Source organism: Ustilago hordei, assembly GCF_900519145.1.
Source record: "Ustilago hordei strain Uho2 genome assembly, contig: UHO2_contig_02, whole genome shotgun sequence".
NCBI classification, from domain to species: Eukaryota; Fungi; Basidiomycota; class Ustilaginomycetes; order Ustilaginales; family Ustilaginaceae; genus Ustilago; species Ustilago hordei.
The window spans coordinates 1,488,248-1,605,105 of NW_024545252.1; the positions used below are offsets into that span (position 1 = coordinate 1,488,248).

A 116,858-nucleotide genomic window follows, 5' to 3' on the forward strand; every position below is an offset into this window, starting at 1 on the left:
TCTCCTCCTTTTGCACCATCCCACACCTTCTCCTTTTTACTGTAAACGCTTGGGTCCCGCCGTTGTCTGGCATCCATCGTGCGGCTGTCGCCTTGCCCTCTTTCTCCTACACCCTCTCTCACGTCTCCACTCACGATCAGATCGCTTCTGTTGGCTAGAGATCCTTTTGTTGCACTGCATTGTCTCGCTCGCTCTTGCTGACTTCATAGCGTCGAATCTCGCTCGTAAGCGGTTAGACCGCTCGCTTCCAGCGCACACCATTGTTAACGAACCCCTCGCTTCGCTCCTTCCTTAGGTTCTCTGCGTCGCTTCACCCTTTCAGCTCAAGGTCTTTATTACTGCAACACCTTCGACCTGGCTTTCACCTTCCAGCTTCCACCTTCCAGCTTCCACCTTCCAGCTTCCACCTTCCAGCTTCCACTTTCCAGCTTCCACCAGCACCTCCTTCGCCAGATGCTTTCGACCATCCTCTCGACCAGTTCCTAGTCTTCGCCATCTTCATCTCTTTCTTGACCGTTCGTCCATCATCACTGCTACGTTCCTGTCCACCACGCTCCTGCTCTTGCAAAATCAAACAACTTCTCGCCAAATTACCTTCTTTATCGATTTTGAAGCTTGATCTTGCTTACGATGGCCTCTACAAGCTACATAATGGCGTCCCGCAGCGCTAGCAATCATGACTACGCTTCGGCCTTCGCCAACGAGCCGACAGGCTCAGCAAGCTCACACAGCAGCTCAAGTCTCCACGACCGCAGGGTCCTCCAGCCAGACGACTTCAAAAGGAGCAAGAACCAACTCAGCTCGCGATCAAGACCTGCTTCGCGCATCGACTACATCGCCAACTCCGGATTGTCAAGTCCCGCTGCATTGATCTCACACATCCCCAGCTGCTCTCAAGGCGCTTCGCCTCTGCCACCCAACTTTGACCTCGTGTTCCACAGCCGTCCCAAAGTCCTCGTCGACCGAGAAGGGGGCAATCGTGAAACATTCGGACCGTGGAATGAAGATGCGGAAGGATCCGAAGACCAGTCTCACGGTGTCGTTCTGACCGATCCCAAGGAAGAACTGGTCACTGTCGCAGGTGAAGCTTTGGACGACGAGTCGATCCCCGTCCAACCACAGCCCGAGCTCGCTCCGGCCTCGTCCTCATCACCCCCAGGTGATGCCCATCTCACCCAGCTCAAGCAGGAGGCCGACGAAGTTTGGAACAGCTATCGTCCAGGCATGACTCCACAGCAATCTACTGTCGCGCTGGAAAGCGAGCCGGACTCGAGATCCAATGCCTCCGATCAGCCTGCCAACATCCCACAGCGCGTCACGTCGTTGCGTCGCAACTCGGCCATCGTTCTCACCTCATTGCTAAAGCATGACTCTCACCACCAGAGAGACTCTGTCACGATCGTCAGTAGTCAGTATCACGCATCTTCCAGCCAGGTCCACGACAGGGCCGTGCCTTCCGCACGAAGTGCAAGGTCAGAGTTCGAGACGTTCCCACGTATCACCACCTCAATCTCTTCGGGTGCATCGTTCAGAGGACCATCTTCCTCCGATGTGCATTTCCAGCGTCCCTACACCGCCTCCATCCTGTCATTCACATCCGAAGGAAGCTTCCTCAGCTACCAGAACAGCTTCGAGAGTGGCATCAGTCCGCTCTTGTTGAACCGCACTCCCACATCGACCCGCATGTCAGGCCGCATACAGCGACCCGCGACTTCCGGAAGCATTCCTTACTCCGCCTCCGCCGAGTTGAACTTTTCCCGTCCTCTGCCATCTCCCGGCATGCCCAATCGTCCAGAGACGAGCAATCAGCTCACCGCGGAAGAGAGACGTCAGCAGGTGCGTCGCACTAAGAAGCTCACGCAGATGCTCGGCGAAGAGATGCTCTTGGCTCCCAACACGTCCCGATCCTTGGGCCCGAGCGTTGACAGTAGTCGCAACAAAAAGTGCCGACCTCAGAGCATGCCTTTCAACAACGACCTCGTTGGTATGCCCTCTTCAGCGCCACCTTTTGGATCGATGACTGGTAGCAAGACTCGCGCTCTGTCTCGAAAGCTACTCACAAGCCGAAGCCAACCAGGCAAGAGTTGGGGTCATGCTTTCGCAGGTCTCGACTCAGCCCCAGTGCAGGGCCTGAACCGTAAGGCGGCCGCCATCCTCGGCCTGCCCCATCCTTACTCGTCCAACGCCTTGAACAAGACTACCGGCGTCGAATTCCTTGAGAGCGAAGACGTGCTAGAGGGGCGGGAAGAAATCAACCCTACCGCACGTCCTTTCATCCCAACGGGTATGGAAGGGTTCAACGAGCCCACGCCCAAGGTGGCTCAGCTCGTCGCCTTTTCGGCTGCAGCTCTTGACGAAGGTGCCCCGCCTACTCTTCCACAGGACGGTGTTTTCCGACCTTTCGACAGCACACACCTCGATCAAGCTCTCGCCATGTCAGAGAGCCGCAAGCTTGCCGCTGCTCGTGACGCGCGCCGCCGCCGTGTTGCCAAGATGTCGCGCTGGCTTGGCGAAGCGGTGCCGGCCGAGCTCATTCACTCGGGCACCCGTCAGAGTCTGAACAGTGTCACTATTCGCAGCACTGGCGCTCCGGTTTCTTCGGATCCATCGTTGATGAGCCACGACTCGGATTACACTGTCAGCAACAGGAGCTGCGCTCGCCTCACCCAGTCTTCGTCTCCTTGCAACTCTTCCTCTCTCGCTCACAGGTCTCTGTCGCACGAGTCCTCGGTCGCTTCAGGCTTGCAGTCTTTCATGTCGATTGACAGCTCGGATGATGAAGATGATAGTGTGGCTGTTTCTGCGCCCCGCGTTCCCTTGGCCGAGCGTCGTTCGGCGGGACCTTCGCCACTGAGCAACACCGCAGCCTTGCCAGTGACATCGGACAGCATCTACTCCTACCGCAACTCGATTGAGAGCTACGAACATCTTCTCAAGTACGATCACGAGCGACTCAGTGAGCTCGCTTCCATCTTCCACGACACCCGCATCCCCATCGCTGTTGCCAACAACACAACTACCGTCGACACTGTCGTTTCTCGCTTCACTCGACCACCTCGCTCTGCCGCTCGTTCTCAAACCTCCGGCTCGACCGTGACAACCCAACCTGGTCCCGTCTTCAGCAGGCCCTCCCAAACCTACAGCAGCGCGGGCCACAGTCCAGCAACAAGACCCATCACCTTCTCCGCCAGCGTCGGTGACATGCCCCGTCGATCCGCCGCCTTCCTTGAACTCTCTGACTCCGAAAGCGACAGCAGCGAAGCAGAAGAACTCTACTCCCACGAGTTCGATTTCTCTCCCTCAACCATCCATCAGAGGAGAATGGACTCGCACGATCGTTCCATCTCCAAGCTTTCCAATTTCTTTGGCTCGACTCCGTCGCAAATTGTCAGGTCGCAGAGCGTTATCCGTGCTGCCACTTCCAGCGCCGACTCTATCTCCACCGTTGAGATCCCAATTTCTGCTACGGCCGGGAAGATGGGCTGGGGGAGGGGAAGGGCACCTTCGCAACCGGATGCATTGAAGACAATCCTAAGGTCACTGGGGGAAGAGGCTATGGATGATTCCAAATTGACTTCGTTCCAAAAATCGGAGATCTCGAGGAAGGTGCATTTGTTGAGGAAGAGGACTACTGAGATGTTTGCTTGAGAAAACACCGCTGGCGGACTTTCTCTTGCAGCATACCGCACATAACATTCCCGTATAGAACTGTCTTTCCATCCTCAATCGTTCCCTTCCCGTTGAGCGGTTGTATTTGTACTCTTACTCGCATCATCACATTCTCTTTTGCAACGCAACTTGACTCAAAACTCTGCACCATCACACATCACACGGCTGACGGACAGCTGTGTTTGAATCCTTCGCATTTCCTGGTCAAACCAAGCGTGAAAGAGGAGGCCATCAATGATCAATATCCTCCCAAGCCCTACCAACAGTCATCTTCAAATCCTCCTCCGTCAACTGTTTCGTCGCACTAAAGTACCCCGCTTGAATCTTTGCATCGATCTCCACCCTCGAATCAGCCGGGATTAACTCCTCTGGTAACTCGTACCTATTCTTAATCTTGATGCCGCTATTCACCGCCGCATCGTGCTTCATATTACTCATCGAGATCCAATTGGTAATGTTCGTAGCACCTAGCCAGTGCAAAACGTCTGGCATAAGAGCTTGAAACCTCATATCCTTCACCCCTGCGATGTTCTCCGTTCGCTTGAAGTAGTTCGATGCTGAATCGGTTCCTCGTTTTCTTGCATTGTAGACAAGGTACTTGGTAACTTCACCAAGAGCGCGGCCTTCTTTACGGAAATAAATGACTGCACCAGCACCACCACGTTGTGCTGTCTTAATACATTCTTCAATCCCGAACAGAAGATAAGGTCGACAAGTGCAAATATCGGAACCGAAAACGTCGGAACCATTGCACTCGTCATGAATCCTAACCGTCACCTCCTTCTCCGAGTCCCTAAGATCTTCCGGCCTACCAAAGATATACACTGTCAATCCAGAAATGGGAGGAAGAAACACCTTAAGGTCATGCCTAGTAAGCAATTCAGGATAAGATCCACCAGTATCTTCAAAAATCGCCCTTCTCAACGATCCCTCTGTCACCCCTAACCTCTCAGCTACACCAGGAAGATACCAAACAGGATCAACCGCCGCTTTACTCACGCTAACCTCACATCCAGGATCCACATCCTCCGCCACACCCGGCAACCTTATACTCTTTACCACAATCTTCCCATCGATCGGGAAAACACCTGACGCCTGGGCCTTGTCCAATTCAGGCATCTTAATGTGCGCTTTGGTCAACGAAGCTGTGGGCCGGATATCAATTCCTCCGTCGAACTCTGACTTGTAGACTTGCGGTGCAAGATGTCCCCAAGGGTCCATGGCGACGATTTTGGAAGGATCGAACCAGGATGGGTTAGGAGGGATATCGAAAGGTGGTTCGGTGTTGGTGTAGTCTGGGCGATGGTTGGGGTTGAGTTGACCCATGGCGATGGAGAGTGATCGGTAGACGGAGTAGGAGCCTCCGTAGGCACCAATGGCGTTGCGGACGCGGATGGAGTTAGGGTGTCGACTGGCAACGACGGGTCCACGTTGGTGAGGGTCTTGGGCGGCCCAGTTGAGGGGGAGAGGTTTGATGCCAACTTGGCCGGGGTAGGTGGTGAGGATGACTCGGGAAGAGTAGTAGCCGGCAGTGGAGCTGATGGAAGCTGGTTGAGAGGGTGAAGCTGCACCGTTGGCGGTGGGGAGCTTCCTGGTACCAAGATCGGGTGTGCTGATGGGACTGGGACCGTTGGTCTGTGGAAGACCACCAAGCGGGTGAGCAGGGGGTCCGAGAGGCTGGGGAGGCGGTGAGGTGCCAAAGGCGAGATCAGCGGGCTGCGAAGGAGACAAGCTGTGAGCACCTAGTGCAGTGAAGCCGCTAGAGCTCTGTCGGCGAACTTGCGAGGAAGGAGAGGGGAGGGTAGCTGCATTTTGCAGTGAATCCACCTGCGAGTTCAACACGAGAGAGAGCGCAAGGCAGGTATCATCGTTAGTCTGTGTTCTTCATTGAGATTGCTGCTAGTCAGGCGTGCGTACGTACCTTGGCTTCAAGATGCGAGTTCTTGATCTTGAGCTCAGTGATCTCGTCGAGAATCCTCGATAAAATCTGGTCGGTGGACGAGGTCATCTCGGCAACACAGCTTCGTGCTGTGGAATTGGAGGGATGCGTGTTGCTTGCTCGACAGTTTGGTGCTGCGAGGCTACTGCTTGCTCAGTTGATGGTGGTTGCCGAACAAGATGGATCAGGGCGGACACATACGCTGATAAGGGAAGGGAGTGAGGAGAGCTCTGGCCATGACAATCGGCGGTCTCCGAATGTGATCAGCTAGCGATCCTTGACTCAACAGGCACAGCACCGTCGGAAAGGCTTCGCCGGCACAAGAGACAAAACGGGCACGGATCATCATAAGGGGCGGTTACTCTTACTCGGCATTGTGTGTGTGTGAGTGTGAGTGTGTGTGTGTGAGTGTGTGCGTGGAGTGTTTGTTGCACCCTGAATCACAGAATCGGATGCGCCGACAAGGGTGCAGTGCATCTGCCAGGTCACAAGTGGAGTAGATAAGAAAGGTGTGAGCGGGCACTCGAGCTGCACACGACAAATCCCGTCTGGACTCAACCGTGCGAAAAAAACAAACTAAGGCAAAACAGGACAAACTAAGTAGATTGCAGGCAAAGACCCATGAGGTCCTCGAAGCTCGACAAGGAGGCTCCCAGCCCACCAACAGCTGCAGTGTCACCTGCACAGCAGTCAGCGGTCATGGCAGAGGGGCCAGGGGCCCCACCAAGGTCAAGTTCAGAGGACCAGGTCCTGCCAAGAAGGACTGGGAGGGACAAGGGGTCCCTGCCAGGATGAGTAAAGGGCCATGGCAACCATGGTGTGCTGCTCAGATGCCAATTGGTCAACATATCGATGATAGCAGTCTGAGTTCCAGTGCCCAAGAAGCTTGATGGTATCTGTGTCAATGCCCTGTGACACAGCCCAAGTGGCTGCTCCTCAATGGAAAGAGTGCCCTGCATATTGGGACATGTCCAGCCTGAGTCAAGAGAGAGCCGAGCGAAGGTGCTGGAGGAAAGTGGAGTGGGAGAGCGGCTTGTACCCATCATGCAACCCAAAGAGGTGTAAGCGGTCGTGTGCCAGAGACTTAGGTTTGGGGGTTATATTGAGATTGCTTGAGTAAGGTCTACTCAGTATGTTTCACCTAAATGTAACCAAACATTGCCACTTGGTAAGTCTCCACTGACCACCTTGAACACTCTGTTCAGAGGTTGTGCAGCACAGACACTGATCATGATGAGAGAGTGATACACCCTCTCTACAGTACAAGTGTTCACAGTACTGTTGTTAATGCTCTTGGACATCACTTGGACTGCAATATGCTGATTGCCTACAGAGGATGGGAGTTACTGGACTGCTGGTGAGGATCACTGCCTACAATAACTGACTGGACTGCTGGTGTTGAGCAACACTGCCTACAGCAAGGGACTGGACCACTAGTGTTGAAGAACACTGCCTACAGTGAGGGCACTGGACCACTAGTGTTGAAGAACACTGCCTACAGTTGTTGACTAACAGTGATACAACACACATGTTGAGAGTCATTGCAAGAGCACTGCTATTGCAATGGTACATAACTGAGTAAGTAGAGTAAGTAGTAATAAGTAAGTAAGTAGAGTGGATGGGGGTCCACTTGTATGCTATGGTAGAATGAGAGTATTTATGCATTCGATTGGTGTTGCCTGCAACACCTATCCTGCTCCTCTTGAGGGGCCTTTGTCCCCCTGTTCAACACTGTCTTGTCCTGCTGGCATCAATCCCATTGATACTGCACCCTTACTGTTTGCTTGGTGTAAGGGTTATGCAACACTGCCCTCTCACCTTCATGCTCTCCTTCTGCCTGATGATGTGTGATGCCCCCTTTTGACACAGCTCCTTCTCGACTTTATCTTGTGAATCCCTTTAGCCACTTGTTGAACCTCATGACCAAACCCCTTGGTCATGTGGTCACTTCAGCACAGCTCCTGTGTGACTTTATGCACGCACCCCTCAAGCGGTAAACGTCTGTGTGATACTGAGTTGTCAGGGGTCTCGCGCCTGAAACCCAGGTCGGTCTGTCGAGATACTCGGTGACTATCAAACTGTGTGACAGCTATTGTCTCGGTATCGGTGACTATCAAGTGGCGCAGTGACAGCAGGTGGCATTCGTTGTATATACTATCATAGGTTTTGGCTGACCTCTGTGGACACTCCGTTCAGGGGTAGCTCGGCACAATCAATATCAATGTTATGATGACACCAAGGTCTGGTGTGAGTGTTGATGATGATGAGATTGATGGTGTTGGTGATGAGATTGGTGATGTCAATGATAATGAGGTTGATGGTGTTGGTGATAAGGTTGGTGGCATCAACACAAGTGTCCAGTGTGTTGACTTGATGCTTGAAGTGATCCCCGGACCGCAGTGGACTACTGCCTTCAGTTCTATCTTGATCCAGACTGCTAACCTGCTATGGGCGCCTTCGGATGTCAGGTAGTGGTGATACAACACACACACTACGATGAGGAGCAACCTTGATAGATTGCTGCTATGCTGACTGAAACTAATGTATACTTATGCTGAAGTGATAACTAGTTATATGGTGAGTAGAGTGGATGAGGATCCACTCGACCTATGATGATGAGAAAGCATGGTTATATACCTCTTTACAGCATCGCCAGCGATGCTGCTCCTGCTCTCTCTCCAGAGAGTACCTTCTTCATCGAGTGCTGTTCAGGGGCCTCTCCTGCTTGGCACCCCTGTGCCTCTTGAGTTGTGTCGACTCCTTCGACACTGCTCCTTCTCCTTTGATCAGTGACAGTTCCTTTGGCTCTTGTCTCTCGAGCCCCTGAGTGGTAACCATCTGCATGCTCCTTGAGCTTGGTCCTCTTCGTGGCTGTGCCTGCTCCTTGAGCTTGGTCCTCCTCGTGGCTGTGCTTGGCCCTCCTTTGCATGTGAGTCCATAGGAGTCCATGGTCTCCATGGAGACTGCACTATGACCATGCTCTCTACTGGTATCGACTAGATCTTCAATACCTGTGCTCCTTCTATATGAACCCGTGACCCTCCTGCTTCTTGAGCATCCAGGCCCATGACACTACCCCCCTCTTAAGAGCTGAGCTCCGTCGAGGCATGCTCTGGTCTGGTTCATGCTGACTCCTCCTCCTCCTCCTCGACAACATCGCCAACATCTTCCTTCCTCCTTCTCTCAACGTCATCCTCCTTCCTCTTCCTCTCTCTACTCCTCCTGTTCTCTCTTCCTCTCTCTACTCCTCCTGTTCTCTCCTCCTTTCTCTACTTTGTCTACTCACTCGTCCCCCCTCTGACACCTCATACTCCTGGATGAGGTTGGGACAGTTGAGGTTCTCTACTGGTTCCCATGAAGCAGCTTCTTCTGAGTACCCTCTCCACAACACCTTGTACTCTGTAGTCCCATTGTGTGAACACTTGTCAATGAGTGCTTCAACTTCGAAGTCGAGGTCCTCATCTGGAAGTGATGGTATGGTGGGCTGTTCAGCATGTTGAGGAAGAGAACTTGTTCTTGCTGGCTCGAGCATGGAGACATGGAACACATCATGCACCCTAAGGTTTGCTGGCAATGTGATTTGATAAGCTCAGCATCCTACCCATTCCTGAACTGGGTAGGGTCCTGCAAACCGGGTATCTAACTTGGGTGTGGGTCTCCTTGTCTTCCAGTTTCGGTGGTTGATATAGACCATATCACCCACCTTAAACTCGATGTCCTTGTGCTTCCTGTTATACTGGTCTACTGATCTACGTTGTGCCTCTCTGATCTGCTCCTGGAGGTACTTGCAACGCTCCTTTCCATCCATGAGGTACTCAAAGCAACCTGGATCATTGACTCCTAGTTGTTGAGGGATGTCAGGATGAGCTTTGGGGTTCCATCCATAGCATGCAAAGAATGGTGAGACACCAATGCTGTTGTGGACCATGTTGTTGTATACAAAGGCTGCAGTGTCCAGCAGGTTGGCCCAGTCATCCTGCTCATAGTTGCAGTACATCCTTAGGTATTGCTCTATGACCTGATTGACCCTCTCTGTCTGACCATCGGTTTGAGGATGGTAAGCCATGCTAAGTGAGTGCTTCACACCCATTTGTTCTGTGAATGCCTTCCATGCTCCTGATATGAACTGCCTGCCTCGGTCCGAGACCATGTGATCTGGGTATCTGAAGAGTCTAACCATGTGTCCATATAGCAACACTGCAGTCTGTTTGGCCATGACTGTCTTATGGGTTGGAGCTAGTATGACAAACTTGGTTAACCTGTCGACAATGACTAAGATAGAGTCATAGGTCTTGGAGTCATACTTCTTTGATGGTGGTAGTCCTTCAATGAAGTCGAGGGATATGGAGCCCCAGGGCCTGTCTGGGGTTGCTAGTGGCTGTAGCAAACCATATGGACGATGACGAGGAGCTTTGTACCTAGCACATACAGGACAACTTGCTACATAGTCTGCAATCCAAGCTGTCATGTTTGGCCACCAGTAATGTCGTTGAGCTGCCTTGATGGTAGCATCTCTTCCTACGTGTCCAGCAGTGATACCATCATGGCATTGGGTCATCACCATGAATCGCAGATGCTCTACAGAGAGAGACTGTCCATCTACCTCTTTGGCACTCCTTGAGTGTCGGTTGTTGGTCCTCCCTGGCATGATCACCTTGGGGATAACCAACCTTCCTCCACTGTACCATAGGTCATCCTTGAGTTCGAAAGGCTTCTTCCTATGTATCTCCTGTAGCTCTTGGTCTAAAGGCTGGAAGATCTTGACCAGGTCTTTGAGACCTTTTGATGCTATGGACTCCATCGAGATCATGGGGGCCACTAGGAGCGAGTCATGGTCTGCTGTCTCCTTGAACACTCGAGGAGGCAGTAGTTGCCTCACATTGTGATCCTGCTCTTCACCGGCTGGTTGCATGTCTGTCCTTCTGGTGAGAGCATCGGGTTCACCACCTTTGTCTCCTGGTCGATACTGCAATATGAAGTCGAAGTCTGCTAGTAGTATTGCCCATCGAGCTTGTCGACCTGTGATGCGTCTCTGTGACTTGAAGTACTTGAGGGCTTCATGGTCAGTGAGGATGACCAGTTGGTTCGGTAGTCCAGCTAGCATGTGTCGCCACTGAGTGAGGCAGGCGACCACAGCTAGGAGCTCCTTATCATGGATCTCATAGTTCTTCTCGGCAGAAGACATCTTCCTAGAGTAGAAGGCCACTGGATGCCATCGTCCTTCATGCTCCTGCTTGAGTACTCCTGCTATAGCAAAGTCACTTGCATCAGTCTCCAACCTTGTTGGAAGGTGGTAGTTGAAGTGCTGAAGCACTCCTGCTGATGTGAAGGCCTGGATGAGCTTGTGGAAGGCCTGTTGGGCCTCCTCTGGTAGCTCGAACTTCTTGAACCGTTCTATAGGCTTTACCAGTGCTGTCAAGGGCTTGGCTATGCGAGCAAAGTGGGCTATGAACCTTCGATAGAAGTTGGCAAAACCCAGGAACCTCTGGATGTCATGGATTGACTCTGGCATTGGCCACTCCTTGACAGTGCGCACCTTTTCTGGGTCCATCTCTATGCCCGTTGGCTTGATGATGTACCCCAGGAACTCGACTGTCTTGGTGTGGAACTCACACTTCGACAGCTTAGCAAAGAGCCTGTTGCTCCTTAAGCGAGTGAGGACCTCGGTGACATGCTTCACATGTACCTCTTCAGTGTCACTGAAGATCAGGAAGTCATCTAAGTATACCACTACATATACTCCAATGATGTCTCGGAAGATGTCATTGATGTATGACTGGAAGTGAGCCGGAGCATTGGCTAGGCCAAAGGGCATCACTAGGTACTCATAGAGTCCCAACTGAGTGCCAAAAGCTGTCTTCCATTCATCTCCTTTAGCAATCCGGATGAGGTTGTATGCTGCTCTAAGGTCTAGCTTGGTATAGATCCTTGCCTTCCTGAGTAAGAACAGCTGCTCCTCGATGAGGGGCAATGGTGCCCTGTTCTTGACAGTGATCTCGTTGAGACCTCTGTAGTCCACACAGAGTCTGAGACCTCCATCCTTCTTTGGTACGAAGAGCACTGGTGATCGTGCCGGGCTCTTCGATGGTCTTATGAACCCCTTCTCGAGGTTCTCATCCAAGTATCTCCTCAACTCGGACATCTCCTTGGGTCCCTTAAGGTATAGGGGCCCTTGAGGTGGCTTACCTCCTTCTATCAACTCGAGGTGGAGATCATGCTCGGTATGATGGGGCAGCTTGTCTGCTTCCACCTCATCAAACACATCTCGCAGGTGTTGGTATGGCTTTGGTATGTCTGCAGCCGTCACCACCTTATCTACCTCCACCTCCATCTCGACTCCTTTGTCTGCGCCTGTAGGTACAAAACCAAAGGCCGGGAGTGATGATGGTGGCTCCTCTAACAGCATGAACCCTATGGGTCCATCTTCCAGAGCTGCTCGTAGTATGCGCTCTGCTGAGACAAACTCGTTACCATGAAGGGTTGGTCTCCTCATGGTTAGGTCCCCTGCTCTTGCTGCTTCAGGGGGTCTCCTAGGGGGTCGGTCCTGCTCCTGAGTCTTGAACTCCAGCTGGCCCGTATCCCATTGTATGGTGGGTTTGAGCCTCCGTAGCTCAGTGAACCCCAGGATGAGGTCATAGTCCGCAGTGTCGGCCACTGAAGCTTCGACCACACCCAGATTGTGTGTACCAATAGATACCTGCATGCTCGCAGAACTATTGATGGAGAGTTGGTGCCCGGTGACACCATGGATCGATCTTGTTTTTATGGGTTTTATGGGTATTTGGTACTTACTAATGAAAGAATCTGAGACTATGGACAAACCAGCACCAGTATCAGCTAGTATCCGAGCAGGATGGTCTTGAACCATTCCAGAGAGCTCCAGTACTGCTTTGCCTCCACTGGTAGAGAAACATACTTGACAATCTTGATATATACAGAGTGATGGCGAGGAGGTTTGTAGAGCAATGCATGCCATCAGTGCATCACCCCACTGACGTTTCCCTCGTCATCATCATCATCGTGCTCCTCCTCGTGATCGGGGTCCATGGGTTGCTGGTATGAGCTGAGGTCCATGGCCTCGGGGTCACCCGTCTCAGTGCTGCCTGTGTGGCCATCTCTTGAGTCGGTGGCCTCCTCGAAGGGGTCTGCTGTGGTGACCATAACCTTTGGTCCCATGGGTCGAGAGCTAAGAGGGTTTACCCTCCTGCTGGGGCAGTCTCTGGCCCAATGGCCGATACCCTTGCATACATGACAGGTGTTGATACCTGATGGAGCAGGGCTTCCTTGCTTCGAGGGTTGGGTGGGATGATGAGGAAGGGGTCGGTTTAGGTTTTGTATAGTTGCTTGTGTAGTTGCTTGTGATGGTGATCGAGCTGGATAAGGTTGAGTGGGTTGTCGGATGGGGATTGAACTTTGATTTGGCCGAGACCCAGTTCTTAGTGGAGGTGACGTGGCATTTGGAAGTGAGTGTCTAGCCGAGGACTGCTGTAGTAGCATCCTCTGTTGATCGATCTCCTCGACCTCTCGATACCACTCCCATCTCTTCCCAGGTGGATTCCTCTCGAACTTCTCCTGTATGCTACGAGTGAGACTACCTCTGAAGAGATCAATCACTAGCTCATTGTCATCTAGGTTGACCTGTCCTTCCAAGTCTCTGAACCGCTCTACATGACGTGTGGCGGCACCAGGAGCATCACTTGTGAGTCTGAGAGCCAACAGCTTGTTGTATGCCTCCATCCTAGCATTGCGTGGGTTGAACTGCTCTGACAGTCGCTCTGTGAAGTAGTGCCAATCATTGAACAACCTTCCTTCTCTAGCTCTATCAATACGGAGCTTGGAGGTCCACCACTCTCTTGCTGTCCCTTCCAGTTGAGCACCCATGTGATTGATCATCCTAGACTGCTCATACACCTGGTTGAACTTAAACCATGCTTCGGCTTCTAGAATGAAGATCTCCATGTCTCGGGGATTGAACTTTGGAAAGGGGGTGGCGATGGGCTTTGACTGGTTAAGCTCTGCCATGATGCTGGTATCCTCCTCGTGGTCCAGGGGGTAAGGGTCCGTCCTAGTCCTGCTGTAGGGGTCCAGCTTAGTCTTGACATATCTTGGCCCAGTAGGTGAAGCATACTTCTCATAGTTGATGTCCTCCTGCTCATCCAGGTTGAATGAGACTGATCGTCTTGATCGTGGAGCAGGAGTAGGAGTATGTGGGTCTCCTATCATAGACTCATCTCCTCCTCCTGCTTGGTCTTCCGAGTGAGAGAGGTCCATTGTATCCTCCCTACCCAGCTGAGCTCGTTGTAGTCGTTCCTCTCGATGACCCTGCCTAGTAAGCTCTAGCTGAGCTTCCAATAGAGTGAGTAGTCTATCGAGCTTATTGTTGAGGTCTGGGTCCGTCATGGTGATCGTGAGGAGCTGCTTGAACGATCCACTCTAATGTCAGGGGTCTCGCGCCTGAAACCCAGGTCGGTCTGTCGAGATACTCGGTGACTATCAAACTGTGCGACAGCTATTGTCTCGAGATACTCGGTGACTATCAAGTTGTGCAGTGACAGCAGGTGGCGTTTGTTGTATATACTATCGTAGGTTTCGGCTGACCTCTGTGGACACTCCGTTCAGGGGTAGCTCGGCACGATCAATATCAATGTTATGATGACACCAAGGTCTGGTGTGAGTGTTGATGATGATGAGATTGATGGTGTTGGTGATGAGATTGGTGATGTCAATGATAATGAGGTTGATGGTGTTGGTGATAAGGTTGGTGGCATCAACACAAGTGTCCAGTGTGTTGACTTGATGCTTGAAGTGATCCCCGGACCGCAGTGGACTACTGCCTTCAGTTCTATCTTGATCCAGACTGCTAACCTGCTATGGGCGCCTTCGGATGTCAGGTAGTGGTGATACAACACACACACTACGATGAGGAGCAACCTTGATAGATTGCTGCTATGCTGACTGAAACTAATGTATACTTATGCTGAAGTGATAACTAGTTATGGTGAGTAGAGTGGATGAGGATCCACTCGACCTATTGATGAGAAAGCATGGTTATATACCTCTTCTCAGCATCGCCAGCGATGCTGCTCCTGCTCTCTCTCCAGAGAGTACCTTCTTCATCGAGTACTGCTCAGGGGCCTCTCCTGCTTGGCACCCCTGTGCCTCTTGAGCTGTGTCGACTCCTTCGACACTGCTCCTCCTCCTCATGACCTGGTGTCGACTCCTTCGACACTGCTCCTCCTCCTTTGATCAGTGACAGTTCCTTTGGCTCTTGTCTCTCGAGCCCCTGAGTGGTAACCATCTGCATGCTCCTTGAGCTTGGTCCTCTTCGTGGCTGTGCCTGCTCCTTGAGCTTGGTCCTCCTCGTGGCTGTGCCTGCTCCTTGAGCTTGGTCCTCCTCGTGGCTGTGCTTGGCCCTCCTTTGCATGTGAGTCCATAGGAGTCCATGGTCTCCATGGAGACTGCACTACGACCATGCTCTCTACTGGTGTCGACTAGGTCTTCGATACCTGTGCTCCTTCCATATGAACCCATGACCCTCCTGCTTCTTGAGCATCCAGGCCCATGACAATACTCTAAATTTGACACCCTCTGCCAATGCAAACAGGGTCCCATATGAGGAGTTTTACTGTAAGTCTGCACATGGTTTAGCCAAGCAGCTGCACATCTTTGGCTGCCTCACATGGATCCACCTCCCCAAGAAGGATCATGCAGGCAAGCACAGTATGAGAGCTATTCCAGGCATCATGATTGGCTATGACAATGAGCATAAAGGCTGGAAATTTTACACTCCTGGCTACAGCCCATCCATATGATGGAGCAACTCAGCCATGTTTCATGAAGCAAAAGGTTGGCATGATCAACCTAGGACACAGAGCCCATTGAAGTTCAGGTTCAAGAGCCTGGAAGCCAAAGGTATGAGACAAGAAACAGACAGCAATGAGCCCAAACTGGAAGTGGAAGTGCTTGACATAAGGGACCCACTCCCAAATGCACACACTGCACCATCCACTGAGCCTACCAACAACAACAGATCAGAAATTGTGGTCAAAGAGATACTTGGAGAGGCACAAACAGCTATTCTGAATCTCACACCAACACTAAAGGAAGCACTCGCCAGCAATGATGCACAACAATGGCAGGAAGCCATATGCAAGGAGCTGGATGGGCTCGAAGCAATGGGAACATGGGAAATTGTAGACATACCACCAAATGCCAACCTTGTCAACTCCAAGATCATCCTCTGGCTCAAACTAGACACTGACAGCATACTGGTCAGGCACAAGGTGAAACTCGTTGCATGAGGCTTTACTCAGCAAGAGGGCATTGACTTTGAAGAGACCTTTGCACCTGTGGCACCACTCAGTGCAATAAGGGCCCTATTGTCCCTGGCAGTGGAATGTGACTGGGAAGTCCACCAGCTCAACATTATGATGGCATACCTCAACTCCATGCTCAAGCACACAATATATATGAAACCTCCAGAGGGTGCCAAAGTGCCAGACAGGAAAGCCTACTGAGCTGTCAAGGGATTATATGGTCTCAGGCAATCAAGATGGGAATGGAATATGGAGTTTGATAAGTTTCTCCAGCATTCACATTTCCATAGGCTTGATTGTGCACTGTGCATTTACACCAGGGGGAAAGGTGATGGCTTTGCAATAGTGATCATATATGTCAATGATATGTTGATCATTGCACCAAAACTGGAAGCAGTCAAGTGCATCAAGGAGGAGATAGGCAAAAGATGGAGAATGGAGGAGGGCAGCAATGTGTCTCACTTTCTAGGAATCAAGATCTCCAGGGATCAAGAGGCAAAAACCATGGACCTTGAGCAAACCAGCTATGTCAAGCAACTGCTGGATGAGCACTTGGACAAACACAGAAAGAAGTCTAGTGTCCCACTTCATGACATCCCAGTTCCAGAAACAATGGCAAGCATCACAGAATGAAAGGAGTACCCACAGATTGTCAGTAAACTTCTGTGGCTCTCCAACAGAACATGTCCTGACATCAGTCAAGCTGTTGGAGTCCTTGCACATTACATGACACAGCCATCAAAGGAACACTACAATGCAGCACAAAAGGTACTTCAATATCTGGACCACACACAAGACATCCACTTGCAATATGGAAGCAATAAACAACAGGATTTCTTGACAGTGCATAGTGATGCAAACTGGGCAAGCGATGCCACAGCACAATGAAAAAGCTCATCTGGCTCAGCAGTATTTGTGCATGGGAACCTAGTAGCATGGAAGTCAGCATTGCAGCACTGTACTGCCTTATCAGCAGTAGAAGCTGAATTTGTGGCTGTGATGGAAGCAGCCTGAGAGATCCTGTTCTTCAAACATCTCTTCAGGGCCATCAGATTCAATGCTGGTACCCCCACTATCTTCTCAGATAACACTGGTACCATCCAAGTAAGCAAGGATCCTGCACAACATTGGAAACTAAAACACATTGACACCAAGTACCATTTCATCAGAGATAACATACAAGATGGTAAGGTCAAAATCAAGTATATTAACACTGTGGAAAATTTGGCAGATGTCTTCACCAAACCAGTTGGGAGGGATGTATTACAGTGTGCACAAAGGGGGCTAGGACTAACAACCCAACAATGTGCAGCAGCTCAGCAGTCTCCTGCCTTGCTGCTGAGGGAGGCAGTTGAGGAAATTGATTTGCCCAAGGTGCATGAGGAAGCAAGGACTGTGAATGAGCAGCATGCATATGAGATGCATATTGGTTGCCATGACAACAATTCAGGAGCTAAGCATAAGGAGGCAACCAGGAGAACACAGCAGCAAGCATCTGACCAATGTGAGGTGGGGCAGTGTATCCAAAGATCATGCTAAAGTATATATACCTATGTAGTCAAGCGTTCGTAAAAGTAATTAAAAAAAATTAAAATAAAATAAAATAAAATAAAAACGTTTTTTAGCGAAGCCTCAACTTAAAACCACTACACCAGCTAGTCCCTTAGCTGGTGTACCCAATTCACACAACACTGAAGTAAAAACATTTCACTCCCAATACTCCGGACTCGGAGAATGGATTTCCACTCCGGTGACACCTTGAACAACAGTGTGGCACCCTTCTCCCATGATAGGGTCATCGGTGTGCTGCAGCAGCTCCTGGGTAAGATGGGCTTACCAGCCTCAGTGTATGCTGGCCACTCCTTCCACTAAGGAGGTGCCACCTGGGCTGCACACCTTGGTGCCTCAACTGAGGCCATTCAGGCAATGGGATGCTGGTCTTCCAACTGTTTCTGCTGGTACATCATTCACCCCCCCATCTGTGTGCAGAAAGCTGGCCGCCTCCTACCTCTTCTCAGCCTTTGCCTCCTCCTCTTTATCCCCTCCTCGGTTTGGCATGTGACTCCTCAGCCTCCAGCTCCTGTCTCCTTCAGCAAAACCGGACCTTGCTGTGCAACCAGTTTGCCCCTCGCACATTGGCGGTCCGGGAGCCCCTCGAGCCTATGAGCACACTCACGCTCATCCCGCAATCCTAATCTCCTTTATGCTCTCCTATTGGTTTTTGTTATGGTATGAATTGAAGGTTCGGATGTGAATACGAACGCTTTCTATAGTACGCTTGCGGCGCGTTCCTGTCGATCATCATCGCATGAAGACGGTGTCTGTTTATCTCTCCAAGAATGTTCCAGTCTCACAGTGATAGGAGAAAAGGTATGCGCAGCCCCAAAAGCCACAAGCCCTATCACCGGCGTTTAAGAACTACCACTCAACACCCGATCCAACGTCGTGCGTCTAGGAAGATTCAACGACGAAGCAGTCAGCAGCATCCGGGTTTGCTCAAGGCAACATCTCGATTCGCTCAAGGATCAGCTAGCGTTGTCCTCACTCACTTTTCATTCTCTCACTTGCACTCACTTCCGCCAACTCTGTCACTTTGTAGCAGCTTGACACCCAAAACATCTTGCCTTGGCGCAAGCTAATGCGGATCTACGAACCGCACGTACAACCTTCCACTCAGCCCCTTTCCCAATTCTTGCAGAACTCTTCTCCCGCGACACTTCGGCACATATAAGCCTGCAGCTATCGAGTTCTGTGTATTCTAGTGTAAAAGCGTTCTGATTCGTTAGGATGCGCAACGGACACTGAGATGCGGCGGAAAAGGGGAGAGGGGTGAATCGAAATGGATATCCACATTTTCACTCCTGCGCTTGATGAAGCTTTGTCCGATTCGTCTGTTGATTGATTCAAAGCATAGGGCGGCAGGTGACGGTGATGATAATTTGATCTAGATTCGCAAGGCGCGCTTACACAACAGTACGGACTGGAAACACAAGACTCTTGCTCGATGCACAAGCCATGCCGGGTACAGGGAAGCGTTTTGTCAATGCTCTCCACTTAAGCTCGTCGCTTCAGGTTGGTGCTCAACCACTCGAGACCCTCGTAGAGACCGTCACCGCTGGTGGCACACGTGGCCTGGATGAACCATTGTCGTTGTCTCAAGCTGTGCAAGCCGAGCTTGTCGGTAATCTCGGCGGCGTTCATGGCGTTGGGCAAATCCTGCTTGTTAGCGAAAACGAGCAGCAAAGCATCGCGGAGCTCATCCTCGTTGAGCATGCGCTGCAACTCCTCGCGCGCTTCGGAAACTCGCTCTCGGTCGTTCGAGTCGACGACGAAGATGATACCGTGCGTGTTCTGGAAGTAGTGCCTCCAGAGAGGTCGGATCTTGTCCTGTCCTCCAACGTCCCATACAGTGAAGGAAATGTTCTTGTACTCGACAGTCTCGACGTTGAAGCCTGCAGTGCAATTGAAGTAAAACGGCAGCAAGGAAAAGGAATTAGGTTGCCTGAGCTCGAAAAAAGTGCCGCGGCATGTTGTAGCCGAGAGTGTTTGCAATGTACTTACCGATGGTGGGGATAGTGGTGACAATCTCACCAAGCTTGAGCTTGTAGAGAATAGTGGTCTTACCGGCGGCATCGAGTCCGACCATGAGAATTCCTGTCAAGGTGAACATGAAGAGAATCGAAAGGAGCGGTGGTGAGCGAACACAATCAAGAAGGAACCATAAATCAAGGGTAGAGACGATCAAGCAAACGATGAGAACAGCATCAAAGGCGATGTGAACCGAGGCATCAGTGACCTCGGAAGAGCCCGTGCTTCGACGAAGAATAGGCTCAAAGAGGGCCATCATGGCGTAATTGGCAGTTCAGGCCTGCGTGCGAATCCCTTTGAAGTTCATGAATGAATGTGATGGTGTACGCTGTCCCTGTTTTCTGCTTGGTTGTCGATTCCGAGAAAGGTGTCGCGGACTACTTACGCATTTCCTTCTTGCCGAAAAGGCCGGAGAGCAGCTTGGAAATAGACATGCCCATTTTGGTAAAGTGATTTCCCTAGACCGAGAAGGTTGAGGACTGTAAGGATATCGGCGCGCGTGTGACAGATAAGCAGAGGTCGGTGTTGAAAGAATCAGTAAAACGTTTCTTCCGGTCGGTGGTGGATGTTTATTTCGATGTTTGCGCGCATAAGCTTGGTGAATGTCGGTTTCAGCGCAGTGCGAAGGATACGAACAAGTGACGGAAAGGTGAAGTGGCGGAAGGAGTCGAGGAGACCTGCAACCGAACGAGAGTGCTGGTGGTGAAGGAATCGGTCGACAAGGATGATGGTGATGGTGATGACGATGAAATTGTAAATCGACGCGGGGACCAACTTGAAACAACAGACAGACAGACAGCAACAGCCAATGAGCGAAACTCAGAGAAGGGAAGGAGTTGGCTGCGTGTGTGTGTCGGTGTGCGTGTGTGCGTTGGGTTCCGGCGTGAGCGCACTTCTGAGGTTGCTCTCTGCTGGCTGCCCCTCCGAATTCTGGTTCAGAAGGCTCTTCAAAAACCAAGCTCCAAGCCTCGAGCGCGAACCTGAGCCTATGCTCTGCTGCTATCGTAGCGAAAATGCCCATTTGAATTTTGAACGGGCAGCCTGCACCGAGGATCAGGAATCTCTATTTCGAAATTGTTGATTTCAAAAGCAAGGTGCCTGAATTGTGCGAGACCTTGAAAGATTACAAGCTGGAGAGGAACCTTACAGGAAGGACTAGAAATTTGAAAGTCCAATCTGGAAGTTCGAAAGACGAGAACAACACCGAGACGCTTGAGCCACTGCTGGTTTGATTACAACTTGCTTGTAGTTGAACTAACAACTTAGATGCAGGAAATACAAATCCTCCTTATTCCCAGCATTTCATTTCATCGCAAGTCCAAATCTTCCAGCTCAGCGTCGCCCCGAGCCTCTGTTTTCGTGATGCAGTTTGGTCGTCAGCGAGATTCAGTCTGCTTCCACAAGCATCAACCGTCAGCGCTGTTGCGTTGGAGACGTATCAATCTCAGATCTGGTATCTGCTGATCGGCGTTCTGTCCATCATCGCAATCTGGGGAGACATCGTGTCTGAGCCTGCCTTGCTTTGAGCAGTCGAGAGCTGACAGCGTAGATAGCAGTGGTTCGGCATCAGCTCAACGCTATGACACCTTGTACCAAAGAGGATGATGAGCTTTGACCAAGGTGTGCAAGGTAATACGCTCATGATCCCCGATTCTGCACAGACGGGACCATGGTACACGACCCCGTCATCAACTCTGTAGTGCAGACAAGAGCATTCACTGTGATTGACGCTTTCTTTAACACTGTTCCTTGCGAACGTCTGAAAAATCATGCTGGGAGCACGGCTGCTTTGTCATGACTGTGTGTGAAGCATCGCTCAGGCTAGGTTCTCGCCAAGGTCCAAGCTTTGTGGCAGTGGATGAGCGTAAATGTGAGCAGCATTCCGTACAGAGCAGTTGCATATATTCGGAACTACAAAGTCGTTCAAGAGACATTTTCTGTAAAGATGAGGCAGTCTCTGAAGGTGTGCAATCAGACCACCTCAACGCACAACGAGCGAGCCAGTTTCGTCATCGTCGACAACGTTCAAGAAAGCAAGCCAAGACAGTAGGCACAAATATCTTCAGCAGCGAGTCCGATTGAACAGCCGAGCGAGGGCCTAAGATGGGCGCTGGGACCACAAAGCAGCCGTCAAGCAGAGGTGTTGCGAACGGATTTGCGTGCTTCACTGAGACAGCAGCGCGCTCTTCTTCTCGACGCTTGGGACATGGCTGAGAAGCAATGCAGCAAGCTAGCAGTCCCAACATGGCAAGCTGTTCAACGTCTCTGTGGTGCGAGTTTGAGCATCTGCGGATTCCATGAAAGGCAGCACTGTAGCTCTTCGATGTCAGGGTCGTAATTAGCACCCTGCGGCATTTTGCTGCTGGGCTTTGCCGCCGTCATTCCAGAAGAAAACCCGCGCCTTTCCTAAAATTCCTTTCGCCAAGTTCGACAGATCTGATATGCTCTGCGCTTCGTGTCGCCCTCACGCCTCGTTCCTCACAGCAGACTCACACCTTCTTCTGGGCTGCTCTCACCAGCTCTGTTTGCCTCGCCTATTCTTCGATGGTCTTTTACCGCTGCTCACGCCCCTCGTTATGAGGCCTACACCGCTTCGTCGACTGTTTAAAGGAAGCTAAGCGAGGCTAGTCGGCGCCTCCAGCTGCACGACCTCGATCCTTTCCATTCAGAGAAGGACTCGAATGTTTCAATTTGCCTTCTCGGGCGGCTGCAAAGCAGCCCCACTGCCATGCTTTCCGGGAGTTGGAGGGAAACATACCTTTCTTGACGAAGCCGAGAAGCCGACAAGGGGTCTCATTGTCGGTGGCGATCTCCCTGTGACCATCTCGGCTCGTACAGCCGAAGTCGCCTGGGTTCGCTATGAGTGGGTTACCCAAAACAGTCCGCTGGGGCAGCCTCGATGTTCTGGCAGCTGCCATTGCTACCAGTCAGGCGTTGCTTCCTCAGCCACTGCAGTCAAGGGAGCTCAAGTTCGTGGATCCCTCATATACTCATTAGTGCCAAGCACAGATTCTTGAGAAAGGTCACCACCCCCTTCTCTCTCCACCCTACTTTCCTGTTCTCTGTTCCTTATACACTCTTTTGGCTCTCCCCTTTAATCTTGCTTATCTTGTAGCAGTACCGCTCTAGCACACTCTTTGTTCTGACCAATTCCGCGATCGCACTCTCGTCTACCTTTTCAACACGCTATCAAAGCAACCATCGCCATATTTCTCAGTTTCGGAACACCACATAGATGAAGTAACCGGCTTCGACTAGTGATATCACCAGATATCTCTTCGATACATCAGCTGCTCTATCAGAAGCATCAAACTAAACCACAAAGTAATTCGTAGTCGTTTACTTGCGCCAAACATGCCTTCCTTCTCAGCAAACCGACAGAGTCGATCCAGGCCTTCCAACATCTCGTTCGGACGCAGACGATCTGATGAGAAATCGATGTCCTCGCCCTCCTTTAATAGCTCCATGTCTCTTGGGAATGTCGAGGATGTGTTTTGTGACTCTTTGCGTTCAGTGGATCGGCTTCGTCACCACTACCTCGCCATGCCGGCGACACCCTCCAGTCTCTCTGCTGGCAGTGCACCCGGAGCACGAATGGAGCGTCTCCCAAGTTTGACGGACTTGTTTCACCGCGATATCCTCTCACCCCAAAGCAGCGGGCTTCTGCCGCTCAACTCTCTCAGGTCGGAACAAGGCGTCGAGCTGATGAGACGTAGTGGCTCCAGATCCTCCACCTCATCAGGGCAAGATTGGCAATGGAATACCTCGTTCAGCCAAGATGCTCCAGCAGGGTCGATCGGTCCTCCCGCTACGCCTTTATCACCTTACTTCTTCGATGTCTCAGCCCGGGCACAGTCCGTATCGCCTAGGACAACCTCATCCGTAGCGACTTTCAGCATCATTCTGACAACTAGTGATGGTGAAAGGACACCAAGAGCTGCTTCCCGAGCTTCCTTTGACTTCGTTGCGCAACCAGCCGACAGCGGCCGAACTTCGCCAAGATGTCCAGGTGCACCGTTGATCGGAGCAAACAATCGAGGACATTTCGACACTCAGTCATGGCAGCAGCATCAGGGTAACAGCTCGCTAGGGCCGTTTCTGGGTCTTCAACGCCGCACCTCGTACGGCATAGCACGTCACGAGCAATACACAGCGGAGGCATGGACGAAGGAAAGAGCGGTGATGTCAAGGCTGGAGGCAAGTTTGCCTAAAGTGCCGGGCTTGAATGGACTTGGTATTTACATGGACGCAGAGAACGCTCTGTCACCCTTCCGCAAAGCAGCCCAAGCTACAGCTGGTCAAGTCCAGCTGTCAGAAATCTCACCGACAGGACGGCACTACACGGCGAGTGGACACACAGGCTTGACACCCATGGTCAAGGCATCCAAGGTCTGTGATGTCTCATCAACACCAACGAGGCCAAAGACGAAGAAGTCGCCGAGCTCTCTCAAGACGTTATCGCCCGACAAAGCTACCTCGACCTCCACAAAGACATCGCCTTCAGCTACAGCAGCCAAGAGACGTGTTGAGCCTTCTAAGACACCTCTCAACAAGTCTCGACCCATGTTCCGACTCGACACTGGCTCGGGCAAGAAGTCGTTCAAGCCCAAGGGCCACAAGATGAGCCCAGATGCAACGCCCTGGGGAGTATTCGGAGGCAAAGACGGATGGAAGCCGCTTGCACCACCCAACGTATCACGAGCCATTGCCGAGGCAAATAGGCTCGTCGCAGAGACAGCAGCAGCCGCCAATGCCACATCATCGCCGTCTGGCAAGAGGGAGGCCAACAGCACTTTGAAGACCGTCAGCCCATCCAAACGACCTCGTGCCACCGAGAACTCTTCACCGTACAAAGAGAACATGGCACCATCACTGCGGAACTTGTCACCATCGAAGCGAGCTCACTTGCTCTCGCCCACGTACCGCGACTCCCCTACAGCACTACCACTCTCTACTATTCGCTAACGTCCTATCTATGAATAGTTATGCTATCAAACAACTCAGAAAAAAACACAACTGCCCTCGTATCCTCGCATCCTGAGAGGTTCTCCGGTTGGCGAAGTCTGATCCAAGCAGAATGAGAGGACCTGGTAGATTGTCAGGAATCGAATCGAAGGTTGCCTTTATAAGGCCAAGTGAAAATCAGGGTCCAGCAATAGACAACGTGAGCATCGGAATGTCGAAATGGCGATTTCGCCGAAATCGGGCCTGTGACAGCGCGGTGTTGGTGTATCGAGACGCGTCCTTTCTTTAATCACACAAGAGCGAGAATTGTGCAACTGTCCGACTTGCGATCTGCTCATCTTGGTGCTTTTCAAGTGATTGAAGCAGGATCGGCGTTAGCTTGGCAGCAAAAGAGATACAGTAAAAGGCTCGAACCGAGATGTGCTAGTCAGACGTCAGAGCTTGAAGTATGTTCACACGTCCCAAACGGAAGATGACAAACTAAATGCGCCTTGACTACGCGGAGTTGGAGGGAAGCAAACCGTTCTTGACGACTGTCTGAATGATTTTTGACAACTCTGGAGGGAAGCAAACCGTTCTTGACAAGAACAATACCAAAAGCCCACCTGAAGCAACAAGACCTGGCATATGGTGGCTAGACCACACCTCCGCGCTTCAGCCAAGCAGATGCTAAGCCAGTCTCTTCGTCAATCAAGGCTTTGAAGAGGCAACGAGTTGCATACACAGGCCCAAGCTCAAGCAGCGTATCAACGCTGCAAGGAGGCCAAGCAAAGGTGTTGAATGAATGAAATGCTCTTGATCAACTCTCTACTGAGCGTGTGGAGACAAACGCGCTTTCCACATTATTTTTTTGCAACTTGAGCGCGGCAGAAAAAAACTACGCAACTGCAGACTGCGAAGTGCGTGTGCGTGTTTCTGTGTGTCGGCTGTGTGACTGTAGGAAAGGAAGGACCTTTGTTGCCCAAAGATCACCATCACCTCTTCTCAAACTTCTGTTTAAGCCCTTTCAGCCCTCTCAGCCCTTCTCGACTCTTCCTTCCCGCTCAACGGATCTCGACAGCATACATCCAACAGCCGCCAACCCAGCATTCTAGTTAATGTTCACTGCAAAACACTGCTCTCGAACAACAACGCTTTCCCGTGTTTTGGACGCCGTTTGACCGCCACACTCCAGTTCGCTGTGCCTCAGCACGTCGACTCTTCGGCACTGCGTCAGCCACGCCTCCGCCTATATCAGTACAGATACCCTAGCGGACACGCCTTTCCTCCTTCCGCCCTTCAACAGCGAGCGTCCGCTTCGACTAGCTCGTCCGCCTTTCAAGACACCTTACTCACATCGAAACCGCAAACACTCGGAGTGCACGAAGCGACCATCTAGCGCATACAGACTCGGTACTGAGCGCATACATCCAATCCACGGACTCGAGTACGCATTCAGTCTCCAGCTTCGACGTTCTCAACTCGGACGCACCTATCAGCTAACCTTCTTTGCCGTGACATTTCGAGTTCTTTCAAAGTGGGACCCACGCACAGATCTCTTTACCGTACCAGCATCGCCTCTTAAATACAGCTCTATGCATTGTTGATTTCACCAAAGAAGACGTTCACCGCTTCCGGTCGTCGACTAGTGACATACACCTACCGGGCTATCGCGTAGCTTATTGGCGTTACTCACTGCCATGAGTACCACTCGAGATCATACCAGCTCGCGTATACCGCTCAGCGTTAAGAATGTCCCAACGACGCAAGATGCGCTCGCTCGTGAGGCCGCGCTGCTTCGTAAACCCACGTCGCAGCAGCCGCCAGCGCGAGCTTCCGTAGCATCCGGGTCCACTACTTTTGCTCGTCCTCGTGTCACTACCTCGCGGTTGCCTAGCTTTGTGTCACGCTCACACCTTGGATTGGATCGTTCGAATCAGGAAAACACACCTCTCCAACCTCTTGCAGCCACTCCCAAAAAGCGCGCTATACCCATCGACGAAGCACATGCTCGCAATGTTGTCGTAGAAAGCCCAAGCAAGCGCAGCCGCTCCTCCAAAACAGGCACCGACAGCAGTAATACAGAACAGAGTGTCGGCGCCGCTCTTGCCAGCGACCTCAACGGCATTCGTGTTAATGAAGCACGTCGACAAGCTCAATCGACCCAGGTGGCTGCTGCGGCGGCACGTCCGCGGCGGCCGCAACAAGCTATCGCATCCACCACAGCCACGGCTTCAGCGACTTCAGTCAAGACGAACAGGACCATTCGCGAGCCGATGGAAGAGCTCGCTCCCGAGATCAGAAGGAGACAAAGCGAGCAAGAGATCTGGCGACAGAAGTTCCTGCGTGCGTTCCCGCAATTCATCTTTCACTTCGACTCGGTGGACGACAGTACTGCAAAGAAGTTCACCGCGCTCATTCACAAGCTCGGCGGCCATGTCGACCAGTTCTTCTCGAGAAAGGTCACCCACGTTATCACGACCAGAGAAGTCCCGGACGAGCATGTTCCGGAAGACAACGGTGCTTCGGCCGCGTCCAACATTGCCGAGAAGTCAGGCGCACACAAGCTCTTCCGCCCCAGCTTCTTGGCCACCCGCACGTCGTCCACCAAGACGGGTAGCAATACGGCTCGCACGCGTCCAGTGCCCCTCTTCTCGGAACGCAACCCCTTCCATGATCGTCCACCTCCCAAAGTCAGCTCCAACGACATCCTTGTCAAAGCGCAGAACTTTGGCGCCAAGGTGTGGCGGTTGCAAAAGCTTCAGAACGTCTTGATGCGTTTGATGAGGTTGTCGCCCAACGACCTTGGCGCGTCAACCGCCACGAAACAAGACCTCTCGCAAATGCTTGAGAAGGAGAAAGTTTACGGCACGACGGAGAGAGATCCTGCCACAGCCCGATCCAGCTTCCACTACTTTGACAAGTCGACCTTCTACGTGCTGGTTGAAGATGCGACGCTCGAGCATCGACCCATCATGTGCACCAAGTTCCAGTATACCCGCGATGACAGAAAGCAAGGCATTCCTCCACCTTGGCCGGTCGTGTACGGCCAGACTCCTGGTAGGTGCCCCTTCACCTACTATCCACCCAAGGAACCCAAGGACAAGGCTGCGAAACAAGAGGAAGGCGAAGCTCCATCAGCTCCCCGACCGACCACGCAGCAGAGCCTTCGCAGAGCTGTCTCGCTCAACAACATGGTCCGCTCCAATCTTGGACCTGCTTTCCGTCCTCAGATCGCACCGATCCGCACGACCGAGCAGAGGCAGCAGGAATACCCCATGGCGTCGGGCAACAGTATCTCAATCACGTCCAACATCGCCTCGACCACTTCCAACATCTTCACTGACCAGCAGAATGGCGCTACCGTTGGCCTGCCGCAGAATCGCCGTGTTGCCGAGCTCAACCGCAGGATGCATACATCCAACGCACCTCTGCGCCAGTCACGCACTCTCGATGCCAGTCCAGCGAGTGTCATGGCTGGCAGTGCAGCCAGTGGTCTCGGCATCCGTCGCGAAAGTGGCAGCGCGATCGTCGGAAGTCCCGCCACCGCCGTTCAACGCAGTGGTGCCGAACAAGGTGCCACTGTCCGCAGAATGCTCGGTTTGGAAGACAAGGAGCGTGGCAACGGCCTTCAGCGCAGCGTCAGTACCAGCGCCATCACCCGACCGCCCTCTGCCAAGAAGCCAGGCTACTGCGAGAATTGCCGAGTCAAATACGATGACTTTATGGAGCACATCTACGACCGCAGACACCGCAAGTTTGCCACCAATGAGGCACACTTCGTCGACATTGATGCGCTCATTATGCGTGTTCAACGTCCCATTCGATCGGTGTCGGAGGATGAGCTGTCGTCAGGCTACTTTGACTTTGAGGCTATTCCGTCTTCGCAGCCCGAGGAGAATGTGCTTTATACGGAATCGGAGGAGGCAAGCGTCTCTGCTGGGTCACCGGAACTGGAAGGAAATGAGTTCGCCAAGGCCTCGACGGACCAGCGTGAAGTCCACCACCAAGCGTAAACCGTCATGCAGTCCTAGTCGCATCGCTCCTATGCACAGCATACATCCTCTCGGCTATCTGCACTCGTTCGTCTTCTGTCCCTATATTCTCCAGTCGGATCCTTCTCGTCATCTGCCTCTCTAACCACCCAAAGCGACACCATCCATTGCCCACTCACACTCATGTTCGCACACAAACACGCAAGCACACGCAACACACACTTGAGCTCACATCCACATCCAACTTCTCGTCACATTCATCGTCTCTCTGCTTCCTTACATCGTTGTCTGCCATTCAATGTTCCGCTTCTCGGATTTACCATCGCAATTTCAACTGTTTTCACACTCACACGCACCTTCGCACCCTCACACCTGCTTCGACTGAGACTGGGGTATGCTTGCATGAAAACGCGATAGAAAAACAAGACTGAACACGACAAGAATGAAGAACTGAGGGACTAGGCAAAAGTAACAGGCCGCACCACGCCATCTTCGCCGATAATCCCACAGATCGGCGACCCGTTGATGCTCTGATACTGGATGATTTCGCCTGGTCTTGCAACGCGCGGTTTTGGAGTTCGTAGAGCTTGTTTTGGTAAGTCTGGTTGAAACTTGGATAGACTTGGTGCTGGTTTGGAGGGAACAAGGGGGGAGGTGGGAGCTGCTGATGTTGCGCGAGATGAAGCTTTGGTTGTTCGAGTTGGCTTCATCCCTCTCGCTGTTGATGCTGATGTTGTGGTGCGAGAAGAAGATGAAGCGGTAGGGTTGGTAGTTCTTGCACTCTTCCTTTTAGTGCCGACCAATGCGATTTCGTTATCCTTTTTGCTTCTCTTCGCTTTGACCGGTGATCGTTCTTCTCTGATCTGATCCCATTCCTCCTGAGTATCTTTGAGGTGTTGAACAGGTGCACGACCCATGAAAGTGTGAAGGTCGGCGTTGTATTCATCGATGAACTTTGCTAGGGTTAACTCGCGTACCGCTCGAGGGATTCGTTCAATGGTCAACCGCATACGTGTGATGGAAGACTGGATTGAGATTTCCAGTGAAGCTCGGAGTCGAGCTACACGAGCTTGATTCTCAAGATCATAATTTTGGAGACATGCTTGGACTTGATCCTCTGGCAAGCGTTTCTTGGTGGGGGAGGAGGGTATGGGAGTGGTTGATCGGTAGTCGAGAACGTGCTTATCGCCTACCAGTGCTTCAGGAGCGGCTTTCTTGCTTTTCTTCGACTTGCTGGCCTTTTGTGAGGCTGCTTCAGAGTCTGCTGAGGATGACTTGAGTGGGCTGGAAGGGTCGCTGTTGGGTGCATTGCGCTCGCTGAGCATCATTTTCGAGGAGGTGGGCGACTTGGACTTCTTCTTCTTGACCTCCTCAAGTTCGGAGGCAGCATCAATGTTTTCGTCCAGTACAAGGTCTGAGGATGCCGGTTTGGATGACGCTTTTGTAGTTCGGGTCGACCTCGTCGATCGGGTGGCCTTTTTGACCGGCATGCTGGGCAACGCGAGGAAGTTGAATGCTGTGAGGAAGGACTGTCTTGGTATATGCGTCGTTATTGATGCGATGCCGGGCCCGAAAGTCGATGTTGCGATGCTGGTGAGAGAGGGATGCCTTCTGCTGCATCAAGATGGCAGGTACGAAGGAGCCACGTCGAAAGGATGGATGGCAGATGTCAAGATGGTGGATGCAAAAAGAGCGTACAGGCCCTGAATCATCCCAAAGCTACAAAGTGTTAGATTTCCATTTCATCTTTGGCGCAGCAAAAGCTGTTGCATCGATAGCAACACCGCGACGCGACCAAAAAAGCTTCACGTGATTCTGTGTAGTCACTGAGACCCCGAGATTCAAAAATATTCCTTACTTGGCGTCAGTCGCACGCTTTGTCATGCCCACGTTTCCAATACACCCTTGCACACTACTTGTGACCGGACGATCTTCTGTTTGCAGCCAACGGAACATCCTCGCTAATGATGTGAAAGCTGCAAGGGATCATAGTATTGTACGACGAAAGGTTGGGATGAGCAAGATTCGCCGTGACTGAGCAGATTATGTCTGCAGCAGTTAGCTGTGAAGGGTCGAAGGTTTTGAAGTTGGGTCTTTTCTTAAAACGCCGATCAAAGAGAATATCTTTGTCTTTCTGCAGGCAAAAATACGACTGTCAATCACCGGTGAATGACGCTGTGCTCTGATGCACGTGCATATTCCAACAGAGAGGCTAGAACATCACGTCCCATTCATCTTTGTCCTTCCGGTCTTCCATTCGCCCTGTTGTCCATCCATTCATCGTCCATATCTTCTGCCGCAGAGGGTCATACGTCAAAGCCGGTCTACTACGCTCTCAACTAGAGCCCAACAAACGGTGCTTGCGACACAGCCTCTAGACAATTTTCAAGGCTATATATCGCATCGACGACGGTGTCACTGACCTACGATCGCAGCATCGCATCGTATCGTACCGCGTAGCAAGCAATCATGAGACTCATAGCAGTCCCACTCGCCCGAGCGAGACCCACCTCCCATCCAATCTCCACCTTTGTCGCACAAACAGCCTCTCGAGCAGCCGAAAAAGCAGCCGCAGCCGCAGCAGCCAAACAGCAAGATGGAAGCAAAGCATCCCAACTCCCCTTCACAACGCGTATGCTCAACAAGGCCTCCGCCTTTTGGGTCAATCTCGGTCGCACAGATCAGAAGAGCACTTTGAACTGGAAGCGCAGAACTTACGTGCTGGGAGAGCGACTGATGGACCGTATCGAGTACCAAGAATGGGCGTTGAAGGGCATCGATCCTACTATGGGACCACATCTGATTCATGGTCGGGCTAAGGATGAGAACGAGCAGGATCCGAACGAGGTCAAGTCGGCGGAGAGTGGGATCCCGAAGTTGGATCACATCCCGTTATTGTATCCCCCTTCCTTGTTGAATCCGGATAGGTTGATGAAGAGTTTGAATAACTTGACGCATCACAGGACGCCACATCATTATAGGAGATTCTGGTACTGTGTGGTGGGAATGCCGATTACGATTCCTTTTGCGCTTGTTCGTAAGTGTCATCCACCACAGTGATCATGTTGGGTTCTTCTTGCTGACTGTTATGATATCTTGCCTTGTTTCACTGCAGCCGTCGTCCCAAATCTGCCGTTCTTCTACCTCGTATACAGAGCATGGAGCCATTGGAAGGGTAAGTACAATTTTTCACCGAGAGTTACTCTTTCAGCTCTTACATCCTAACGAATTCTTCCATCTCTTCGTACTTTGGACGTTGAACAGCATACAAAGCATCCCAATACCTCTCTAACTTAATCGGCCAAAACCGCGTCCAGCCAACAGAAAGCAAGGAGCTCGACGCCATCTTCTCCCAACCCGCGCCCATAGCTGCTCCTGCAGACTCGACATCAACAGAAGCATCGACTAGCGAAGCAACAAACCCGGCAGCGGAAGACGAACGCATGCTTTTGTTAGCTCATCACATTCCTACGCTGATGGACAAGATGCAGTTCCCCGAATGGGTCAGGGCTGACTTGAGAAGGGCTCGGCTGCAAGTGGAGAAGAGTGTTGCGGAAAACAAGCTGGACGAGTTGGAGAGTAGTGCTGAGAATGTACAGCCGGAGAAGACGCAATAGAGGTTTGTACTTGGGGCGCAAAAACAAAGTAATCTCATGCACAGACTGACAGACTGTCGCGTATGCTATCTTGTGACGCAAGCCTATGACCTGAGCTGTCTTGGACTGCTTCAGAACAAGGTTAACAGACGCAGATATGATTCAGATGCTTTTCATTCCCTTGGTCTAGTGGTGTACAATCTAGTATTCGAGGGGAGGAAGCTCGAACAACCCCGTAGAGGCAGAACGTTTGACCTCGATAGGGCCTGAAAAGTCGACTTCTGGGTCGATGTTCTGTTGCACCCGCACAAAAGCAATAGCATTCTTAGTCAGTCATACGCAACCGCGTGACCCTTTCCAACCCCTCCTGACAGTAACACTCACACCGTAAATATGACCGAAAACAGTGCCGATCGCAGGATCGAACTGCAGCTTGATAGGCGTATTTCGCTGTCTGTCAACGTCGGACCTCTTGAAAGTGTAGATGTACAGGGTGTCACCGCAGCCGCTTGCTGGGCTGAAGAATCGTTCAAGCGTTCCTGCGAGCTGGTCAGCGGAGGACAGGTGGATGAAGCCGTCTTTTGCCTGGTATCTCGAATAGCAGGAGAGAGAAAATTGGAAGTCAGATCAATTCATGGTGAAGTTCAGTGAGGGGTAAAAAGGGGTGTAATCACGTCAAGAGCGGTTCCAGCCCAATTGGTGCCAGACATGTCGGCCTTCTCCTGAGGAGTGAGGATTTTGTACAGGACTGTGCTCGTTGATGGGTCTCTCATGGCTGCGTCTAGACCGAGTTGGTGTTTGATGTGAGCGTTATGAAGTCAAAGGGTGGCTTCTTGTTTGCTGCTGCGCAATCTTCCATGCATGTGTTGGTCGCGGAGAAAGCTTTCTTCTTGACTCCGTCTCCCGAATTATTATTTGGCTGACGATTTCACGGCCATTTTCCTCCACTCTGGAAGATGTGACACAAGTCTGCAGCAAAGATCAGAGATCCAACAGATCACTCAGAACGTCTCGTGAACAACGTCCTCTTACACCATCGCTCTCATCGCTCCAACGTCCAGTAGCAGCTGAAAGTGTCCGTTGTACTCGGGTCGCCACATTCGAGCCCATCCAGCTCAAACCCTCCCGTCATGTCAGACCCCGCAACCGGGTCAGTTGACACCGTCGAAGCGTTCAACCATGCCATCGCAGCCCTCCGCAATGATCCTTCCACCACCAACCCCCCCGGTCTCACAAGCGGGCAAGACACAGTCGAGACCCTCATCAATGACTTTCTTACCCCCTCATCCAAGTTCTCCGCACCAGAACTAGCTCGCTCGCAAGTCCACTGGCGACGCAAACCAAAGCTCGAACACATGCTATGGGCCGAACCCAGCACTTCCTTACACTCGCTGGAGTTCGTTCGCGCCGGTCTTGAAGGTCGTATCGTCTCCTACCGCGAAGTATCGCATACCGCGACACCGTTGCTCGACTCGAAATCTTCAGCGTCGATGGCAAGGAAGCCTGCTCAGTCGAGCAATTTTGTCAGAGGCAAGTCGGCGTATGTTCCCTTTGCACCTGGTGGACTGGAGAATGAGGTGATGAAGAATGCCGAAGATGGAGACCAGGATGCGAACGATTTGTCTGATACGATCCGTTCGCAGGTAGCGGAGATGGAAGATACACTAAGCTCTGGTAGAGGGTTGCGGGCAAAGGCACCCGGTCTTAGTCGCTCCTTTATCGACCCTAACGCGGGCGACTCCGAAGATGATGAAGACGCGAAAGCCGATGGAATGGCACCTTCGAGGGTTCGTGATCCATCACAAGCATTCAACGTCGGGTTAGGTTTGACCCCGATCCCGGTCTACCGTCCAATCGAACAAGAACGAGCCGGGCCCTCACGCTACCAACCCAACGGCGACGCCCAACGCGCCACCAACGCCCAAGACGCAGAACTAGACGAGCTTCTCCCCGTCGAACGACCCCAACCTCTCACCCATTTCCGTCGAAGCGCCAAAATCGAAACAAAACGAGACTGGGCACACGTAGTCGATGTCAACCAAAAACTCGCCAACTTCCACGAACTGGTCCCCCAAATGGCCCATTCCTTCCCATTCGAACTCGACACTTTCCAAAAAGAAGCCGTATACCACCTGGAACAAGGCGATTCCGTCTTTGTCGCTGCCCACACCAGTGCCGGTAAAACCGTCGTGGCAGAATACGCAATCGCTCTGGCACAAAAACACATGACACGCTGCATCTACACTTCGCCGATCAAAGCGCTTTCCAATCAGAAGTACAGAGATTTCAAGCAGACGTTCGGAGCGGCGAATGTGGGTATCTTGACGGGTGACGTGCAGATCAATCCCGAGGCACCGTGTCTGATTATGACGACGGAGATTCTTAGGAGTATGTTGTATAGAGGTGCGGATTTGATTAGAGATGTAGAGTTTGTGATTTTCGACGAGGTGCATTATGTGAATGATCAAGAGAGGGGTGTGGTTTGGGAGGAGGTGATCATTTTGTGTCCCCAGCATATCAATTTGATTTTGCTCTCGGCGACGGTGCCGAATACAAAAGAGTTTGCGGATTGGGTCGGGAGGACGAAAAAGAAGGATATCTACGTCATCAGTACTCCAAAGCGACCCGTGCCACTCGAGCACTTCTTGTATGCAGGTAAGGAGATGTTCAAGATCGTCGATGCTAGGGCGCAGTTCCTAGGTTCCGGAATCAAAGAGGCCGGTGAAGCGCTCAAGAGGAAGCAGGAGAAGGAAAGGGAAGCCAACGCCGCAGCTACAGGCGGTGGAGGTGCAGCCCGTGGTGGTCGCGGCGGAGGCGCTGCTGGCTCGAACTCGCGAGGTCGTGGGGGTATGGTTCCAGCCCGAGGCGCAGCACCAAGAGGACGCGGCGGAGCCAACCCCGGCGCGGGCCGAGGCGGATTCACAGGTACAACCACCGTCCGTACCGGCTTGGACAAGAACCTCTGGATCCACCTTGTCGGCAATCTCCGCAAAAAGGACCTCCTGCCCTGCGTCGTGTTCGTTTTCTCCAAGAAGCGTTGCGAAGAGTACGCCACCTCCATGCCCAACACCGACCTCAACGCTGCAAAGGACAAGTCCGAGGTCCACATTGTCATCGAAAAGTCCCTCACCCGACTCAAGGGCACCGACAAAGAACTTCCCCAGATCAAACGTATGCGAGATCTCCTCAGCCGTGGTATCGGAGTACATCACGGGGGGTTGCTACCCATTGTTAAAGAGATTGTGGAACTTCTCTTCCAGAGAGGGTTGGTGAAGGTTCTGTTCGCAACAGAAACCTTTGCAATGGGAGTCAACATGCCAGCTCGTTCCGTCGTCTTCTCTTCTATCCGCAAGCACGATGGACACGGATTCCGCGAGCTCCTCCCTGGCGAATACACCCAGATGTCAGGCAGAGCAGGTCGTCGAGGCCTAGACGCAACCGGAGTAGTCATCATCAACGCTGCCGATCAACTCCCCGAAACCGCTGTCCTACACAAAATGCTACTCGGTCAACCAACAAAGCTACAATCGCAGTTCCGACTCACCTACAACATGATCCTCAATCTTCTCCGCGTGGAGGCGCTCAAGGTGGAAGAAATGATCAAACGCTCGTTCAGCGAAAATGCAGCACAAAAAATGCTGCCGGATCAACAAAAGAAAGCGCAGGAATTGGAGAAGAAGCTCGCCCGTGCCCCACGCCCGCAGCCGCAGGAGTTAGATGAGCAGCTATCGACGTATTACGATCTGTGTACGGCGGTGGTCGCTTCGAATCAGAGCCTGTTTGAGTTGGCGTTAGGTCATCAGCAGGGAGCGAAGAATTTCGGAGCGGGGAGGGTGGTGGTGTTGAGGGATGGTCATTTTGATTTTGATGTGGCGGCGATTGTTAGGCAGCTGTCCGGGAGCGAGTTTTTGGTGCTGGCGGCGGTGACACAAGAGAGGAAGAGCGGTGGGTTTTATTGGAAGGATGATGAGGCAGATGGTTCTGGTGGTCCTCCGCCGCTCTGGCCACCAAAGGTGACTCCTGTAGACAACCCGGAGGATCAACTCGTGTACGACCTCAGAGAAGTACCATTGAGCAGTATCGCCTTTGTCAGTGACCAAACCATCAAGCTCGACGTTCCGCTCATCACCGCCCACCGAATCAGTACCATGAACCGCGCTCTTCAAGCTCTTATCCCCATCCGCACCGGCTTTTCCACCTCCGAAGGTGCCCTCAAAGAAGCCGAATGGTCCAAACTCCGCAGGCTGGACTTCCAAGAAGCAGTCCGCAGCCGCAACTCTTACGCTTCGAAAACGTCTCAACATCTCTCCCTCCTCTCCTCACCCGACTTCAACGCTAACTACGTTTTGGTCTCGCACTACAAGCACCTCACAACCCAACTCGAAGCCACGCTCCGCCTCTCTTCAGATGAAAACCTCGAACTTCTTCCTGACTACAATCAACGAGTTTCCGTCCTCAAAACTCTGCGCTATATCGATCCCGTCACCGAGTCTGTCCTTCTTAAGGGCAGAGTCGCGTGCGAAGTCAACTCTGCCAACGAATTAGTCTTGACCGAACTCATCCTGGAAAACGTCCTTGTCGACTACGAGCCCGAAGAGTTGATCGCACTACTATCCATCTTCATCACGCAAGAGAAAACTGACGATATCCCCATCCTCGAAGGTCGCCTCCTTCAAGGTTATGAAAAGATTCTCGAAATCGCAGAACGAGTATCCACCGTCCAACTCTCAAACCATCTCGCTTCGGAAGACTTCAGCGTCCCAGGAAAGACAGCGCTGGTGGGGGTTGTGTACGAGTGGGCCAAAGGAACAGATTTCGCAAGTATCGCTGCTATGACCGATATTCAAGAAGGTAGTATCGTCAGAGTGATTACGAGGTTGGATGAAACATGTAGAGAGATTAGAGATGCTGCTAGGGTGATTGGTGATAGGGATTTAGGGGAGAAGATTCAGACTTGTCAAACGCTGATCAGGAGGGATATTGTTTTCGCTGCTAGTTTGTACTTCTAGATATCATCTCCCTATACACAAGAGCCCGAACAAGGTAGTCAAATCCCAGCATTTCATTTTCAGGCGGCCGACGTGAAGGACGAGCACGGAAAAAAAGCTTGTGTACTGTGACTGTGATATTGAGTTCGACGTAATCGAGCGAAACAAAAAAGGGGACAAAGAACAAGTTTTCGCTCCGTCAGTCAGGGGAGATCTACGCCACCGGCGGACCACCAGGAACATCGAAAGGCTCCTCTTCCTTGACTCCACCGTTTGGATCCGAGATCTCCGTCTTCTCACGGACCTGTCCAGCTGCAGCAGCCTGCAACATCTTATCATGCTCCGTGGCGGCCAAGTTACTAGCCTGCGCCTCCAACAGCTCCTCCGACGGTGCGGCAGCTGGATGAGCTGTCACCTGCGAATCACCCAAATCCGCAGCAGACCTTTCGAGAGGCCTGTCCATCGTATCCTCATCTCCGTGTTCTCCCGCTCCAAGCTCCGGCTCAGCGGTCACATGTCCTGTTTGTAAGGCAGAAAGATGCGGCTGACTTCCGTTAGCAGTATGTTCGCTCTTGGCATAAGCTTGAAGGGCAGGGTTCGACGCAGATGCTGACAAGGGAATCGACATCTGCGTGGCAACCGTCTTCTGCGATGGAGTTCGGTGCAAGCTGACACGATCCGATGGTGCACCTGGACCAGCGAGTACACCGGCAGGATACATGGCCTGGTGTGAGTTTTGACCTGTCGAGCTTGCTGCAACCGAATCACGTGTGCGCGAGGATGAATCACTGCCTCTCCTACTGAGTGGAGGCAGAGCCTTGAGCGAAGCATACGTGTCACTACTGTTCCGACGATCGCCCATCAAGCTGCCTCCAACACTTCTTGCTCCGCCCAAACTTGGTGCGTGATGCTGGCTGCGACTCACACCACCAAGGCTCATACCGGCGGTTGACGAGGCAAGCGTCAACATACTTGCGTTGTCAGCGGGGATAGCTGAAGGATGTGGGTTGTTGTTCGGATGCGGTCTAGAGTGACTGGGAACATTGATGAAGTTGCTGCCACCTTCAGCTGAGTTGCTGCCACTGTTGATCTGCCCACTGCCGCTACGAGAGACACTGTCCGGAGCAAAGTGGATAGCAGAGCCTTCGCGTGGTCCAGTGCTGAGGCGGTTCGAGTTGCCGAACGAGTCTTCTCCACGGCTCTGGCGCGGCTGAGCGATGTGGGTGGTGGGAAGGACCGTTGTTTCGCGCGTCTCGAGACTCATGAGTGTAGTCGGCTTTGTGCTTGCGCGACTCTTGGAGGTATCCATCGTGCGATTGCCGATTGAGTCACGATCCGCAAAGCTGCTTTCATCGTCTGTATCAGCTTCGGGGCCTCCTGTCGCTTGCGGAGCGCTCGAGATGATCGCACCGGAGATGGGATCAGCTGCACCGCTTGTTCCTGCTCCATCCGTAGCTGAGCTACCACCAGGGTAGGCCCTGGTCTCGAGTTCGAGCGGCTTCTCGTAGGTGACGGTGCTGGGTGAATGTGTTCCGGGATCCTGGCCGGAGCCAGTATCAGAACGAGGCGATCTGGGCAAGTCAATTGCACCGAGCGGTTCTTGCGATGGGATACCATCGAGCTGAGGTGGAGGCGTCAATCTGCCGTTCCCGGGCACATCGTTGTTGGGCACAGTGAGAGTGTTGGCCAGGCCGTGCGCCTGATTGGATGCAAACGCGGAAGCGAGCTGCGGCTGATGGCCTCCATTTGCAGCCCCCTGAGCACCACCGTTGATGTTGGACAATGTCGCTGTCTTTGCTCGGTCGTCAGATGCCTTCACAGCTGCTTTTCTGGCTGGGACCGTTTCGTTCCCCGTAGCATGGTTAGCATAAGGAACTTCATGTGCATTGTTGGCAGCCTCGCTTGCTCGCCGACCGAACCTTTTTGAGAACCAGCTACCGATGGAATTCTTCTTTGTGCGACCATTAGGCTGGGCCTGCGGCGGGGTGCTTCCGCCGACTTGAGCGCTCATGTCTGCTGCTGGAAGCGATCACTGAAGAGAGCTGAGGAAGATAAGGCGATCACCGAGCGCGTTGAAGCAGAAATACTATATCAAGATTGCTGCGATGGTATCTGATGAGAGTGGCGAAGGTCGAGTAAGGATGAAGGCGTCAAGGTGGATGAGGGTGGTAGTACGTCAGAGGCTGTTGGAGAGAGTGAAAGTTGCGGAAAGGGTCTCCGAGCGTAGCAGCATTTTTCCCTCGCTTCAAACAGCGCTCAAGCCACACAAGGGGGCAGTTCACAAGTTGAGCTTCTGGTCAACGGTCACACGCCAACCGCGTGTCCAAAAGCGTAAAAAATGTCGCACTTTCGAATGGCAGACTTAAATGGTAGGACGCGGTTTATTACGTATGTCGACGATGAGCAGTATGTACAGACAGATGGGGATGCTAACGGAGAACAAACTAACTGAACGTGGTGCTTTTATACGTCTTACCCTGTGATTGTTTCAGTAACATGCTGAGGCAAAAGATGAGTCTGAAACATGCCGAAGCAGTGCAAGAGGACCTCAGTGATAGAGCTCATGGCCCCTATCTCTCCTTGGCCCTTATCTTTCCCGATATGGTCATCGGACACTCCGAAGTCTTCGGCCTGATACGACCACCGGATGGGCCGAAGCGTTCGGCCTGATACGAACATTGGCTACCCCGACGACCACTATCTCGTGCGAATGCTAGCCGCACGAGAAGGCTCGATCGATATCCTCTCGCGCGAATACACGTCGCACAAGAAAGTTCGATACCATCGTGCAAATCTTTGCTTGTACGGAAGCTAGTACTTAAACTAGCTTCCATCTAGATCTCCTCCTTACTGCAATCCACTTCAGTTACACCGTTGCAACGCGCATATAGACTGCGCATGTAACACATAGCCTTCCTACAGCTTTGTGGAGAAATCAGAGCGTTCCACAACTCTGACGAACAGGTGACAGGCCAGCTGCCCTCACCGCTCGACCCTGAATTCAATTTCGACAACGGAAAATGCAACACGGCTTGCGTAGCAAAGCAGCGCACAATTTGGCTGCTTCATGACATTTTGCGCTGCGCTGCCGAGACTTTGTTTGCGCAGCACAATCAAACGGTTAGCCGTTTCGGCTCAAGCACCATCGGCAGCGTTGTTGGACGTGTGACGACGAGACATCACCTTGCCATCAACATCTCTTTGATGGCAAGGCAAACTCAGCAAGTCCAACCCCTCGAAGCGAATGAGAACAAAATCAGACGGAACAATATCATCCATAGTGCCATCACGCATCCTATCTAGAGTACGAATTTCAAAAAGATTGTTTGATGAGAGTGAGTTTGATGCTAGGGGACACGGAGCGGCAAAGAAAGGGCATCTAGCAGCTCTATCAGTACCCCGGCTTGAAACTTCATGAATAAGCGTCGCTTAACCAGCCTGGTAGATAGCAGGGCCGGCAACAACGTGATAGTTGATGAGCGAAAGGTTGGCAGGTGTGTAGTACGTGTCGCTGTCGGTCAAAGCAACAAAGATGGTGCTGTTAATCAGCGTGGGACCCTGAGGGTAGACAGTTCCGCCAGGCTGCCTAGCCTTGGCAGTACGAGCGTTACTGTCAACATCGTACAAGGGAGCATAGGTGACGTTGAATTGAGAAACATAGGCAGCAAACTTGGGAACACCCGAAGTGTACGTCTTGGTCTTCTGGTAGTAAGGACCTTGAGTCTTGCCGGGCTGCTCCCACTCAAAGGTGTTCTCTTGGCCTTCCTGAGTCAAAGCAGTGACGTTGTTCGAGATCGAGGGTCCACCAGCAGCCTTGCCAGCTGCAATGGCGTCAGGCTGGTTGGTCCAGTTGAGGCCAGGGTAGATGTCCCAAGCTAAAGGTCGGTTTTCCTCGGGACAAGAGACAATCCAGGGCGAGAGAAGGGTCCAAGCCCATGCTTGAGGGATTCCGGTCTCGAACCATTCCGGCATCGGGAAGAGCCCCTCGAACTGACGGAAAGTGTACTGCTGCCTAGCCTCGGTAGTGATCGACTGAAGCAAAATCTGAGCGCTGGCGCGGTTGTCAAGCAAGTTGAGGAAACCATAGACGCCCGATTCGCCCCACTTTGTAAGACGCTGCGAGAAGTCGATGAACTCGGGAACCGTCTGGAACTCGTAACGGTAAGTGCACTGCTTAGGAGCCTGAGGACCAAGCATGCTGGAGAGAGCGATGGCATGGCCAATCTCCTGCTGGGCCATGTGACGGATCAAGTGACGGTCGTCAGCGTCCAGGCCTGCAGCATCGTAGTCGGCATCCGAGAACTTGGTCAGGGCATAGTTGAAGAGGTCGAGCTCGATGTACTCTTGGTGCAAAGCAAGTGCGATCGACTGGAAGTCAAAGTTCGAAAAAACCGAGTAGGTAGGGTTCTTGACCTGGAACGAAGATTGAGGCTGGTAGCTCTCCGAAATGTTCATACCGGCCTTGCGAGGGTCGGCTCCAGCGCCAAGCTGAGCGGGAGGAACGATGTTATTCCTCTTGAGTTGAGAAGGGGCCGCCGAGGCGAGGCCTACCAGAGAGGCGCACCCAACTGCGAATTGCAGCAGGGTGGAGAAACGTGGCGACACGACCATGTTGAAAGGCAAAGGAGAAGGAAGGGGGGATGGAAATAAGATGATGGAGGGGCGTGGCGCTACAAAGACTGGTACTTATAGGGGTTGGTTGCAAAGCAGAAGAAAGATATGGTCAAGGACACGCTTCGCGATGCGACGGAGGCTGGGTCTTTGGCTGCGTTCGACTACTCTAAGGAAACCTGACGAAGAGTGCAGTCACCAACAACTCAGACGATTCATCAGGAAGTTAGCGATGCATGACTCAAGGGTCTGTGACCATGACAAAGGAGTCAATGGATGCCTTAAATGCATCGACTCGAGCATGTTCTGCGTTCTGCCTTGTGCTCGACAGAGGCGAGAATACCGCGGAATGACGAAGCTTGACGTATCGCCATGTCGGTGCTGACTCTGCTACGCTACCTAGATGCGAGTAGGGGATCATTGGCTCGCTAATGGCGCAAGGTCTAGCTTGCGATAGCAAGGAACTGCTGATTTCGTTGAGGAGTTAGCCACAGTAAGTGTTCGGCGATCGACTGGAAGAGGCGTCGAGAAGAATGACTCACCACGCGTGGGTAAAATGCGCTATCTCCGTCGTACGGGTGCTTCTTCCACAGCGCTGATAACTCGATCCTCTCGGCAACGTTGCGAAGCACTTGAAGTGGCCTCATCTTCTGCGTCAAGAGACTGCAACTCATCGCATGAAAAGATTCGCAATCGCAAATTGAAAATCAAACAGAGCTTTGCATCGACAAGGGCCATCACTGGAGGAAGAGGTTTATTGATGAATGGAGATCGCTGGACGGCCATCGAACCCGAACGATTACAGCCATCCTGCTTCTTGAACATCAACCTCTCGGTCAAAAAGGATTCAAGTTAAACTGGCGAGTCAAGTCGAGCCAGGGTTCAGCCGGCTAAGCGAGAGCTTCTCCGCATCGATGCAGACTCGATTAGAAGAGCAAAGCTTTATCGTTGGTCATTCTGTGCTGTAGAAGCAAGGGAAGGTGAGGGGTTGCAACACAAGCGCTGATACATGATCGCAGATGCTGACTCACCAGATCCTTCTAAGGCTTCTCTGTGCACATCATCCAGATGCACATCTTGCCTAGAAAAAGGGGATGTTATGCAATATAACCACGACGTAGTAGCGATCAGGCTCAGCCAAGCTGCAGAGCCTTGTTCTTCTTCAGTCTGACCTTCGGCGAATCATGAGTTAGGCCTCACTTCCTCCGAGATCGACTGATGGTCAAATTTGACAGCCAAAGCTAATTGAGATACTGTAAGATTGCGCACATTCTTCCTCTCCGCGTTATGCCGCGCGTTTTCCATCTCCCGCCCCACGTCAGAAAAAATAATATATATATAATTAAAAAAGCCCAAATCCCGATGTCTGCAAGGTGATGATTCACAGTGAGTCGCTTTGGGAAGGTGAGACTCTCCAGGGCAACTGATGGCAGCTGTGACGTTTCTTGACCGAGCCGAGCTGTCTGACGGCTCGCTCGCTGAGAGCAAGACCCATCAAGGCTGCTGCTGAGTTAAGAGCTGCTGCTGAGTTGAGAGCTGCTGCTGAATTGAGCTCGGGTCAAAGTTGGCGTCCATCCGTCCGCTAGTCACCATCATCACAAGCGACTAGGCCTTGCCGCACCGAACCCTACATATCGTCGGAAGCACCTATTGCACTACAGAAGCTAGAACACCATGCCGCAGACCAGACTCGACGAAAAGAAAAGCCAGGACGCGTCTCAGCAGAACGACGACGAACAAGCCACTGCCGGCTCGAAGAGGAAGGAGACCGATCCCACCCATGGTGAGAACAAGTCGCAGGATGATAATGATGATCGTGCCAAGAGCCGTAAGACAGAGACGAATGATGAACAGCAAGATCAGAAGCAATACGACAGCTCCACGAAGCAACAAGGTGGAAACGGTGAGGCTGTTGCTGCAGAGCCAGTGAAGCTCTCCGATGACCGGCAGAAGGTCGACAACAAGCTCAAGGGCGACGACATTGAGATTAACAAGGGAGAACCTGGCTCGGATGACAAGAAGTCTGAGGTGCCTTGGCATGTGTCGGAGAAGGGACTGTAAGTACTCAACCTCAGTGCGTTGGGCCAGCAGCATTGAGAACTGACATTGACTCTTGCATCCCATTAACTCGTTTCGAACACAGCGTCTATTTCTTCTACCGGCCCAAGGTCCGATCTGCCGACAAGGCCGAATTGAACAGTACCAAGTCACTGGACGATGTCCAGAACACGTTTATGCTGCTCGTTCCAAGAGCTAGCGAGTCCAACACAGCACCAGCAAAAGGATCCAAGAAGGAGGCGGACGAAGACGACAAGAGGAAGCCGCCCAATCCAACCGCTTACCGCCTAGTCTCACTCGGCAAGAAGCGCATGCCTAGCCCGGACGCTGCTTTGAAGGCTGGGCAAGAGCCGGGCGGTATCGGCGGTCGTCACAGCGAAGCCATCTGGGCTACCGTTGCGGACATTGGTGCTGATTTGAACAATGTCGCTAAAGGGATGGGTGAAGAACGATATTCCACAAAGACAAGAGGCGAGTTTTCTTTGCACAGGGTCGCACCGAGAAGTATAGGTCAATCACTGACATTTTGTTGCAATGTTGCTCTTTCTCTTGTACAGGAGACCGCATCAAGCCGCCAGCGAGACCTGCTGGTCGCGGTCACTATGCGATGAGCATCAAGAAGACCGATCCACCCTCTTCGCGCGAAGTTTGCCTCACATATCACCTATCACATCCGAGCAGCAAGGACTTTGGACAGGTACAAGAAGAGCTTGGGCTACATCCGTCCTCTTCGGTGCTCATGCAGATGCGCAATCCGACGCTTGCTCCTACTGGACCAGAAGCACCACCAGCAGGCTTGCCCGAGGACAAGCGTGCGATCCTGACGAAAGACGAGCTGCAGGAGAACTTTGGCGGAAACGTCAGCAAGAAGGGCAAGCGATACGCGCGACCGGAAGAGCCATCTTTGCTCGATCGTTCGGGTGTCGAATTGCTGCTGATCAAGCGGGAGCAGCAAGAGGACGACGGTTTGAAGGGGCTCGGCGAAGAACAAAGCGAAGGTAAGTTCGATGAATCTGAGACGCGAGATGCAGAACGATGCTGACGTAGTGGAGCCCTTCCTTTGTTTTTTGGTGTGTCAATGCTTGCAGCGCTCGCCAAGCTGGCTAAAGAGGATAGCGAGAAGCTCTCCGACGACGCGATTCTCAAGGAGTTGAAGCTTTCGAGTAAAGACGTTGAGGTCGACGCGTTATCGGGCGACTGGATCTGAGGCAGAACGACTTCGCTGCGATTGCTGCGTGTAATCACTTTCTTGTTTCCTTCCCGAAGGGTCTCGTGTGCGACGAAGAATGTTGTAGACCGAGCTGTCTGGAAGCGTGTCATTCATAAAAAGACACCCTCTGAGTCCTCTTGCATCGGAGCTTGATCGGTCGACGCTGCCAAAGCTGCCGTGTTGGAAGGCCGTGTCAGACCGTAGTGGGCTTGCGTATCTTGATAGCCAGTCTTCTCTTCCAGCACATCGAAGAGCTTCTCTACCACGTCGTTCTGCTTGGCGATGGTACCGTCGTTGTCGACACAAGCATTCTTCATCTCTTTGCGATCGTTGTCATCAAGCTCGTTGCCTGTTTCTTGGACGAATTGTTCAATTTGGCGGTTAGAGTCCTCAAGTCGTACAACGCTATCCTGGAGTCGCTTGATTTCATGAACGAGAGTCTCGGCGTTAAGTCCTCGCAGAGCTTCGGTGGTGACCGTCGAGTAGTCTCCCACGACGGTGGGAATTTGACTTGAGTCTGGGATGACGAGCGGCATCTTAGTCGGACTTGGCTTAGTGTTACGGCGTGCGTCCGATTCAATGCTTCCCTCCAGAGGCGGGTGCAGTTGTTCGCAAAGAAAGTGAAGAAAGGCCGCGAAGACGAAGGATGATCAGATCAGAGACGAAAGCTCCAACTTTCTTCTTGTCCACGAAGCAAAGCAACACATGAGTTCCGAGTTCCGCGGTCCCTGAAGCAAGACAAAGCCGGCGAACAGAACGGGAAAATCAGAGGGCAGCAGGGCAGCAACACCTGTTGCAATGTTGCAAGATTTTGGGGCGCTGGAGCGGTGTGGTTTGAGCGTGGACATTATTCTTGATTTCCAATCCTTGAAACGACAGCAGCTGGTCTGTCTGTCGCGAAATGTTCAGCCACATAAGCTTCCCCGCACTCTATATTTTGTCAATTGCCGCCCCTCTCGGGCTTGTGTGTGAACTTGTGGCAACGTTTCTGTCACACAAGACCTTCGCAACCAGATGCCCACGGTGAGACAGACGAGCTTTGAGGCTCAACAAGGGTTCGGCTGCAATTCATTGAAGTATAACCGGGCCTTTCGGTCATGTGCATCCGACACCACCGCAACCGACCCTAATTGACTGAGCCCTCCTATTTCGATCTTTTCCCTGACTCCAACCATCAACACTGACGCATCGATCCCTCTGCACCCCATTGCAAAAGCACAAATCCATCATGTCGCCTCCTACTGCTACCGACAACGTTCCTGCCTCCCAGCCAGGCGCCAAGGAGGTCCAGAAGGGCGCTCCCAAATTCAAGCTCCCCAAGGTAAGTGACAACAGTATAGGTGCACGTCATCCTCGTTAAGGGCCTTTTGATGCTGACGCCTCTACAATGCTCTCGCTACCTCGAATACCTTCTTACTCTCCTTACAGCCGGTCACCTACGACACCCCTGAGGAGGAGCAACGCGGCCGCAAGGAGCGTCTCGCACAAGCATTCCGCGTCTTCGGTATGCTCGGCTTCGATGAGGGTGTGGCTGGTCACTTGACCTTCCGTGACCCTATCAGGAAGGATCACTTCTGGGTCAACCCCTTTGGTGTTCCCTTCCGCCACATGACCGTCTCCGACCTCTTGCTCATCGGCCCCGACGGCAGCATTGTTGAGGGCGGTCGCCCTGAAAGGATGATCTACAACCAGGCTGCCTTTGCCATTCATCACGCCATTCACACTGCTCGACCTGACCTCGACGCTGCTTGCCACTCTCATTCGATGTACGGCAAGGCCTTCTCCACTCTTGGAAGGAACAGTGAGTGTCTTACCCCCTCGTTGAGTCTGTGATGCACCCATCGAATCCATACTAATGCCATTCCGTTACTTCACCGTCTGCTGCACCGCTGCAGTCGAAATCACTACCCAGGACAGCTGCGCCTTCTACGGCCAATGTGCTCTCTATGAGAACTTCGGCGGTGTCGTTCTCGCCGACGAAGAGGGTAACAATATAGCTAACGCCCTTGGTGATACAAACCGTGCCCTCATCCTCCAGAACCACGGTATCCTTACTGCTGGTACATCCATCGAGGCTGCTGTCGGCTACTTGTAAGTCCCTTTCGCTTGGAGCTCCCTTTTGTGCGACCATATACTGATCATGAACCTTTGCACCTCTGGTGATACCGCCAATTGCAGCATCATGCTTGAGAAGCACTGCCAGGTCATGCTCCTCTCTGAGCCCGCTGCCGCCGCTCGTGGCACCAAGGTAAGTTCTTCAAAGCATTGAGCACCCCTCCGAGGAAGAAGCGCCAGACTGATCTTGGCTCCATTTTTCTCTCTTCTTGCTCACGCAACAGCCCATCGTCATCGGTCACGAGGAGGCCGAGTTCACTCGCAGGCAAGTCGGAAGCGACCAGGCTCTTGCCTTCCAGGCCTCAGTCTACTTTGACACCATCGCCCGCCTTGACAAGGGTGCTTGGAAGGAGTGATTGCCTCTCTCTTGTTCTATCGCTGCTTTCCATTGTATAAGACTTGTTCGTTGCTACCAGCTGTCCCTTTGTGTGCACCGTTCTGTGCTGCTCATTCGTGTTGCTGCCAAGTCAAGAGAATGTCGCTAGCTCCTGTGCGCCATGTTAGGCCTTCACAACGCACATCTTTGTGCATTTCGGCCGCGTCACGAATTGAGCATTTTCGAACAGAACGGTCAGGCCAGCTTGGAAATGCTTGGATTGGCATGACTGTATTTCATTCTCACACAAAGCGAACAAGCGAAGGATGCAACTCTCTCATTCTCGCTCTTTGCTTGTTGGCGACCCTTTTCGGCTCGAGTTCTTTCTGAAGGCTGCATTGTAGCTCGCTGTTGCTGCTTTTCCAGGAAATGATTCCTCTCTCCTCGTTCGGTTGGATCTGGTGCTGCTGATGCTCTGCTGATGCTCTGCAGCTGCTTCAATCAATCGTGAATGTCTTTGCTCCTCTCTGCAACTCCTGCTTCCCTGCTCAACCGATTCATCCTCAGCGATGTACCTTCATCACCTTCAGTACGATCATACCGACCTTCCATGACATCTCCCACACCAGCTTCACCTTGAGCATTCCTCCTCGTTGTGATTCCTCGAGCATCTTCCTCCTCGCGATCCGGCATCAGCACCATCCTCAAGCGCTTGCTGAAGCCTAGAAGGGCCAATCACACCACATTCGATCCCTTTACAGCATCTCTCACGGCACAAACTCTCAGTAACGGCGTGGTGCTGCTGCCTGTTAGCAACCTCCGCATCCTGCCACCATCTTCACATCACTAGCTGGCACACCGCCATCCAGCATCTCGACCGGGCGCGAGAACGCTGCATCGTCGATCGCAGCGCAGCCTCCTTTTCGACACCGAAACGTTGGCACTCCTTGTCCCTGGCTAGCTCCTCCCTCCTTTGCTCTCGCCATCCACTCCACCTAAAACCGCACCATGGCAGGCAAAGCCAGCAAAGCCGCGCCGTCAGAGGCGGCTCCAGCCAACCCAGAGCCACCAGCAGCTGACGCATCTGAGCCTCGGACTGAGAATGTCGATGCCTCTACAAAGATAGAGGTAGGCGCAGTGCCCGATGCCGACGCACCAGACAGCTCTGCCAAGGCGGAAGAGGCTGCTTCCTATGCATCCGCAGCTAAGCCATCCATAGAGGCTGCACAGGATGACGCCGTTTCTCACACATCATCAGGGTCAGACGACAAAGCCAACAACTCTTCTTCGTCCAAAAAGTCGCCGAGCAAGTCCAAGAAGGGTGGCAGGAACTCACGGGGCAAGTCGACCAGCTCGAAGCGAAGCAGCGAGGAGCAGGATGCGGCCAAGGACGCGGAAGCTGATGCACCTGCAGAAGCAGATCCGGCAGCTTCTACCAGCACTGCCGTTGATGCTACGTCCGCAGCTGAGACTCAACAAGCCGACCTAGCACATGAAGCAACAGGAGCCGAAGCAACCGCAATAGACGCCGAACTCACTGCAGAGTCCAGCGATGCTGCTGCCGGCGGGCGAGACAACATCAACCACAAGGGGGCAAGCAAAGAGCTTGCACAGCTCGGCCTTAGCTCTTTTGGCGACAATGGTGACGAAGAGGTGGTTGGACCTCGCCGCTCTCGACGTGGTCCAGGTGCTTCACCTGACCCTAAGGCACGCATCCCAAAGACAGAACCTGACACCGACACAACTTCATTGCAAGACCCTTCTGCAGCCGACAGCACGAATGCAAATGCATCCAGCGATGCGACAGCAGAAGGGGTTGATGCCAACGCATCGTCTGCACACCAAGACGACAAGGTGGAAGCCGAGGCTTCTGCAGCACCGGAAGAGGTGGCCAGCGAAGCACAAGCCGAAGCTAAGACCGAGGAAGAAGACGAACAATATCTCGGGCCAGAAACACCAGCCACGGAAGATGACGACAACCAACTTGATGCCGAGGGCGCCTATATCGAGGATGTTAAAGCCGACTATGGCGACGCGGACGAGCAAAGCGACCTCGATGGCGAAGAGGGTGGTGATGAAGGTGTGACACGCTGCGTGTGCGGCAGTGCCGACGAGAATGTAGGCCTGATGATTCAGTGTGAGACGTGCAAATGCTGGCAGCACTGCGTCTGCATGGGCATGCAGGTCGAAGAGGACTGCCCCGACGTCTACTACTGCGAGCAATGTCGGCCCGAACTTCATATCCCTCTTCTCCGCTCGCTCGGCTTGCTTCCGAAAGCTGCAAAGAAAGGTACTGGCAAAGGTGCCAAATACTCAGCGAGAGAACTCAAGGAAGCCAAAGAGGCCATCGCATTGCTGGCTGAAGAGAATGCACGCCGCAATGAAGCAGTTGAAGCAGCTGCTGCTTACAACTCTCGTGACCGAAAGGGTGGCGCCAGCTCGCGTCGTGAGGAGTCCAAGGAGATACCCAAGAGTCCAAAAAGACGCAACACCATGAACAGCCGCGATTCGGCTTACGGCGGATGGGAACCTATCCCACCTGGTCTTCTCGCTGATGGTGAAGTCTGGGAAGGAGCCGACGACAAGAAAGGCGGCAAGAAGCGTAAACGCGGTCATCCTGATGACGCTGGCGACAGTGCTGTCCAGACGCCCGAGTTGGGCGAAGGTGCTGGCGATGCTGCTTCGGATGTAGCCAAGCGAAGGCGTATGAGTTCCGGTCATCCTGCCGACCACGACGCCGATGCTGACATGGACGAGGATGACCTTTCCGGCGGTGCAGACCATTCGGGCTCTGCATCCAAGAGCCATAAGAAGAAGAAGGGCAACAATCAGTATACTGTCCGCGAAACATCTGTCACCGCAGACTCTTCCGCATCCAAACCACGCCATCCAAACCAGTACACTTATCGCAACAAGGACAAGAATGGGAACCCCGCAGCGAATGGTCAGAAGACCGGCTCGAGCTCGACATCAAACCTCACATCGCATTCTCCAAGTCCCAGTCCAAGCAAAGGCAGGGCGGAACATGCGCGTCGTGCTGCTGCAAGAGACAACGGATATCAGATTGGCACTCCTGCTCCTGGCGAGTTTTCTGGCTCAGCAAGTCGTGGCGGTCAGCAACCATCCACTATACAGTGGGGGCTCCCCGAGCATCTTACTCATCTTTCTTACTTGCTGCCAAATGGAGGGACATCTCAACTTGGCTCGGCCAAGCCGCAAGCACCGACAAATGAGAATGGTGGTGCCAGCAAGAAAGGCGCCACCTCTCTTTCTACTTCTTCCAGCGGCCAGTCGAGTTCCGGAGGTCCGTCTCCACCAGCAGGTGCGTCCTTCCCGACGCCCTTCCAGGTACTCTCTTCGATCGAGTCGTCAACCAAAGTGCGTTTCCCCAGTCGGCGCATGACGATGAGCGAAATGCGCAAACGTGTTCGCAACATTGGCGAGTATATGACTCGAAGCCAGATCGAAGCTGTGGAGCGTGAGAAGCGTATGAAGCTGCTCAGCATCGTACCTCCTTACATGGAGGAGCCGGAAGAAGAAGCGGAGATGGAAGTGGAATCGACGCAAGATGACACCAAGGATGGCGGCGAAGCCAACCCAACCGAGTCCGGACCAGGTGAGAACGCAAATCAGGAAGCGAGGAAGGAGGATGGAAGCGGGCAGAGCAAGCAGGAGCGACTACCTCTGAGCATGCGATTGATGGAAGAGTTGACACGCGAGTTGATCAACTTTCAACGCAAGTTTGGCAACGGTCCTGGGAGCCATGGCAGCCTCAGCAGTTCTCATCAATCTACCACCGTCAGCTGAAGGCAGCTGTGAGCAAGATCTTCGATCCATCGTCTGTCGATGACACGTACAGTACTGTACTTTATTCATATATTCCAAGCGCAGACTTCTTTTACTGTCCACATGTGTGAGAACCTGTAAAACAATAATTTCAGCGAAGACTGTAAGAGCACAGAAAGAGGTGCTGGTCTCGGCCATCACCAAGAGGCGTTGCGCGGGTGACACTGAGCATGTCTTTCCCGTCTGACCTAGTGCAACTGGAGACGTGCACGATGCAAACGAGGACCGAGCACTATCTTCAATGCTAGCGACAGCCCAGAATTGTCGTCTGATGCTGCAATCAGGACTTGTTAACCGTTCTTCGTTTCTGTTGACAAAGACTGTTCTGTATCGGAACATTCTGTCCAATCCTGTTCAAGTCGAGTGCTGTGCTTCTCTTCGTGACGCAGCGGAAGTTGTCGATGAGCCGGATCTCTGCGAAGTAGAAATGTATCGATTGCTCGGCCTAAGAGTGTATCGAGTTGCTCGATGCCGCGATGCTGGTCCGTTGATCGATTCGTCCAAATGAAGGGCGGAAGAGCCGACAGCTGCGTGTGTGCTGTGCGTGTTCACCCAAAGCGAAGCTGAGTCGTCGTCGTCATCTGCCGCCACATTCACATTGTTTGCCGTGCCGACCAGTCCATATCGCCAGCTGTCACCATGATTTCACAAACATCATTGAGGCATGCGCAGACATTATCGCACCTTCAGAATACCGAGAGACTCAACTTTGTGATCGTTCCGAGACTCGCGGACGCTGTCAGGATTTGAGATACGGCTTTGCCAATAGTGTTTCAGGTCGACCATCGCCTCTCGACTAGGATTGGGAAAAGAAAAAAAAAAAAAAAAAAAAGCACGAAAAAAAGAGATGGATAAAATTCGCTTTTTATTCGCAATTCACAATCGACACACCTCAACGGCTCCGCGCGACGAGAAGAACCGAGTCGCGTTCACGACTTCGCTCAGATTACCCTTGAACAACAGTCTTGGCTGCAAGCAAGACCCTATTCACAAACACTGTGTCGAGCCTCCGAAACTTGCCCGTCTCAACTACTGGCGGACCTGAAAAGCAAAGCCTCGAGCCGACCTTGTATGCACGCGCTGCACAAAGCTGCAACACACTCTTTCACCACTCACAGAGGAGGAGCCTGGCTTGCTCTCTGTCTCTGTTGTGTCTTCTTTCGCCCACTTGGTCGCTGGATATTGCCTTGTAACCCTGGCTCTGACTTGTCTCTCTTTTCCAGCACATTCACCCTCTATTGAACCCCCGTCCACACTCATCGTTATCCGTCGCAACCCTTTCCCCGCTTCCTTTCCACCACCATCCTCGTCCGTCTCCAGCCTACTTTTCAGTTCTACTTCGCTCAATCACATTCAATCGCTCAACATCATTCGCCACCATCCTCTGACCTTGCAAAGTTTAGCCTGATCTGCCATTTGTATCCGGAAAATACGTTATCCAGGTGACCGTCTCACAACTGGTCGAATTCTATTTGCATTTCCTTTCTATTTGCACACCAGACACACTCATCTCACGCTCTCCTTCAGGGTGCAATCATCGCAACGCGCGACCAACACCACCCATCATCCACCTTTGCCATCGCGCACCTCACTCAACCTTGCCCAGCTCCAGAGCGCATATACACAAGCATCATTCACTCTATCGAAAACGGCTACGTACAGCCCTCTGCATTAGACCACATTCTTCGCTACCTCAACCCGCAATAAAGACACTACAGCCCGGCCCGCCTCGCAGGTATCAGCAGCTCTTCCTTCCGGTTTTTTTTTGTTTTGGCCAAAGCATCTGCCTCACAGCACACTCTCATGATCTGAGCCCTGGTTTTACCGCTTCTTGCGTGCAGAATGGCATCCACAGCCAAGTCGACACGTTCCAGCTCGTCGGCGTCGGCCAGCTCTTCAAGTGTAAATCCGGTCGTACCAACTGCGAAAAAATCTAAAGTTTCCGGTACCTCTGGCTCGCCGTCGAAAACAGCTTCCGGCTCCGCTTCTAGCATGAAGTCCAAATCAACAAACGGGTCGATTCAGCAAAACACTGGAGCTTCTGCCTCTCCATCAAAACCGGCAAACTCCGATCCCAATAACTTGTTCGACAATCCTTTTGTCTTGTCAGACACTGATGACGACGCCGAATTGAGCGACAGCTCGATTACAGAATTGGTTCCAACCAAGACGCTTCGACCCCTTCAGTCAGTGCCTCAACAGACCAGCTCATCGATCTCTCATCTGTCGCCCAGCTCTGCCCATCAACATGACGACACTCGCTCTAATACTACTCAAGATCGATCGTATGCCACTTCTCTCAACAGCGACCTTCATGCAAGTTCCGACAGTACTCTCACCTCCGTAAGCTCGCTTGACTCGGACAGTGACGACGACGACCGGGGCCACGCCGTCATTGCCAAGACCGCAAAACACGCACACACCTCATTGCGCCGCACCAGACCGGCTTCCGTGTCTACGCGCGCTTCAGACGAGGTCCACGAGGCTCCCAGCCTGTCATCCTCTTCTACGCCGACTCCAAGTCGAAGATCTGTACGAATTTCCTCATCAGGTTCGAGCGTTCAAAAAGCGCTCCAAAGGCGGGATGAGCTTGACGTCAAGCTGACTGCAAGCCCCATCCGACGAAAAGCAGACTCTCCTGAGGTGTCCGTAACTAAGAGAGGTCCCGGACGACCCAGAAAGTCGGCACCCGAGGCTAGCCCCTCGCGGCTTGCGAATGCTCGTCTGATGACCCCGCAGAGTTCGGCGTCTCTGGGTTTGCAAGCCACATCTTCTCCAGCTTCAGCCCGGCGAAGCTCTCGTCTTTCTGTGCCATCCGCTCAAATCGCCTCAACGCCTATCACCCCATCCAGGCGTGATGTCGCTTCGCCGAGTAAGGAGCTCGGAGATACTCTGACACTTTCACAAGAGCCGGGTCGTGAGCCCAGACGGAGCAGACGGTCACGCGGTCTCGGTCTTGCCGAAGAGACCGAAGATGCTTCAAACTCCTCGAGCCCCGTCCTCGCCTCTACCCGTATCGAGGCGCCCGCATCCACTTCGGCGATTCCTCATGCAACTAGTACGGCCGTTGCAGCAGACTCAATGTTGCGAGATGTGTCGAGGACACCCCTAAAGCGCGGTCCAGGTCGGCCACGGACTTCGCAAAACATTGGCTCTCCTTCGCCACTTGCCTCCACCACCCCTCGTACACAACAGCAGGAAGAGACGAGAACGACGCGCTCTCAAAAGAGGAGTTTGTCGCCCGTTAGTGTGGAAGGGCAAGTGACGATGGCTGCCAGCAAAGACGAGGAGTTGCAAAGATCACCCAGGCGCAAGAGAAGCAAGTTTGGCGAGACGAGCAGCAGCGTATCACCCTCGAAGCGTGTACAAGCTTCAAACGGCGAAATTCTGTCTCGAAAAGAGGCCATCGATCTGCTGGACGATGATATGAGTGAGTTGAGCGATGATAGCGACATGTCGATCGACTCGCCCGGACCTTCCCAGCTGATCTCTCAGCCGGCTCGTCGCGGTAGACCACCGTCAGCAGCTAATGCGGAAGCAAGGAAGCTCAAGCGCGCTAGTCGACAGGATAAGGATGGCAAGAAGTATCATGTTACTGGTCTCTATGCTGGCGAAGCCGATGCTAAGGCCACCACGTCTTTGGCCCATGTCGGTGAGGCGCCAAACGCAATCTTCCCGCTTCCAATTCACTTTGGTGCCCAGCTACTCACCGAGGAGCGCGACTTCGCCCTACCCTACCCTATCTATGCCTCAATGGAAAAGCTGCGCGACCGCGTCAATGCGAAGCGAAAGCCTCCGCGCTATCAGCAGATTAGCAGAAACAAGTACTATTCCCGACCCAAGTTGCAGGGTGAGGTGCCGCTTTGCAGCTGTCAGCCAGGCAGCGGGTGCGGATCTGACTGCATCAATCGTATGCTCATGTTCATCTGTGACCCCAAGACTTGCCCCAGCGGAAGCAACTGTACCAACATCAGCCTTGGTCGCCGTCCGACGGTCAAGACTGCCGTTCACTACTACGGCCGTCGTGGTTTCGGGTTGAAGACGCTTGAGCCTATCAAGAAGGATGACTTTATCGACGAGTATCGAGGTGAGGTTATCGACCTCCACGAAGCTTCCAAGCGAGTGACGGACGAGTACAAAGCCACAGGCAACTTCTATCTTCTCGACTACGACACGGCTGCTGGCGAGTTGCTGGATGGTGGTCGCAAAGGCAACATTACTCGGTTTGCCAACCACTCCTGCGAGCCAAATTGCCGCATCGAGAAGTTCATCATCTGTGGCACTGACGAGGCGCTTTCAGCTGAGTTCCAGATCGGCTTGTTTGCGCTACGTGACATTGAAGCGGGCGAGGAGTTGACCTACAACTACGGCTGGTCAGCGTTCCAACCTCGTGATATTACAGGTGCGCCCACAGAAGAGGTTCCTCCCGAGCAATGCCTTTGTGGAGCGGCGAATTGTGCCGGCATCCTCGGCGGCAAGAAGCCGCCTGCAACTAAGGCTGGAAAAGACGAAGTTGCCGCCAATTCACGCAAGAAAACAGCCAACGGCAAAGGCAAAGCTCGAAGCAAGGGCAAGGCAAGAAAGGCTGTTCCACCTCCTCGCGCGCGTATGCGCTCCATGACACCCATGTTGAGTGCGGCTCGTCTGTCAGCTGCAGCGATGCCGAGCTCAGTCCTGTCTGCCGCGCTGAATCGAGCCTCGCGCAAGCAAGATGAGGCGCAGTCGAACTTGCTCAACAAGATTGTCATCAGACGAAGAGAGCAAGCAGCGCGTGTGGCCAACAAAGCTTCAACATCCAAGTCTGTTCAAGGAGCGAACACTCCTGCCTCGTCATCGTCGCAGGCAAGGAGCGAGCGAGACCTGCCTGTTCCGTCAGCACCAAGTACTTCGATGCAGCCCCCAAATGCATCCACGCAAGGCTCTTCGACGGCAGAAACGAAGAGAGCCGCTCTGGCGACGATCCAAACAGATGCGTCGAATGTTTCAGCCTCTTCCAAATTGCCAGCTATCAACCAGCAGTCGGCCACAAGCCCAGCAGCGAGCAAGAAGGTGGCCAAGGTCGCTTCTGGCAACAATGGGCTTCGATTGCCGCTGTTGGCAGGTGAGGCTGCTTCGAATGCAGCAAAAAAGGCAAGAGCTGCCAAGGCACGCACTGGTACCAAAGGTCGACGCTGGGACCTGATCACTGCGGGCAAGTTGGCCCCACCTAGCGAGGGGAGCTCGTCGTCGGCGGCATCGTCTGATGGGACCGCGTCAGATTTTCAGAAGCAGGATAATGCAGCGGTCCGTCGTCCTGCTTCGAAGAAGATTGCCGGCGGCAAGACAGCGCGACGTGGTCGTCACAAGTTGCAGCTGAGCAGCGAAGAAGCAGAGCGTCGAGCTGCCGAACGGCGTTCACGAAATGCTTTCCTTGCCCGAGTGCGGCGTGCATCGAAACGTGGCATCGTCATCGAAGATCCAAGCCAGCATCCGCTCAAGAAGATCAGCATCCAGTGCACGGCAGCGCCGGAGAACACCTACATCCCCGATCTACCCTCGACGCTTGTGGAGCTAGGCATGACCACTGCCGATGCACGCCGCGCTCGCAACGCCTTCCTGGCACGTGTGAGAAGGGCCATGAAACGAGGCGCACCCAAAGAGGTGGCTATCAAGATGGCAGCCAAACCACTCCCTGGAGATCCTGCATGCGACACGCCAGTCATGAAGGCTCAACGTACGTACATGGAACAATTGGAGCGAGAGGCGGTTGATCAGATGTCCAGCTTAGCCGCTGATGGTGCTTCGGAAGGCTCTCTCGCAGGCGAAAACAGTCAGCAAGCTCAAGCAGGAGATGAAAGCTGGGTCGATGAGTCCAACTAGGCTGCCCCTTCTCAGTGAATCATCAGTCGATGTTGGTACCCATCCTGACAGGCATGTCATCTAGCGTCCACCTCGGTCAGAACATACCCACGTGTCGCTTCAGCTCAAGCTTCCGTTCGAAAGCGTACTCCTATCACATGATTAGTATCCATTAACATTTTCTACAGTAGGCAGACAACAAAGCCTGACAGTTGCGACCGATGTTGAGTCGACGCCGTGTGTGTGCTTGCTTGATCGTATGCAGAGAGACTGGCCGGGAAGGATCAGCCGGAGACAGACGGTGTGTTCATGCGCGCCTTCTCTGTTGACTGCGTGAGTGCGTGAAAGAGAGTGCTCTGGGGCCTGCTTTGGCAGCTGAGGCTCGTGTTCGCGCTTTTGTGACGGGCATTTGGTTCTTTTCGTATGTGTTAGATCTTTAATCCCCACACATCAGTAAGATAACAAAAGAAATTTGTTTGCGTGCGGTGGAATTGTTGGTGTGCGGTTGGAAAGGTCGAATCCGAATCCAAATAAGAAGGACGCTCAATCTGCTCGTCATCTTTCGGATCCGCTCTCCACCTAAAAAATCTCGACTTGCTCTCGATATCAATCTCGGACCCGCACGCAACCCCGCATCGCTGCACTCGCCCCAGCAAGGGCTTATCTCGCAGACGTTCGACGTCAGACCCTTGTGCCGATCCCTCAGGGCCCCACCATAGCCCACGCCCTTGTGGCTTCTGCCACGACCTCGGTCGTCATCGAAGCCAACGCCGGCCAGGTTAGCAATCCAGCAATCCATCCACTCCGCAGACAGTACCTTCGTTGATCACGATCAGCTCTCTTTGAGGATACACGCCGTATGCATTTAGGACAGTGCTTGCTGTGTCACACTTCTTTTGAACGTTTCAAGGTCGGACGGTCATGGACGCCAACACGGTTGAGCTGAAGTCGGAGCCTTACGCCGACACCGTGTCCTCCTTTCCCGGACCTTCGACTGAGTCGCTGAACGCAATGGCTGACGATGTGGGAGCGAATAGGCAAGACAGGTCTTCGGGGCAGTCATGGCCAAGTCAGGCAGCAACATTACAGCAGCAGCAGCATGTCGAGGCTTCATCTTCTACCTCCTCCTTGAACGCTGGAGGTTCGTATGACGGCGCAAATGGTCAGCCACAAGGCACAGATGTGCATTCCAGCTCAACGGACAGCCTAACTCTCCGGGATCACCATGACAGCAGTCCAGCACGAGAAATATCGGATGGCACACCTTCGTCTAGCGCTGTCGGCCATGATGCACGCGGCTCAGCTGATTACGGCACACAGCAGTCCCCTTCGTATTTGATCAGCGGAAATACCAGCAACGGCAACCACGCAGGCACCAGCAGTAGCAGTGCAGCAGACGATTCTGCCTATCAATCGCCGAGGGATCCACCTTCAACAGCGGCGTCTCCCGGCAAGGGTGGTCCGATGATCTTGATGGCCTCGCGAAAGCAGAACAGCGCATGCGACGCTTGCAGAAGTCGAAAGGTGCGATGCAACAGAGATCCAGGGGAAGCTAAGTGCAACCACTGCAAGGCCAAAAACATCGAATGCACCACGCTCTATGTTCAGTGGGCAACTTCGTCATCCAAACGTCCCACCAAGCGAGCTAGGTCTTCGTTGCACATGGCACCGGAGAAGAAAGAAGCACCCAAGCCACCAGAGTTGCTAGATGGGGTCGTGAATGCACAGGATCGCTTGCTAAACGCGCTCTTTCAGAGGGACTCTGAATACATGCCAGCGGACAACAAGATCTACTACTATGGCATCCTTCCTTGCAGTGCGCCGCTATCAGCCGACGGCCATACCCAACGCAATATCGTGCCATCCGCCTACCTACCAGGGCCGAAACCAGCAGCGACCACCAGCGCCGAGCTACACTTGCTTGATCGACAGCGAAGGGAGGATTTTGTGAATGATCTCGTAGAAACCTACTTTTCCGTGGTCCATGCTAGGCTGCCACTGCTCAACCCACAATCTTTCCGCAAGCGCTACTATGAGCGCAGTGAAGAGCTTGGAGGCCCACCTTCGGACATCATCCTTGCGATCGTGATTGCGTGGGGCGCCAAGTTCAGCGAGAATCCGCTCATAGCTCAAGACCGCAGCGAAAGTGCATCTGAGCTGCAAAAGGCTTTTGCACAGGCTCAAACGGCGCTCTCTAAGGGAGAAAGCGATAAAGCTGATCAGATCACCGGCGTCAAGGGCGGCATCGAGCAGCCTATCCTTACAGTGCCCGAGGAGCTGCGCTTGCAGGGTCGCAATCGCATCGCAGACCATCTCACATGGCGAGTGCAGGATATCATGGACCGACTTCGCGTTGCAAGAGTCGTAACGTTGGAGAACGTACAAGCCTGCTTGCTGATGGAGCCGTTGCTGTTGCATCCATCAGTGTACTTCAATGGCAACCGCAACCTCACTGGAACGCCTGTACCCGCCAAGCACAGAAACTTGCTGGCATATACCAATGGGCACTGGTACGTCATTGCCATCAAACACATGATCGATCTCGGCATCCATTGCAAGGAGAAGGTGATGACCATCAAGGATCCTGCTTTGCGCGGCGAGACACTCTTTGCTTGGTGGTTGGCTTGCATGGCTGATTCCGCCTCTTCAATGTACTTCCAGCGCCGATGTCTCATTTCAGCCGAAGACTATAACAGTGATCCGCCGGCAGGCGATGTGGATAACAAGAAGGAAGCACCACATCCGCTTAGCGATTTGGATTCGTATCTGGCTTTCTTCGGATCAGCTCACGATGCAGTCACTTTTCAACGCAAGCTCGCAGCCATGTACTTTGCGCCTCGCAATCATATCGAGGGTGTGCGCTTCGACAAGGTGGTCGAGGTCATGGAGCTGCTCAAGAAGTGGCGTGTAAACCATCTCGAAAAGGTCGGCGTTCCACTGCCACATTGGCCACCTCACTGGGATTATATTGCTGCAGTCAGCGCGTGTACCAGTGACATCAACTATCATGCCAACTGGATCACGCTTTGGCGACTTGTCGACGAGGTTGGCATCTACGGCACGAATCGATCCGATGCATCTTCACCGATTCATCAAGACCGTCTCAAGCGACCAGAAGCGTCCCAGCCTGCACCAAGGCAGGAAGATGTGCCGGATCCGGAACGCGTTCAACTCGTCTTCGCTACCATTCAGGAAGAAGCCCTCAATAGTGCACTTCGCATTGCCGGTCTCACAGAGATCCTTCGCAGCAACCAGTATCTGCGCCTCGACCCATGCAATTCGCTACAGGCTCTTGAACAGGCAGGGCACATGCTCGTTCGTTTCCAACGCAGCGAGGTGGACATCATCGTCGCTGGCTTCCGACAGTACGGTCTGTCGTACGAGGACTGCTTCGACAAAGCTGATCTCATGGAAAACCTTGCCGCAGCATACAACGAGCGTGCACGAACCGATCCCAACTTTGTTCCCGGCTCCGCGCTTGGCTTGGCGCTCGATCGCGACGCTAACAATGCCGACCATAATGGAATTCCCGAGCTGGCAATCGCGGCTGCAGCGCTGTCAAATGCTGCTTCGGCTAATGGCGAGTCAGATCAGTATCACTTTGAGCAAACGCAATCGCAGCCACAAGCACAGTCTCAGGCTCAGACACAACTGTCTTCAACGATAGAGCAGGAGCTTGGTTCAGCGGATGTCAAGGACGCGGCTGCTTTCGGTAGCATGTTCACTACAGCGGGTGATGCGAGTGCTGCGGTGGGTGCCAGTGGGGGTTCAAATGGCGATGCAAGTATTGCAGCGGGTTACAATGGTTCTTCGACACAATCAGGGTTGCTTTCTCACGGAGTCGCAGAGACTGCTGCGGATTGATTCGAACCTTCTTCATGCACACATATCAGTATACCAAAGGCGACATGTTTGCCGTCCTTCTGCTCTGGATCAATTCGACTACTTTAGTATCATGCTCTCGTTTGCTGTGTCTTCCCAGTTGCGCTGATCAGACTGTTTGAGTATCTCGTGAGTCAAGTGGTGGTAAGAATATCAATGTTGGCATTGGGTAGTAAAACAATGTGGACGAGGGTGGGTCGAAGGAACAAGGGCGTTGAATCGAGCTCCTATAGAGTAGCACACATCCTGGCCTTGTTACAAGCAGGACATCAGAGCCGAGCCCCGACATTGAGCTTCAAGTGCTACTCATCATACGGTATGCTGAAACGGTGCCAAGCTTTTAAGGGGAAGCGGCGTACCAGTCAACACCCTTCTTGATGTTCTTGGCGAGCTCGGGGATAGCAGCCTCAAGGAGCTTCTCCTCCTCGGCGGAGACCTTGCCGACGGGGTGGATCTCCTCGACACCGTTCTTGCCGAGGGTGACGGGGGTAGCGAAGAAGGTAGCACCCTGGTCCTTGTAGAGGGGCGACTCGACGTAAGCGCACTCCTTGATGCCCTTCTCGCCGTTAAGGGCCTTGAGGAGGGAGTCGGAGAAGACAGCTGCAGCGTAAGCCATGGAGAGGGTAGCGGAACCAGCACCGTCCTTGGCCTTGACGACCTCGTCACCACCGAACTGGATGCGGTGAACGAGCTTCTCGTACTGCTCACCCTTGGCAACAGCGTCACCGCCGTTAGCTTGCGAGAGCAAGGGGACGATGGTGACACCAGAGTGTCCACCAACGACGGGGACGATGGTCTCGGAAGGCTTCTTGCCCGAGATGCCGGAAAGGAAGGTGGAAGCACGGGTGACGTCGAGGGTGGTGACACCGTAGAGCTTATTGGGGTTGTAGACACCAGCCTTCTTGAAGACCTCGGCAACGATGGGGACGGTGGAGTTGACGGGGTTGGAGATGATCAAGAGGTGAGCCTTGGGAGCGACCTCGGCAGCCTTCTTGGCAAGGTCACGGACGATGGAGGCGTTGGTGTTGAAAAGATCGTCACGGGTCATTCCGGGCTTACGGGGGACACCAGCGGGGATGACGATGACCTCGACATTCTTGAGGGCCTCACCGAGCTGGTCAGCCTGGTAACCGGTGGTGGTGGAAGGGGTGTTGACGTGCGAGATGTCAGCGGCGACACCGGGAGCGAGACGAACATCGTAGAGGCGGAGGTCGGTGACGAGGGGGTTCTGCTTGAGCAAAAGCGAGAGGGGCTGTCCAATACCGCCCGAAGCACCGAGAACGGCAACGGCACGGTTGTTGGCGGCCGAGGAGGAGAAGAAGCGAGGGGCGGATGCCTTGGGCAGAGCCGATCGGAGAGCCTGACGAGCGAACATGGCGAGGGCAAGTATCGATCGAGTAGTGAACGAACTAGGGAGATGTCGACGAGATGGAGGTAGTAGAGTTACAACGACAGCGACGACGGACCGGTAAAGACTCGCCGAAATTCGAGAGACACACACGAACAAGAGAGAGAGAGAGAGTCAGACTCAGGTCCATCAACTTGACTCAACTCAGATCACGAAATAGATCTCAACGGACACAGTCGGACAGCAATCAGGTCTACGGGCCTGAAAGCGGCAGAATCGCGAAGAGGCAGCAAGGTGGAGTGAGTTTCTTCTTTGGGGCACTTGGCCTGTTCCACCCTTTTTCTTGCTTTCCTTCTTTTTTTTTTTTTTTTTTTTTTTTTTTCTGGCTCCACACAAGGCACAGAGAGTGGCACTTGCCCCAAGCGCGCTGTCGGTACGGAAGGATCAGGAAGAACGAGAAAAAGAACCAAACATCTCCCTCATCGATCCCACCGCTCGCCTCGTCGCATCGAAATCGGCCAAATTTTGCGGCGTTTGCAGCTTCAGATCGGTTTTCCTGTTTAGATGACGGCACCTAATCAGCGAGCGACTCCTGTGCCTCTCACTTTGCGCGTGTCGCCAGCTGCTCGTCGTCACGCTGTTACGCCGTTGTAGAGCTGGGAAGATTTCGTTGTTTGCTGAACAGACTGTGGCTGCCTTATCAGATCTCAAGGACGCTGCTGTGATCGACTGCTCTGAGCCGGATGTCATCAGCAGGCGACTCCGCACCGCTCAAGCAGCAACAACGTCAGCCGCTCTCGTATTTCACATGCCATCCCAACGCTCCTTTTCTATCCTGGATGCCTCCCACTTCGCTGCTACAACAGTGGCTAGAGTGCAAGGACTATTCTTTCGACTGAGGAGAGCACAATCTATGATCTTTTTAATAGGAAAGCCAAGGTTGAGGTGTCCTGATGACCTTGTCCATGGAGACCAGCAGGAAAGGCAATCTCCAAGTGCTCGGCTTTCTGTCGAGTTCAGCATCAGGGTGAATCGCGGTCAACATAAGATTATGTGATTTTCGTAGAAGGTTGAAATGTTAGACTTCTAAAAGCTTGCAGCCAAATTGCAAAGCAATTTTAAATTTTTTTTTACAGCTGGAAAACGACCTCGGCCGATTTCAGGGCCAGGGCCGTTGGGTGAGAATTTTTAGAGAGAAAGTGCGCGCAAAAGCAAACAAGCTGAGCGATTGCACTGAACTCCAGCCAGAGATTGGGGCATTGAGGCTGAGGAGAGGTGATTTGTCGAGCAGCTGCTTTCGCTTTCTCTTCTTTGCTCTCCATCATCACCCTTCTCCTCAAGACCGTTGATATCATTCAAAATGGTACGCATCTCAGCAACATGGCCGACATGATGCCATGACATTGAAGCATATATACGCTGCACAGCATTTCGGAACATGAGTACATGACGCGGTGCTCTCGCCAACAACAACGACTACCCCCTTTCGCCCAAAACAGCGGCACTTTTTTCGCCAGCAACGACAAATGCCGCCGCTGCCACGGCTGTACTCGACAAAGCGCCCGTCCTTGCATTGCACCATCACGATGGCATGATCATGTCCAACAGCAGATACTCGTCGAAAGGAGATGCAGCAGTTTGAGTGGTAGCCTTAGCCTATCGCTTGACAGACGCCCTTCCCACACTTCGCTTCGCGACTTTTCGGCTTTCGCTTTGCAGCGCGGTGTCCCTTGACCGTGGGAGGGTGGAGGCATGCATGTTCCTGTGGCAGACAACAATGTCGTCCTGTAACCTCTCAAGTCCACCCGACCTTTAGTACCAAAGGGATGAGGTGCTTGGCTGGTTCTTGCAAACGTTCGCCGAAGGGTTGGTCAGCTCGCATAACAGTCTGTTTTCTTACAGATGTTGCCTCGCGAGGTCAACCTTCTTCTTCGCTCCGAACTTTGCTTCGAGCCGTCAAGCACTCTCTGTAGAGCACCGAGTTTGTCTCAATTCTGTCGCTGCTTCAATGTCTTGCTTCCCTTTGCGGTTTCAAACATGGCACAGAATGCTGACTCGTCTCAATGACCCCGCTTTTCGTGTTCCTTTTTCCTTATTCTTGTTTCGTTGTTGTGTTTGCTTTTTCTTTTTCTTTTCCTACAGCCCAAGGCCACCAAGTCCGGATCTGCTAAGAAGCCCGCCGCCGCCCCCTACTCCAAGGGCAAGGCTACCAAGGCCCCCAAGAACCCTCTGTTCGAGAAGCGCCCCCGTAACTTCGGTATCGGCCAGGACATCCAGCCTCCTCGTGACCTTTCCCGCTTCGTCAAGTGGCCCGAGTACGTTCGTCTCCAGCGCCAAAAGGTCATCCTCAACCAGCGCTTGAAGGTCCCCCCCGCGATCGCTCAGTTCGCCAACACCCTTGACAAGAACACCGCCACCAACCTTTTCAAGCTCTTCAACAAGTACCGCCCTGAGTCCAAGCAGGAGAAGAAGGCTCGTCTCGATGCTGCCGCCAAGGACATCGCTGACGGCAAGAAGGCCGACCCCAAGGCTGACGGCAAGAAGCCTCTCTTCGTCAAGTACGGTCTCAACCACTGCGTTGCTTTGATCGAGGCCAAGAAGGCTTCGCTCGTTGTCATCGCCGCTGACGTTGACCCCATCGAGCTCGTCGTCTTCCTCCCCGCTCTTTGCCGCAAGATGGGTGTTCCTTACGTCATTGTAAAGTCCAAGGCTTCCATCGGTGCTCTTGTCCACAAGAAGACCGCTGCTGTTGCCCTCATCCAGGAGGTCCGCTCCGAGGACGAGCGTGAGCTTGCCAACCTTGTCTCTGCCGCCAAGGCCAACTACCTTGACAAGGCCGAGGAGATCCGCCGTCACTGGGGTGGTGGACACCTCTCGCAGCGATCCAACCACAAGCTCGCCAAACGTGCCAAGATCGCCGCTATGCAGCCCAGGCCCGTTGTCGTTGCCGCTCCCGCTCCCGCAGCCGAGGAGGACGACGAGTAAATGTTTCGCGCATCTACTCTTTTGTCTCTTCACTGTTCTCTTTGATTGCCGGGTGCAAGCCCTTCAAAAGCTGGTCATGTCTAGGACCAACACCCCTTTTTACATTTCTGGACCGACGTCATGTTCTTCTCTTTTTTTGCTAGTGAATGGATCGTGATGTCGTGTCAACAAATTTTTTCACCTTTGTGATCCCTCTGGTGCATGTGACATTCCCTTGTCTGGCCCGCACTTTGTACAATACCCGCCAAATTTGATTTGTGCTGTCTCATCTCGCCGAATGTGCCTGCCTGTGTGATTGCCTGTCCTCAAAGTTTGTGACACAAGCGAGAATTTCAGTGAGTCTTGGTCGGCGTGGTCGCGAAACAGGCTGAGTGAGTTCTGTCGGAGATGCCGATGGACTGGATGAGCAAGGCATCGCCGATATGGAAGCGTCTCGAATTGACATGAGAAGAAGACGCACAGGCCTTTTTCACAGTCAGAAGCATTTTGGGAGAAGAGGAAGGAAGGACCAGCAAAATTGTACTTTGATCGCTGGCGCCGTCGCTCTGCGCCGTCCTCAGCCGCATTTCGTACTTTTGCTGGCTACGCCTACACCATCGGGGCATGTCAACTTGACGAGTAGCGACCTGTACGCAAGACATCGCACGCTCTCATAGTATAAACAGAGGTGACCACCCATGCTGGGAAGTCGTAAGTGTGAGTTGACAGGTTAAACCTCCACCTTCGCATACGGACAAGATCCACGCGTGGCTTGACGCCTTCTTTTCTCTGCTTCTCTTATTCGAAAGTCGAAAGGTAGGCTGAAGCAGACGAGGAGAGCAGAAAGAATTTTAAATTAAATTAATCCAGGAAAATGGCGTTGGAAGAAAACATTTGAGATGCTGGAGCTGTCAAACGAGGCAAACGATTGGACCCTGGATCCGATTCATCGGGCAAGAGTCTGTCGTCTGATGTCATGTTGGCCCTTTGTGTCACTCCATAACCAGGCATCAGCTCGTCAAAGGATCGATCTAGTCCAGATCACAGTGGATGCGGTTATGTTCTGGTGCCTCTCGCTGTGCATCCTGGGGACAGAATGGCGACGCAACGAATCCGGACTTCGGGACACGAAATAGGCTTCTTCGGATAATATTTGCGAAAGTAACACACACACGCAAGCAACGAGGCTCGGATGGAAGCGGTGTCGATGAGGCAGGATCCGGAAGGAAAAGTGGTAAAGAGACGGTCTAAGCGAGCTCTAAAGGAAGGCTGAGAAAACAAGCTCGGACCATCCGAGCCCGCTTGTGCCACCAGCTCCGTTCACCGCCAGAATGCCGTAGAGGTGAGGTCAAAGCGAGCATGTTTGCTGCTCGTGGAACAGGCATGACTTTGTTGCACAAGCCAGTCTGTGGCGATCTGCTCTTATCATTCCCTCGCAGCCCTCGTATACGGCCGTGTCGTGCCGGCCGCTTGATCACGAAAGAGGGCAGAGGAAACAAAGCTTGACTGCGGCTCAAAGTTGTGCATCTGCAGCCACGTTCATCGAGTCAAGGAGAAGCCCACCTTGTTGCGAAGAATCGGGATCGTCTCCGACAGACGGCTGCGACGGACTCTTGATATATTGAAGACGCTGTTGTGCGTATGTACAACAAGCACGTGGGGGTATGGTCTTCCTTTTTTTTTTTTTTTTTTTTTTTTTTTTCTTTTTTCTTTTCGCAGAACTTTGCCGGTCTTTCGGGACAGCCGATTGCCTTTGTATAAGCCTATGCTTGCTCGCTTTTCCTCCAGCTCCGGGCGCTCGTTCAGCGATCTCTGATTTGAGAGGATCTTGGCGGTATGACTGATCTTTGATTGTGCGGCGGTGTTTGCCCGAAAGCTCTTCGCTTGTATGCTGTACCGGATTTTATGCTTGACCCTCCTCTCGCCAGCTCCGGAAGATAGGCACAGCAGTCTTGTGACTTGGCGTCTGCCAACAGCCTCATCAACAGGGTCAAACAAAGTCGGCTCCTGTCCGAATGCTGATCAATCATTTCGCACGCCCATCCGTCCGTCCAACACATAGTCGTGCTTGATCGGCGCAATTTTGACTTTCATTGCGTTCAACCTTGTCAGTGCTCTCCCTTCAACGATTGGTTGACCTGGCTCTGAACACTGCTTTTTTAGGCTTTGAAAGGTTCTGACACACACTTTTCGGAAGTGAAACGATGGCTTTGCGCAGATCTAGCGTAGCGCTGCTGTGTGTTGCATGGCGCAAGTCCTCAAGGCCGAGCTTCTGCAGTGGCAGATGAGAGAAGAAGAAAATGGGCCTCCAAGCGGCAGTATAATTGAGGCGACACTGTCTCTTGGCTGGCTGCCTGACAGAAGAGAATTTTTTTCTTTTTCTTTTTCTTTTTCGCCGTTGCCTTTTCACTCTCTTTTTCTGGCGCATATTTTTATTCCTTTTTTTATGTTTTTATGTTTTTATGTTTTTATGTTTTTTATTTTATTTTTTATTTCCTTTTTCTCGCTTGAAAGTGTTGGTCTCTGCTTTCCCGCAGTCCCGCCCGCCAGAAAGAAGAGTGTGAGAGAGCCTGAGCGTTGCTGCCCGCTCTGCTGATCCTCGGCAGCCCTCAAATACACTTGGCCGGCTCTCTTCCTTTCCACATTATCCTCACTCCATCGCCATCACTTCGGGCGCCCAGCTTTGCCTTTTATAAAAGCAGCTTTCGGTACACAGGGTCCGTTGGAACGCAGAGAGGTAAAATTACACCTACCTCCGACCGTCTTGCTAGCATCGTTGCGACAAGGAGCACTTACGATCAGGGCTGTCCTTGTAAAGTATCCTTGGCCAACCTCACCGCTCCAGCAAGCACATCGGATCTATCTGCGGAGAAGGTGTGTATCGCTGAAGCTCGTCAAACGCCGGCTGTCGGGCCCCTGTCTTTCCAATAGCAGACTGCATCAAGCTCCGCCTCCACCCGCATCTTCATCTTCCATCACTGCAAGAAGTCGAATCGCCAACTGCTGGTAACACAATAGGCCTCTTCCAGCATCAGTCCACGCTCTTGACTTCTCTTCTCAGCAATTGAGCTGAGCACTCCCGCTCTCATCACACGAAACATTACGATCTTGACGACGACCATCCTAATCTTACCCCGCCAAGCTACTAGCCTGCGCCCCCTCAAAACATCACCTCATCTTGTTCCTCACCCCGTTTCCGCATCCTCCTCCTCCGTCCCATGGCAATCAATTCGGCTTCTCAATTCCAGTGTACCTCAAACACTCCGACTTGCCATTGGCTCGCTGCTTCGTTGTGAAGTTGTGATTGCTCTGCCTGCTCTCAACAGAGTTTCCGCACGGCCCTCCTGCGCGAATTTGGAAATCGACATCTGATCCTTCAGTGGGACTGTCCACTATCAGCGTTTTTGGACTGGTTCGCAATGGCCGACCGCCACATCGAGTTTGGTCTGGGTCTCAAGATGGACGGCTCGACTCACTTCAACGACCTTACCAACTTGACGACCTCGCCTCGTCATGCGATGGGCAACGACCACCAGGCAGCGAGCTCGGGACAGCAGTTGAGCCATGGCTTTGCCCAGCACAACAACATGGGCATGACTCAAGGCGCGGCTTATGACACCAGCTCCCATGACACGCTCATGAAGCACAGTGCTCCCGACCTCTCCGTCTACAATGGCCCGCACGTCGAAGGCAATAGCATGCACCAGCAACACACTGGAGCAACGAACCAAGCTCATGATGCGGACCCGCAACCTTCTGCTCCGCATTCCGCAGGTCTGGAACAAGCCTTTGCTGATATGGGCTCGCACACCAACAGTGCGCAGCGCCAAGATCAAGCTACCCAAGCTCATAGCGCCCCGGACATGCAGGGCATGTTCGATGCCCAGATCCAAAGCTCAGGTTCTCAGACTACGATCCAGGGTCACACATTAGCAGAGGAAAGCGCACACCCCACTCAGGGCGGGCAAATCCAACCCCATCCTGTCAGCTTCCAGGTCAAGAGCGAGCTGTCGCCCAGTGTCGATCGCCATCAAGTCAGGTCGTATCCACCATCTCCTCCTACTCGATCTCAGATGTTCAATCCAGACCCTAGATCGTTTCCGCTAGGAATGAGGCCGATGGACGGCCGCCACGTGCCCTCGCATCGACCCAGTCATAGCCTCGGGCAGGCTGCAGCTTTTATGTCTGGCGTGCCTGACCGCACAATCTTTGCGCACAACCATACCAGTGCTCCTGTTTCTCCATCCGATGGCATGCATTCAGGAGGCCCCTTCGATACTCTCTTCCAGTACCCGGACCCTCGACACGATGCTGGCATCAACATGGCAGAACACGTTCATGTGCTCGAGCATGGCGGTCCGCATCTAGCTACACGCAACCACGGCCATTTCACCAGGTCCTGCGCACCCTCAGTGCGATCGACCTCACCTTCGGCGAGCATGGCCTCCACTTCGATGACCTCGATCTCGCCTCTTGGCAGTGCTCGTATGAACGCTGACGGCTCTTTCACATCGCAGGAGACGTCGTTCGACAGCCTCTCCAACGCTGCATCCGGATCGTACAGTAGGGCCTCCTCCACGTCTGACGAGCTCTTCTATTCGGACCTCGGCGGATCCCTCGGCCTGCCCTCCTCTCTGCGCATGTCAAAGCAGAAGAAGAAGCTCCGCAACATCGATCGCAAGATGATCTGCGACTATTCTGTGGCCCATCCTACCGTCAAGCAGGACGCCATCGCCAACGAGTTCGGTATCGAGCGCAGCACTGTCAGCAAGATCCTCAAACAGAAGGACAAGTGGTTGTCCATCGATCCTGAAAGCGGTGCTGCAAGGATCGCCAAGCATCGTGCTGTCAAGTTTCCGGCCGTCGAGGATCGTCTGACCAGCTGGGTCGATGAGCTCAAGGCTCGAGGTGAGCCCATCCGCGACTCCACCCTTCGACAGGAAGCGCTTCGAATCGCTCGTGAGCTTGGCCTTAGTGAGGACAAGTTCAAGGCTTCAGGTGGCTGGATCGAGAAGTTCAGAGAACGTAACCAGATCCCAAAGCCTCGTAACGCTGAATCTGGCAGCACCGGCCCTGATGCGCCTGAGTCTGCCAAATCACCTAAGCCTTCGCCAAGCCACGGCGCCGGAGCTTTTGCACCTCGAACTGTGGCTTCGACGCCTTCCAGCGATGCCGTTGGTCCTTCGTCTGGAGCTGAAGGGCAGACTAACCCCGCTCGACGCCAGAGTACCAGAAATAGCAAGGCAAAGGGGACGCCTGGAAAGCGAGCTAGAGAAGTTGAAGAGAAGACCCAAGCCATATTGGGTATGTCTCCACTCAGCCACGACATGGCTCGCATGCATTTCAACAATGGCGGAGCTCCTGCACAGATGCCCAATCATCCCGGCTTCTTCAGACCAAACTTCTACGAGGGACATCCAGCCGGGCCTCAGCCTATGCAGAACTATCAGCTCATGGTTCGTCCCGACGGCATGCCAGGTCCAACCTTCCTTATTGAAGATCAGGATCAACAAGACCGTAAGCGAATGCGTGCCATGCAGGCGTTCCAGGGTCACCAGGCTGCGATGGGACTTGGTCCTGCCATCGACTTCCACTTCCCTCAGGCGATTGGCCCAGCCGCGTCGCCGTCGCAGCAGCAGCAGCAGATGACGATGTTGCACCAGCTTCCTCAAGGTCCCTCTGACCAGACGCCTGACCTGAGTCCCCGTGCCCGTCGCACGCCCAGCAAGGCAACGGCTGATGGTAGCACCCGCGGACGCTCGCGTCGAGGCAATGGCCGTCTCTCTAATGCCAACCACACGCCTCAGACTCCTTCTCCCTTATCCGTGTCGCCCGCTGACGCAATAGGCGAGATAATCTTCCATGGCTTGGACAGAGCCGATGCTCAGCAGCTCACCGCAGCCGCAATGGAACGCATTCGGGCTTTGCAGAACTCGAGCGACAAGTCGTCGGTTGTCACCGCGCAACAGGCTCAGCAGTCGTTGGATCTCGTCCTCCGTTTCCTCAGTGAACAGCCGAGCGACTTTTTGCCCGCGAACCACCTGATCGTCTTTGGACACTTGCAGGCTAACATCGAGCAGAAGATCCGCGGGCATCAGGAGCAGCCCGGTGATGAGCCTGTCGCTGAGGCTTCCGGCTCGGGCTCGCAGGCGCCTGTTCAAGCCGACAGTTCGTCGAACGGCGAAGACAACCAGATGAGCACGGAAGAGCAATTGAACAGCTGATTGCTCTCATCACAGTGATGCCGACACACTCAGGTCTCATCTCTAGCCCTGCCGCAGCAGTACTACATTTCGTTTGTCGCTCTTATCCGCCTGCATCATTTGCATCGCGTCATCTCCTATCAGCATTCCTCTCATCGCGCAGGGATTGACTCCCGCGCGCCCAAAAGGTCTACTTCGAAGACCACAACCAGCATCTTTCGTTTCAAAAGTCTCGTCTTTCAGCATGCATTATTCCCCCGTTAACGGCATTCATCACTCATTCATTTGATCAGTTTCGAGCATCAATCATCACTTTTCAGCATTGTCTTCATCATCGTTTCAAGCATTACCAAGTCACCGTAAGATTTCAATACTACTACGGCATTTTCGCAGAGATTCAGATCAGACACGTTTGGCGTGTCTGCCCCGCGCTTAACCCCCAGAGGGGGGCAGGACCCCATGCCCAGGCCATGATAATGCTATGCAATACTACATCTGAGAAGATAGAGGAGTCATACAGATAGCCTTGATAAGGTTAATCCAACAGTTGTGCAAGGCTGTTTCTTGAGGTGGAACATATGAGGTGTTGATGAGATTGGAGTCTGCAGGAGGGATCAGCCTGCTGTAGAGGTTGTTCAAGTTGGTGTCCCAGAAAGGGTAGATGTTGGGTCCTCAATTGGTAGCTCTTTCGGTATGAGCATGGTTGGAAAGAGCGACCAATGACATTGTTGCAAAGTAAGGCAAACGGGTGACAGAAGCAGAGGGGAGTGAGGATAAAGAGGTGTGTATGTGCTGCTTGCAAATGCCATGTGTCAGCGGTTGAGCGCCTGAAACCCGAAACCTATGGTAAAGGTTGATTAAGACCAACCTTGGCGAAATCTATCGTAGAAGCCTTCTATTATTATTCTCGCTGGAATCTGCCGTAGAAGCCTTCTATAATCTTTCTCGCTCGAATAGCTTGTAACACCGCTGTGGACACTCCGTCCAGAGGTAGCGTGGCACGATCAATATCCAGGAGGACTCCTTACAATACTGAAGAGTGATATGAATATGTCTGTCTTGACATGAGCATCCAGAGTGGCAATGGTTGATTGAATTGATTGAGCCCCAGACTGCAGTGGACAACTGCCATTGGTATGAGATCAAGAGAGCCAAACCACAGTAGTGAAACTGCCTTTGGTGTCAATTGATATCTGGACCACAGAAGAGTACTGCCTTTGGATGGCATCAAGTAGCGGTGATACAACACACATGCTAAGATAGATGCAATGCTCTGCAATTGCAACTTGTTGATGGGAACTGTCATGGGAATGGATGGATGCACAGGAAGAACGGAGCTCATATGAAGAGATCTTGCGCAAACATCACGGATCGGGCGAAAGTGGAGTTCCGACAGAGCTCAGTGAGATCGGTAGGACCAACGGCTCTATGGCATAACTCGTCGTGATCGGTTGGAACATGGGTCTTACTACTGTTGAAAGTTTGACATCGTTTGGGTCCCGATACTGGTGATCGGGGATAGTCTAAGTACGATGTCACTACTCTTTTAAGGCAGAAACATATACTAAATTGACTAAAGGAATGTGGCGAAAGCCTAGTGCTCTCTGTGAGATATATATACATGTGAGCAGCACATGCCGAAGGTGGGAGTACTCCAACTTAATGATCTACCATGACAATGGGCGGGACTGTGTCGCACCCGATCTCTGGTGAGTTCGGCTCGGCTCGATCTTTGATCAGATCGGTCATCTAACCTGATCGGCTTTGCCTGATCTCCGATCAGATCAGCCCCACGTCATCCTTTGGCGTCGCACTGGATCGCAATCTCCAGCAACTACAGGAGTCGGTAGGACCAGTAGTATCATGCTTGCTACAGAAGATCTCACAGGAATCGGTTCGAGGGAGGCCTCCATCGCCGATAGGACAGAAGAGTGACAATGAACAAGGAGAGGTTGCCACCAGATGAAGAAGGGGCCCAACCAGATGATGAACCTAAGACAGGCAGGTGGGCAAGATGGGTAGGAGTGTGCATCGCCACCCAGATGAAGAGGGAATGGCCCCTATCAATTATGAAGCTGACGAGGGCCTGCCACCTGCAGGAATAAGGGGAGCCATGCTGGTGAGCAGCATTGTATGACAGGCAGGCCTGTTTGGAGGAGTCAAAGAGGAGGAGGAGCAGTGTAGAAGGAGACCACATAGGGTAAGAGCAGCATTGCCAGCAACACTGTGAAGATATCTATATAATCACACTTGCTCCTCATCATAGTAGTTGAGTGGATCTCCATCCACTCTACACCATAAACTAGTTATCACTTCACATAAGTATACATTAGTTTCCAGTCAGCAAAGTTGCAATCAAGTAGATTGCTTCCGTTGTAGCACATGTGTTGTATCACCACTTACTGACATCCGAAGGTGGTTCATAGAACCAGCAGTCCAGATAACGATTGACACCAGAGGCGGTTCATAGCAACCTGTGGTTCAGCTTGCGATCATAGAACTGAAGGCAGTCATCCACTGCAGTCTGGGGATCACCTCAAGCACTCAAGTCAACACACTGGACTCTTGTCAGTGACATCAACAATCTCAATCACACCCAGCCTTGGTGTTAGTACCAGTTCATATCAGTTATTGATTGTGCCAAGCTACCTCTGGATGGAGTGTCCCCAGTGGTCAGTCAAAACCTGCAATAGCAAACCCATTACTACATCTTTGGGCAAGAAAAGCCATAGAGGCTTCTCTACAACATACCTTGATAGAAATTGTAATACACAACACATTACCACATATCTCAACAGGAATCGTAATAGATGCATTTCTATCACAGATATCAGGTTTTAGGCATGAGACCTCTGACAGGAACTACTAAGTATATGTTATGGTAAAGGCATAGCTAGTAATGTGTAAAGTAGAGTGGATAAGGATCCACTCACTCACTACAACAAGGAGCATGTGTGTTTTATATAGACATTCTTGCAGTGTTGCCTGCAACACTGCTCTTGCTCTATGAGGTCTCCTCCAACCCTGCTCCTCCTCCTCTTGTCTCTCCTACTGATCCTGTCTTCCTTACAATGTCCCTCTTCTTTTAGCACTGCTTCCCCTGCTCCCTGCAGATGAGGAGACCTCATGCTGCTTCATCATTGATAGGGGCCACTCCCACTTCATCCAAGTGGCAAAACGCACCCTCCTTCATCTTGCCCATCCTCTTGCACCAAGTTCATCACCATGTAGGGCCCCTACCTCATTGGTGGTGGCCCCCTCCTTGTCTATTGTTCTGCTATTGCTGGAAGAAACATCTTCGAACCAGTTTCCATGAGATCTGTCATACAAGCATGGTACTACTGATCCTGCCAAACTCTGTAACAAGACCTTTGCTTTTGCCAATCCTGACAAGTTATGTTGTAAAGTCCTCAATCCTACCAATCATGCTGAGCTCTGTCAGAACTCTCTCTTTCACCTGCTCCATGATGGCTGTGCATGGTCCCTTCATATGGATCCAGTTCTTCCTGCGCATTCCCCATTCCCATGACAAGGGTCTTCTGCGCAGGCCCTGTGACACTAGCCATGTGTGACTTGTCTCCGTTTTCTGATGTGCTGTCTCAGGCGCCATGCCAGCATTTGCTTTGGAACAGCTGAAGAGCTCAACATTCTCGCTCTTCTCCATCACCTTCTCTTCCTTTGCGCAACTCATCCACGAACCCTCAAAGACGTGCTTTCACCATCTACGCTTACTTTTGCACAAAATCTTTGGGCTTTGAATGCCGCTTCCTTTTCTTGGCTGGCTCTCTAGCTGGCATCACCGGCACGTGACAGGCGCAGCAGCAAAAGGAAAAGAGACAGCGACACTTGTTAAGCTCAGTTTACGCTTTTTTGGCTTGGTTCCGGTTTGCCGACCTTTTGTTCATACGCCCAAAGCGAGACAGCGGTGGTAATGGAACAACGAACCAACTCAGTCTTGTGTATTTTGTGCGCCTACCCTGTTGACGAGACTGAGGCATCCAGGGGCCATGCAGGGGCGGGGCTCAGGCTCCCAGCTCCTCCTCCTTGGGCATCGGATAGTCGATATGCCGATGCCCATCGCGACTGATGCGAGCCGATACGCCGCATAGGTCTCCTTACAAGGTGTTGATGTTCAGCAGTCTCCGAGGCGACGCCGCATCAATTTTAGTTGAAGATGCGTCGGCATTCCAAACGGGATTCATGAGCTCTAGCCGAGACACCGAGGAACCGAGATCGTGCATAAGCGATGCACACAATGAAGCACATATGGGTTGCCATAGCAACAGCTCAGGAGTATTGCAGAAGGCGACAACTCAGGAACAGCATAGGAGGTGGCTCATCTCACTCCAACATGCTCGGAGACAGTGATAAGGTATATATATGTTTGTACGGTCACATCCCATTATAGCAAATCCAAGCATTCTCAAGAAGTCATACGTCTGTGGTAAGAGAGCCTGATCGTGGCTCCGAAGACAGCGTATAATACCTTGTCATCTTCAATTATTTTCAACGAGGTAGACATTGGTAACACCAACAAGATTCATTTCCAGCAAGGCTACGATGGAGAGTGGTACGCTCTGTCCGACAGAGAACTTTCTGCGACTTCGACACGACCTCGTCCGATAGGTCCCTTGTTTCGCATTGTGTCGTCTGAAGAACCTGTGCTGCTGAACGTTCCTACAGATGGGCCAAAAGCGGAAGTCGCAGCATGGAAACGAGTTGCTCAACACTTTGCAAACGATCTGCTTCTATATAGAGCCATCAATTTGCAGATCATCACCGATGTAGACTTTGTCTCAAAGGGCGTCGGCGAAGGTCTGCAGCGAAGCAACATCGTCACCCTCGGTGAGCCTCAGACCAACAGCCACACCCGGTCAGTCTTTGACAGCTGGCCTTCAAAGAGCCCGATTCACTTCCCTGCACCATCAGCACAGGGCCATGGACGAAATTGGATGCCAAGACCCTCTTCGTCGGCGTTTGTGTTGCCGTGATTCTTGCGCTGTTGTCCTCCCTGCCTGGGCGAATGAACAGATTCCGAATCAATGTTGTTTGCACCGGCTTCCAAGGCACCTGGCTCTTGCTGCATCGTCTGCGTATAGGGATCCAAGGTCGAAGTGGACGAAGAAGGCATGGCAGGCATACCAGCAGCGCTGTTCATGCTTTTCGAAGCTGTTGAGCCCTGTGTCAAGCTGGTCATCTCTGAGAAGGCAGATGGTGAGACCGGTTCCATGTTTATCGATTGTTGACCTTCCGCGTTTCTTACCATCATGGAAAAAGGCGCTGGCACGTCAAGCAACAACAGGCCGGCATTGGTGGCAAGGCGTGCACCAGGGATCTGCAACGGTGGAAGGTTAGCAGGTCGTGGACCAAACAAGGTTTCCTCCATCGGCATGCTGTCCTGCCCTTCAGCGATGGTGCTTCTACGCCTGGAGGCTTGTATAACTCGTGCAGGCGATGATGTTCGCGAGCTAGGACAGCTTGCAACATGAACGAAGGCATTTGCTGCAGTTCCAGAGCCAACCGCAGCGGCAGTGGCAGCACGACGTTCGAGCAGGCTTGCGGATCTAGGCTCCTCGCCATCGTGTGCCTTACCTTGTTGGTGCAAATTTGATCTTGCAGTGTAGAACGAAGTGTGAAGATCCTGGCTCTAATTGCCTTGGGACCCCGATGGATGATTCGACATCTCGACAGGAACAGGAGTGTTGAACGGATTGGTCATCCTTCAATTGCGGACAGAGCCTGCGCGGTTCAAGGTATGACTGCAGGTGGACATGGCCGGGCTTGAAGTCTGGGCATGCACAGAAGGCGTTGCTGGTGATGTAGTGCCAAGATGGATCGTGCTCGATGTGAGGCCAGCATCTGGGTTAGAGGTAGTTTCTAATGGACCAGTCTCGCCTTGAATGGAAGCAGACGAAGGTGAAGGGAGAGCGTCGTATTTGCCAAAGTACGACGGCGAAGGACTGATACGGCCATTCTCATTGCTTTGCCGAGGCCTACCTCCCCGTAAAGAACGGCGGAAGGGGACAACAGGAGAGGTAGACCCATTGCGTGTAGCACCGCAACTCGACAAACCTGACGAGAACAAGGATAGTGTCCTAGCATGGCAAGACAACAACAACCTGGAAGCGCTCAAGAAGTCGTCTTGATCCATGAAGCTAGACGAGCTGGCACTGCTCCTATGACTCTCGCTTCACATATCTGCCAACCAGAGCGGGATCTCCGCCAAGGGTGTCCTTGGCATTGACATGCTGGAAGGCGGGTTGTACGAAGGGTTGAAACCTCTGCCCAAAGGCATGCAGCCATTCATTGAGTTTGGTCTACTGTTGTTGTTGGAAGCCAAAATGTTGGTGTTGGAGCTGCCGGAGCCGAGGATGTTGGAGCTAGATGTAGAACAGGATCACAATGCGTAAGAGGAGGATGAGCTGTTGGAGCTGGACAGCAAGGGTTAAGTCTGTGTGTGGGCCGAAGCACGGCATCAAGGCAAAGATCGTGTAGGGCGAGGAGGCGACATGGTTCTGCTGCTGGTGCGGGTCATGGATGTGGTGTAGTCAGCCGCAGAGGAACCCTGAGCTGGATCACGGCCGGCCAGGCTTGCTAGAGGCTGCTTCACATCGGAAAGGACACTGCGCTCTGAGAGCTGTGATGAGTTGGTACTGGGTGGCATATTCACGTTGGCGGCGTCATCCGCAAAGCCGTTGACAGTGCGGGACGAGGAAGAGCGAGAAGGGATGCTGCTGGGCTGGAGTGTGGAAGCAATGCTCCTGAGACCGTGGTGGCTCGGCGGTTGATTGGCTTCAAGGCGGAGTTCGAGGTTGGAACGAGTGCTGCGTGCGCGACGTTCCTGAGCATTGTTTCGAGCTGTTTGCATGACATTGCTGCTGCTGCTGGATGAGCTAGACTGCATCATTGCAAGACGATCGCTTTCCTGAGTTGGAGGTTCGAACTCTCGTAGGTCATAGCTGCGGTGGTGAGCGGAGTAAGCAGGCTGTTGCGCATTTTGCGTATCTACTTCGTCTGCTGTCGAGTCCTCAAGACAAGTGTGAGAGCGGAAAGGCGAAAGGGAGCAAGTTTGTTCTACTGATGCTTCCCTTGCCATCTGAGCTGGACGTTTGCGGGTTCGCCTTGTCTGGATAGAGGTAGCGGGATCAATGGTAGCATCACTCTCCTCGCCGCTACCTTCGCGAGAGGCGCCATTGGGCTTTGGAGTCCTTGGATGGGGCATGATGCTGTTGGGAGAGAGGAGGAGCAACTCAGTCGAGACTGGCCTCTGGTAATTGCTGGCTAGACTGACTGAGAGTTTAGGGGGAGAAAGTCTTCATGAGGTTGGCTGGTTGAAATTGATCGTACCAAGCGGTAGTGATATGGTGTGGAGCTCAGAGACCGTGAGTATGGAGGGGGTTGAGATGGAGAGAAGGCTAGCCTTTCGGAGAGCAAGCGAATGGACGGCCTAGTGAAAGACACTCTCTTGCTGAGAGGTATGGAGTGTAGCTTTATGCGGGTGCAGCCAGGAGCAAGATGAGACGGCGGCTCTACACAGACAGACAGAGAAGAAGCAGAGAACGGGCGAGCTGAACGAGCTTCTGGCGGCTCAGATGCCGCACAGTGGTGACAAGCTTCTCAGCACATGCATCCGCTCTGTAACTCCCTCTCTCCTCACCACCATCTATCCCGACCTCGATGGACACACTTGCACAGCCAATCTCACAAGGACAAATGTCGATATTCTCTAGCACAGTGGCCACGGTGCCCAACTACTCCTACTATGCCATCCCCGCAGCCTGGGTCCTGGCTTTCCTCCCGCACCCTTACGCGGCCGCTCTTTCCAAGGGACAGTTTAAGAACGCCCATCCTCGTCAGTTGCTCCACGACCTGATGGCCAAGAAGACCAAGACCGAGACCGACAAGAAGATCATTCGTGCCGAAAGTGCTCAGTTGAACGGCTTTGAGAACTTGGGCTGGTTCGCAGCTGCTGTTGTTGCTGCAAACGTCGCAAGGGTTCCAAACGGCCAGTTGAACCAGTTGACTGCTGGTTACCTCCTGAGCAGGGCTATCTTCAACTTGTAAGTTTTTCTCCCGATCTCGCTTTGAGCAAGTGTTGAGCGCGGATGCTCGGAAGCGGATAGAAGGTTACTGACATCATTCTTGTTGTGGTGGCTGCTGCATTGCGATTTGCAGGCTCTACATCTTTGTCACTGACGAGACGACAGCTGCTCTCCGCAGTGGTTCGTTCGTCGCTGGTATCGGTATCATTTTCACTCTTTTCATCAAGGCTGGTCTGCGCTCTGTCTAAGCGACTTGCTGACCCTTCTTCATGCTACATCTGAAGTAGAAATCGACGCTGGAATTCTCGGAGTTGGAGGGAAGCAAACCGTTCTCAAACCGTTCTTGACGAAGCCGAAAAAAAGCCTCGCTAGAATGCTCTTCAGTGCAAATGCCTGTGTTCGAGAACAAGTGTGACTGTGAAACTACATCCTTGCAACGGCCTCAGCAATAGCGTCGCCCAACTTCTTTGTCGTTCCCTTCCCCTTCATGTCCGGCGTCAGCACCTCCACGCCTCCCTGTCCCAGCACAGCATCGATGGCCCTTAACATCGCCTTTGCAGCCTCTTTCTCCCCTAAATGCGACAACATCATCTGACCAGCCCAAATCATTCCGACCGGGTTCGCAATCCCTTTACCCATAATATCAGGTGCTGACCCATGCACAGGTTCGAACAGACTTGGGAATTTTCCTTCCGGGTTAATGTTGCCTGATGGTGCGATACCAATCGTACCTGCCACTGCTGGTCCCAAATCCGACAAGATATCACCGTGCAAGTTCGATCCCACAACAACATCAAAGTGGCTAGGCTTTTGAACGAAGTGCGCCGACAGAATATCTATGTGGAACTGCTCCGTCTTGACCTCAGGATAGTCCTTTGCCATGAGTTTGAAGCGAGAATCCCAGTAAGGCATGGTGATCTTGATCCCATTACTCTTTGTTGCGCTTGTAAGCTTTTTCCTATTGGTTGTATTCGCCAGGTCAAAAGCGTATTTGAGGATTCTGTCCACTCCGATACGAGTCATGATAGTCTCCTGAACAACAGTCTCTCTCTCGGTGCCTTCGAAGATCTTTCCTCCCACCTCGGAGTATTCTCCCTCAGTGTTCTCTCGAACGATCCAGAAATCGATCTCTCCGGGATCAGCCAATGGGCTGGGAACGCCCTTGACCAGCCTGCACGGCCTCAAGTTGACGTACTGGTCAAAGTGTCGTCTCATCTGTAGGAGTGAGCCCCAGAGTGTGATGTGATCCGGGTGACGAGCGGGATCGCCAACAGCACCAAAGTAGATAGCATCGAAAGGTGTGAGAAGTTCAATCCAGTTATCCGGCATCATTTTGCCGTGAGCGTCAAAGTAGTCGCACGATGCAAAGTCGAAGGTAGTGATATCGAGGTGGAAGCCGAAGCGTTTAGAGGCGGCGGTGAGGGCGGAAAGGCCACATGGCATGACTTCCTGGCCGATACCGTCACCGGGAATCACGGCGATTTTGTAGGCTTTGCCAGACATCGTGATGGAGCTGTCAACCAGCTTGTGAGATGAAGGTGGTGACAAATGCATGTCCAGGTAGGAAGAAGCCGTGAGAAGGGCTGATGCCTGGCGAGCAGCTGGTGTGGGAGCCAAGGATGAACGGAACGTGGGGTTGAGAGAGCTTCCTGCGGGTTGCATCGTAAAAGCGGTCCGTCCATGCGGGCTTTGATCACCGAATACATTGCCGGTCATTTTCCAGACTCATGATGTTAAAGCGCAAATTAGCCACAAGATCCTGTCGAATTTTCGGACCCGAATCGGCGGAAGAATTCGAGATTTTTCGCAACTGCTTACATTCTGATACTTTCCACACTTCTCCTCACCATCACCGTCTACAGCAACGACAGCGAGCTGGTCTCCTCCCTATCAACAGCATTAGTCACTCAGACGCCTAAAAACTCACGGCATTACTCGAAGCTGTCCTACACCTCCCATACCCACCATCATGTCACAATTCGTCGGAAACGTAAGTACAACCTGCACAAGCAGCTCTACACACTGCATCGACGAGCTTCGTGCTGACGCCTTCATCCTCCATCTGCATCCACATCAACCATACTCGTAACGTCAACTACTGGCTCACCGAACATATTGTTTCATCCGACAGTCAACATTAGCGTTCGCAAGAACCTGGCACGCAGTCTCAGCAAAAGACCGTGTCCTTGGCCCCCTCGCTGTCAACATCGCAAAACTTCTCATGGGCAAGCACAAACCTATCTATGACCAATCGAAGGATCTCGGCGACTACGTGGTCGTCACAGACGCCAAGCAGGTTGTCGTTACTGGGCGCAAAGCAGACCAACGAGTCTACCGTCATCACACAATGTTCCCTGGTGGACTGAAAGAGATCAAGTACAAGGAGATGATGGAGAAGAAACCTGAAGAGATTATCAGAAAGGCAGTAAGCGGAATGTTGCCAAAGAACACGTTGAGGGATAGGAGGTTGGAGAGATTGAAGATTTTTGATGGTGAAGATCATCCTTATGCGCAGAATGTTATCAAGAGGTATGATGCACCGGCGGCGGGGACGAAGGTTGATGCTAGTCAGCCTGCGCCGAAGGCATGATGCACCAAAATCCTTGCATGATGAGGTTTTCTCCCCTTCTCCGTTCGACATAAAGAAGAGGCATACATTTCGTCAAGGTCAGATTGATCTTCTTTTTATAGACATTCTCGCATTCCCCCTTCCACTCCCTTGCCCAACTTGGGCTCATGTACTTGTACCGTTACACTCCGGTCATTCGACCATAAAAGCAAATCTGTTGCAATTGTCATATTTGTCTCAAAAGCGGGCGAGGCTGAGGTCGGATCTCGGAACGCCAAATCGTGTGAGCCCGCAGGAAAATTTAAGGCTGCGCCTCTGAAGTCCTACAGGCGAGAGAGCTGAGCGAGAATTCGGGCTGGACCATGATTCAGCATCGTCCTCACCCCGCTTCTTCTTACCTACAACAGCCTCGTAGCTGCTTTCGCTTCCTACCATCTTCACCACCACCGCCATTCCACTAGTCGAAGTGATAACAGCAGGAATGATAGCGTCAACATCGAAAACTATGCTCCGAACAATAGCTGCAAGGCCGGCAACGGCGAGGCTCGTACTCGCCACCGCGACAAGACCTCTCTCAACAACATCAACCAAGAAGTTCTCTCTCTTTGGGTTGTTCTCTCGCAAGCCTTCTGCACCAACCGCAGGAGCCGCTGGTTTGTCCTCACATACAAGCGATGTCGCTCCAACAACAACCTCCGCTTCCGATCCGGCAAGCCAAGCAAGCGAGGCGATAGCAAAAGCAACCGCAACCAATCCCACTAAGCAAAGCACAGCAGAAAAGGACAAAGCAGATGTAGACCAAGCAAAAATGAAAGGAAAGATGCTAGCCCGAGATCAAGAGTTGCTCGCAAAGCTGCTCGATCGGGAAGGCGGTTCAGCAGGAGTCTCCATTGTCAACGGAAGATATGAAGAGGGGTTGGGTCCAGAGACGAAGAAGAACATGTTCCGTCTCATCTAGTCCCCTTTACTGTTCAAAGCAAGTTTCGCCATCGCATGGCACTCATATACCCGCAAAGTGAAAGCGCTTTCGCATACGCATTCATACACGCACTCATATTCTGTACTTTTACCATCTTCGCATCGCTTGCACTGCGATCGTTGCATCATCATTCACTGTAAGTCGGCTGGCTCTCAGCTCTCAGACACACACAGGCATACTCTGTTGAATCATCGAACTGGGTATCATAATGAACAAGAAAGGAAGCCTCCTCAGTCTCTTCGCTGCTGAGTAGCACTACTAGGTACGACATCACCGTACAACGAAGCCTATGGTTGCAACGGCGGGCTACTGCTACTACTCACTTTCGCTGTCTGCGCCATCCCTGGTTTCTGCACCATTCCCATCCCCATCCCCATTTGCATTTGCTGCTGATGCATATAGACCTGAGCATGGAGATTGGTCATACTCATCGGATGCCTTGGATCCATGGCTGCTGGTTGGAGTGGTTGCAAGAATCCGGTTGGGCTTGCGGCTAGCATGTTCGGTAAGCTAGGGAGTTGTGAGAGATGCTGCATGCTTGTGGTGTGATGGAGGGGTTGTGGAGGTAGGAGTGATGTCTGACGTTGTGTGATCTGGGGAGAGACGGGGAAGATAGCCATGCTGGCTCGATGTGCGAGGGAGGCCATGGAGTATTGACGCTGGATTTCCATCTGTGCGGTAGGCATTGTGGGTGAAGGTTTCACTCTGGGACTGGCCATGGGTGTAACTGCAGCTTTAGCTTCCGGAGACACGATCACTGAAGTCCTTGACCTCCTTTGTCCCTCTTGCTGGATGTAAAGCGAAGTGGCTGAGCGAGAAGCAAGAGGATTATCTTGCAACTTTGCCAACGCTGTACTCTGTTGTGCTGCCCTCGAACTAGTCGGCGGATCCATCGTCAGGTTTGGCGAACTTGACGAACTCAAGCTGGCGCCTTGTTTGACAGTCGGCCTACTGTGTGCTAGCAATGGATTACCAGCACCATAGTTGGGCTCAGCAAGCAAAACACTCTGTCTAGTGAACCCTCTCCTATCTCTCGCCTCCTGTAAGATCTTCCTGTTTTTCTCCAATCTCTTTGCTTCGACTGCAGCTTTACACTCTTCGTACGCTCGCTCAGCATCGATGCGTCGAGCTTCTTCTTCGCGCGCTTTGCGCGCTTTGCGCTCTTCCTCTTCTCTCCCCCGCTCTTGGTCTTTCTGTCGAAGCATCGCAAGTTCGGATTCGAGTTTCTGAATGCGCTCTTTCTCGATGGCTCGCTGAGCGCGGAAGACCTGAAGCTGTGCTAGGGGTACTTCTTCGTCGCTGCTATCTCCGCTCTTTCCCTCTGTTGTGGACTTGGGCTCTTCGACGACCTCGTTCACCTCAGGGATCGACGCAGTGCTGCTGTTCCGATGCGTAGTAACAAACGCCGTTTGAGCTTGACCTTCGGAGGCAGCTCTCGCAGTTCGAGGCTGTGCAGTTAACCTCGGTGACAACAACTGCAGCTGTTGGGGACTGGGCGTCAGCCAAGGAGCCAACCTCTTCTGCTTCTGACTCGGCGAAGCCAACAGAGACTCCCTCGAGGTCCTCCCATTTCGAGCCGGCCCTTCCCAAACCCCACCTTCACTGACCGAAACCGTCGACGCACGCTTAGACTGCATATCCCTCGGCCTGAACTTCCTCGTGATCACCTCGGGGTACCTCATCCTCCTCTCCTCTTCCATCGTCGGCAATCCTGCCAACACTCGAATTCTGGGCGAGTACCCCACAGCCGGAACACCACCAATTCTCCCCCTAGCAGTCATTCCCACCCTCGCACCCTCAATCAGCACCTCTCCAACCTCCACCCCTTCCACCGGAAACAACACCATTGCCCTTTCCTCAAATGACCTCCTCTCAGCCCAACTCACAATCCCATTCTTCTCTCCACTCCCCCTCCTACCTCCAACAGCACCAGCTACCACACCAGAAGGAGCACCAATAGTCGGCTTAGCCAAAGCCTCAGGACTAACCATCTGTCTTTGCTTCAACGCTTTCCCTACCATCTCAACCGATATACTCGTACTGCCGTATCTGCGTTGGAACCAGCTAATCTCGACCTCTTGTTCGATAGGCAACTTGTCCCTTCGCAATTTCCGCATCAATTCCGTCCGCGCGAGTGCTACGTGAAGATTGCGGGAGAAGTTGTGTGTGCTGGAATGCTGACGAAGCTTGTCTGCCGAGTTGATTGATCGTGGAAATCGGAGGTCCTTGGTCTCATAGAGGGTTTCACCAGAGTAGATGGCGGGGATGAGAGAGCGGTGGGAGGGATCGGAAGCGAGGGTGGAAGCGAGATGCTGGTGGACTTTGAGAAGGGTGCAGTTGTAGAGAGCCTTCTTGGCTGCTGAGTCTAGGCCTGTTGGTCGTGGGGTATTCGACTCGGCCTCGTTGGTGGGAGAGCGGGTTCGAGGGGACCTGACGAAGGAGGAAGGGAACTTTACCGCTGATTCCTTGACTGCTTCCGCTTGCTGGTTTTGTGATGCTGAAGCCGACCTAGGGAGGCTGGTCGCGGTGATATCCCCGTCATCCTCATCTCCATCAGTTCCATACTCGTCCTCGCTTTCACTTTCCGTTGCACCGAAGAGACCTTTCCTATACTTTTTGTGCATTGTCACGTAGGAAGGCTTCTCCTTCTCGACCGCAAAGTCTTTCGCCGCCTCTTGGGTCAAAATGACCCTTCCATCCGCTGCACGTTTCGGTGGGACTCTGGGAGAAGGAGTCGCAAAACTACTGGCACTACGACTTGACGTTGCACCAGCGATCTGACCCAACGAACTCGACCGTGTAGGCAAAGGCGCTGCGCGCCCACCACGGAAAGAGGGCGAGGAAAGCAATCCATCTTCACCACCCTCCCCGAAGTTCAGCACCGCACGGAGAAAGTCGGAATCGCCCTCCTCTTCAATCACTGCTGGAATATCTCTCCTTGCTCCTACCGCCCCACTGGCGAACGCAGACGGAGACGCACTATGACCCACCGAAGGAATCGAAACAAAACTCGGCGAGGCATGCGAGAAGCTGCTCCCTCCCGCATCACGACTGATACTATTCCTCCCATACTCACCTTCACTATCTGAAAGAAAGCCTTCCTGTCTCGCCTTCGGATTGACACCGGTCATCGCCACCTCCTTCACATCCAGCACGCTGATATCGGAAGGCAATCCTGCAAAGTTGGAAAAGAAATCCTTCTGGCCGTTCGGCAACCAAACAGGCTGCACCTGCTGCTGGGGCGGAGTAGTAGGAGTCAATGGCGGAGACTGAGTAGTACTGCTACTACTTGCCGATTGCGATCTTGAAGCCAACAACGGCGCTGCTTTCAAGTTCGAAGTCGAGCGGTTAAACAGCTTTCGACCGAGACCGCGAAGGGTGCCCACGTCGGAGTTGGAGGAAGAGGATTTTGCTGTCATCCTAGAGCCATGTGATGCAGCTGATTGTTTCTTGGTCCGACGAGGAGCTGTGCCGTACTTGGAGTACTCGACATCGCTCGATCCGTCCAGAGGAAGGGAGGAGGAGTGGGGGGAGCTAAAGTAGCTCTGCTGCTTTGGAGGCTGAGTGTGATGGCCGCGAGAGGAACCGCTTTGACGATGAGAAGAAGAGGAGGCATCGAAAGCCTCGTCATGGCTTGAGGAAGTGAAGGATGCCATGCTTCTATTCTTGCGAGTGGAGGTGGATGAGCCGATACCGCTGCCGGTCGTGCGTGCTTGGGCTGGTCTTTGAGGTTGAAGCAACATCATGGCCTTCGGACGAACGTGTGTTCTCAAGCTAGGGTTAAGAGAGTGGTGCGAGGTGGTCTTAAGTACCGGAGACGCCGAAGGTGGCTGCGTTGGAGTGGCGCTGCCAGGAGAAGAACACCGAAAAGTTTGCTCGACTGAATGAAGCTTTTCTTCGTCTCACTGCATAGATTCGTTGTTGTTCCGCTGCGTTTGATGAAGTGGGCGAGTCGATGAGAGCGTGGCTTCATATGACGCCAGACCTGAGGATACAGTAGGTGAGGAAATCTGAGAGTTGCCGAAGAGACGCCCTGCTTTCTATGAAGTTGAAGCCGAGCTATACTTGACCTGATCGTTCCTTGTTCTCCGATAACGGCCGAAGATGAGCTGGTGGGAGTCGTCAAGTTAGTTGGGTATCGAATCGATGACGGTGGAAGCGTGGCTAAGTCTAGGGACGTAACAGCTCCAAAATGATGTTATGGAGAAAGAAGGATGGTGTCTCAAAAGCAACCGAAGACAGGCCCAGAACAGAAGCAAGTAAGAGCAGCGAGCAAGGAGGACCAAGCCGTTGGAAGCCCATCTAACAAGAAAGAAGCGAGCGAAGCTAGTCTATTCAGGAATGCAAGAATGTGCAAGGGCAGAGGCTCGGGCTCCTAAGCTGACAAAAAGTGGGCTCAGCATATGTCAAGGGTGCAGGTGTATTGAAAGCAAGAAATCGAGCCTTCCTTGAGCCTGGATCAACCAACGATGATGACACCTGACATGATCACTACCCTCTCTCAAAAGATGGTTCCGCACTTAGGCGCAAGCACGGGAAGCAAAAGTGGGACAGGGAGTATTCGTTGCTTCCTTCCCTTTCCTTTCCTTTTCTTGCCTTGACAGGCAAGCTGGGCTGAAGGAACTGGTCGGGGCGGCAGATTGGATCCCTGCCCTATCCCGCCAATCGTTATGGATGGAAATCGCTTCCACTCACGAATGCAGGACAAAGTAAGGTCATCTCCGTCTCTTCTCTTTCTCTCATTGTCATAGAGAATGCAAAACTGAAGCGGTGGATAGAATGGCCTCGATGTCTCTCTCTTTCAACTTCAAGAGAGAACACATTGGACGTGTCTTTGCGACTTGAAGCGAAGGGGTGAAGAGGAGGAGAGGGGCTAAAGTGCCCTCCTGGAGGAATTGTCCAAGTTATGCGAGTCGACAACTGATCTTCAAGGTGCTGGCGAGCAGCGGATGTGAAACAAATTTAGTGATTTGTACCGTTTCCACAGGGTCTCCTACGGTAGCGAAATAAATCTTAAAAAATAAAGAAATGAAAAAGAAGGCATGTGGATTGAAGCCGATATGGCCCACTCCTTGTGCTCTCTATCTCCTCTCTTTCTTCGACGTCGCTTGGTTCCGATTGCGAGATAGTCAGCATGAAAACTCTTCCGACGTGTACGATGCGGACACACAAACACACAAGAAGATCGTACGAGCTTCTCCGAACCCACATGTGTGTCGTCTTTCGGTCTCCGTCAATAAGCTATAGTATCTCCGACCTGATCCCACGCCCCGCCATGACCTCTTGTAGAATGTTCTCGCGGACCAGGCAAACATCGCGTAAGCCTTTGTTCTCGCTTCCACGGCTCCGTGCACCTCTCCAGACATCTTTTAGGTTGCTGTGCGTTGAAAGAGCGGGTGAAAGGGCACGGGGCAGAGCGAGTCGCCGGTAAGTCGTTCTTTCGAAAGCGTCAAATAGTTCTGGCGAAGTGTGTGAAGCAACTAGGCTGCAGCTTTCCGCCCAAAATGACAAGGGCCCGACGCAGGTGGACATGCAACCGATATGCTGCAGCAATGCAACCTTGCAGCAATCCATTGTGAAGCGTCAAATTGTGGGGGAGAGAAAAAAAAAAAAAAAAAAAAAAAAAAAAAAAAAAAAAAAAAGGAGGGTCTGATGGGCGCTGATCTTCAATTTTGGTTGCCTTCTGATTTTCGGAATTTCGTTTGCTTGTCACACAAGAGGAAGCAAGGAGTTGAAGATGGCAAGTGAAATGCGACAGATCGGAGCTACTTGCAAGCTCAACTGCACAGTCGTATAACTTCTTGAACACTTGAATTGTATGCTACTGTGTGCATGAACATATGTATATATATATCTGATGGTCACTTCCAATCCCACATTTATCCATGATGAGTCATCACTCTTGGTCACCCCTGAGTTGTTATCCAATGTGTGTCATCATGGCAATGCATGTGCATCCCACATGAATTTCCGACTGTGTGCAGCCTTTCCCATTAGACATTCATTTAGGTCTTGCTTACGCTCCGCAGACCCCGTTATCCCGTTGTGGTGCCGACGCATCTTCAACTCAAGGTGAGGTCCATTCCTCGATGACCAGTTCATCGGGGTATGCAGCAAGAGATCTTACACATCCCATTCAGCCGATTACTTCAAGCTTACACCATCACCCTCTGTCGGTATCCAGCGCTTCATATGCCAAGAAGGAGAGATAGTCAGCTAGCCAGCCAGTCACGTCGGTCAAGCTTGGAGCTTGCCTGTTTGCTAATTCAGCGATCAAGCTTGGACTTTGTTTCGACCCGACGACGAGACTGCTGATGGTTCAAATAAGTGTTTCACGAAAACGACACGTTCGACCCCAAGCACGTTTGTGGGGTGTAAGGCCAGCGAAACTGACTGTGTCTCAGGCAGCCGTCAGTCTCTCGAAGCCGTTTTTTTTGTCGAGCCGCCTTTGCTGTAAATCCACGTTTTGAGTTCTTTGCCCCTCCCAGTAACGCCTCGTTGGCCCCTTTGTCCCACAACATATGCACATAGTCGTCAACAAATACACCCCCAAAAGATTCGGATCCTCACATCGGCCCCATGTTCACAAAGAGGCAAAGTTGTTTAAAGCAAAAAGAATTACCATCACAGGTTTTTTTATTTATTTATTTTTTATTTTTATTTTTATAAATATCAGGCCGAAGAAGGCCTATTATATTGCAACCACATCGAAACAAACAGCATACAAAGAAACACAAGGAGGGGGGGAAATAAAAATGCCTCTAGGCCAGGATTGAACTTCTTGTCAGTGGTTGCGCACCTGGAACCCGAAATTTATTGTAAAGGCTGGCTAGAATCAACCTTGGCGAAATCCACCATAGAAGCCCTTTAGGTTCTTTCTCACACAAAAAGATTGTAGCTATGGTTTATAATGGATTCCAACTAACTGCTGTGGACACTCCATCCAGAGGTAGCATGGCACAATCAGTGTCTTAAGGTACTTCTTGAGGTTCACCAAGTATGGTGTGACAGTGTCAGTCTTGACACAAGTGTCCAGAGTGTTGACAGCTGCACAATTGAGTTGATTGAACAAGAACTGGACCACAGTAGACTGCCTCCAGTATGAGATTGAGAGAGCTGGACCACAGAGACTGCCTCCAGTATCAATCAGTTCTGGACCACAGTAGATTACAATTAATCTCGGCGAGATCTTTTGTTTTGTAAAAGCCTTCTATTATTATTCTTGCTGGAATCTGCCATAGAAGCCTTCTATGACTGTTCTCACTTGAATAGATTGTAACTAAAGGTTGTCACGGATTTTGACTGACTGCTGGGGACACTCCATCCAGAGGTAGCTTGGCATGATCAATGTCTGATAGTTAACTGAGATGACACCAAGATCTGGTGTGAATGTGTTTGGTTTGACATGAGTGTCCAGTGTGTCAATGAGCTGAATGATCTCCAGACCACAGTGGACAACTGCCTTTGGTTCTAATGATCGAGAGAGCCAGACCACAGTATGAACTGCCTTCAGTGTCACTTGATATCTGGACCACAGATAGTACTGCCTTTGGATGGCATCAAGAAGCAATGATACAACACATGTGCTATGATAGAAGCAATGCTCTGCAATTGCTACTGTTGACAAAACTACTAAGTATACTTGTGTGAAAGTTATAGCTAGTAAGGTAAAGTGTAGAGTGGATGAGGATCCACTCAAATACTATGACAAGAAAGCATGGTTATATAGATGTCCTCACAATGTCGCCTGCGACACTGCTTCTACTCTAGGAGGTCTCCTGTAGAAACCGCTAACACAATGTCGCAGACAACAGCATTATAACATCTATATAACCATGCTTCTCACCATAGTAGTCGAGTGGATCCCCATCCACTCTACACCTTATATCACTAGTTATAGCTTCACAGAAAGTATAGTTAGTATTCCATCAACAGTTGCAATTGCAGAGCATTGCTCCTAACATAGTGCATGTGTTGTATCACCACTCATTGACATCATCCAAAGGTGGTTCATTCTGCAGTCTGGATATTGATCAACACTGAAGGTGGTTCATACTGCAGTCTGGCTCTCTTGATCATAGAACCAAAGGCAGTCATCCACTGTGGTCAGGGGATCATCAAGCACTCAATCAACACACTGGACACTTGTGTTGGTGTCAACAACATTATCCACACCAGACCTTGGTGTTACCTCAAAGTATCTATCAACTAGCAATTGTGCTGAGCTACCTCTTAGCAGAGTGTCCCCAGTGGTCAGTCGAAATCTGCAATAGATATCAGACAACATATTCAAGTGAGAAAAGTCATAGAAGGCTTCTACAACAGATTTCAGCGAGAATAAATATAAAGACCTTTTACCACAGATCTCGATAGGATCAGTAGTAGTTATCTTTCTACTACAGATATCGGGTTACAGGCACACAACCTCTGACACTAATGACCCTGACAAACTCTGTATTAAGGCTTTGCTTCTGCCGATCCTGGCAAGTTCTGTCATAGAGCCCTTGATCCTACTGATCTCGCTGAGCTCTGTCAGAACTTTCCTTTGGCCCAATCCATGATTGTTGCACATGGTTCCTTCATATGAAACCAGTCCCTCCTGCGCATACCTCCGGCCCCATGACAGGTGGTAGAGGCGAGAGGGTCAGCATGGTGTGGGTTGGCAGACATGAGTAGTGTGAGCGGCTGCGCACCTGAAACCAGGTTTGGTGTCTCCAGTTGAGTTTGGTGAGATCAACCGAGTAAGCTCTGTTTGGTATGTTTTGGTGAAAGTGACTGTTGTCACAGAAGCTGCGCAGGAAGATCCGAAATGAGGTATGAGGAGCTTTTTGTGCACAAAATTGTGAAACCAACCAGATCATGGGTTTCCAGTTGAATTCACCTGACAATAACCATGTCACATCTGTCTGGTTGATTTTGCTGAAATCAATCAGAATATGACTATCCAGTTGATTTCACCAAACACACTGCAAGAAGCTTCCATTGGTACAGAACAAGCTGATGGACTACAAGGAAACAACAGGAGGCTTGGTAGGGAAGACCTCCATGGTCAAGGGGGAGGCCAAGACAGTGGGAAAGGTTTCACATGTGAGGAGAAGGTCCAAGCTCAGCCAAGAAGAGGACCAAGCTCAAGAGCAAGTGGCAGGTTACCACACAAGGGGGACATGCTCTTGATCACATAAGAACCAGTCACAAGGTAGACTGCATGGACAGGAGTGGGACAATATGGATGGTCACATGGTCAGGGAGAGCCATCAGATAGGGACCAAGGGAATGGCCATAGATTGGGAGGGGAGGGGGAAGAGCTGAAAGGACCAACATTGGTACCATGAGGAGGATGGGCAGTGTCAAGAAGATTAACACACAAGGAGAGGAGGAGTAGGAGGAGGATGGGGACACTCCTCCAAGAGGAGCAGGAGCGGTGCCATGGATGACACCCTCTGGACACATAAATACTACCACTTCACCATAGCATACAAGTGGATCCTCATCCACTCTACTCTTTACTTACTCTTACTTAGCTACATATCATTGCAATAGCAAGTAGCTTTTGCAATGACATCTCGAACATGTGTGTTGTATCACTGTCAGATGTCAAAACTGTAGGCAGTGTTCCTCTCAACACCTGTGGTCCAGTTTCATCACTGTAGGCAGTGTTGCTCAACACCTGTGGTCCAGTCAGTTATTGTAGGTGGTGTCTAACACCTGTGGTCCAGTAACTCCCATCCTCTGTAGGTGATAGGCATATCGCAGTCCAGGCAACATCAAAGAGCATTAAGCAACAGTACTACAAACACTTGTGCTGTATAGGAGAGTGTAACACTCTCACCCCAGGAAGTAACAGACATGCTGTGCAACCTCTGAATGGAGTGTTCAAGGCAGTCAGCCAAAACCTACCAGAACAAAGCTGTCTGGTTACTTTCAGTCAAAACATACTGAGTAGATCTTACTCAATTGATCTCACTGAAATCAATCAGAAACACCCAATCTGGTTTCAGGCGCACAACCACTTACAACTGTCAGGGGTCTCGTGCCTGAAACCTGATATCTGTAGTAGAAATGCATTTATTACAGATCCTGTCGAGATATGTGGTAAAATGCTGTGTATTATTATTCTTGTCAAGATCTGTCATAGAAGGCCTCTATGACCATTCTCACTTGAATACATGATAGGATGATTGCTATTGTAGGTTTCAACTAACTGCTGTGGACACTCTGTCCAGAGGTAGCTCAGCACAATCAATAATGATAGATGTATTGTGATGACACCAAGGTCTGGTGTGAATGATGTTGTTGGTGCTGAAATGAGTGTCCAGTGTGTAAACTGAGTGCTTGAGGTGATCCCTGGACTGCAGTGGACAACTGCCTTCAGTTTCTAATGATCGAGAGAGCCAGACCGCAGTATGAACCACCTTCAGTGTCAATTGATATCTGGACTGCAGAGAGTACTGCCTTCAGATGGCATCAAGAAGTGGTGATACAACACATGCACTATGATAGAAGCAATGCTCTGCAATTGCTACTGTTGACGAAACTACTAAGTATACTTGTGTGAAAGTTATAGCTAGTTGTCATGGGACTGGATGCGCAGTGTCAGAGGTTGCGCACCCAAAACCTGATATCTGTAATGGAAAAGTGTCTATTACGAATCCTGTCGAGATATGTGACAATGCTTGATGTATTACTGTTCTTGTCGAGATATGTAGTAGAAGTGTCTCTATCACTTTTCTCGCCTGAAGATGTAGTAGTGGTTTGTCAGCAGTCACGCGCCTGAAACCTGAGATCAATAGTAGTATCGATACTATTACCGATTCTGTCGAGTTATGCGACAACACTAGTGGTATTACAATTCTTGGTGAAATATGCAATAGAGCTGTCTCTATCACTTTTCTCGCTCGAATCTGTAGTTGTAGTAATGCTATTGCAGATTTCAACTAACCACTGTGGACACTCCATCCAGAGGTAGCTCAGCACAATCAATATCAATACTTCGGTGGTGAACTTGATGATGACACCAAAGGTCTGGTGTGAGTGTGGGTACTGGTGGCATCAACACAAGTGTCCAGTGCATCAACTATCACTTGAGGTGATCCCCAGACTGCAGTGGATGACTGCCTTCGGTTCTATCTAATCCAGACCACTGGTTTACTAAGAACCACCTTCAGATGTCAGTGAGCAGTGATACAACACACACACTACGATGAGGAGCAATCTATTGATTGCTACTGTGCTGACTGTAACTAATGTATACTTATGCTTAAAGTGATAACTAGTTAATATGGTGTGTAGAGTGGATGAGGATCCACTTGTCCACCAATGATGAGGAGGCATGCTTTTATACATCTTATGCAGCGTCGTGTCATGGGCCTAGATGCTCAAGAAGCAGGAGGGTCACTGGTTCATATGGAAGGAGCACAGGTATCGAAGATCTAGTCGATACCAGTAGAGAGCATGGTCGTAGTGCAGTCTCCATGGAGACCATGGACTCCTATGGACTCACATGCAAAGGAGGACCGAGCCATATGTGAGGAGGGCCAGGCACAGCCACGAGGAGGACCAAGCTCAAGGAGCAGGCACAGCCACAAAGAGGACCAAGCTCAGATGGTTACCACTCAGGGGCTCGAGAGACAAGAGTCAAAGGAACTGTCACCAGTCAAAGGAGAAGGAGCAGTGTATAGGGCACTGGCAAGCAGGTCCTGAGGAGGAGGAGCAGTGTCGAAGGAGTTGACACCGGGTCATGAGGAGGAGGAGCAGTGTCGAAGGAGTCGACACCACTCAGGAGGCACAAGAGTGCCAAGCAAGCAGGATAGCAAGGAAGAGGAGCAGTGTCGACAAGAGGCACAGGGGTACCAAGCAAGCAGGAGAGGCCCCCTGAACAGTACTCGATGAAGAAGGTACTCTCTGGAGAGAGAGCAGGAGCAGCATTGCTGGCGATGCTGTGAAGAGGTATATAACCATGCTTTCTCATCACCAAAGGTCGAGTGGATCCTTATCCACTCTACTCACCATACAACTAGTCAATACTTTAGAAACACAAGTACTCATTAGTTACAGTCAGCATAGCAGCAATCTATCAAGGTTGCTCCTCATCATAGTGTGTGTGTTGTATCACCACTACCTGATGTCTGTAGGCGCCCCATAGCAGGTTAGCAGTCCGGATATAGATAGAACCGAAGGCAGTAGTCCACTGCGGTCCGGGGATCACTTCAAGTGTCAAAGTCAACACACTGGACACTTGTGTTGATGCCACCAACCTTATCACCAACACCATCGACCTCATTATCATCAACACTCACCAACCTTATCACCAATGACATCAACCTCATCATCATCAACACTCACACCAGACCTTGGTGTCATCATAACCGAAGCATTGATATTGATCATGCCGAGCTACCCCTGAACAGAGTGTCCACAGAGGTCAGCCAAAACCTACGATAGTATATACAACGAACGCCACCTGCTGTCACTGCGCAACACTGCTCCTCCTCCTTGCTATCCTGCTTGTTTGGCACCCCTGTGCCTCCTGAGTGGTGTCGACTCCTTTGACACTGCTCCTCCTCCTCATGACCCGGTGTCAACTCCTTCGACACTGCTCCTCCTCCTCAGGACCTGGTGTCGACTCCTTTGACTCTTGTCTCTCAAGCCCCTGAGTGGTAACCATCTGCATGCTCCTTGAGCTTGGTCCTCTTTGTGGCTGTGCCTGGCCCTCCTTGCATATGGGCCTGGTCCTCCTTTGCATGTGAATCTGTAGGAGTCCATGGTCTCCATGGAGACTGCACTATGACCATGCCCTCTACTGGTATCGACTAGATCTCCGATACCTGTGCTCCTTCCATATGAACCAGTGACCCTCCTGCTTCTTGAGCATTCAGGCCCATGACAAGCTGTAACAATGAGTGATGCTATATAACCATTCTCGCAGTGTCGCCTGTGACTCTGCCTTTGCTTTGGCATGCCTCTCCAACACTGCCCCTCCTCCTTGTCATTCCCATCCCCTCTGTCCATCCTGTGCTGCTGCTCGCCAGCACTGTGTCTCTTGCTACTTGTGGATGGACAGTCCTCACATTGTTTCATCATCGACAGGGGCCATTTCCACCTCATCTGAGCAGCAGTTTGCACCCCCTTTCATTCCTCCCATCTACCCACTTGGGGTTCATTTCCAAGCAGGTCCCCTGCTTCATTGATGGCAGACCCAGATGTCTTTGCCACTCATCCATGGTATTGATGTCTGTCTTGTGGTGAGATTTGTGAGATTGGTGCCTCCCATGCGGGATCTGTCATGCAATCACAATACTACAGATTCCAGCAGGTTTTGCCATAACTTCCCATTCATACTGAATTGGTCAGGATCTGTCATAGAGCTGTTTCTACTACAGATCTCGGTGAACTCTGCTGTAAGCTCCTGCTTAGCCTGATCCTGTGATTCCTGTGCTCTTCTTCATATGAATTTGGGTCTTCTTGCTTCCTGCGCATCCGGCCCCATGACACTGCGGTCCGGCTCTCTCGATCAGGATTCATAGTAACATCCTGCTTGTGCCAATTTGGATGAGATCTGTCATAGAACCACTTCTACTACAGATCTTGATGAACTCTGCTGTAACCCTTATTTTCCCCAATCCTATGATTCCTGTGCTCCTCTTCATATGACATCTGTTCTTCCTGCTTCTGCGCATCCGGCCCTATGACAGTGACCAGACGGCTGAGTTCTGGTAGGTTTTGGCTGACTGCCTTGAACACTCCATTCAGAGGCTATGTGGCATGTCCATAACACTTTGATTGGGATTGATATAAGATACCACTCCCTGATACAGCACAAGTGTTTGTAGTGCTGCTGCTTGATGTTCTTTGTAGCTGTCTGGGCTGCAATAAGGCTATTGCCTACAGATGATAGGAGGTACTGGACTGCTGGTGTTAGACACCACCTTCAGTGATTGACTGGACCACAGATGTTGAGCAACACCACCTACAGTGATTGACTGGACTGCAAGTGTTAGGTAACACTGCCTACAGTGGACATCTGATGGTGATGCAACACACACAATCAAGAGGTCATTGCAAAGCCCTGCTATTGCAATGATGCTATTGTAACTGAGTAAAGAGTAAGTAAGTATAGAGTAGAGTGGATGAGGATCCACTTGTATGCTATGATGAAATAAGAGTATTTATGTGTTTATTTGGTGTCGCCCTGCGACACCCCTCCTGCTCCTCCTGAAGAGGGTTATCGACTTCTTCTGTCACTACTCCTCTTTTCCTTGAGCTGTGTGCCGATTCCTTCAATGTTGTGTCATAGGACCAGATGTGCAGGAGGCAGGAAGGACCGAAGCCATATGAGAAGGAGTGCAGGAATCGCAGGATTGGGCAAAACGAGAGTTTACAGCAGAGTTCAGTGAGATCTGTAGTAGAGGGGCTCTATGACAGATCTTGCTCACATTGGTACAAGCGGGATACTACAGTGAAGTCCACTGGAATCTGTAGTATTGTGATCATATAACAGTTCTTGCAGGAACTGGCGAGAGGATGCCAATCTCATGGATCTCACAACAAGTCAGATGTTGAAGGCATTGGGGTTGCCACCCTGATGAAGCAGGGGGGCAACTCGATGATGAACTCATGAGCAGGCAGATGGGAAAGATGAAGGAGGGTGCAAGTCGCCGCTCAGATGAAGTGGGAGTGGCCCCTGTTGACTATGAAGCAGCATGCTGACTGTCCATCTGCAGGAAGACAAGGAAAGTGGCGCCGATGAGCAGCATCATAGGGCAGCCGGGACTGAGGCAAGAGGAGGAGGACTCCCAGAGCAGAAACAATGTCGCTGGTGACATTGCAGGACTGACTATATAGCTATGCTCCTCATCATAGGAGTTGAGTGAATCCCCATCCACTCTACACCTTATATCACTAGTTATAGCTTCACAGAAAGTATAGTTAGTATTCTGTCAACAGTTGCGATTGCAGGGCATTGCATCTAACATAGCACATGTGTTGTATCACCACTCATTGACATCATCTGAAGGTGGTATCAACTGCAGTCCAGATATCGATCAACACTGAAGGTGGTTCATACTGCAGTCTGGCACTCTTGATCATTAGAACTGAAGGCAGTTGTCCACTGCGGTCTGGGGATCACTCAGTTACTCAGTCAACATACTGGACACCTGTGTTGGCATCAACAACATCATCAGCACCAGACCTTGGTGTCATCACATAGCATCTATTGGTTAATTGATCATGCTGAGCTACTTCTGAGTGGAGTGTCCCCAGTGGTCAGTTGAAATCCACAATAGATATCAGTTACAACAGATTGGAGCAAGAAAAGTCATAGACAGCTTTTACAACAGATTTGAGCAAGAATAAATATAAAGGCCTTTTACCACAGATGTCAATAGGAGTGGTAGTAGCTATCTTTCTACTACAGATATCGGGTTTCAGGCACGCGACCTCTGACATGCTGCTCTTCTGCTGCTCAGACAGTGTGTTGGTTTGTTCTACACTGCCCCCTTGCCTCCATGTTCTTCTTCTCCTGGTGATGTGTGTCAACCTCTTCGACACTGCTCCTCCTCCTCATGGTTAATCCCCAGTCTCCTTAACACAGCTTTCCCTCCTTCTAACTGGCAACCATCTTCTGATCCCTTATCATGTGAATCCCTTGATTGTGTGCCAGACCTTATTGTCATGCTCCCTGATCATGTGGTCACCCCTGTGGCTGGCTCTATGTGGCTGTGAGCACATCCCCCTGAGTGGTAACCAACTGTGTGATACTGAGCTTGGTCCCCTTCCTTGCATGTGATTGCTTCCTGTATGACTCACTTGCCTTCTAGTGTTGGAAACCTCCTTTTCTTATCCTCCCATTGCTCCCTTGTGAATGATTGACCTATCCTGTACCAATGGGGCCTTGTTCAGCATGTTTCTGGTAAAACATACTGAATAGGTTTGTTCTGATCAATCCCAGTGAGATTAATCAAAACCCCAGGTTGCAGTTAATCTCGTGCATTATAGGTACAACTAGCCCAATCAGATTGTCGACACCCAATGCTTACTTCAGATCTTTCTGTGCAAGACCTTCTGCGCAGACCCTGTGACAAGTGGGATGTTTTGTCAGGGGGAGAGGGTCAGGACAGTGGTGAAGAGGATAAGTAGAGCAGAGAAAGTGCAAAGACGTTCAGAGAAAAGACGGAGGTTATGAGGAGTATTCATGGTTCTGCTCAGCAAGGGCTGCTAGTCAATTGGTTGGCAGATAGTCGTTGGTGCCATTCCTTTCCCACCGTGTGTGCCCTCTTGTTGTATTAGCAGTGTGGGAAAATGCCCACACATCCAATCACCTATAGACAGGTAGTGTCTTTGGGGCTGACACTTGAAAGTTCATAAGTTTGGGCCCCTTTGATGAAGTCGGTTCCGAGGCTGGGTTGTGCAGGCCTGGCGCATTGGGCACCCAGGGGCTCAGGAGTGTGTGCTCATCGCCACCTGGGCCGATTGGGGGTCAATATGGTGACGCTGGTGGTGAAGAGCTTCAATGAATAGGGGGTCATAGGGTTGCCAGTTTTGCCCAAGGCGGTGTCAAGGGCTCCCCAGCACCACGCTTTAGGCATATGTTGTTTCAAAAACAAGGGTTTGAAAGTCTGAGAAATTGGTTGAGTTCAAAGGAAGGGGATGACACTATGCCATCAATGTTTTAATGGTTCAGTTGTTCTAAAGGTTCAGTTGTGCTACAGTTGGTGCTCGTGTGGTTGACTGGGAGCATGTTCCATAGGTTTGGTGACAGGTTGGATAAGTCTATAGGGGTGTTCAGGTTGCGAAGTGTTGTCATTGCTGTGTGTTGATGGCTATCAAAATGGTTATTGCCTGTCGGTGACACCATCTCGAAAATCTTAAAATCGCCATAGCTTGACCATTATCTGATAAGTCTTGTTCGAAAAAAGTAGAGGGCATGTCCCTCATTCTTCTGCGTTTGTGGAGGCCAACAAAAGGGCAAAAAAGAAATCGTTTTGTCGACACCCGTCGGATTTGAACCGGCGCAGGCAGAGCCTATAAGTTTACTCATCACAAATGTGACGATCGAAAGCATTGGATTTCGAGACTTACCCCTTAACCACTCGGGCAGAGTGCCTTACATGCATGACAGAAGCAATGTTTGCATACATAACCCCCTATGAGAACAAGCCTTCTACAGCATTCCCTTCGGTGTTGAGTGTTGAAGTGGAGGTTTTTGGGCGCAACAGTCCGCCGGCTTGACGTCTTCTAGACGTATGAGAATGCGAATGAGGATCACCCTTTTCCCCTTCTTCCACGGTCCGGTAACGTCGCCGGCAACAGCTTCCATTCTAAAGATACCCCGAGGCACGACCGGGAAGCTTCGGCTGGGATGAAGCGATGACATCGGCACCCCTCCTCAAGCTGCACTACGCAAGTCCAGAAGATGTCGCACAAGACCTTGACATGGTAATTCAGTCCTGTTCTAGTTTGTCAGAATGGTCTTGGGATGGAGCTAGCGTTGAACAACCTACGAAATGGAACAGCTTCGTGCAAGATGTCACCCCGGTATCTGAAGCAGACGTAGCTGGTCTTGCGGGCAAAGTTCAAGTGACCCCAGAGATCGCACTCTCATTCTCGCTCCTCTCTTCGCAAGGTAGCACAGAAGCTGCATTCAATGTTTCTGCGCCGACGACATCTCCAGAAACCGTGGCCAAAGTAAAAGATGGCCTGGTGGAACGATCAAAACAGTGGGCAGAAGAAGGCATCGAGTCTCTTTTCTTTTTCGACCTCTTGACTGTGGCCCAGACACTTGTTGCTGATCTGCCCGTTCAATCTCACCAATCAAGCACCGCACCGGGCAATTCCGGCGCGACAGCCAGCACCGAGGAAGAGGCAAAGGCATCAGAGCCACCATCAATCGAGCTCGCACGAGCATTCTTCTGGTCGCACCATCTTAAAGCTCCTTCGAAGCTGAAGGACTTCAACAATTGGTGTCCAGAGCTGAGGATATGGGGCATCGTCAGGGTCGGATGGCCCGGCTATCTCTGTTTTGAGGGCGAAGCAAGTGCTGTCGATGAGATGGTAAGAAGGGTCAAGGGGCTGCAGTGGCATGCTATTCAGCTTCGTATCCACAACAAGTGGGATTGGAAGCCGCCAAATGGGAAGGCAGCAATGGATGATGCACTGCTGTCTTGCGCCCTCACCAAAGGGCACCCAGACAACACACATAGGGGAGAGGAGGGAGGGAAAGTAAGAACCGGATGCCAGGTCATCGAGGATCTAGGAGAGCTAGTGGCAAGGCTGAAAGAATGTGGGCTGGAGAAGGCCGAGATCTCGGAGGCCTTAGGAATTCGGGTAAGTGGTGACACAGCATGACACTGACGAGCGCTTCTCCCAGTCTTTTTGCACAATGGCGAGTGTGTAGATGCGTGTGATCGTGATGTATTATTAGAGCATAGATGAAGCATGTATGTTTGTATGTTGGCGCTGTTTAGATCTTGCGGAATTTTCCAGTAAGAGCAGCCATACGAACGGCTTGACCTTCCGTGAACTCGGTGAGGCAGGCGTCACTCGAGTAGCTGCAAATCAGAAGCAATCGTCAAGTCCGGTCAGTCTCTGCGTATCTCGACAGATTCAGCTGGATGGATGGTTGTAAACTTACTCCATGTAGCTGCAATGATGATTTCTCACAGGGAATGGAACGATGTAGAAAGGGACAAAGTCAGTAAGAGCGGAAGTCCCCACAGCATGGCCGTCAATTGGCTTTTTGCCTACTTACTTGTGAATGGAATCAAGACCACCACCCGGACAGCTATCCTGATTAGTCGGACACCCGCTAGTAGCCTCACTCTGTGGAGGCGTATCTTCCACAAAGTCTCCAGGAGAAGCGCATCCACCCTGGAACACATGATACAGCCCCAACCAGTGTCCCACCTCGTGCGCTGCCGTCTTACCCAGATTATACGCTGTCTCACTACCACCCTGCACAGTGTTGTAGTGGAAAACCACTCCATCGTTCACCAGATTATCCTGTACATCCCATGGGAACGATGCATATCCCAGTAGATCGCTACTAAAGTCAACGCTGTACAGATTGAGTGTACCCTCACCACCCTTTCGAAGCGAGCGCTTCATTTGGGTCTGAAGATTACCGTCAGGATTGATATTGCGGAACCAACTAGCGTTATCGACGCGATTAGTGTTGCTGAGGTTGAACTGGAATCCGTATGACTTGTAGTCTTCGTTCAGGGTCTGAATTTGGTCTGCGATCATGGCGTCGGACAGGTTGCCTGCACGACCTGCATGAATAACATGCCAGACAACTTCAACTGTTTTGCTCTCCTCGGCTAGGATTCTGGTGTCGGTGAGGCGTCGTGGTTCAGTAGCACCTCCCATAGCGGATGTACGTTGCAAACGGATGGCAGCAAGACGTTTTCGTTCAGCATTGACGAGCTGTTGTGCAATGTCATCGGCGGTGTGATTCGTGTTGGCGGGCTGAGCGCAGAAGCGTGTACGGGGTTTCTGAAGAAGGGTCCAAGCTGCTTTGGACGACTCGTTGGTGGATGTCTTCTTCTGCTCTTTGTCTTTCTTGTCCGTGTCTTTATTATTGTTGGCGTTCTTGGCGATGGGGGGGACTTTTTTTTTGGGAGAGTTCGGCTTCTTGTTGTCAGTACCCTTAGAGTCTTGAGCGTCGTTGATCTTGATGGGTCCTCCCTCTCCGTGTGAGGTAGTCATGACAAGGGCTGGGCTCTGACCGTCCTGCTGCGTCTGGATGCCATTGGCAAGCGATTGGAGAGCCTTAGGCACAGCTTCGGGATGGACAGTTGCATCGTTGTCTTTATTTGCACCTGCGCCCTGATGCTGAGCAGCAAGGCTCCCAATGGCGGGGCTGACACCATTGCCTGTAACAGGACGAGCAAGAGCGAAAACTGTGCCATGTGAAGCCTGCTGCGCATGCAGAACAAGCAGAGCGACTGAGATGGTCGATAAGAGCTGTCTAAAGGCAAGCATTGTCTATTATCTATCTTCGTCTATGCTGGACGGAGGGAGGAGGAGGAAGTATGTTCAAGGGGACTGTTCTGATGGAGGAGAAAGTGTGGGTGAGTGCGTCTGCTTGAGTTACCGTTCGTTCAGATGTCTATTTATACAGTAAGTTAGGTTGCGATGCGATTGCTCAACGAGCTGCTGAGACGAGAGATACTGGGATCTGCAATTGACAAAAGAAACAAAGCTGTGGCACACGAGGTGTGGAGGTGGGGAAGGGATCAGCTACTGAGTGGAATCAACGTAGTGGGTCCGGTGAAAAGAGAGGCGGTAGTTGGTTGGGAAGTTGGCGGTAAAAAGATGCGAAGGGTGGGTATATTTAGCTCGATCGGTGAACCAATGACAGTGAGCCTATCAAAGGCTTGGAGGTTCGTAAGGCGGAACGGCGTAGGAACTGCAAGGACGAGACAGAGAGAAAAGAGAAAGCACGGGAGGCTCAAGGTGTGGTAGGAAAGGAAGCAAATGCTGACGAAAAAAGTACGAAGTATGTATATAAATGAATCTCGATTCGCTGCGGAAATGTCTGGCGGGCGATCAATGTCTCGGGCTGCAGGGGCGGTCGTCATCTTTAGTATGTGCCTGGCCGCGGCCGACGAGAGAGAGGGTCGGTGGGAACGAGTAAGCTGCGTCTATGTACACCATTGCTAACCCCTTTCCTCGATAAGGTAACGAGCGGTCGGACATCGACGGTGTTAGCATAGCGACGAAGCTCAAGATCGGACAACGGAGCAAGAGCGTAGACGGAAGCCGACCGCGTAAAGTAGGGCTGCGGAGAAGTTAAATTGTTCCAGGTTGCGAGTTCGACGGCAGGGTTGCCAAGCTCGGCAGATTTCGATCGCATAAGGGCCTAGAGGATGATTGCCACTCTGACATGAAGGGATCGGAAGGATACTCAAGGTCGAGGGGATGAGTCGGCACGGCATTTGACAGGTTTGGGTGCAATCGCGAGGCGACTTTCTAGTTTTAGCAAGATCTACTACATCTTCAATGTGCGCCGAAAGGGGACATAGAGAATTGCTTACAACTCTCTGGCTGCAAGCCGCAAACACAGAATGAGATGCGGTGATGGGAGTGGCTGCAAGATGAGTAGCGAGTGTACTGTAGTTAAGGCAGGGTGTACAGGAGTGGTTTATGAAAAGGCTTGCAGTGTGTGACATGTCAACAGCAGCACAGGCGCGATCATCACATCGGGGATCATCGGCAATGGGACATATAGGCATAAAAACCCCCGAATTGGTAAAGATGGTTAATCTGTTACATCTACTTGGGTAAACAGTGCTTGAAGAGGGCCTTTGGATGTCGTCTCACCAATTCTCAATGACCGGAAGGACGGTCCGGCGGATACGAACTTAGCTTCTCTAGAAGTGGAAGCCGTCAATTCACCGCTCCGGCCACCGGCCGCTTGGCTGGGCAGGTCGCTATTTGTTCTTTGTGTCCGGGGATGACCTTCGGCTGACGACGACACCTTTGCCCCGCGTTGACCGCGTTTGTCCGCCTGCCCTCTTGAGAATGAGAAGGAGGCTAGGAAAGGCCAATTCTCTGGTCACCCTTTCCCATCCTCCTGCTGTTCCTTCCGTTTGACCTTCGGTAGACATTCTCGATGTCCTGCTTTCATCTTGACTGCAAGCCATTATCTACTTTGTAGTACTAGATCCACTCTACTGTTCCGGTTATCCGGTTTATACTCGGCAAATACCTCTTGTAAGTCTTACCTCCTGGCTCGCCTCCACCAGCTTCACGACTCGGTCCGATACGCACCGCCCTCTGTCGCCCCGGGGGCCCAATATTGCATTGCCCCTTCTCCATCCTGTCTCCTCCTGCACTCGCTGTAAGCTTGATACTCCAGCTCCTACATTGAGTTTCGGCCAGGCCTGCCTTTATCTGCTGCAAAGGCACTCTGTTTGCTGCGCATTAGCGCCTCTTACCACAGTCTCGTCTGTCTCGGCCTCCTCTGTCCATATTATCATCTTTTCTAACCAAGCTTTCTTCTACTCTCCTACTCTGCTTTCTTCTTCTAACTCGTCCTCATCCTCATCCTTGTCATTCCTTCTCCACCTCGGACAACGACCACCGACTCTCTCTCGCCGATTACGCATACAACACTTGCAATCATGGCTCCTATCGCCGTCACATTCTCTTCTGCACCTGTTGTCGTCGCCAAGCAGAACGGCGCTGACACCATGAACGGCACCACTGCTGCCCCCGCCGCGGCTTCTTCGTCGTTTGGCCCGAACACATCTGCCGTTCTTCACGGCGCCAAGGACCTTCGCATCGAGAAGCGACAGTACGCTGCTCCTACTGGCGATGAGGTCCAGATCCGAGTTCGTGCTACCGGTCTCTGCGGTTCCGATCTCCACTACTACCTCCACGGCTGTAACGGCGACTTTGCGCTCCAACACTCCATGTGCCTCGGACACGAATCTGCAGGTGAAATCGTCGCCCTCGGACCAAACGTCCCCGCCTCGCTCTCTCTCAACGTCGGTGACCGTGTCGCCATTGAAGCTGGTCGCTTCTGCGGTTCTTGCCCCAAGTGCCGCGACGGTCGCTACAACCTCTGCAAGCAGATGCGTTTCGCTTCCTCGGCCAAGACTTACCCACACCTCGATGGCACACTACAAAAGTACATGAACTGGCCCTCTTGGCTCGTACACAAGCTCCCTGCCAACGTCTCTCTCACCTCTGCAGCTCTTTGCGAACCATTGAGCGTAGTCCTACAAGGTATCAGGAGGAGTGCTTTGCAACCAGGCCAGAGTGTTTTGGTCTACGGTGCTGGTGCAGTTGGTCTGTTGGCTTGTGCCGCTGCCAAGGCGAGCGGAGCAAGCTTCGTTGCTGCTGTCGACATCGATGAGGGACGACTTGGATTCGCTGCTGCCAACGGTTGGGCTGATGCTACTTATCTCTTGCCTCGTGGTGCGCCTGTCACTGTTCCTGAGGTTGAGGGTCAGGATGCACTAGCAAAGAGGGCTGCAGAGGACAAGGCAGCTATCTCTTCCGCTTCCACTGCCGCTACCGCACTTCTCGCTGCTCTTCAAAAGGGTCCTGCATCCTCATCGAATACCGGATTCGCCGTTCAGCCCGCCCCTCTCGACCTTTTTTCCGAAGGCTTCGACGTTGTCTTTGAATGCACTGGTGTTCCTTCTTGCGTTCAGACCGGTATCTTCGCCACTAAGCCCGGAGGAAAGATGGTCCTCATCGGAATGGGTAACCCCATCCAGACCCTTCCCATCGGCTCTGCCTCCCTCCGCGAAGTCGACATTGTTGGTGTCTTCCGTTATGCAAACACCTACCCCATCGCTCTTGGACTTCTTGCTGGTGGCACCCTTCGCGCTCAAGGCGGTGGATTGCACGCTCAGGCAAAGGAGAGCCAGAAGCAAGATGAAGGCGAGGGCGCAGGAAAGAAGATGGGCGGTATCGAGAACTTGGTCTCCCACGCTTACCCGCTCAAGGACGCTGTCAAGGCTTTCGAGACTTTGGCAAATGGCAAGGATGCCGAACACGGTCGAGGTGTAGTCAAGGTCTTCATCACTGATGATGAGCCTTGAGCGACTCAGACTTTTTTGCACATGTACAATTTCTTATCATTGATCACGGTTCAATAGACACTCATAAAGACTCGCATCACGGCTCGCAAACCAATACTTGTGTGTGATGAGTGATGATGATAAGGGCATGAAGATCTTCCCACTCAGAAGGTGATGGATTGAACATTAAGCTTGAAGTACAAGAAAGGGTCTGAGAATAGTAGAGACCAATTTCAACCCTGATCAGCTGCCACGGAGGAAGAAAGCGAAGGTGACGGCTCAACAATGTCGACCAAATCAGCGCTCGAGTTGCTTTCTCCTCCGTCGCTGCTGTCACTGTTGCTGCTTACATCCACACTATCGTGTGGCTTCCTGTGATGAGTGGGATGCAAGATACCGCTACCGAAAGTCTCGGTCGGCTTCAGCATCTCGCGTAGCTCGGCAGTTGATCCAGCCGTGCCTGTCGACGGTCCCTGCATCGATGACCCGAAGCTTGGAGGTGGTGGCGGAGAAGCCCGATGCTGTTGCTGCTGTGGCTGATCACGCCGAGGTGAGGCATTCGAAGAGCTAGTATTAGTCGGCGGTCCTGGCATTTCTTCTCTCTGTCCGAGAGGCGCTAGCGGGAGTTGTGGACCAGAAGGTGTGGGCTGGAGAACAATATCATGGTCTGCGATCGGAAAACTCGCAGTTGCAGAATGATTCGAAGGAGGCATGAGCCTGTGCAGCCATTGCGATACAGGTTTGCCTACTTCTGAGGCCTGCATCGGCTCTTCGACTTCCCTTTGAGCTTGGAGGATACTCTTCCGCATCTCGGCATCAACGTTGCCCGTCAGGGCCTCTGCGAAGGCGACGACATTATCGACACTTGTGCTCCGTCCAAGTTCGCTGCCTTGAGTGTTGATTGGCAAAAGGGGCAGCTGCAAATCGAGTGACTGGGCTTGAGCGTCTTCGTCATGTTGCTGGCTGTCATCGGCTTCCTTTCTGCCTTCGATCCGCTTCTCCGACTCCTCGATAGCACCAGCTGGTGTTTCTGCTGGAGGCAACACTACGTCCGCGTCTGAATGCTGCGTGTTATGCTTTTGCTGAGATCCACTCTCGATCACTTGACTACTCTGCCCACTTGCCGTTTGTTCTTTTCCATTCTTCTTGTCGTCCTTTTCCGCTGCCTTCTTGGAGTCCTGGTAAGACATCCAACCTTCGCGTAGGTCGATAACTCTATGACGCCACCACTCTCGCTTCCCGCTGACCTCGCCAGCTTGCCATTCCGACTCGAAGCTCTTCTCGGCTTCCTCTCGCAGTTTTTGACGTATTGCAGAGCCTTGCTTACCCACCGCAATTCTCTTTTCTGCCGCCGTCACAACAAGTTTGAGGAACTTGTCAGGGTCATCGAAGAATCGATCGACGTAGTGCAACAGATAGATGCCGCAATCGCAAAAGTTGAGCTGCGTAGGCACTTGCGCATGAATGTATGCCGTCATCGGCAGCGACTTGGCCAATGTTTCTTCACCTATCTGCTTGGCATCGCCATCTGCATCGAGCTGACGGGTATCTTGAACTTGGATCTTGCGAACGCTAGTACCATCGTCACCAAGTTCCTTGCTTTCGTCAGCAGTTTCGATGTCATTGGGACCGTCCGTTGTCTCGTCCATGGGACTATGCGCAGCGTCGCCATTGCGGTCATTCTGCGCAGCCTCTTTGGCGCGAGTCTGCGGCTTCTCGGCCTCGCGTTTGGCTGCTTGCTCGGCTTCTTGTTTAGCCTTCCTCTTTGTGAGATCATCGAGGGACAGCTGTTTCTTGTCTATGGCTTCTCGCCAGAGATACTCGTGCAGCTTGTTCCTGACCTTGGAGTGCCTAGATCCGAGACTATCAAACGTGATCACGAATGTCCGTTTGAGGTTCACAGGAGCAGGGGCGCCTTCTGCTAGGCCGACGCCCGCAGGTGCTGCATCCACATCCATTGAGTCAGCCTTAGAGTCTCGGTCGGGTTGAGATGATCGTAGAGGAAGCTGCAATTGAGGCAATGGCGGTGTTCCTGGTTCTGAGCTAGGAGCAGTCCTTGCTTCACGGTGTCGCTTGAAGTTTGCATCTTCGACCGTTGCCGGATTATCTTCCCGGGCTGTAGCAGTTGGGCTTGCGGAGGACGTGGCGATAGGATCAGTCGACAGAGGCGGCGATGCCTTCGGTGCTGTTGTCAGCGCAGATGCTACTTCCTCCTTGTCCTGCTCGCTAGCGCTGTCATTCTCACCATCCTGCTCCATCAACATGAAGTGAGGATTGACGATCAAAGCCAAATACCAGTGGTAGTCTTCGTTGATAGGCACCACGATGTATTTTTTTGAGAACAAATCCACCTTGGTGGTCCACTTTCGCAGCTTGCGGTAGCTGTTTTCGACGGTCGTCGCACTGAGCAGCTTGTAGAAGAAGGTGTTGAACATGTAAATGCTGTCTGCGAGGTCTGGATCCCGATGTTGAATGTTTTCGTGGATGAACTTGAGACCAAACTCGATCACGGTGTCGTTCAGCAGCTCTCCATCCATAAGCCGCTCGAGGTCGGAGACCAGCACCGTCACAGCGCCAATACCTTCATAAGGGTACTGGAGAATGGGGGTATGTGGGGCCAGGTTCAGGCCGTGGGAGGGCTTGGCTTTCGCCAAAGCAGACGTCGTTGCTGCAGGACGACTCTTTGTGACTGTGAGGCCAGGAAGGGGCGATGTTCTGGAGCCGGGACGTGCATCTGCCATCTCAACGTCAACCGTAACTCCAGCTGCAGACCTGGGAGATGCAGGCTGGATGTCGAAAGTCTTCTTTTGCTGTCGTTGTGGACCCGACGCAGAGCTGGGACGGGCTGTCTGGCGTTGTTCGCCCACTGGATCACGACCTTGGCCAGGCAAGATCAAAGTCCGCCTGGATTTGTCCGGTGTCGGAGTTGATGCTGTAGCTGGCTCGATCAATCGAGATGAGGACGACTGTTGTAGTGCAGGCATTCGAGACGACAGTGGCTGATATGTTGCTGGCAAACGGGGAGATTGTGATGGTTGAGGCCAAGGCAGTTGCTTGATCCCGGCGACAATGCCAACTTTGATCTTGGCAGCGGACTGTACCAACCAATGAAAGTCGACGTGGCCCAGGTGCGGTCCGTTCAGTTTCTGGTGGATCCAACTAACGGCCGTCTTGTGGGCGCCCAAGTCAACATCTTCGTCTCGGGCAATGAAATGGACTGCGGAAGCATCACCCGAAGCGCGAGGATCGAAGTCGGAAAAAGCCTCCTGCAGGCGACGGGCGCTTTGCGATTCAGGCCTTAAAGTGAGGCTCAGGATTCCGTGAGTTTGGACGGTCTCATTGCTGGCTTCAACGCGCCGGATGTCGCTGTATGGAATTTGCAGCCTGGTTTCCGAATGCTGTCGAAGGTGCAGGGAATGTTGTTGGAACAATGCCACAGGACGTGCATCATCTCGGGAGCGCCAGATGTCCGAGATGACGATGGCTTGCAGGCGCACTTCGATCGGCAAAAAAGGTTCTGTGGGCGCTCGCCGATTCGATGATCGATATGTCGTGTCTGTCCGCTTCCGTTTGAGTGTTTGCGTTGTTCCATTCGTCTCGGGAAAGTAGCTGGACGATGACGACCTACGCTTCTCTGTCTCTGAAGAGCTTGCTGGTGGCGGCGGAGATCTGGATGCGACGCCGTTCGGTGAGTGTTCTTGCGACCCTGCCGGAGCATTGGACGAGCTCGCTTTAGGCTTCATACGGCTGACCAGGCCTGCTGCTGACACTTTTCTGCTCGAATCTCCCAGCGAATGATGGCGTACTTGCTGCTCAGGACTTTCACTAGAATGAACTAGAACAGAGCGCCCCGAGGCTGACTTCCTGAATTCATCATCTGGCTGTTCCAGTGGGACCGGACCGCTCACGAGCTTTTGAGTAGATCGCGAGTAGAACCTGTTGGGATCTGTGGCAGAAGGCGCCTCTGCCTCCTCCCGGCGTCTCCGATCCTTGGCTTCAAGCGCGCTCTCAAGACGAACAGGTTGCTGTGCCCTGCTTCCAGATTGACGCCGGGATTTACGTGGCTGAATTGTCTGGTTTGACTCGATCGAGAAATCAGCCTCCACAGGATCATCGTCCGAGTCGGTGACTGAGATGACTTCCTGTTCCTTTTGCGAAGCTCTGCGATGAGATGTCGAACGAGTGACGCGGCTTTGTGACGCAATCATATCGCGAGCTTTGCCTTTGCCTGAACCAGTGACGGGATTGGCGGGACCATCAAGTTCGATCGTGACTCCATCTAATGGAGTACCTCGTTGCAGCTGTGGTGACGGAGGTTTGGGTGACGGTGTACTTTTAGCAGAGGACAGGTAGGTGGAACGCCTTGCTGTGCCAAGGAAAACTCCTCCAATGCCACGGTTTGCAGGTTCTTCGTGCAAGTTATTTCTGAAGTCGAGTTCACGAGTTGGAAGGTGGGAAGATTTGCGTGCCGACCGCCTTTGACTTTTGTCATACGTAGCTTGGCGGGGCGGAGAAGTGTCGTAGGGAGTGCTCCCGGGCTTTGGTATGTCAATGCGTGTTCGCCGTCTAGGCTGCGTGCGCTCTCCATGCGCACGGCTTGAGCTTGGTATCCCATGGAACGATGCGATGGCTTGATGTTCTTGCTCGGATTCAAAGAAATTGCCCGCCATGGCTTTGCACGAATGATTCCGGCCAGACGGCTCGGATGAGAATGCGCAAGATGGTCAGGATCCTCTTCCAACGCTCCGTGTAAGATGTGTGAAGGACATGCGTGTTGCGGAAAAGGGAGCAGAAGCAGCTATGTGGTGGTAGCAGTTGGTGGGTTCTTAAGCTGCGCCATGGACTTCAGTGGCCGCAAGAATGATGTGTCGTCGGCCGTGGAGAGCGATGAAGCGGATTGCGGGCCCAGAGAATGAGAAATCGCAAGTGATCTGCGGTGAGTGCGGAGTTAGATCTGCGGAGAGATGAGCGGGCTTTCGAGAATAGCAGGATAGTGAACAAGAGAGTGTTGCCGACACTGCTGATGACACGTTCCGCACTTGGAGATTGCTGAAGTCGTGAGTTGATAGCGAGTTTGTTGGTGGTATGCTGCGAAAGAGTTGTGCGTGTCTCGCAGTGGGAATGCGGAAGTGGTGTTGGGGAGAAGGAAGACGAAAAGCTGGATGACAGCGGAGTGTTGGTGTCCAAGCAACAGCAGCCAAGAAGCGCTGCTGAGTCGACATTCGAAAGTGTAAGTAACTTGGTCCGAACGTCCGAAAAAGCAGCTTATCGAGATTTCGGCTGAGCTGTCCAAGATCAACCCTTGATTCACCCACCCACGCCCTTTTCCACTTCTTGGCATGTCATGCTCAAACGAGTCATCAGAGCAACTCATCATCTACAGGCTTTGCAGCAACATACTCTGGATCTGGCATCTTAAACGACAGATACAGGGGAAATCAGCTCTTTACCAAGAAGCTGTTGGATAGCGATTGACGAAGGGCAAGTCTAAGCCGCGGAAGATGTCTCTTTTTTTTTTTTTTCTTTTTCTTTTTTCTTTTTTTTTTTTTCTTTCTTTTTTTTCTCTCTGTAAAATCACACGAATTTCACCTCTTTTTCTTTCAGTCACACAGACCTCCACATGCTGCACCTCGCGAAGACGCGCTGCAGCAGACCTTCCCCGAGCAGCGGCGGATCACGGGAATTGCATGCTTTTCCCACAATGTCGCTTCTATGCTATAGGTACAACGAGCAGATCGAAAGAGGCTATCGAGACTCTCGAGCGAGCTCGCCATACAGTTTTGCCGGAATGGCAGAGATTGGAAGGATGACGTTCAGACAGCGTTTTTCGTTTCTTTTCTATTCACTTTGCGATTGGTGGCGCTCCCGTTACAAGAGGATACAGTAGTTATAATTCGTCGGATAGCTGTTTCCTGCCACGGAGCAAGCGAGCGCTTACCACTTGAGGTCAACACCCCACTATGATCGCAAATGGATTTCAAGAAGGGGAAAGCAGAAAGAGAGAGTAATATAGTCAGTAAAAAAACGATCTCTTGACAAAGGTGAAGTCTTGGCAAGTTGTCTACGAGCTCTTGGCAAGTTGTCTACGAGCCGGCACTGGAACTTACATTGGGCTTGACAAGGCGGACAGCCTTTCCAGCCTGCTTGTGGAGTTCGTTGAGCTTGAGCATCTCGTCATCACTGAGGGTGATAAGCTTGCCGTTGGTTTCGATTCGGCTTGCTGTAACACTCTTTGGCAATGCAACGACACCCCTCTGTGCAGCCCAGGAGATGACGACCTGAGCAGGGTCGGCGCCGTGAGCCTTGGCGATCGATTGAACAAGCTCATCCTGCAAAACGGGTCCACCGGAAGAGCCAAGGGGAGAGTAGGCCTGCATCAAGATACCTTTGCTCTGGCAGAATTTGACCAAGTCGTGCTGGGGAAGGAAGGGGTGCAATTCAACCTGGTTGGCGGCGGGTACAATCTTTGCGTTGGCGAGCAGCTTCTCCAGGTATGGAACGCTCCAGTTGGAGACGCCGATAGCCTTGGTCTTGCCGGTTGCGGGCAGCTTCTCCATGAGCTCCCAAGTCTGTTCGGGCGTCCATTCGGGGTCAATGGCACGAGAGCCGTCCTCGTTGAGCGGGATCTTCTCATCACCTCGCTTGATCAAGGGAACGGGCCAGTGGACCAAAAGCAAGTCGACGTAGTCCAAACCAAGCTTTTCGAGCGATTCGTCTAGGCATGCTTCGGGCTGACGGTGGTAAGTGCACCAAACCTTGGTTGTGATGAACAGTTCTGATCGAGGGACACCAGAGGCCCGAATGCCTTGGCCTACTTCGTTCTCGTTGCCGTAGATCCAAGCGGCATCTGTGGCGAATTCAGAAATCGGTAAGCAAGGAGGAAGGTGACAAAAGGTAGATGGAACAAATACGAGTTAGAATGTCTGTCTTTACATTGATAAGAAGGAATCAAACCAGCAGCAAAGAGCAACTAGCAGCAGGATAGCTTACCAATGTGACGGTATCCGCTCTTGATGGCACTCTCGACGGCCTTGGCGACCTCGCCGGGTGCTGATTGCCATGTGCCCAAACCAACGACGGGGATTTCGGCGCCAGTGTTGAGCTTGAAGGTCTTCTGACCGGGTGGAGCGGATGGGTATTGCGACATGATAGATGTTCGTAGAGTGTACAGGAGGGAGTCGACGGGTTTTGGGAGGAGGTTTGGTGATGGTCGAGAAGCAGGAAGCTCGAAAGGAGTTGCTCGATGTCTACAAGTGTTGCGAACTCGTTTTCTTAGCACGCCCACTGCGATCAGATACAGTCAATCTTTGCGAAGGCATGTAAGCCAGATCGACCTTCACTCTCTTCGGAGGCCTTGCGCAGCAGTCTTCTTCATTGTTGCATGCACTCACATCCCTCTTACTGTGAGAAGACAAAAGGGATGTTCGCCGTGGGGTGGAAAAGCCCCAATCGACGTCGGTGTGGGCGCTGTCCCTGGCGTATAGATTGCCGTGTCAACGCCGAACGACGCTTCGACTTCCTGTTCGAGCGAGGGCTGCATTCGGACCGCGCAAACATGGCGACAGGGAACGAGAAACAGATCCTCCCGATCACATTCATCGGGAGTTCAGACAAGATTTCTGCATTGCTCCAAAGGATTTCCGGCTCATTCCCCACACTGCTCCCATGTCAAACGGTAAGTTAATGGCGACGTCACATACAGTAAATGGTAAGCAAATCGTCACAAAGACCGGCGGTGCTTCTGGGTATTGATGTCAACGCCTCGTCTGACTCCCCCAAGTTCGAAGCACTGTTCGAACACCACTTGAATCGTGGTTCATTGTTTGGTTAGGTCTGCAACGAGATGGATGGATCGAGACGCCATGGCGGTGTCAACACCGATACGCGATACAAAGGCCATTCGACTGAATGCAATCTTTGTGAATGACCGATGAGTGTTAGCCTCGGAAGTTAAAAGCGCACACCACTGTATCGGTAGTTTTCGGAAGGGTGAAAGGTTGAGCGTGAGACCTTATGTTAGTGTGAGTTTAATACCTCGAAATGTGAGATGCGGGGCAAAGGAGGGGGAAAAAAAAGAAAAGAAAGAAAGAAAGAAAAAGAAAAAGAAAAAAGAAAAAAGAAAAAAGAAAAAAGAAAAAAAATGCCAGCCGATCAATGGGCCAGAGCCAAACTGTTTCGGTAAACGCGGCTGTTTCCCTTTTTCTGCATCGTCCCGCAAGTCAGACGAGTGTGTCACTTTGACCAATCTCATCTGTTCTCTCATTACGATGGGAACCTACAGTATAACACAGCCAGTTGTTGTGTCGTGCATAGTCACATTTGTTTGCTCTAGGACCTCAACTATCAGTATTCCGAAAATGAAAGGCTGCAAGATCACCTCCATGCTGTGGAGAGCGTGACCTGACCCTGACGATGATGGATGTCGGAATGGACAAGCGAGCCAGTCGCACGCATTTAGATTCATTTCACGTCATCGGCCTTTGACTGCATTCCTCTCTTCGCCTGACGCCGTTCTGTCATGTCAACAGCTGAGTCATAGCCGCTTATGCACCAAGTCACTTGACACACTTTTAATACAGTAGATTTGCAGTTCATACGAGCAAATGTTTAACCTTCAGGTCAGAGACTGAGCTTGTCTGCTACAAATGAGAAACGCAAGTCTCTTTGAAGGCGAAACGCGAAACGGCTGTTTCCGAACATCTTGCAAATATTGCGGGGCAATTGGGCCGATGCGTTCCGAAACAGAGTGGAGCGAAACCTCAAGTCCGGCGACTGGCGTTCATGCTGCAAGGGAGAAGAGGCAGCCTCAATTCGGCCGTTGTGGGATAAGGTGGGAATCAGAGCCATTCCTCAGGAACGCAGACAGAGAGCGGGAAACAGCAACTAATTTCACGACCGAGCATCGAGCGAGCACCGACAGAGAAGATAACACTGGCCAAGTGCCTGCCTCGAAACATTAGTCACGCCCTTCTCGCCGGTCCTTCCAAAAAAAGACAAGGTGGCTGCAGCAGCGGCGAAAAGCGCGAAGTCCGATCTGTTTCAGCTTAAGCCTGCCAGTACTTGGAGAAACTCTAGAGCGAGATCTCGTCGCTAGTTATTGGTCGGGCCGTTGGTCGCTCGTCGTTGGTTCGGTCGTTCAGGATCTCTGAGATCATCCATTGTTTGCTTGACCGACAAAGTCACGCCAGGCTGTCTAGCTGACCGTAAGCTGGAACAGGTTGGACAAGGGAGAAATCCGAGACTGTGAGACAAGCCTGGTTGGACCTCTCTCAGATGAGCAGGTTGTTCAATTCAGTCCAGTCGATTGAAGCATAGCAATAGCAAAGTGGCCACGGCTCGATCGGAAGCAAACAAACTCAAATTCCCATTTTTTTTCTCTTTTTTTCCCTACTACCCACGAGCTCTCCCAGATGTTGTCCTTTCCCTGTAGCATCCCACCAACCGAGAAGGTACAACCGATGGTGAAGTTGCCACCATAGGGGCCGCACTGACCATACACAGCCACTTTGACTCTGCAATTGAGAGGTGACTAGTGTGCGTTGAGTGCAGGCTTGGGCAGCGAGCCGATGGGCTGGTCGCGGCAGTGAGGCTCTTTCCGCTTTTTCCCGCGCTCTCCCCGACCAAAAAGGGGTTCGGAGGTCGAAGCTGGTGAAAAGGCAGGAGCGGCGAGTTGACCGTGCTTTGCTCCGATTTATCCTTGGAAAATGGAGCTTTTTTTAGTTTTGTTTTTGGCCTTTTCTTAATCGCCCCACGCGCCCCACGCGCCCCACGCGCCCAACGCCGCGTCGGCAATCGAAAGTTGAGCCGGTCAAGTGTGACTGTCAGGCTCTCAGGCTCTTGCAGAAGCCCGTCCAGCGCGATCTGCAGCTAGACAAGAGCCGAAATTGAGCGAGCTCTTTTTGACCCTTTTCTTTTGCCAATTTTGAATGAAATTTCCTCCTTTTTTTTTTTTTTTTCCTTTCTTTTTATATATTTATATACATACTGTATCTGTTTGGCTCACCTTCAGCCACGGTCTCGTACCCTTTTCGTTTTGCCGATCATCAGGAGAGTGTGTGAAAATGAGCAGCAGTTGAGCGTGGATCTGTTCCGCTTCGGTTTTTCCAACCACGACCGTCTTTGAACTGTAACTTACCCAGGACAACCCGCCAATCTCACCCTCTCCGCAGTCACTCGTCCAGGACCGGTCAATCTCATCAATCCTCTACTGTATCCCTCTACCCTGCCTCCAATCCTTATCCTCATCCTCCGCATTCCTGTCTATACCTCCTCCCTCGCTACCAGCAACTCCATCATCACCAACACAGC

The 116,858-nt window shown here is 52.1% G+C and overlaps 38 protein-coding genes and 1 non-coding gene across 39 annotated transcripts; 19 read left to right on the forward strand and 20 right to left on the reverse strand.

Moving 5' to 3' along the window:
* Positions 1 to 651: 651 nt before the first annotated feature.
* On the forward strand, positions 652 to 3,648 carry UHO2_01270 (uncharacterized protein; the record flags this gene model as incomplete). The annotated part of the gene is made up of 1 exon (XM_041553737.1): positions 652 to 3,648. The coding sequence occupies one exon, from the start codon at positions 652 to 654 to the stop codon at positions 3,646 to 3,648; it is 2,997 nt and encodes a 998-aa protein (XP_041409671.1).
* Positions 3,649 to 3,900: 252 nt separating this feature from the next.
* UHO2_01271 (uncharacterized protein) lies at positions 3,901 to 5,677 on the reverse strand (the record flags this gene model as incomplete). The annotated part of the gene is made up of 2 exons (XM_041553738.1): positions 3,901 to 5,496; positions 5,591 to 5,677. 2 exons carry the CDS (start codon positions 5,675 to 5,677, stop codon positions 3,901 to 3,903), a joined length of 1,683 nt encoding a protein of 560 aa, XP_041409672.1.
* A 527-nt stretch (positions 5,678 to 6,204) lies between these two features.
* On the reverse strand, positions 6,205 to 6,651 carry UHO2_01272 (uncharacterized protein; the record flags this gene model as incomplete). The annotated part of the gene is made up of 1 exon (XM_041553739.1): positions 6,205 to 6,651. The coding sequence occupies one exon, from the start codon at positions 6,649 to 6,651 to the stop codon at positions 6,205 to 6,207; it is 447 nt and encodes a 148-aa protein (XP_041409673.1).
* Positions 6,652 to 8,249: 1,598 nt separating this feature from the next.
* Positions 8,250 to 12,476, reverse strand: UHO2_01273 (uncharacterized protein; the record flags this gene model as incomplete). The annotated part of the gene is made up of 4 exons (XM_041553740.1): positions 8,250 to 8,576; positions 8,895 to 9,165; positions 9,210 to 9,232; positions 9,312 to 12,476. 4 exons carry the CDS (start codon positions 12,474 to 12,476, stop codon positions 8,250 to 8,252), a joined length of 3,786 nt encoding a protein of 1,261 aa, XP_041409674.1.
* Positions 12,477 to 12,583: 107 nt separating this feature from the next.
* UHO2_01274 (uncharacterized protein) lies at positions 12,584 to 14,008 on the reverse strand (the record flags this gene model as incomplete). The annotated part of the gene is made up of 1 exon (XM_041553741.1): positions 12,584 to 14,008. One exon carries the CDS (start codon positions 14,006 to 14,008, stop codon positions 12,584 to 12,586), a length of 1,425 nt encoding a protein of 474 aa, XP_041409675.1.
* A 1,427-nt stretch (positions 14,009 to 15,435) lies between these two features.
* Positions 15,436 to 15,909, forward strand: UHO2_01275 (uncharacterized protein; the record flags this gene model as incomplete). The annotated part of the gene is made up of 1 exon (XM_041553742.1): positions 15,436 to 15,909. The coding sequence occupies one exon, from the start codon at positions 15,436 to 15,438 to the stop codon at positions 15,907 to 15,909; it is 474 nt and encodes a 157-aa protein (XP_041409676.1).
* Positions 15,910 to 16,173: 264 nt separating this feature from the next.
* UHO2_01276 (uncharacterized protein) lies at positions 16,174 to 16,557 on the forward strand (the record flags this gene model as incomplete). The annotated part of the gene is made up of 1 exon (XM_041553743.1): positions 16,174 to 16,557. One exon carries the CDS (start codon positions 16,174 to 16,176, stop codon positions 16,555 to 16,557), a length of 384 nt encoding a protein of 127 aa, XP_041409677.1.
* Positions 16,558 to 18,978: 2,421 nt separating this feature from the next.
* On the reverse strand, positions 18,979 to 19,952 carry UHO2_01277 (putative ADP-ribosylation factor; the record flags this gene model as incomplete). Its single annotated transcript, XM_041553744.1, has 3 exons — positions 18,979 to 19,376; positions 19,486 to 19,578; positions 19,898 to 19,952. The coding sequence occupies 3 exons, from the start codon at positions 19,950 to 19,952 to the stop codon at positions 18,979 to 18,981; spliced, it is 546 nt and encodes a 181-aa protein (XP_041409678.1).
* Positions 19,953 to 22,136: 2,184 nt separating this feature from the next.
* Positions 22,137 to 22,430, reverse strand: UHO2_01278 (uncharacterized protein; the record flags this gene model as incomplete). Its single annotated transcript, XM_041553745.1, has 1 exon — positions 22,137 to 22,430. One exon carries the CDS (start codon positions 22,428 to 22,430, stop codon positions 22,137 to 22,139), a length of 294 nt encoding a protein of 97 aa, XP_041409679.1.
* A 436-nt stretch (positions 22,431 to 22,866) lies between these two features.
* UHO2_01279 (uncharacterized protein) lies at positions 22,867 to 24,477 on the forward strand (the record flags this gene model as incomplete). Its single annotated transcript, XM_041553746.1, has 1 exon — positions 22,867 to 24,477. One exon carries the CDS (start codon positions 22,867 to 22,869, stop codon positions 24,475 to 24,477), a length of 1,611 nt encoding a protein of 536 aa, XP_041409680.1.
* A 1,679-nt stretch (positions 24,478 to 26,156) lies between these two features.
* Positions 26,157 to 28,472, forward strand: UHO2_01280 (uncharacterized protein; the record flags this gene model as incomplete). The annotated part of the gene is made up of 1 exon (XM_041553747.1): positions 26,157 to 28,472. The coding sequence occupies one exon, from the start codon at positions 26,157 to 26,159 to the stop codon at positions 28,470 to 28,472; it is 2,316 nt and encodes a 771-aa protein (XP_041409681.1).
* Positions 28,473 to 28,909: 437 nt separating this feature from the next.
* UHO2_01281 (uncharacterized protein) lies at positions 28,910 to 29,941 on the reverse strand (the record flags this gene model as incomplete). Its single annotated transcript, XM_041553748.1, has 1 exon — positions 28,910 to 29,941. One exon carries the CDS (start codon positions 29,939 to 29,941, stop codon positions 28,910 to 28,912), a length of 1,032 nt encoding a protein of 343 aa, XP_041409682.1.
* A 979-nt stretch (positions 29,942 to 30,920) lies between these two features.
* UHO2_01282 (uncharacterized protein) lies at positions 30,921 to 32,068 on the forward strand (the record flags this gene model as incomplete). The annotated part of the gene is made up of 3 exons (XM_041553749.1): positions 30,921 to 31,488; positions 31,567 to 31,626; positions 31,716 to 32,068. 3 exons carry the CDS (start codon positions 30,921 to 30,923, stop codon positions 32,066 to 32,068), a joined length of 981 nt encoding a protein of 326 aa, XP_041409683.1.
* Positions 32,069 to 32,248: 180 nt separating this feature from the next.
* UHO2_01283 (uncharacterized protein) lies at positions 32,249 to 32,820 on the reverse strand (the record flags this gene model as incomplete). The annotated part of the gene is made up of 3 exons (XM_041553750.1): positions 32,249 to 32,341; positions 32,432 to 32,632; positions 32,722 to 32,820. The coding sequence occupies 3 exons, from the start codon at positions 32,818 to 32,820 to the stop codon at positions 32,249 to 32,251; spliced, it is 393 nt and encodes a 130-aa protein (XP_041409684.1).
* Positions 32,821 to 33,177: 357 nt separating this feature from the next.
* Positions 33,178 to 37,056, forward strand: UHO2_01284 (putative SKI2 - antiviral protein and putative helicase; the record flags this gene model as incomplete). Its single annotated transcript, XM_041553751.1, has 1 exon — positions 33,178 to 37,056. One exon carries the CDS (start codon positions 33,178 to 33,180, stop codon positions 37,054 to 37,056), a length of 3,879 nt encoding a protein of 1,292 aa, XP_041409685.1.
* Positions 37,057 to 37,249: 193 nt separating this feature from the next.
* Positions 37,250 to 39,046, reverse strand: UHO2_01285 (uncharacterized protein; the record flags this gene model as incomplete). Its single annotated transcript, XM_041553752.1, has 1 exon — positions 37,250 to 39,046. The coding sequence occupies one exon, from the start codon at positions 39,044 to 39,046 to the stop codon at positions 37,250 to 37,252; it is 1,797 nt and encodes a 598-aa protein (XP_041409686.1).
* A 1,418-nt stretch (positions 39,047 to 40,464) lies between these two features.
* UHO2_01286 (putative Rds1 protein) lies at positions 40,465 to 41,646 on the reverse strand (the record flags this gene model as incomplete). Its single annotated transcript, XM_041553753.1, has 1 exon — positions 40,465 to 41,646. The coding sequence occupies one exon, from the start codon at positions 41,644 to 41,646 to the stop codon at positions 40,465 to 40,467; it is 1,182 nt and encodes a 393-aa protein (XP_041409687.1).
* A 1,674-nt stretch (positions 41,647 to 43,320) lies between these two features.
* Positions 43,321 to 44,911, forward strand: UHO2_01287 (uncharacterized protein; the record flags this gene model as incomplete). The annotated part of the gene is made up of 4 exons (XM_041553754.1): positions 43,321 to 43,703; positions 43,790 to 44,175; positions 44,262 to 44,702; positions 44,793 to 44,911. 4 exons carry the CDS (start codon positions 43,321 to 43,323, stop codon positions 44,909 to 44,911), a joined length of 1,329 nt encoding a protein of 442 aa, XP_041409688.1.
* Positions 44,912 to 45,024: 113 nt separating this feature from the next.
* Positions 45,025 to 45,450, reverse strand: UHO2_01288 (uncharacterized protein; the record flags this gene model as incomplete). The annotated part of the gene is made up of 1 exon (XM_041553755.1): positions 45,025 to 45,450. The coding sequence occupies one exon, from the start codon at positions 45,448 to 45,450 to the stop codon at positions 45,025 to 45,027; it is 426 nt and encodes a 141-aa protein (XP_041409689.1).
* A 692-nt stretch (positions 45,451 to 46,142) lies between these two features.
* UHO2_01289 (uncharacterized protein) lies at positions 46,143 to 47,385 on the forward strand (the record flags this gene model as incomplete). The annotated part of the gene is made up of 5 exons (XM_041553756.1): positions 46,143 to 46,235; positions 46,343 to 46,715; positions 46,810 to 47,005; positions 47,093 to 47,162; positions 47,254 to 47,385. 5 exons carry the CDS (start codon positions 46,143 to 46,145, stop codon positions 47,383 to 47,385), a joined length of 864 nt encoding a protein of 287 aa, XP_041409690.1.
* Positions 47,386 to 48,353: 968 nt separating this feature from the next.
* On the forward strand, positions 48,354 to 51,152 carry UHO2_01290 (uncharacterized protein; the record flags this gene model as incomplete). Its single annotated transcript, XM_041553757.1, has 1 exon — positions 48,354 to 51,152. The coding sequence occupies one exon, from the start codon at positions 48,354 to 48,356 to the stop codon at positions 51,150 to 51,152; it is 2,799 nt and encodes a 932-aa protein (XP_041409691.1).
* A 1,881-nt stretch (positions 51,153 to 53,033) lies between these two features.
* UHO2_01291 (uncharacterized protein) lies at positions 53,034 to 57,050 on the forward strand (the record flags this gene model as incomplete). The annotated part of the gene is made up of 1 exon (XM_041553758.1): positions 53,034 to 57,050. The coding sequence occupies one exon, from the start codon at positions 53,034 to 53,036 to the stop codon at positions 57,048 to 57,050; it is 4,017 nt and encodes a 1,338-aa protein (XP_041409692.1).
* A 900-nt stretch (positions 57,051 to 57,950) lies between these two features.
* On the forward strand, positions 57,951 to 60,893 carry UHO2_01292 (uncharacterized protein; the record flags this gene model as incomplete). Its single annotated transcript, XM_041553759.1, has 1 exon — positions 57,951 to 60,893. One exon carries the CDS (start codon positions 57,951 to 57,953, stop codon positions 60,891 to 60,893), a length of 2,943 nt encoding a protein of 980 aa, XP_041409693.1.
* A 358-nt stretch (positions 60,894 to 61,251) lies between these two features.
* On the reverse strand, positions 61,252 to 62,286 carry UHO2_01293 (putative MDH1 - malate dehydrogenase precursor, mitochondrial; the record flags this gene model as incomplete). Its single annotated transcript, XM_041553760.1, has 1 exon — positions 61,252 to 62,286. One exon carries the CDS (start codon positions 62,284 to 62,286, stop codon positions 61,252 to 61,254), a length of 1,035 nt encoding a protein of 344 aa, XP_041409694.1.
* A 716-nt stretch (positions 62,287 to 63,002) lies between these two features.
* On the forward strand, positions 63,003 to 65,244 carry UHO2_01294 (putative RPL8B - 60s large subunit ribosomal protein L7a.e.B; the record flags this gene model as incomplete). Its single annotated transcript, XM_041553761.1, has 4 exons — positions 63,003 to 63,045; positions 63,759 to 63,895; positions 64,076 to 64,129; positions 64,402 to 65,244. The coding sequence occupies 4 exons, from the start codon at positions 63,003 to 63,005 to the stop codon at positions 65,242 to 65,244; spliced, it is 1,077 nt and encodes a 358-aa protein (XP_041409695.1).
* A 3,398-nt stretch (positions 65,245 to 68,642) lies between these two features.
* UHO2_01295 (uncharacterized protein) lies at positions 68,643 to 71,447 on the forward strand (the record flags this gene model as incomplete). Its single annotated transcript, XM_041553762.1, has 1 exon — positions 68,643 to 71,447. One exon carries the CDS (start codon positions 68,643 to 68,645, stop codon positions 71,445 to 71,447), a length of 2,805 nt encoding a protein of 934 aa, XP_041409696.1.
* A 4,888-nt stretch (positions 71,448 to 76,335) lies between these two features.
* Positions 76,336 to 78,648, reverse strand: UHO2_01296 (uncharacterized protein; the record flags this gene model as incomplete). The annotated part of the gene is made up of 5 exons (XM_041553763.1): positions 76,336 to 77,073; positions 77,161 to 77,521; positions 77,621 to 77,806; positions 77,936 to 78,324; positions 78,436 to 78,648. The coding sequence occupies 5 exons, from the start codon at positions 78,646 to 78,648 to the stop codon at positions 76,336 to 76,338; spliced, it is 1,887 nt and encodes a 628-aa protein (XP_041409697.1).
* A 491-nt stretch (positions 78,649 to 79,139) lies between these two features.
* Positions 79,140 to 79,716, forward strand: UHO2_01297 (uncharacterized protein; the record flags this gene model as incomplete). The annotated part of the gene is made up of 2 exons (XM_041553764.1): positions 79,140 to 79,486; positions 79,602 to 79,716. The coding sequence occupies 2 exons, from the start codon at positions 79,140 to 79,142 to the stop codon at positions 79,714 to 79,716; spliced, it is 462 nt and encodes a 153-aa protein (XP_041409698.1).
* Positions 79,717 to 79,891: 175 nt separating this feature from the next.
* Positions 79,892 to 81,130, reverse strand: UHO2_01298 (putative Tartrate dehydrogenase; the record flags this gene model as incomplete). The annotated part of the gene is made up of 1 exon (XM_041553765.1): positions 79,892 to 81,130. The coding sequence occupies one exon, from the start codon at positions 81,128 to 81,130 to the stop codon at positions 79,892 to 79,894; it is 1,239 nt and encodes a 412-aa protein (XP_041409699.1).
* A 307-nt stretch (positions 81,131 to 81,437) lies between these two features.
* UHO2_01299 (putative MRPL23 - mitochondrial ribosomal protein, large subunit) lies at positions 81,438 to 82,058 on the forward strand (the record flags this gene model as incomplete). The annotated part of the gene is made up of 2 exons (XM_041553766.1): positions 81,438 to 81,458; positions 81,600 to 82,058. 2 exons carry the CDS (start codon positions 81,438 to 81,440, stop codon positions 82,056 to 82,058), a joined length of 480 nt encoding a protein of 159 aa, XP_041409700.1.
* A 460-nt stretch (positions 82,059 to 82,518) lies between these two features.
* UHO2_01300 (uncharacterized protein) lies at positions 82,519 to 82,995 on the forward strand (the record flags this gene model as incomplete). The annotated part of the gene is made up of 1 exon (XM_041553767.1): positions 82,519 to 82,995. The coding sequence occupies one exon, from the start codon at positions 82,519 to 82,521 to the stop codon at positions 82,993 to 82,995; it is 477 nt and encodes a 158-aa protein (XP_041409701.1).
* Positions 82,996 to 83,303: 308 nt separating this feature from the next.
* Positions 83,304 to 86,759, reverse strand: UHO2_01301 (uncharacterized protein; the record flags this gene model as incomplete). Its single annotated transcript, XM_041553768.1, has 1 exon — positions 83,304 to 86,759. One exon carries the CDS (start codon positions 86,757 to 86,759, stop codon positions 83,304 to 83,306), a length of 3,456 nt encoding a protein of 1,151 aa, XP_041409702.1.
* A 1,498-nt stretch (positions 86,760 to 88,257) lies between these two features.
* On the reverse strand, positions 88,258 to 88,590 carry UHO2_01302 (uncharacterized protein; the record flags this gene model as incomplete). The annotated part of the gene is made up of 1 exon (XM_041553769.1): positions 88,258 to 88,590. One exon carries the CDS (start codon positions 88,588 to 88,590, stop codon positions 88,258 to 88,260), a length of 333 nt encoding a protein of 110 aa, XP_041409703.1.
* Positions 88,591 to 100,002: 11,412 nt separating this feature from the next.
* Positions 100,003 to 100,120, reverse strand: tRNA-Ser(CGA). The gene has a single exon. It is a non-coding gene; the product is annotated as a tRNA-Ser (tRNA).
* A 263-nt stretch (positions 100,121 to 100,383) lies between these two features.
* Positions 100,384 to 101,361, forward strand: UHO2_01303 (uncharacterized protein; the record flags this gene model as incomplete). The annotated part of the gene is made up of 1 exon (XM_041553770.1): positions 100,384 to 101,361. One exon carries the CDS (start codon positions 100,384 to 100,386, stop codon positions 101,359 to 101,361), a length of 978 nt encoding a protein of 325 aa, XP_041409704.1.
* A 115-nt stretch (positions 101,362 to 101,476) lies between these two features.
* Positions 101,477 to 102,996, reverse strand: UHO2_01304 (uncharacterized protein; the record flags this gene model as incomplete). Its single annotated transcript, XM_041553771.1, has 2 exons — positions 101,477 to 101,564; positions 101,765 to 102,996. The coding sequence occupies 2 exons, from the start codon at positions 102,994 to 102,996 to the stop codon at positions 101,477 to 101,479; spliced, it is 1,320 nt and encodes a 439-aa protein (XP_041409705.1).
* A 2,144-nt stretch (positions 102,997 to 105,140) lies between these two features.
* UHO2_01305 (uncharacterized protein) lies at positions 105,141 to 106,571 on the forward strand (the record flags this gene model as incomplete). Its single annotated transcript, XM_041553772.1, has 1 exon — positions 105,141 to 106,571. The coding sequence occupies one exon, from the start codon at positions 105,141 to 105,143 to the stop codon at positions 106,569 to 106,571; it is 1,431 nt and encodes a 476-aa protein (XP_041409706.1).
* A 212-nt stretch (positions 106,572 to 106,783) lies between these two features.
* On the reverse strand, positions 106,784 to 111,220 carry UHO2_01306 (uncharacterized protein; the record flags this gene model as incomplete). Its single annotated transcript, XM_041553773.1, has 1 exon — positions 106,784 to 111,220. The coding sequence occupies one exon, from the start codon at positions 111,218 to 111,220 to the stop codon at positions 106,784 to 106,786; it is 4,437 nt and encodes a 1,478-aa protein (XP_041409707.1).
* Positions 111,221 to 112,484: 1,264 nt separating this feature from the next.
* On the reverse strand, positions 112,485 to 113,697 carry UHO2_01307 (putative GCY1 - galactose-induced protein of aldo/keto reductase family; the record flags this gene model as incomplete). Its single annotated transcript, XM_041553774.1, has 3 exons — positions 112,485 to 112,508; positions 112,658 to 113,397; positions 113,541 to 113,697. 3 exons carry the CDS (start codon positions 113,695 to 113,697, stop codon positions 112,485 to 112,487), a joined length of 921 nt encoding a protein of 306 aa, XP_041409708.1.
* Between the last annotated feature and the right edge of the window lie 3,161 nt (positions 113,698 to 116,858).